This window comes from Urocitellus parryii, chromosome 4 (assembly GCF_045843805.1).
Source record: "Urocitellus parryii isolate mUroPar1 chromosome 4, mUroPar1.hap1, whole genome shotgun sequence".
NCBI lineage: Eukaryota > Metazoa > Chordata > Mammalia > Rodentia > Sciuridae > Urocitellus > Urocitellus parryii.
Window position 1 is genome coordinate 20,705,286 of NC_135534.1, and position 122,293 is coordinate 20,827,578.

The 122,293-nt window shown below is 38.2% G+C and overlaps 2 protein-coding genes and 1 non-coding gene across 8 annotated transcripts; 2 read left to right on the forward strand and 1 right to left on the reverse strand.

Annotated features, from left to right (window-relative positions):
• The first annotated feature begins 419 nt into the window (after positions 1 to 419).
• On the forward strand, positions 420 to 103,483 carry Ckap5 (cytoskeleton associated protein 5). 6 transcript variants are annotated; one of them, XM_077798117.1, is made up of 45 exons: positions 23,223 to 23,317; positions 36,474 to 36,559; positions 37,013 to 37,106; positions 38,415 to 38,608; positions 40,139 to 40,345; positions 43,472 to 43,643; positions 44,616 to 44,748; positions 44,968 to 45,068; positions 46,891 to 47,004; positions 48,362 to 48,466; positions 52,308 to 52,397; positions 52,708 to 52,872; positions 53,419 to 53,547; positions 54,269 to 54,451; positions 58,155 to 58,268; positions 58,444 to 58,554; positions 59,421 to 59,513; positions 62,912 to 63,097; positions 64,218 to 64,312; positions 67,113 to 67,170; positions 67,266 to 67,391; positions 68,475 to 68,614; positions 69,276 to 69,450; positions 70,698 to 70,811; positions 71,052 to 71,180; positions 76,458 to 76,652; positions 77,021 to 77,156; positions 78,778 to 78,866; positions 80,591 to 80,716; positions 82,027 to 82,176; positions 82,447 to 82,650; positions 82,831 to 82,966; positions 83,441 to 83,634; positions 85,170 to 85,342; positions 86,507 to 86,680; positions 86,916 to 87,036; positions 93,477 to 93,656; positions 94,299 to 94,486; positions 95,321 to 95,396; positions 96,103 to 96,291; positions 96,388 to 96,525; positions 97,027 to 97,110; positions 97,198 to 97,357; positions 99,984 to 100,135; positions 100,303 to 103,483. In XM_077798117.1, the coding sequence occupies exons 3-45, from the start codon at positions 37,050 to 37,052 to the stop codon at positions 100,546 to 100,548; spliced, it is 6,102 nt and encodes a 2,033-aa protein (XP_077654243.1). In that variant the 5' UTR covers positions 23,223 to 23,317; positions 36,474 to 36,559; positions 37,013 to 37,049; the 3' UTR covers positions 100,549 to 103,483. The 6 variants fall into 6 exon arrangements, with proteins under 6 accessions (XP_077654242.1, XP_077654246.1, XP_077654245.1 ...); XM_077798116.1 differs by lacking the exons at positions 23,223 to 23,317; positions 36,474 to 36,559 and adding an exon at positions 420 to 488; XM_077798120.1 differs by lacking the exons at positions 23,223 to 23,317; positions 36,474 to 36,559 and adding an exon at positions 609 to 625.
• On the forward strand, positions 83,210 to 83,318 carry LOC113190074 (small nucleolar RNA SNORD67). The gene has a single exon (XR_003301734.1). It is a non-coding gene; the product is annotated as a small nucleolar RNA SNORD67 (small nucleolar RNA).
• Positions 103,484 to 103,893: 410 nt separating the features above from the next.
• F2 (coagulation factor II, thrombin) lies at positions 103,894 to 120,862 on the reverse strand. Its single transcript, XM_026399151.2, has 14 exons — positions 120,765 to 120,862; positions 120,238 to 120,401; positions 119,704 to 119,728; positions 119,479 to 119,529; positions 117,794 to 117,899; positions 117,582 to 117,718; positions 115,484 to 115,798; positions 115,046 to 115,174; positions 114,840 to 114,966; positions 114,171 to 114,338; positions 113,473 to 113,646; positions 113,078 to 113,259; positions 104,249 to 104,319; positions 103,894 to 104,133 (listed from the first exon to the last, which is right to left on the reverse strand). Exons 1-14 carry the CDS (start codon positions 120,841 to 120,843, stop codon positions 103,993 to 103,995), a joined length of 1,869 nt encoding a protein of 622 aa, XP_026254936.1. The 5' UTR covers positions 120,844 to 120,862; the 3' UTR covers positions 103,894 to 103,992.
• Between the last annotated feature and the right edge of the window lie 1,431 nt (positions 120,863 to 122,293).

Below are 122,293 nucleotides of genomic sequence, written 5' to 3' on the forward strand. Positions count from 1 at the left end.
CTGGCTCCAGTGGAATCCACTGGAATCCAGTGTCACTGCTCTTTCCACTACTTCTCAGAAATCTCTCGTTTTCCCTCAGAACCTTAACTGCACAATCGACATTTGGTGAATTCAGTGGCTCCAAAAAATAAAAAGTCATTTGTTGATAGCAACTGTAATTAAGTAAAACAAACACGCTGACAGCCCTGAATGCACAGATCTACACACACCTTTAGCTCTTCTTTGGGGATGGTCAGCAGCTTTCCCTCCAGCCACAGGCTCCCCACTTGGAAAGGAAAGGCAGCATTGGCTTCTCAGGAAAACGCGGCTGCGCGCGTCCCCTTTAAGACTGCAGGCGGCGCGTGCCCACAGTACTTTCAAATGGACCAATAAAAGGGCGATGGGCGGTCCGTCGAGGACCAATAAACAACGAGGACACTGCGGGGTGTGCGGCGGCCCAAGCGGTTTCAAACGGCTTAGAGAAGGCCCCTCGGTTCTGACCCGAAGAGGTGAGTGGGCGCTGGGCCAGACCCCCAGGCATAGGCCCGTGGATCTGGGAGCCGCGCGCGCGGGCGCGCGGAGGGTCCCAGCACCCCGGGCGGGGGCTCCGCGGACGCGCGCCTTCCTTGCCTCACGAACCCGGCAGGTCTGAGGCGGCGAAGCGGGGCGGAGGCCGGGGAACCCGCGGCTGGCAGGGCGGGGGGGGCGTGGGCGCTCGTGGGGTGGAGGCCGGGGCAGTGATTCGGGTGACCGGAGCGCGCCGCAACGGGGCGCGGGCTGCAGCTCAGGGGCACGCGGGCGGCGCCGGGCCGTGCTTGGCCGCTGAGGTGTACCGGGGCTGGGGCTGGGGCGGGGGCCCTGCGAGCCGGCCCTACCGGAGCGCGCCTCGCGTAATTGTCAAATGAATGAATGAGAGTCGCCGAGGGCTGTGGTGGTGGTGGAGGGCCTGGTCGCTTTGGAGCATGACAAGGACGGTGGTACCGGGGCCTGCCCTCACACCTGTGTCCCTACCCGCTGCGATTTTAACGATTCTGATCATTCACCGCTCCGCCCTTACATCTGGCTGGCTCTTTCAAAAGATGTCAGTAGAGTTCAGGTATCTTTCCAGCTCTGAAGGTTGGGGGGACCAATACCTTAGCCAGCAGTGTGGGTTAAGCAGGCCTTGCTACTTAAGCTGGGTGTTTGGTAAACTGGATTCTTACTTTTTAGTTTTTATTCTCTAGCTATTGAGGAGCCACCTGCTGTCGTGGTAATTGTCGGGCAGGATTTAATGCTTTTCGTTTTGTTTCTTGCATAGAAAACCAGGAAAGAGATGTTGCCAGAGTGGTGGCTGTGTGTTAGCAAATATATTCGTGTTGATGAATCTTAATGAGTTTTTCATTCAGTATCAATAGAGAGTGGAGGTTTTGCAGAACTTGCCCCAAATTTATGCATGGCTCTAATTTAATTCTCATGGGAACCAAGACATCAAATCTTGGCCCAGATATGATTCCTGTCTTATATTATACATAATTATAGTAACTGAAAATTCATTTTTGGAAAGGTGAGCTCCTCTTTTTCTCCATTTTCATCACCCTGAAAAGTCCTTCTTTGACCTAAAGAGCAGATAAACTAAGTTAATGACATTTTGAAATTTTTATTGAGTGGACAAACTGTAATGTTGTTATGAAACTTAATGATATAGGTAAAGGTGAAATCAGTATATTTTGCCAACATAAATTCAACCTGGTTGGTAAACTTGCAAATAGAAAATTTTACACAAGTTTTTAAAGGCTGTTCACTTAAGGCAATGATAAGCAAAGGCATTCCATAACAATATGCCTTATGCTTTATAGTTCATTATTTTTAAAGTTTTGATCATCAACTTTGAATTATGAACAGTGATGTGTGGTAATTCCATCATAAATACAGTGTACTATGAGGGTTCACTTTTAGCAGCACTTTTAGTTGGAGAAAATATATGAGTAACAATATTAACAAACACCTGTTCTAGGTTTTGGGAAACAATTAAAAATGATTAACATCTTTAACAATACATTTGACTAGTTTAAAAATATTGATAGGGAATGAAAACTTTATATTCAAGTAAAGCTAGACTCTCTTATGCTCCTTGGACATAATGGGGACTCATTCAACAAATACTGAGATTGATGTCTGCTTGATGTTTAAACATTGTTCTAGATCCAGGAAATGCACTGGTGAGCCAAAAAAAGACAAAGCCCCTGACCTAAGGGAGTTTGACAGTTTTATCTTTCAAATAGTTAACCGTAGCACATTGTAGTTTCTATAATCCCTCAGTCGTGTCCTGGTCCTTTAACAAAATAAATTCCCAAATACTCTTACTAGCAGTAGCTAACATTTACTGAATGCTCATTGGGGGTTACATTTTATCTTTTTTTTTTTTTAATCCTTTCAATGTTTCCTACAGGAGGAAACTGAGGAAGGTTATCCAACTTGCTCAAAATAATATAACTAAGTGATAGAAACTGAATTTGAATTCAAGTTTGTTTCTTTTTCTTTTTTAATATTTATTCTTTAGTTTTTCGGCGGACACATCTTTGTATGTGGTGCTGAGGATCGAACCTGGGCCGCATGCATGCCAGGCGAGCATGCTACCGCTTGAGCCACATCCCCAGCCCCTCAAATTTGTTTCCAAGGTCTTATTTTTATTTTTTTTTCAATTGTAGATGGACCCAATACCTTTATTTTGTTTGTTTGTTTGTTTATTTATGTGGTGCTGAGGATCAAACCCAGTGCCTCACATATATTAGGTAAGTGCTCTACCACTGAGCCACAACCCCAGCCCCAGGGCCTTATTTTTTTTTTATGGTTATACTATATGAAGTAATGAGCTCTGTTAAAGATAATTCGAGCAGATTTTGGATAGAACTCCTCCCCCTTTTAACACCTTTTATCAGAGATAAATGAAATATGAATGACAGACATAGTTTTTTGAAGGGCAGGCCAAAATTCAGTGTTTACTATGTAGAAAATGAATAGCTGTGACATTGGGTAGGGTTAAGGGGGAGCATAAAAATTGAGATTTTTCTAATAATGATAGCTTCTTGGTGATAAGTATTGGGGAGATTTAAGGTTTTAAAGTGACTCTTGTATTCTTATATCTCAAGTTCAAAATATGTTTCTTAGCTCATTCCTACCTGGGCAATTACCCTACCTACTTGATATACTTCCAGCACATTAAACTTTTTATTTTTGACCGTTGCATTTGCTCTTATATGCCTGGAACTTTCCACCTCAACGAATCTCTACCTCAAGCCTGTATTATAGGCTCCACTCAATTCTTAACTCAAATGTTATTTATTTAAAGAGACATTTTTCTTTTTTTTTAATATTTATTTTTTAGGTGTAGATGGACACAACACAACGCCTTTATTTTTATGTGGTGCTGAGGTTTGAACCCAGGTTCCACCCGAGCCAGGCGAGTGCTCTACCTCTAAGCCACAATCCCAGCCCCAAAGAGACATTTTTCTAAATTACCAATTAGAGTAATATCCTTGTCAACAATCACCTCATTTTCCTCTTTATTATTATGTGATAGGTCACTTATTGTTTGCTTGTGTCAGATTCCCTGACAGAAAAAAAAGCACAACATATTTTTTTTTCCTCCTTGAGTTTACCTCAATATCTCAAGTAGTTCCTGGAACAATGTAGGTGGTCAAAAAGTATTTAGCATGTTTGAGATTGTGGGTTTGGTCCCCTTTGCACCAACACCACTACAGGGAAAAAAAAGTATTTGTTGAACAAATGACCAAAACTAGTATAGTCTTTTCTATGTGATGAAGTAATACAGTATATAATAAACAGTGGGCTGTCTCAGTATCTTATCTGTATATCCATCTATCTGTCACAGTACTGGAGACTGAACCCAGTGTGAATCACTGAGCTACATGCCCAGCCCTTTGATTTATTTTATTTTGAGACATGGTCTCACAAAATTGCCCAGGCTGGCCTTGAACTTGGTTTCCTTCTGCCTCAGCCTCATGAGTTGCTGGGATTACAGGTGTGTGCTTCCACACTCATCTTTTTTTTCCAATTAAAAAAAAATTAGTCTAGTTTTGGGGGGCACTAATTAAATATATTGTAGGATATTCTGCTGGGATTTCTCTGAATTTCTTTTTTCTTTGTGATTAGACTGAGGCTCTGGGTTTTTGGTAGGAAGATTACAGAGGTAAAGGACCATTTTTACCTCATTAAGGGTACATACTATCAATATGATTTATGACTTAATATTGACTTCATTTACGGGACTGAAGTAGTGTTTGTAAAGTTTTGCCACTGTAAAATTACTCTTTTTCATCTTTTTCTATACTGTGCTCTTGAAAAGGAAGTCACTGTGCAGCCCACACTTAAGGAATGCGAGTTATGTTCCTTGACTTTTAAGGTGGTGTATCTGTACAATTTATTTGGAATTCCAGATAGAAGATTTGTCTCTCCCTCCATTTATTTAGTCAAGTATTTGTTTATATCACTAAAGGCTCAAGGATATTTATTTTATATTTTGGGCTGCATTCCAGTACTACTATATGTTGTTGCTCAAATTGTTCTAGCTTAGTCCGTTGATGGCTGTTTTAGTTGACTTCTAGTCTATTCCCTTCTGACATATCTGTGTTGGGGGGAGAGGGGTGTACCCAGGGCCTTGTATGTACTAGGCAAGTGCTAAGCTACATCCCTAGACCTTTTTTTTTTTTTTTTTTTTAACAGAGTCTTGCTGAGTTGCCTAGACTGGCTTCAAAATTACAATCCTTCTGCCTCAGCCCCCTGTAGCTGGATTTACAGGCATGTGCAAACACTCCTGGCTCTGTATATGTGTGTTGATCGATTGATGTGCTTGATATTTGAGTACTTTCCTATACTGCAAGATGCTCTAGGTTCCTCTTGTATATTTCCTGTACCTGAGTCAGTATTTTATTGGAGAATGAAATTTATTAGAAACCAAGACCTGGGAACTAAGTGTTCTCATTGCTGCTGGGATATCATTTTTTTTTTAAGCCTTTTAAGTTGACAGAGCAAGGAAATTACTCTATTTTGGATTTTAAATGTCCCCAAAGGGCTGTATCTTACAGATTTAGTTCCCAGTTAAGTTTTTTTGTTGTTGTTGTTTTGTTTTTTTTGGTGCTGGGGATTGAATCCAGGGGGCCCTAGCCCTTTTTAAAAAGTATTATATGTCCTTATATGCACAAGGCCCTGGATTCAATCCCTAGCACCCCCCCACCAAAAAAAAAAAAAAAAAAGTGTGTGTGTATATTTTGTACCCAGGGTACTTAACTGCTGAGCCACATCTCTAGTCCTTTTTTTTTTTTTTTTTTTGAGATTGGGTCTCACTGAGTTTCTTAGGTCTTCACTAAGTTGCTGAGGCTGATCTTGAACTTCCAAACCTCCTGCCGCAACCTCCCAAATTACTGGGATTATAGGTGTGTGCTACTGTGCCCAGCTAATTCCCAGTTTGGCATTCTTGAGAGCAGGTGGAAACTTTAGAGATGGGGCCTAGTGAGAGGTCTTCCAGTCATTGGGTGTGTGCATTTGAAGGGGGCATTTGGACCCCAGCCCTTACCCTTCCCATCTTGTACTTCATGGCTGTGAGGTGATATAAGTAGGCCTACAAGCAACAGGGCTAATCAGTCATGGACTGAAACCTCCAAAACTATGAGTCAGAATAAACCTTTTCTCTTTATTAGTTGATTTATTTGTTATAAAAGAAAGTTGATTAACAGAATAATATGTATATATGTTAACCCCAGGTATATTAGAGGTATCTATAAATATTTTTTAAATGTGGCCATCTGTATGTATATTAATTTAAATATGAGTGCTTACAGATATCTCCAAATATGATTCATTACCACATGAATCATTCTATCCTCCTTCCCTTGCTAATATATGAATTTCTACTTCAACAGTGAAAAGCCTGGGACTTGTACCATTTATTTAGTTATTCAGAGTTGTTCATAAATCTGTGTATATATTAGAATTATTACTTTGGACTCCAATGGAAAACAATTTTAGAGTACAGTGCTTTTGCCTTTAGTTTTATGAATTCTACTTATTTCTGAAGTCATTTTAATCTCCTAAATATCTTATTATTTTTTTGGTACTGGGGATTAAACTCAGGGCAGTCTACCAATGAGTTACATCCCCAGTCCTTTTTATCTTTTTGTTTTGAGACCATATCTCACTAAATTTCTTAGGCTGTCCTGGCAATTTGTTGTCCTTCTGCCTCAGCTTCCTAATTTGATAGGGTTATAGGCATGTACCTCTGTTCCCATCCTTAATGTCTTTTTAAAATTTGCACACAATAGGCCAGGTACAATACCGAACACTTATAATCCCAGCAGTTTGGGAGGTGGAGACAGGAGGATGGTGAGTTCACAGCCACCCGTGCATGGCAATAGCAAGGCTCAGTGAGACCCTGTCTCTAAATAATAGGGTTGGGGATGTGGCTCAGTGGTCGAGTATCCCTGAATTCAATCCCTGGTCCCCCCTCCCAATAAATAAAAATAAATTTGCACATAATAAAATTTACTCTTGTTAAAGTCTGTAGGTTTTGACAGATGCATAATGTTATTTGTCCACCATTATAAGATCATGGAATAATAGGCTATGGTGCAGACATGGTCAGGTTCATATACAACCAGTTCCAGAAATGACATCAAAGAACCCTGATCACAAAGATGTGAGTCTATTCACAAAGGTATGCATCTCTTAAGGGATAGGCCTTGAGAGGAGCATATGTTTTGCCAATAAATACAAGAAGGACCTGAAGAAGATGCAGGCCAACAGCACCAAGGCTCTGAGTGTATCTGCTCAGGCTGTGAAAGACCTCGTAAATCCCAAGGAGGTTAAGCCCAAGATCAATGGTAGAGCGCTTGCCTTGCATGAATGAGGCCCTGGGTTCAATTCCCAGCAATGGGGGAAAAATGTTATGGGTAAGATGCTAAGATGCTTATTGTGTTACCCAAGGTCACACAGTAAGAGGCAAAGTGAACTAACTCTAGCATCTATGTAGGTAAGACAATGGAACTGCCACTGCCGCAGTCTGGCTGGGCACAAATCACCGAGAGGGCACAAAGCACTTCCTGTTCAAATGTTGTTGTTGTAGATGGACACAATACCTTTATTTTTTTTAATGTGGTGCTGAGAATCAAACCCAGTGCCTCACAGGTTTTTTTGTTAAGTAAGCTACAACCCCAGCCCTCTCTCTCTTTGTAATCCCAGCTCAAGTTTAATTGTGCTAACAGCACAGGACAACCACCCCAGTAGACAACACCCCAGGGTTGCACTAGTCCTTCTGTTATCACACTGGCAGACAGAGGCGTTTATCATGGAGATTCCATGGACACCTTTGGAAAGATGAGCTGACCTGAAGCTGAAGTTAGAGCTGAAGCTTCAGGTACAGCCTAGGCATGGGCCTTGGTCTAAACACTGGCCTTTAGCCAGCAAAGCCAGAAACCCACCTTACCAATGTCTGTCCTTTGGAATCTAAATTTCTACTTGAAAAATTTTTAATTGTCTTGATAACCCTGAGGTAGATACTATTGTAACCAGAAAATGGCTGAGTCTTATGTGAGGTAGGTATAAGTTTTTAATTCAATTGGGTAAATTTCTAGGAGCATAATTGCTGGATCATATAGTAAGAAACCCCCAGATTATCTTCCAACGTGACTATACCACTTTACATTCCTATCAGCAATGAATGAGATTTCCTGTTAGTCCACAGTCTTTTTTTTTAATATAAACACACACACACACATACACACACACGTGTGTGTGTGTGTATTTTTTTAGTTGTCAATGGACCTTTATCTTATTTATATGTGATGCTGAGAATCTAACCTAGTACCTTACACATACTAGGCTAGTGCTCTGCCACTGAGCCACAACCCCAACCCCTGACATCCCACATTCTTGACAGCACTTAGTTTTATAATTTTATTTTAATTTTAGTCATCCTAGTAGGTATAGCTCCCACTTTAAACATTTTTTTGTTTTTCTTTTTTAAAAATTTTTTTTTAATTTATTTTCTAGTTGTAGTTGGACACAATACATTTATTTTATTTATTTATTTTTATGTGATGCTGAGGATTGAACCCAGGGCCTCACATGTGCTAGGCAAGTGCTCTACCACTGAGCCACAACCCCAACCCAATTTTTTTGTTTTCATGACATTGACTTTGTTTTTGAAGACAATGGTAATTTAGTAAGAGGAAATTTTTTAAAATAAAATTTTCATTTTGGGGGCTGGTGCTATAGCTCAGTGGTAGAGTGCCTGCCTCGAATATGTGGGACACTGGGTTTAATCCTCAGCACCACGTAAAAATAAATAAATAAAGATATTGTGTCCATCTACAACTAAAAAGATATACATATTTTTTTTAAAAAATTTTCATTTTGGGATAATTTTAGAATTAAAGAAAAGTTGCAAAAGTGAAGCTGGGCTTGGTATCACATACCTGTAATCCCAGCAACTCAGGAAGCTGAAGCAAGAGGATCACAAGTTCAAGGCCAGCCTCAACAACTTAGTGAGATCCTGTCTCAAAAAAAACAAAAACAAAAAAGCTGGGGATTTTACTCAGAGGTAAAGTACCCTTGAGTTCAATCTCTACTACCAGATATATAGATTTCCTCTCACACTGTACCATGTTGTTAACATCATATATAGTACATTTTATCAAAACTCAAGCATAAACATAGGTACATTTTTTTTTTCCAATACTGGAATATTGAAATCAGGGCCTTCCTTGCACATAATAGGCGAGTGCTCTACCACTGAGCTACATCTCAGCCCCTTTTATTTTATTTATTTACTTTTTAAATACATTTATTTATTTATTTCTATGTGGGGCTGAGGATTGAACCCAGTGCCTCATACATATTAGGCAATCATTTTACCCACTGAGCTATAACTCCAGCCCCTCCAACCCTTTTTATTTTTATTTATTTATTTATATGTTGGTATCAGGGATTGAACTCAGGGGAACTCAGCCATTGAGCCACATCCATAGCCCTAGATTCTAGATTGTATTTTTATTTAGGGACAGGGTCTCACTGAGTTGCTTAATGCCTCAACTTTGTTGAGGTTGGCTTTGAACTTACTATCCTCCTGTCTCAACCACCCCAGCCGCTGGGATTATAAGCATGCACCATGGCACCCTTCCGGCCCTTCAGCCCTTTTTAAATTTTTATTTTGAGACAGGGCCCTGATAGGTTGCCCAGGATGACCTTGAAATTGTGATACCCCTGCTCAACCTTCCAAGTAACTGAGTGTGTGCCACCATGCCTGGTGGTACATTACTTTTAAAAAAACACCATATTTTGTTTGGATTTCAACAGTTCTTCTATTCATAATCCGTATTTCAGGATCCAGTCCAGTGATGTCTCCCTTAGTCTCCTCTAGTCTTTTGGTAATTTCTCAGTCTTTCCTTATCTTCCTGTCTTTGATGAATTTGAGGAGTATTAGTCAGAGCTTCTTTGTCCCTTTCACATACACCCATCTTTTTCTTTTTAAATACTTACTTTATGGTACTACATACAAGATGCTCCAGGCTCATCTTTTTTTATCCCTGCTCCACCCCTAGAATTAGACATTTCTCCAAGGAACTCTGGCTTCTTTTACTGGGTGGTAGTATTTCTGAATACTACCAAGATCCAGGTACTTGTTGCTACTGGGTGTCATAAATGGACCCTCTCAGCTGAAAATATTAGGTAATATATGTAAACTAATCCCCATAGATGTGTTATTATTTCTGTGTCTTTCTATCTGTATTTATATTAAGCTAAATATGAAATGATACAGATTCTCCCACTTTCAGAGGAAATTTAGGTCATGAACAAATGGCCTCTGTAATTTGTCTTACTGAGATCTTTTTCTCCCTGATAATACCTTTCAAGTGCCACAGAAAACATTGTTTTCTGTGACTTGGCAACATGTGTGTTCCTGGCTTATGGTCTTTGTTTAGATATGCATTCAAAGCACAAATTTTGATTCAGTTGGAATGGTCCTACATTTCTGGTATACATATAATAGCAGATAAACCATGATGACCATTTGTATCTTAAAATATGAATTTTTTTTTACTTTGAGAAGAAATAAGAAACCTATTTCTTTGATATCTTAGTAATATTTCTTAGAGGTTGTAATTAATTAACGTGACTTTTAGATCCTTTATTTATTTATTTTGGTACCAGGAATTGAACCTAGGAGCACTTAACCATTGAGCCACATCCCCAGCCTATTTTTGTATTTTATTTAGAGACAAAGTCTCACTGAATTGCTTAGGGCCTTGCTAAGTTGCTGAGGCTGGCTTTGAACTCAGGATCCTCCTGCCTCAGCTTCCTGAACTATTGGGATTACAGGCGTGGGCCAGCATGCCTGGCTTAGATCCTTTCTTTAAAGTTGAGAAAAAAGTTGAGTAGTTGCAAGTATTTTTAAATGAAATTCATTTAATTTTTTTTAATCATAAGACTTAAAATAGTATTTTACTTACCCAAAAGTCGGCTACAACAGGAAATAAACCCCCCAAAAAAGTCTTTTTGGCAGCCTAAGTAGTTTATTAAAAATTGTATTGACTTCCTTCTAGCAAACCCTTCTATTTCTTTTATGTACAATATCTGCCTGTTTGGTTCTTTAAATAAGGAGCTACATTTAGGGACACTGCTACAAGATAACTAAAAGTATTAACTTGATCATAAAGGTTGAGAAAGGAAAACTACAAAATGTAAAACAGTAAAACTCAAGAAAGTCACCTTAGTAAAAGGTTTTGTTGTTGTTTGTTTGTTTGTTTTTTGCAAGGACTTTCTCATATATTTATGGCCCTAGATCTTGAGGGTAGGATTGCATTGATTGTCCTGAAAAGTTTAAATAATTATCAGTACACTTTGTTTAATAAGACCAGGAAGTTTTTATTTTTTCTTTGATTTATATTTTTAAAGTTACATAAAATAGAAATGTTTCAGAAATAAGTATAAATCTTGAAATCTGGCAAAGTTGGCTATCTAATCAGTTTTGCTATAATTTTCCCTCTATTTTGCATTTATTTTCAGTATGAAGTATGAAGCTTCTTGTTTGCAGATTTTGGGAATTTTACCAATATTGTAATTCTGTACTTTTCTTCTGGTTCTTTGTGATAAGTTTAAAAATAGAATCTCAGTTGTAGAGTGCTTACCTAGCATGTGTGAGGCACTGGGTTTGATTCTCGTTTAAAAAAATAAAATAGGTGTGATGGTACATGTCTGTAATCCCAGCATCGTAGGAGGCTGAGGCAGGAAGATTGTGAGTTCAAAGCCAGCCTCAGTAATTTATGGAGGTGCTAAGTAACTCAGTGAGACCCTGTGTCTAAATAAAACAAAAAAGGGCTGGAGATATGGGTCAGTGGTTAAGCGCCTTGGGTTCAATCCCTGGGACCAAAATAAATAATAATAATAAAATAAAAGTATTGTATCTATCTCCAACTTTCATGAAAACTTCCTAGTCTAAAAATAGCATGGATGCTTCATTTGGGAGTAAAGACCAAATCACATATTGGAAATCTCTGTGCAATAAATTTTTTGTGTTTTTGTATTTTCATGCTGTAGAGGACTGCTTGTTAATTTTGAGCAATGTTTGATATGAGAGATTCCTTCAAACAAAATATGGACAGTACCTTTGAGGAGTACTGTTATTATTTTTACCAGTGATTGAACCCAGGGGCATTTGACCTTGAGCCACATCCCCATCCCTTTTTATTTTTTATTTTGAGACAGGGCCTCACTAAGTTGCTGAGACTGGTCTTGAACTTGTAATTCTCCTGCCTCAGCCTCCTGAGTTGCTGGGATTACAGGTGTGGGCCACCACATTCCCTTTGAGTATTATTAGTGGCATCTGGCTTTTAAAGTAATGATGAATCTGCTTTCTGTAGGTTAAAAAGGAATAGATTACTCTTACAGCCAAAGAAGTAATTTTCCTAAGAACTCTAACATGGCTTAGTCCTTTCTTGAACCAGAGACTGAAGTAAGGAATCAGTCAGTCTAAAGTCAGTCTAAAATCTCTGATTCTGGGGATGATGTGTATAATAACAGCACAGTAATGATAGCTTTTGTTTACTTCATGCTTTTGCTAGGCCATCTGTTAGTACTACTACTTGTGTAAAATCACTGGATTTATATGACCTGGTCCTTTCCATTTTGATCCTCTGAACCCATTTGACCGCATGGGTTACGTTCCTGCTCTTTACTCTTTCTTAGCTGTTTTAGACATTTTCATGCATGCCTGAAATAGTCTTTGTTATTCTCATTCATTATGTCTTTACTTGGTCAATCCCTGTTACTTTCCTCTAGTTCTTAGCCTAAAAAATCACTTTCTCGGTGAGACTTTCGTAGTCTAAACCTGGTGTGTCTGCTATACTCTCTTATTGTACTTGCCCCCGGACTCTTGTGCACAACCTGTACTCAGTGCCTATAGAAGCCTCACATGACCTGATTGGTGCAACCCTATTTGGTGCATAGGAGAATAGTACAAATATTAGGAAGGGATTCTTTTTTTTTTTCCTGGGTCGGGGGAGGGGGAAGGTTTTTAACATGTACTGGGGTAAATCTTTAGTCTTTACAACAACAATTAAATCACTTTAGACATTTCATTATCCTCTGTGTCAGTTTCCTCATCTGTCAGATGTGGATGATAATATCACCTTCAGAGTTTTAGAGGATTAAATAAGTACGTATGAATTGCTTAGAATGGTGCCGGGCACATAATGTATGCACAGCAAGTGGTGTTAAATAAGGAACCACATGAAGATGGTGATGTTATGATGGGTGATAAAACTGAGGCTCAGCTAGTCTGTAGCAGAGCAGGTTTATTTTTTGTTTTTGTGGTACTGAACATGGAATCCAGGGGTACTGCTACATTCCCAGTGCTTTTTATTTTTTGAGACAGGGTCTTGCTAGGTTGCCCAGGCTGGCCTCTAACTTGCTGGCCTCTAACTTGCAGTCTTCCTGCCTCAGCTTCCTGAATAGCTGGGATTATAGGTATGTGCTACTCCATCCAGCAAGGTTTAGACTTGACTAGAGCTCTCTAAAGTTAGATTTATTACGGGCACTATTCTGTGTTGACTTTGCCAAAGTAATAGATTCTAAAAATTAATTATACTTTTTTAGTGGATTTTATAATCAAAGAGTAAGCAAAAAATCTTACCTGGAAATTTTTTTAATAAGCAGTGTTTTAGGCGGGGGCTGGGGTTGTGGCTCAGTGGCAAAGCGCTCACCTAGCATGTGCGAGGCCCTGGATTCGATCCTCAGAACCACATATAAAAATAAATAAAATAAAGGTATTGTGTCCAACTACAACTAAAAGATAAAAATATTTAAAAAGCAGTTTTTTATTTTGAAAAAGGATTTACTTCAGAATTGTATTAAACATGTTTTCCAACACATTTGAAATATAAACGTAAAATTTTCTTTATAAATAACAAGGGACACTTTTTATGATTTGATGAAATTTTAGCATTTGGAGAATTATATACTGGAATGAAAAGCGCTATGCTAGATGCTGTTATGATAATGAATAGAATTTAGTTTCATCTTGAAAAGGATGGATTAAAAAACAAAACAAAAAACTAGTTTCTTCTTCTGAAGAAGATAGGGTGCCCAAAAATAAGAAGGAAAAATGAGTTGCAGCTTATTAGGATGAATATGGGCATATCCTGCTTCAAAGATCTAAACTAGAATTTTAAAGTTTTAAAACTCTTAAAACATTGTTTTAAAGACATTAAAGGTCATTGTATTTTTTTTAAAGCAGAACTGGATATTTTGTTTTCAGAGGTAGTTTGGTTAGCAGTTTTCTTTGAATCCTTCTAGAAAATTTTGATGTGCAGTCAAACATGTATAATATTGTATTGGTTTCCTAAGGCTGCTGTAACAAATTACCACATATTTGGTTGTTTAACACAACAGGAATTATTCTCTCACTATTTTGGAGATCAGAAATCTGAACCGAGATATATAAAGTTAAATATCAAAGTGTCTGCAGGACCAGAGACTCTAGGATCCTAGAGAATCTCTCTTTGTGTCTTCCAGTTGCTTGTGGCTGCTGGCATTTCTTGGCTTATGGCCCCTTTACTTCATTCAGCCTCTTCTAATCTTCTGTCTTCACATCACCATCTCCATTGGGTGTCACATTTCCCTTTCTCCCTCTTATGAAAGCCCACCCGGATACCTTATCTATCTCAAGATCCTTCTATCTCAAGATCCTTAATTTAATTGCCTCTGAAAAAAAAAAAAAAAAAAAAAAAACTTTTTCCAAATAATGTAACATTTTCAGGTTCCAGGAATTGCAACCTTGAATGTGAGATGTCTTTCCACTTTAATTTTTTTTATCAGTGTTTTGTAGTTTTCAGTCTTAAGTTTTTTACCTCTTTGGTAAAAAAAATACTTAGTTTATGTCTAAGTATTTTATTATTCTTGATGCTATTGTAAATGGGATTGTTTTCTTAATTTCCTTTTTGAATTGGTTATCTATTTACAACTGGCACAATTTCTTGAGAAATGCAACGAATTTTGTGTGTTGATTTTTGTACCCTGCAACTTTGCTGAGTTTATTTGTTCTAACAGTTTTTTTGTTTTCACCTATAGGATCATGTCATCTGTGAACAGAAATAATTTAAGTCTTTTCCAATTTGGATGCCTTTTATTTCTTATTAATTGCTCTAGCTAAAACTGTCAATACTATGTTGAATGGAAGTGGCAAGAACCATTTACTTGGCTTGTTCCTGATCTTAGACAAAAAGCTTTTCAGTCTTTCATCATAGAGTATGTTGTTAGCTTCAGGCTTTATGTAAATTACATTTATTATGTTGAGGGAGTTGTCTTCTATTCCTAGTTTGATCAGTGTTTTTAATAAGAAAAAATATTAAGTCCTGTTAAATGCTTTTTCTGCATCAGTTGAGATTGTCATATAGTTTTTGCCTTTCATTCTGTTAATGTGGTACATTCGCTTAATTTTTTCATATGTTGAGCCATTCTCATAACCTAAGAGATAAATCCCACTTGATCATGATGTATTATTTTTATATTATTTTATTTTATTTTGTACTGGGGATTGAACCCAGGGGCAATTTACCACAGAGCTACATTCTTAGCCCTTTTTATTTTTTGTTTTGAGACAGTGTCCCTGGTTGCTTAGGGCCTTGCTAAGTTGCTGGGACTGGCCCTAAATTTGAGATCCTCTGCATCAGCCTCCCCTGGGATTACATGCATGCAGCACTGTACCCTGCACCATTAATATACTGTTGAATTTGGTTTGCAATTATTTTATTTTTGCATCAGTATCTATTAGGGGTATTGATCTGTAGTTTTCTTACAGTATCTTTGTCTTTAGTATCAGAATAATGTTGGCCTTTGTAGAATGAATTTGGAAGTGTTCCTTCTTTGATTTTTTTTTTTTGGAAAAATTTCAGGATTATTAAATGAATTCTTCTTTAAATGTTTGGTAGAATTCTCCAGTGAAGCAGTTTGGTCCTGAACTTTTAGTGTATCATTTTAAATGATGGTTAGTAGATTATTCATCTGGGTGTGGCACCCTGTGCACAAGGCCATAGGAAGGCATTCTCTCCATCTGATACAGATGTCTTGGTACCACAAATTGTGCTAGTTGTGAATAGATGATCCAGAAACTCTTCTTTTCTCTATTATGAATAAGGAAACACAATTCAGATTTTTGACTTCCTGAATTAGTGCTTTATACTTTTTGCCACATTCATTGCTAAGCTTAATAGGCTGATGACTAAATTTTGCTTTTTGAGTAGTCTGTGTGGATTCTTGCTTTTTGACTTGGGGTCAAAATATATTTTATCAGAGATAAGTTGCCTAAAAAAGGAAAATGATGATATAATCCACATTTATGCAAACTGTTTAGATTGCCACTCTATCTGTAATAGTAGAATATGGCAAACTGTCATTCCTTGGTGGTAATTTATTTAACCAAGGACCAGAGTATATGAGATTTTTGCTACTGCTGCAGTTGTCTTAGTAGAATTGAGGGTATGCTGTTTATTATATATAAATATTTGTTGTGGAATACTGTTTCATAACATTTTTAGAGGTTGGAGAGTTGTCAACAGAAACTCATTGTTTTATGTATGAGATTACTAAAGCCCCCAAAGATTAGGCGCCCTCTGAAGTTTTATGGCTAATGGCAGAGTAGGGATTCTGGGATTTCCGCCTCCCAGCCCAAGGCAATTCTCAGACTGAAAAGAAAAATTAGAGGGAAAAAAGTTGCCTTCCTACACTTATGCTTGTACACTGTGGAGTATAAGTTTTTAAATTATAAAATTCTGGGGCTGGGGTTGTGGCTCAGTGGTAGAGAGCTCGACTTGCACGTGGGAGACCCTGGGTTCGATCCTCAGCACTACATAAAAATAAATAAGTGAAATAAAAGTATTGTGTCCAACTACAACTAAAAACCAAATATTTAAATTATAAAATTCTGTTAGCTGGAGGCAGAACTCTTTTTCCCCCACCCAGCTGAAGAACTAGATTATTTGCCAATATCCTGTGTAATTCTCCTTATTTGTGTCCCTAGTTATAGTCTCTGGCTTTTCTGTGCTTCTTTTTCAGAATATCCTCCCGTGCTTTCCTTTTTGATTTAACCACAAATACATGTATCTCTAAGTACTATATTGCTTGGGTTTGTATAATCATACTGAATGTTCATTTTGCAGCTAGCGGTTTTTTACTCACCATGGTTAGATGCCTCCAGTTTTCATGACCTTAGAATATCTTTCCTGTGAATATATCAAAGTTTTTTTATTGTCTCCTGTCAATGGTTTTTTTAAAATTGAGAGTTAATTCATATACCATAATGTTTTATCATTTTATTACTTTTAACATGCAGCTATCACTACTGTCTAATTCCAGAATATTTCCATCACCCCTAAAAGAAACTACATACCCAGTAGCAATCACTTCCCATTCCTTTCTCCTTCCCTCCCACCCAGCTACTATTAATCACTAATTTACGTTCTGTCTCTCAGCATTTACCTAAGCTAGGCATTTCATAACAGTGGAATTATATGGTCATTAGTATCTTTCATCTTTCACCTAGCATGTTTTCAAGGTCATCAGTGTTGTAGCAGCATTTCTTACTTCATATTATTTGTTGTTGTTGTTCTGGGGGTTGAACTCAGGGGCACTCGACCACTGAGCCACATCCCCAGCCCTATTTTTATATTTTACTTAGAGACAGGGTCTCAATGAGTTGCTCAGCGCCTCTTGGTTGCTGAGGCTGGCTTTGAACTCTCCTGTCTCAGCCTCCGAAGCCTCTGGAATTACAGGTGTGTGCCACCATGCCTCGAATTCCTTATTGTGATTGAATGATATTCCATTATATGGATACCACATTTTGTTTACTCATTCATTAGTTGATGGATATTTGGGTTGTTTCCACTTCGAAGGCTATTATGAATAATGCTGCTATAAACATTTATGTACAAGTTTTTGTTGTTGTTATTTTTTGTTTTTGTTTTGGTACTGGGGTTTGAACTCAGGGGAACTCAATCACTGAGCCACATCCCCAGCTTTGTTTTATATTTTATTTAGAGACAGGGTCTTACCGAGTTGCTTAGCACCTCGATTTTGCTGAAGCTAGTTTTGAACTCACGATCCTCCTGCCTCAGCCTCCCAAACTGCTGGAATTATAGGCGTGTGCCACCATGCCTGGCTAACTTGCATGTTTTTATTTGTTCTACCTCCTAGAAATACTTTTTGTTGATGCAAAAAGGTTGTCAATCCAGATAAAACGACCAGACTTGATTACTCACAGATGTGATTTTCCCTGCCCACACTAGGAATTGAACCCAATAGGAAGCCCTCTAGCAGCAGAGGTTACACTTGCAACTCTCCTGTCTCAGCCTCCCTTTTCATTGGTATTTCCCTTTGAAAGTGTTGTAAAGTAGGATCTAAGATGCATAGCAAATGATCAATGACTTATTTGTAAATAGAAGTGCATATTAAAATCCATGAGCATTAAATTGTGTAAAGAACTGGCTTTAAATCTTAGATAAAAAATATAGATGCATTCTGGAGCTTAGTACTAGTAATGCATAGTAATATGGAACTCTCATAATTGGGTAAGAATACAAAATGATATAGTTACTTTGGAAAGCAGGTAGGCATTTATCTGTAGAAGTAAATAAACAATTGCCATAGCACCCAGCATTCCCACTCCTGCACATTTATCCAAGATAAATAAAAACTACATTCATATAAAAACCCATGTGAGAAGGATGAGAGCAGTTTTTTCTTAATTGCTAAAATGTGGGAGTACCCCACATATCTTGAACTGGTAAAGGAATGTATTTATATCACATATTGTATACTATTCAGCAATAAAGAGGAAGAAACAGCTATTATGTGCCCCTGCATGGATGCTGTCAGTGCTTTGGGGGGGTTTTGATTTATTTTTAGCAGTGTTGGGGATTGAACCTAGGGCCTCCTGCATGCTAGGTAAGAACTCTACTGCTGAACCATGCTCCACCCTTGATCTCAGCTGTATTATATCAAATGGAAGAAGCCAGACTTAAAATACTACATATTGTCTGGTGTCATTTCTATAATACTGTGGAAAAAGCAAAAAATAAAAATAAATAAATAAAACTGTAAGAAAAGAATATTAATCAGTGGTCCTAGGAGTGCAGAGAGGAGTACAAAGAGCACAAGGGAATTTTGGACTGATGGAGATAAGGTAGTCTTGATTATGGTGAATATGTGACTGTGTGTTTGTCAGAGCTCAGAACTATATGCTGTAAAGAGTGGATTTTACTGTATAAGATTTATATTTTAGTAAACTCAACTTAGTATAAAAGCTCGTGGCTCAGGGAATCTTCCCTCTCTTCTTTCTTTTTTTGGCAAGTGGGGGAAGGTACCAGGGATTTAACTCAGGGGCACTTGACCACTGAGCCACATCCCTAGCACTATTTTGTATTTTGTTTTTTTAGAGACAGGGTCTCAGTTGCTTAGCACCTCGCTTTTACTGAGGCTAGCTTTGAACTCGTGATCCCCCTGCCTCAGCCTCCCGAGCTGCTAGGATTATAGGCATACACCACCATGTCGGGCTCCCCTCTCTTCTTTAATCCTTGATTTATTCTGCTCTGACAGCTGGGAACACTGGGAAGTTGGAGCAGCCAGTGTGAGGGGGCTATATATTTGCTTTTTAGCGTTAAAAGAAATATGGTAGATAAACTAGACAATATTTGTTGAACATAATATATTTTATTTAACATGTAGCACTTTATTCTAGGCATTGTTCTAATAAGCACTTTATAAATGTAAAATTAATTCGTTTAATTGTCTTGATAACCCTGAGGTAGATACTATTGTAACCAGAGTCCTAGGTCAGTGGCCCCTGACTCTGGGACCAGACTCAGCCATTTTCCCCAATTAACCAAATAGGACAGAAGTGGTGGAGAACAAAGGAAAGGAATTTTATTCTTAGTGTGGCCACATTGGGAGGATCAGCATGTTCAGCCCTATCTTTGGGTTATTGACAAAAGTTTCAGGATTATGTAGGGAAGGAACAAGGTGGTGGGGGTATTCATAGTTCAACAATCTTGATCAAATTGTGGTATGGTTGATCATTACCTCAGTATCAGCCATGTACAGCCTTGTTAGGGATAAGGAAGTTGCTGCTCCCTGGGAGTATTTTCAGATCTTGTCACAGGTATCAGACCTGTGATCCAAAATGATTGTAGAAGAGAATGACTCAAAGAAAGAACAATTCTGAAAGGCAAGATGGAGTTAGGATAATGACTGAATCCTCCTTCAGGTTTAGGGAAATGACTGGAGACTTGTAGGCTCTGCTCCAATGGTCTGGAACAGGACATTGTACAAGCTGTTTATTGACAATCTACTAATTATGATATCCCTTCTAATCTTGAAAACATTTTAGTTACTCTGAACTTGATATATTCAACCTTGAAAAGGGAGGAATATGAGTTTTACATGAATGCTCCTTAAGTGATTAACATGTCTACATGTAGAATTGAACAGGTATCTGACCCAAAATTTAAGGTAGCAAAGGAGACAGATGTAAAATGAAGACAAAAATGCTAAGCTTTTATACTGCTTTTAGTTATCCATTGGATATCTGCAAGCCCAAGTGAAGTCATTGCTTTTTAGCAAAAGCCACCTCTAAATCCTGTTACACTTATTATTTTTCCCATTTTATAAATAGACAAAAGAAGCACAGCAAGGTTGGAGTTTGCCCACAGCCACACCATTAATAAATGGTACAGCCATTAATAAATGAACTTGGGGCTGAGGTTGTGGCTCAGTAGTAGAGCGCTCACCTAGTATGCTCGAGGCCCTGGGTTCAAACCTCAACACCACATAAAAATAAATAAACAATAAACGTATTGTGTACAACTAAAATAAAAATATTTTTAAAAATAAAATAAATGAACTCGTTTTGGCTGCAGAATCCATCGCCTTAATGTCTATATTTGACTGCTTTTTTTGTTGTTGTTGAATATTATATGGTGAAGAGTTCCAGTTGATGCGTAAACTTCTTTTACCTGTGCTGGTTATGTATGTTTTATGTTTTTTTTTTTTCTTCAACTATAACTTTTTTTGGGTGTGTGCTGGGGATTGAACCCAGGGTGCTTGACCACTGAGACACATCCCCAGGCCTTTTTTATATTTTATTTAGAAACAGGGTGTTGCTGAGTTTCATAGGGCCTTGTCAAGTTGCTGACACTGACTTTGAACTCACCATCTTCCTGTCTCAGCCTCCCATGGTGCCAAGATCACAGAGGTATCCCACACCCAGCTTCTTACTAAGCAGAAAAAAATTATGGTGTAGAGATTTTTTTAAAAGCATTAGAAATGCCATCTTCTAATACATGAATTGTTTCCTCATGTTTTCCAGTGTTTATTATATACATGTGAAATATTTACCAAATCATTCCTTATGTTAAGGAGACAATTACTGCCCAGTAATTTGTTGAACTATGGAGGTTTTATATATTCAATTTAGTCTCTTTTGTTATAGTAAAGAAAAGGAAGCAATAACCAAAATAGGGCTGGGGATACAGCTCAGTGGTTGAGCCTTGCATAGCATGAATGAGCATTAGGCTTTGGGTTTAATACCCAGCGTGGCAAAAATAGAAAAAGAAAATCCAAGAGTTATTCAGGAATATCCATATAAAATGGACCAGAGATAGAAATCCCTGTAATAATAATTTTGAAGCTTTGATTTTGAGAGTGAACTATGAGAGTGAATCTATGGGGTTTTTTTTCTCCCTCTAATTTTTAACTCATTAGAAAGTGTAACGCTATATATAATCCATTTTGTGTGTGTGTGCATTTATGTTTATTGAAGTTCATCTGCACTCTTATAAAAATATTAGATAATAGCATTGGTCATATCTTTTATAGTAAATATTTGTTTTTAATGCTGTTTTCCACAATATTTTTATTTTGTTTATTTATCTTTATGTGATGCTGAGGATTGAAGCCAGTGCCTTACATGTGTGAAGCAAGTGCTCAGCCACTGAGCCACAACCCCAGCCCTCTTTTGTAATAAATATTTATTGAGTACTTATTTTGTATCACACTGGAAGGAAATGATAATTAAGATACTGTCCAGTCCTTGCCCTAGAGGTGCTCAAAATATGATGAGGAAGGCTGATCTGCTAACCATTACCCTCAGAACAGTGATAAACTTGATGAGGTTGTAGTGAGAGGTGTTAATTGCCTAATTCAGAAGTATCATTCACAGTAAATGCATTGAATGAGATTGTCTTGGCAGGTCAAAATCAGACTATTCTAATCCTAATCAGCTTCTTCTTCCCTACAACTTCATCCTAGAATTTTCTGAGACCTTCTGAATAAGGGTAACAACCTCAGTGAATCTCCTTCCTAGTTTCAATGTCTGTCCTTTGGAATCTAAATTTCTACTTGAATAGAAAAAATTAATTAAATGTAAAATTAATTCATTTAATTGTCTTGATAACCCTGAGGTAGATACTATTGTAACCAGAAAATAGCTGAGTCTGGTCACACCTGTTCAGACTGGAGATGTTAGGTTAGATGGTCTTTAGCCTCACTGAAATGATTCCCACACTAGTTTGCTAATGGCCTAAGACTTCAGTAAGATATGTTTATCTATCTGAAGACCATGGGGGGGAATATAGGCTTAAAAGTACATAAATCTCTTTCCTTTTGGTATAAAGAAGAGACAAAATGCAGAAATTGTTTTTATGAAAATAAAATTGAAAGTTGTTAATAACCTTTGGAGATCTCAAAGGTCAAGACCTAACTCCTTGAGATCCCAATGCATTTTCTCAGTAACTTTTCATGGCAAATTAGATGAATGCACATCACAATTGTATTTTGCATGCACTATTTCTTTACTTACATAGAGCCATAGTGAATTCTTGGCCATTTTTTAAAATGTCACATTTCATTCACAAGCAGGGGGAGATAGCCAGGCGTGGTGGTGCACACCAGCGACTTGAGAGGCTGAGTTAGGAAAATCACAAGTTTGAAGCCAGCTCCAGCAACTTAGTGAGACCCTGTCTCAAATTTAGCGAGGCCCTGTCTCAAAATTTTTAAAAGGGATGGGGATGTGGCTCAGTGGTTAAGTACCCTTAAACTCAATTTCTGGTACCCCATAAAGGTGGGGGAGTACTTTTCTATTTTACTTCCTATTACCTTTATGCCTGTCTGATATCATTGCCTACAGTTCCTCTTGTTGTATAGAACAGTCTGTGAAAGAGTAAGGTCAGGCATTGGGGGCTGCTGGCATTCCTTAATGGGTATTTGAATTGCCATTTGAAGACTTGCTCAATTTTAAGGAAAGTTAAAAGAGCAGTTTATAAAATGGGCTCTGTGTATTTGCCGTGGTAGTTTGGCTGTTACTTGCAGTTTTGTTTTGGTTTTTTTTTTTTTTTTTTTTACCCCTGGAGGAGGGATTAGGATTGTGATATTGGGAATTGGTCATTTCCTTTGTCTCTGGACCATTACCGGTGTTTCCACCAAAAAGGAGGTGGACTCAAGTGCAGTAGTCTTCATAGTTGATCCTGCTCTCGCCTCTTGCCTGTGGACTGGAGGCAGTACCCTTAGGGCTGCAAAACCTTTGGGCAAAGGTAGGCTGCGGCCCCTTTAAACCTCTAGTGTGCTCGCGGAGAGGCACTAAGGGTGGGGCGGGCACTGACAGCAGTGCTCCGGGCCCCGCCCCCGGAGGAGGCGTTTCCCAGCGGCCCCGCCGCACCAATGCCTCCGCCGCCCGCCTGCTGGGTATTCCTGCTGATCCTGCTCTGACCTTAGGGCCCCCGACCTCTCCCTGCTTGGGAGCGTAAGTGTCAGATTGCGGTTGAGGGGCAAATACCCCCTTATCCGTGCCGGAAGTCCTGGTGGACCGTACTGGGGACTTTCCTGGCCTATCATAGGCTAAGGCAGTGAAAGAGCGTAAACAATGCCGGCTGCAGTGAGCTAAAGCCTGGGCATCTGCTCTACTTCTGGGTGTTGACAGCGTCCCTAGGGTGCTTGTTCGGATATGCAGTGGGTGAGCGGCGCCCACGACCTGGCTTTGCCCCAGCCTGGTTTCTACTTATGGTGAGGAGAGGATTGCTTTTACCAGAGTGTAACCCAGTTGAGCTGGGTGGGTGGAGCTGACTCAAATGCTTTGGGCCTTTGGTCCTTAAACCTGGGATTGGAACACCTGGGTAACTTCGGGATGAGTAAGCATTAGGTTTTCAGTCGCCTTGGTACAGTAGAGCAGTAACTCTCAAAGTTGACCTAATTCACAGCCGGGTTTAGCTTTCCTTCTCCCCAGAGGCCTGTATTTGTATCCAGTCCCCCTTTGGAGACATTGACAGTGATCATCTATTAGAGTCTAGTTAACCTTTCCTGCTGATCGAATAGCACTGTAAAAGGCAGCTCTTTACCTGTCTCATCTCTGAGGGAATTTGCAGGAAGCCATGATCCCAAAATGAGAAAAGAAACACAGCAAAGTTTGCTTAGATGACCTGTTAGAGAAGCACTTCAGATTTCTAGTCTCTGGTTAACGCAGAATATGCCAGTAAGAGAATAACACTTGCCCTGGTTAATGGATAATACCTGGAGGCAGTAAAGTTTTTAAATTAGATGGAAAGCCTTGTCATTTTTGCTACCTGCTAGAGATGAGATTTTGTCTGGCCTTGACCAAAATAATAAAAATCTTAAGTTTTCTATGACAGTTACATAACTGTATGCTTCTTTGGTCCAGTTGTCCTTTCTAGACACTGTTTGAGTAAAGATTTCTGAGTGGGTGCATGCATTCTTCTTTATCTTTGTTCATAATTACTGTCTTATTTTTTAATGAACCTATCACCACACCTTAATGGTCATTCAAAGTTTTATTTTAATTTTATTTTATTTGGTGTATGTGTGTGTGGTTTTGAAATAGGTAATAGTATGTTGCCCAGGCTGGCCCCAAACTCCTGGGCTCAAGCAATCCTGTGTCAACCTCCAAAGTAACTAAGACTACAGTTGTACCACCCTGCCTGACTTAGGGGTTGCAGATTGCTTTTTTTAAAAAAAAATATTTTATTAGTTATTGATGGACCTTTATTTATTTAAATGCTTATATGTGCTGCTAAGAATCGAACCCAGTGCCTCACACATGCTAGGCAAGCACTCTATACTGAGCCACAACCCCAGCCCTGCAGATTGCTTTTTTTAAAAAAATAGGTGGACACAACATCTTAATTTTATTTTTTTTATATGGTGCTGAGGATCAAACTCACGCATGCTAGACAAGTATTCTACCTCTGAGCCACAACCACAGCCCCCAGATTGCTTTTTGAGTGCGCAGAAAATTTCCTTAAACTTACCTCAAACTCATGCTGTGCTTCTGCAGTAGCATCTCATTAGCCAGACATGGTGTCCAAGAAAGGTAATCAAGTCCAGATCTCTTGTATTGTAATAGTGAAGAGCTTTTGTAGGTCACAATCTTGGGAATTTGCTATAAAATAGTTATGCTGTCAGTGCTTCTCCAAGTAGAAATCAAAAACAATCTAGTTAGTAGCTCTATAATTATCCTTACAGATTCTCAAAATACAGGAATTTAAAATAAAAGGACACTACACTTGAGCCCTTGGGTGTTTAGGGAAAAGTGGTGGACTGTGAAGTAGGAGACAAGTTCTAGGCCCAGCTCTAACATTACTCATGATGTAATCGCTCTGTGCCTTACTTTATTTAGTTGTTGAAGAATGAGAAAATGGTAGGTTGCTGGGGCCTATATTTTACAATAGGACATAGTACATAATAATGTTATTTGAACACTGAGCACTTTATTGAACAGTTTGGAATTCTAAGTTCTACCTTTATGTATAACCTTGAAAATATTTCTTAAACTCTGATCTAAAAATAAACAATTGCATCTAAACATTTTTCGGTAACAGGGTAAGCTATATGGTATTTGAGCTCTTTGAGACATTAGATATTATCAGTGGGGTAAGGTGTTGATATTGCTGTAGAACATATATATTTTAGCTGGTCTTCTTTCCTTTGCCTCTTGTTTTAATCTGGGGTAAAACCTCACTGAACAATTTGAAATTTTAGATATTTCAATAAGGACTAGATTGTATGAACTATATAAGCAAGCATGATATATAGTTCAGATTAAAATCTTACTAATGTTTATGTTTCTTGGCAATATTATTTGCTCTCAAGGCATAAACCCTGCTACTTAATGAAAAAATTTGATTTTCTATGTTTATGTTTATAAAATTAAGATCCCTCTTTTCATTCCTGGTACCATATTTTTAATCACTTGAAGATCAGAGTTCCAAAGTCTAAAGCCAAACTCATCATAATTCCTTACCTGTCCTCCCAAAGACTTCAGTTTCCCCTGCCCCACCCCTTTCCATTTCTATTGTCAAGACCTCCAGTTCTGGCTCTTTTTAATCTTTTTTTTTTTTTTTTTTTTTTTAAATCAGGTATTGAACCCAGGGTGCTTAACCACTTAACCCCAGCCCTTTTTAATTTTTATTTTGAGACAGGAACTTGCCAAATTGTTTAGGGCCTTGCTAAGTTACTGAGGCTGGTTTTGAACTCATGATCCTCCTGCCTCAGCCTCCTGAGCCACTGGAATTAAGGTGTGCACCACAATTTTAGTCCTGTAGTACTGCAATAATTTCCTATCAAACCTCTATTTTGCTTCATTTCCGATTCATTCTGTTTAAGTTTATGTATCTGAATAAGTAGGATCATGTTATTGCCTTGCTTCAATTAACCAGCATTTCCTGCTGTCTAGCATAATTTAATTATCTCCATGATCTGACCATAGTCTCCCTTTCTGATCTTATAAAGTTTTTGCATTTAAAAAAAATATATATTTTTTCTAGTTGTAGATGAACACAACATATTTATTTATTTATTTATATGTGGTGCTGAGGATCAAACCCAGTGCCCCACATGTTCGAGGCAGGCGCTCTACCACTGAGCTATAGCCCCAGCCCTACATTTTTTTTTTAATATTCATTTTTCAGTTGTAGTTGGACACAACACCTTTATTCACTTATTTATTTCTATTGGTGCTGAGGATCAAACCCAGGGTGTCACACTTGTGAGGCGAGCACTCTACCGCTGAGCCACAACCCCAGCCCTTTTTATTGGGTCTTGCTAAATTGCTTAGGGCCTTGCTAAGTTGCCAGGCTGGCTTTAAACTTGTGATCGTCTTCCTTCAATGTCCCAAGTTGCTGGGATTACAGGGTTGTGCTGCCACCCCTGGCTTCTACCAGCTGCTTAAAAGAAAAAATTCCACCTAACATTCATCACTGAGTTCAAATGTGATCCTTTCTATGATGTTCTCACTGATGATCCCTCACATGCTGCTAATCCTATCTTTGAACTACCATGACCCTATTGTCCCTTCTTGTGCATTTTCCATCTACAATATATTTCATATTATAATGATTTGTTTACAGTATATTTTATATGTTGTTTATATAATTTTTAAATTTGTAAATTCCTTGAGAATATTATTATTTACTAGAAAGGAGATTAAGTGAATATATATATATATTTTTTTTTAATGTACCAGGGATTGAACCAGGGGTACTTAACCACTAAGCCACATCCCAGCCTTTTTTAATTGATATTTTGAGATAGGATCTCAATAGGTTGCTTAGTTTCTGGGGCTGGCTTTGAACCTGGGATCCTTCCTGCCTCAGCCTCCCAAGTTGCTGGGATTACCGGATGCACCACTGTACCTGGCTTATTAGTTTTTTTTTTTTTTTTTTTTAAAAAAAAAAACAGCCTTACTGAGGAATATAATTTACTACTATGCAGTTAACCCATTAAAAGTATGTAAATCATTGGCCTTTAGTATACCCATTTGTGTTAACCATCACCATATACAACTTAAGAATTTTCATTACCTCAAAAACAAATTCTCATACCTCTTAGTCATCTTAGCCATTAAACACTACCACCACTACCAATACCTTCAAACATTCAAGTCCTAGGCAACCACTAAATCTATTTTCTTTACCCTATTCTGGACATTTTGTAAAAATGGAATCATACCATGTGTAGTCCTTTTTGAATGGTTTCTTTGAGCATAATGTTTCCAAGGCTCATCCATGTTACAATCTGTGTCAGTACTTTATTTCTTTATAATAATGTTTATGCTCTGAATTTAACACATTTTATTTATCTATTTGATAGTTGATGGGCATTTGGGTTATTTCCACTTTTTGGTTATTATGAATGTTTGGTTTTAATTTGCTGTATATATTGAAAATATTGTGGAAATTGGAAAGAAAAAAGGAAAAATGAAAGGAAGAGAGAATCTTGTGAAAATGGAAGGCGTAGAGGATGAGGGGAGGGAAAGGGGAGATACAGGGGAATGAGAGTGACCAATTATACTATTATGTGCATGTACAAATACACAACAAGTCCCACTGTTATATATGTTTATAATGCACATGAAAAAATAATTTTGTTGTTCATGTCAAGAAAAGGTTTTCTGGGGCTGGGGATGTGGCTCAGGCGGTAGCGCGCTCGCCTGGCATGCGTGCCACCCGGGTTCGATCCTCAGCACCACATACAAACAAAGATGTTGTGTCTGCCGAGAACTGAAAAAAAAATATTAAAAAAAAAAAAGGTTTTATTTTCAACTCTCTGGGAATAAGGGTTTCCAGGGAAGGGGTTAAACTGCATGGTTACCCCTAAATCACAAACTATCATCATGTCTCTCTTATCCAAAGGCAGATGAATATTTTAAGATCCAGTTGGTAGTTAGTCTTGGTTATGATGCAGCTGCTGATTCTCCCTTCCCAACTATTTTAAATTTCTCTAAGTGACCTAAATCTTTTGGGAGCAAATAAACTATTTTTCACATATACTTTCATTTATTCTTTTATTTTCATTGGGTTAGGTAATCATTAAAATATGTCTTATTTATAAAGTGTGAATGGTTTTAAGTATGTATTTATCCAGAAGCTATATGTAAATAAATTGTAGTAATTTCACTGTACTAGGAATCAAGAACCTCCTATAGGCCAGTCTCCCCTACTTAAGTGACCTTGGACAACATATTTAACTGCACTCTTGTTTTCCTATATGTAAAAAGAGGATAATGATTCTTGCTTTATCCCATTTTCTTTTCTTTTTTAGATATGTTTTCTTTTAGTTGTAGATGGACAAAATACCTTTATTTTATTTATTTTTATGTGGTGCTGAGCATCAAACCCAGTGCCTCACAGGTAGTAGGCAAGCACTCTACCACTGAGATACAACCACAGCCTTTTTTTTTTTAATTTGTGAGTATACAGATAAATAAAGTTCTTGCTCAAGAGCATCTTACATGTAGTTTAATAGGGAAGAGCCACATTACTAACACCTTTAAAAGAAAAAAAAAAAAAAGACAGGAAATCAGAACGTGCTGCACCTGGTAGCCCACATCTGTAATCCCAGGGACTTGTGAGGCTGAGGCAGGAATGTTGCTAGTTCAAGGCTAGCCTCTAGCAAGACCCTATTTCAAAATAAAGAATTAAAAGGGCTGGGGATATAGCTCAGTGTACCTTAAAATATTTAAAAACATTATAAAATGCAACGGAAAGTGTGACACAATATCTCAAAATATTTTTGCTCACTATAACTTCAGAGTAACAGTATTTATTAAACCTGCTAAATAACGCCTATTATTTAGTATATTAGTGGAGAAGCCCAATCATTATTCACATTTTAAAATATGTTCGAACATAATTTTAATAGTGTTATATTTTATGCATTAAAAAGTATTCTGTGGGGTGTAGCTCAGTGGTAGAGCACTTGCCTAGCATTTATATGAGGCACTGGATTTGATCCTCAGCACTGCATAAAAATAAATAAATAAATAAAAGGTATTGTGTCCATCTACAACTGAAAGAAAGAAAAAAAAGTATTCTCCAAAAGGGCTTTTAGACCTCACAGGTTAGTGGCACAGATAAAAAAAAATTCTTTTGTAGACTAGTAAGACAAAATGAGGGGCTGGGGATGTGACTCAAGCGGTAGTGCACTCGCCTGGCATGCATGCGGCCCGGGTTCGATCCTCAGCACCACATACAAACAAAGATGTTGTGTCAACTGAAAAATAAATATTGAAATTTAAAAAAATTTAAAAATTAAAAAAAAAAGACAAAATGAGAACAGTGTTAATTTCATCTTATATTTGCACAAACAAGAGAAACTTGCCCTCATGTATTAACTAAACAAAGGGGGGGCTTTCAGTTTCAGTTCTTTAATTTGCAAATGCATAAATAAAAGTAAAGAAAGTGATTATAACAAAAGTCTATATGTTATAGTACATTTTATTTTCTTTCAAGTGTTTTGGGGTTCTTTTTAAATTTTTTTTTAGATGTTGATGAACCTTTATTTTATTCATTTATTTATATGCAGTGCTGAAAATGGAGCCCAGTGTCTCACACATGGCTAGGCAAGTGCTCTACCACTGAGCCATAATCCCAGCCCCTCAAGTGTTTTTGACTTATTAATGAGTGTATCATTTTCAAGTAACTTATGAACAAAATGTTCTAACTAAATTTATTTTGAGATATTTGTGTTTGTTCTTTTAATTCTATTAATTTGCAAAATAAAGTCAAATGTAATTTAAAATGAAATATTTTCAAATTGGGAATGCCAAATACTTATAATGACAATAAAATAATACCATTTATTGTACTCTTGCTGAATGCTAAGTACATAATCTAAGAGTTTTACAAAAACTAACACGTAATCCACAATGACCCAACTGAGCTCTGCCCTCAGCTCTTAGAGCACACTTCCAATAGGTGGGTACTATTCTCTCTCTCCTTCGCATAAAAGTGTGCTGAGGCAATATACATTTGCCCAAGGTCTCACCTCAAGTTGGTAATGGTGTTTTTGTTTTATTTATTTGTTTTGGTACTGGAGATTGAACCTAGGGATGCTCAACAACTGAATCACATCCTCAGCCCTTTAAATTTTTTATTTTATTTATTTATTTTTTATATTAATTTTTTTTATTAGTTGCACATGACGATACAATGATCTTGACATATCATACATTTGAATCAAATGGGTATAGGGTCTTCTAAATTGCTGAGGACCTCACTAAGTTGCTGAGGCTGGTCTTGAAGTTGTGATTCTCTTGCTTCAGCCTCCTAAATTGCCGGGATTACAGACATTTGCTACCATGCTCGGCAAATCATTAGTGGTTTTAAAGATAAAGAATTCTTTTTTCTTGAGATTCACAGGCAGAAACTGAAAGTAATAAACAATCTATATAATAACTCCAAATTTTAATCATTGTGTTACATCTCCTTCTTGAGCTCCAGGCTTGAATCTCTAACTGCTGCCCACATCTATACTTGTTTACTGTGCATGTCCAGCTCAGTTTGTCCAAGACCCCTTCTCCATCACTGTCTTAAACTTCTTCGACATTCACTCAACAAGGGCCTGCTATGATATTTGCAAGCTACCATCATCTTTATTTAGACCTTTCTTGCAACCTGTTTTCCCTCTATCTCTACTATATTCCAAGCTATTCTTTATATTGTTTTATATTTATATTATCTCTGAAAAAAAAAAACAAGTCTGATAATGTGTAATTTTATCACCAACAGTCCTCCAGAATCCTTTGTCCTTGGGTTAAAATCCAAATTCCTGGGCTGGGGATATAGCTCACTTGGTAGAATGCTTGCCTCACATGCACAAAGCCCTGGGTTCAATCCCCAGCGCACACACACACAAAAAAAAAATCCAAGTTACTTAATATTTGCTTACAAAAGCCTTCCAGGTTCTACACTTGACTACTTCCCAACTTTATTTTCCATCCTCTTACTCTCCTTGTTGGATTTACACTTGAACCTTGCTGAATAAACCTACCAAAATCAAAGAAGTTAGACCAGATCCTATGAAAATTTCTAAGATGTTTAGCTCTCTTTCTGTATTCATCTCTGGTTATAGTTTGTGAGCCAGCACAAGACTTTGGACCACACTTTTTTTGTTTCGTTTTGTTTCTTTGCAGTGTTCGGGATCTAACCCAGGCCTTGTGCATGCTAGACAGACATTCTACAACTGAGTTATGCCCTCAGCTCTTAGAGCACACTTCCAATAGCACTGAACTATATAGTATACTACTTGGATAGATAGTGTCAGAAACATGGGGATGCCTCAAGAAATTAGGCACGTAGACAGGCACAGTGGCGCATGCATGCCTGTAATTCCAGCGGCTTGAAGGCTGAAGCAGTAGGATTGCAACCTTCAAAACCTGGAGGCACTAAGCAACTCAGTGAGACCCTGTCTCTAAATAAAATACAAAATAGGGCCTTAGATGTGGTTTCGTATTTGAGTGTCCCCGATTTCAATCCCTGTTATCCAAAACAAACAAACAAACAACAACAAGCCCACAAAGAAATTAGGCACATACTCAGAAAGCCAAACTTTTTTTTTTAACATTTTCATTTTTTTTTTAAAGAGAGAGTGAGAGAGAGAATTTTTAATATTTATTTTTTAGTTTTTGGTGGACACAACATCTTTGTTTGTATGTGGTGCTGAGGATTGAACCCGGGTCGGGTCGCACGCATGCCAGGCGAGCGGGCTACCGCTTGAGCCACATCCCCAGCCCTGAAAGCCAAACTTTTTACTTCTGCAGAAGGGTGTGCTACTGAACAGAGTCTGACAAGCAAGCACACTTGGGCTGGTAGTCTGCCTGTTTTCATCCTTAAGGCAGCACTGCCCCTGCTCTGATAGAAGGAGCTTGGGGTTACAATATGCCTGATTGGCTAATTTTAAAATTGGGGCAGCAAAGGAAGGGCTGTAGTTAAAATGGCTACAATTGGATACAGGTTGGGAAGCTCAAAATGATTGTGATTTTATCTTACCTCTGATTTTACACTTAAGGCAAAATACTATATCCTGAAAGTGGACCATCAGATTATTTTTCACAAGCAAAATTGTGAAATAACTTGTTACAGAAGACTACATACAGTATAACCTTTTTTCTAGAGCTCACAAATGATCATTCACAGTTAATTTTATTACTTAGGGATATGTGATTAAGGCATAAACCCAAACATTTTAGAAATGTGCTTCTGTGGGAAAAAGGATGGGGTGGGAAGAAACACACAGGTACAGTAATGACAGTGTTCCAATTTTTAGATTGCCAGTTTTATTGTAATACTTCATAACTCATTGACACATATACTATGTATGTTTTTTTGTGTGGAAAATTCTGAAAATATTTTTAAATTAAAATAATTATGGGGAAAAGTTAATAAAGTTCTTTTTTTTCCCTTAGTATATCAATCCTGAACAAAGACAAAGACCAAGAGTGCTGAGTGTCACATGTATACACAAACACTGAATCCATTATTTTAGTGGCCATATAAGTTTTTAGTATACAGCAGGCCTTTCCTTTGCATAAGAAGGAAGAAAATCATGAACAACTTTTTAAAAACCAGGTTATATATTCAGAAATGACATCTGCTATTTTATAACACAATGCATCTAAATTTTATATGGGGTAGTTAGTTTGGCCATTTCCTTTGTGTTTCTAAAAGGAGAATAGGACAACAGGAACAAAAAGTATTGCAGTGAACTCAGAATATGACAACTGAATATTATTATTTACATGATCTTGGTTGTAGAGTATTTTCAAAGCTTTCATTGAGTGTTTCTCTTTGAAAAATAGTCTGATAGGTAAAGGTTACTTTTGCAGTTCAGATTTTTACTAAGTAAATTTAGAGATTTTCATCCCAGGCTGCACATTAGAATCACCTAGAGGAACTTTTAAAAAAGTAATTTGAGGTAAAATTCATATAACAAAATTTAATTATTTATTTTTAAAGTAGTCCTGGGGATTGAACCCAGGGCCTATTAGCCATTTTTTTTTTCTAAAATTTTTTGTTATAGTTTAGATGGACACAATACCTTTATTTATTTTTATGTGGTAAAGAGGATCGAACCTAGTGCCTCACATGTGCTAGGCAAGCACTTTACTACTGATCCAACTGAGCTATGCCCTCAGCTCTTAGAGCACACTTCCCCAGCCCTCAAATTAACCATTTTTAAATGAACAACTTAGTGACATTTAGTGCATTCCCCATATTGTATATCCACCACCTCTAATCTAGTTCCAAAACCTTTCCATCATTCCAAAGAACCTGTTAGTACTCCCTCATTCTCTCAGCATTTTCTATTCATTCCCCACTCTTCCAAACTCCTGGCAGCCACCAGTCTGCATGTTTTCTGTATAGATTTATCTGTTTCATATAGTGTGGGATCTTTTCTCTTTAGCTTAACATATTTTTTCACTTAACATATTGTTTTTGGGATTCATCCATGGTGTAGCTTTATCAGTATTTTGTTCCTTTTTATAGCAGAGTGATATTTCATTGCATGTACATATCACTGTTTATTCATCTTTTGATGGATATTTGGGCTGGTTTTTGGTTTAGGCTATAGTAGAATTGTGGGATCAAATGATAATTTTGTGTTTAACATTTTGAGGAAGTGCCAAATTGTTTACATAGCAACTGGACCGTTTTGCATTTACCTTGGGAATTTTAAAATCTAATAATTTTGGTGTATTTTATAAACATGCCAGTGTACAATTAATTATGGAGGGAGGACAGTCCTTCACTATAGAGTTTGAAAAGCACTTCATAATTCATTCTTTTTCACTGGTATTTAATATTTCACTTTGTGAATACATCACTATATTCATTGTACTTTTAAAAAATTTTTAAAAATATTTTTTAGTTGAAGTTGGACACAATACTTTTATTTATTTATTTTTATGTGGTGCTGAGGATCAAACCCAGAACCTTGCATGTGCTAGACGAACACTCTACCACTGAGCCATAACCCCAATCCAATTTTTTTAAACATTTTTTAATAACTTTTTTTTTTAAATGAGGTGTTGAGAACCACACCTAGTGCCTCATCCATGCTAGGCAAGCGCTCTACCTCTGAGCTATAGCCCCAGCCCCTTTGCATCAGTTTTTAGGGTATATACCTGGAAATGAAATTGCTGGATGGTGAGATGCATGCATCTTCAATTTAGATAGTCCTATACTGTTGTCCACATTACTGCACTAGTTTGTCCCACCATTGCTGAATTTATGAGTTTCTTCAGATCCTATATTATGATTTGACTCACTCTAAAACACATTGCTGCCAGGTACATTGATACATACCTGTAACACCAGAGACTTTAACCCCAGAGGCTAAAGCAGGAGGAGCCCAGGTTCAAGGCCAGCCTCAGCAACTTAGCAAGTTATGGAGGAGGGGACAGTCCTTCACTATAGAATTTGAAAAGTTTGAATTGAGATGTTAGCAGGTTAGGTAACTTAGTGAGATCCTGTCTCAAAATAAAAAAAGAGAGCTAGGGATGTGGCTTTGTTGTTAAAAGACCCTGGATTTAAACCCTATTACCAAAATAAATAAATAAGACTTGGGGATATAGCTCAGTAATTTCAATTCCCAGTACCAAAACAAACAAAACTTCCACAATTCAGGTTTCTTTTTATATAAATATAACTTTTCCTGAAATATCTCCTTCTTTTGAAAGGAAGGAATAAGATATAATTACACTGCCTACCAGTTGTGTTGTTTTGGCAAATTACTTAATCTTTATGAAGCTAGTGTGTGAAGTGGGGAAAATACCCTTTTTTCCCCATGTAGTTGATGTTAATACAGGTGTAATAACACATTTAAAAGGACTTTGCCCAGTACCCAATTCATAATAGAAATTACCGCAGTATATATTTGTTAAACAAGTATTTACTGAAAATATATTTTATGTGAAACTAGGATTGGGAATAGAGAGGTTAGCAGGATCTCTTCTATGTAGTGCTATATAGATATTAAGTCACATTCTCAAATAGGGGGAAATGTCTGTGGTAAGAGAAATGTTACAAGAGGATTATCTTTCTTATTCATTTTTTAAATTAATTTATTAATTTATTTAGTGGTACTGAGTATTGAACCCAGAGGTGCTTTACAACTGAGCTACATCCCAGACCTTTTTGTTTTTTATTTTTGAGACAGAGTTTTGTGAAGTTGCTGAAACTGGCCTCTAATTTGTAAGCCTTCTGCCTCAGCCTCCCAAATGCTGGGATTACAGGCCTGCACCATTGCACACTCAGCTCTTTCATATAATTTATACACTGCATTCATTGCAATTACTAATTGGTAACTATTAGGTGGTAAATTATGTTTCAGTACTTTACTTCCTTGTGTATTTTCAGTAGGTACTAAATTTTTTTCATTTAACATACATTACTTTTGTAATCAGAAAAAAAGGGTGTTATCTAAATTGATAGCATTTGTTAAAGGAACATGGACTATAAACCTTAATAAAAATGCAACATTTATAAAGGAATACTCAGGGATTTAATTTTTTGCTAATTTATGTAAACATGGACTATAATCATATTTACTGGAATTAGATAGAGAGTTGTGTAGCATTGAGATTTTTCCCTTTATTATTTGTATTAGGGATTGAACCCAGGGGCACTTAACCACTGAGCCACATCCCCAGCCCTTTTTATTTAGAGACAGGGTCTCACTAAGTTGCTTAGGACCTTGCTAAGTTGCTGAAGCTAGCTTTGAACTTGTGATCCTTTTACCTCAACCTCCTTGGCCAATGGGATTACAGGCATACACCACCACACCTGGCCTCTATCAGGAATTTTAGGTGAACAATTGAAAGAATGATTTCTCCAAAACTCTTTTCTTGTTCTCTTTTAGGGGAGAGAAATTTTTTTTCTTTGCCCTCCAAAAGTTTGATAATTGAGTTAATGAACATATTATGTGGGAAGTGATTGAAGTTTTTATAACATCCTGAGCTACAGAAAGGAATAGGGGCTCAGGGCTTCTGGAGGCAGGAGAGGAGAGCACAGCAAATAGAAACTTGTCTCCTTAAGCTGATAAAGTTTCTCATGTAAACTACCCTCAGAAGAATAAGTAACATCTGTGGCAATCTTTCTCTGTTCCAGGTGATACCATCATCCCCAAATCCTATTTTTAGACAGATGGAAGACCTCAGAGAAAAGACCTCTGCTTGCCTCTGCTATTTACTAGTGTAGGTTACCTGTATATTTATTAACTTCTTAAAAGGACAGCTTTTCAGAGCTATTCCCATGTCTAAACTTTTCTGAATGACCAGATGGAAATATGCCAAAAAAAATAGATTTTGGAGTGGCATATTTTGGTCTTCCACACCCATTAAAAGGCCAAGTAGTTTAGCTCTTTGATTTTATTTTAGTTTGGTCAAGTATCTAAGTTTTCCTTTGGCAAAATATATAACCATTTTTTTAAAAATGCTTAACCTTGATTTAGATTTAGATTTTTTGATTAACTTTTTTTTGTTGTTTTTAGAAAATGTTCTGTTAATGGAATTACTTGGGCATTTGATCAGAGAATGGACTTTTTACTCTTGTATTGCATACAATACAAAATAATTGCGAAAAAGAATTTTGTCTTAAGAGACAAGTTGATTGCTGGAAATAATAAGTGTCTACTTTTATCTGACTAGGAACTACTTTTAATTCCAAGGAAAAACTGGAAGCACAATGGGAGATGACAGTGAATGGTTGAAATTGCCAGTTGATCAAAAATGTGAACACAAGGTAAGACTCATCTGAAATTTAAATTTCAGTGTTATTGACTTGTTTTGGCACCAATGGGATTGCTCTCTTACTTAGAAGCATGTGAAAACATTGGCAGTTTCAAAAAACACTAGTGCCTTTTAGATGCATGTTATTTCATGTCTTTGAAAATAGGTGTCTCCAGCTCAATTTTAAAAATATTTTTGAGTTTTGGGAAAGATTTGAAGCTCTATCGATGAGCTAAATCCCCATCCCATGCAATTTTATTTTGAAACAAGATCTCCCAAAATTGTCCATTCTGGCCTCAGTTTGCAATCCTCCTGCCTCGGCCTCTCAAGTAGCTGGGTTTATAGGTACGCATCATGATGCCTGGCTTCAATAATTTTTAAAACAACAAATATCTACCAGTTAGTAGATTTTTTTTTTTTGTATTTCATTCTCTCCCTTGTAAATTTATTCTCCTCTAAGTTCTCAAGTTACCTGTTTTGTGTTCTTAACAACTAGTTTCCTTTAATCTTCATTATTTAAATTTATGGTTGTTGATTATTAAAAATACAGAATAGAATTATTAACTCACACAGTTGTATCATTAGAATTCTACCTGTGAAGAGTAGAAATTTGAAAGTTTAGTTCCTGTGTCCTCAGACAGAACCACTTCTTCATTCTCTGTAATAATCACCATCATTCAGGCCCCTCCCCACAAGGGCCTTGTGCATTCTAGGCAAGTCTAGGCAAGTACTTTACCACTGTGCTACTTTGTATTTAATCATACAAAGTAGTCTTTCTCTAATACTGGAATGTAAGCTCCTGGAGGGCCAAAACTATATTGGTTTTTATATATTAAATACCTGTTGTATAGGGGCTGGAGTTGTGGCTGAGCAGTAGAGCACTTGCTTTGCAAAAGTGTGGCCCTGGGTTTGATCCTCAGCACCATATAAAATTGAACAAAGATATTATATCTATGTATAGCTATAAAATTTTTTCTTAAATTGATAGTATAGTATAGAACTTCCTAATGTTACACAAATGATGCTTAAAAATAGCATCCTTTGGAGAATAGGAAGTTTCATCAGTGTGATTTCTTATGCTTGAGTTTCAATATCTTCAATGGCAACTAATACTTGGAAACAAAATGAAACACATTTATCTTTTTTTTTGAAAATTATCTGAATTTCTTAAGCTCCTTTCTTGTTTCCATTCATGGTGTCCTTTGTTCAAATTACTTGTATAAGATTTTCAGTTTTACTTCTTCTCTTCCAGATTAATAGTAGATAATATCATTATATTTTCAAAATGATTAATATTTCAAAAATATTACTTTTATTTTAGCTGTGGAAAGCAAGGTTAAGTGGATATGAAGAAGCCCTGAAGATCTTCCAGAAAATAAAGGATGAAAAGAGCCCAGAATGGTCCAAGTTCTTAGGATTGATCAAAAAATTTGTCACTGATTCCAATGCAGTGGTTCAACTGAAAGGACTAGAAGCTGCACTTGTTTATGTTGAAAATGCCCACGTAGCAGGAAAGTAAGCAGTTTCTAATTGTTCTGGTAACAATCCTTGTCAGGAGCTATATAGGTTACATGTATTTATAAATCCTTAGTTATTAACAGTTTTAGAATATAAGAATTTTCTTACTTTTGTAACTCCTTGATATTTGTTTTTCATAGTTTTCACTTTCAAAGTCTAAATGGTACCTGGGATCTCTTTAAAAGGATTAAAACAAAAGTCAGAGCTGGACACATTGGCACACAACAGTAATCCCAGTGGCTCAGAAGGATGGGGCAGGAGGATCACAAGTTCAAGGCCAGCCTCAGCAACTTAGCAAGGACCTAGGCAACTTATTGAGTCCCTGTCTCAAAATAAAAAGGGCCGGGGATGTACCTCAGTGGTTACGTGCCCCTGGGTTCAATCCCCTGTACCCCCTCCCCCCAAAAAATAGAAATCAGATCTTGAGCTTTTATCTTAAAGTTTAGACATTTTATCTCCTGGGAGAGGGAGCGCTGACTAAAACTCTGTGACTCGTGGCTTGTTTGACTTGAGCTACAGGTGAGAGAAGTTTGCATTTACCCACTTTCCTATACCTCGTAAACCTAATGATTTTTTTTTTTAACGTCTTTATGTCATCGATTAGAATCTTTGATACTAATCAGAGTTGGGATTCTGACTTAAGTGCACAAGAAAGATGTTGGGACCTGACTTGAGTGCACAAGAAAGATGTACTTGATTCAAAAATTGAAACATTATGGCTGGGATTGTGGCTCAGTGGTAGAGCACTTGCCTACATGTGAGGCACTGTGTTCAATTCTCAACAAACACCACCTGTAAATAAATGAATAAAATGAAGTCTCTCAACAACTAAAAAAAACTTTAAGAAAAATTGAACCAATAAAGAGAAGAAATCATATGAAAGTTTAGTTAACCAGCAAACCATTGCTTTTTTCATTTTTTTAAATATCAGAAACAACTTTTTTGACAAATCCTGTACATAATTCCAACCCACCCAATTCTTCTAGTCCCCAGGAGTATAGATTTTATTTAATTTAGTGGAGACTCAAATCGTTACTGTAAAACTTTGCTGAGGAATTGAGAGCAGTCTTTTCATATTAAAGGTACATATATCCTTTTATGCCCTTGTATGAAGAAATTCTCTTGTCCAAAGAAGTATTTAAAGTGATTTAAAATTTTTCAAAAAGCAAACACTTTGTACTCTTATTTTTATAACATATACTTGTATATCCACACATACGTGAGAGAAAGAGAGAGACATGCTTTAGAGAAAGGTCTAGAAGGATGGATATCAAACATAGGAAATAGGATAGGATTTAAAGACATTTTTGCTTTCTTCTTTGAATTTTTTTACATTTATAAACTGAAGCTATGGTGTGATATGTCTTAAACTGTCGCTTGCATAAGGTTTTATTGATGTTCTGAAATGTAAATTTACAAATTAGAAACTCATTTACTTTGAAGCATTTGTAAAAGTACTTCTATACCCCATTTCCATGACTACTAAAGCATGTCTTTTGTGTCTGGTGGTGTTTGTTTATGTTGTAGAACCACAGGAGAAGTTGTATCAGGTGTTGTTAGTAAAGTATTCAACCAGCCTAAAGCCAAAGCCAAGGAACTTGGCATAGAGATTTGTCTCATGTACATAGAGATTGAGAAAGGAGAGGCTGTGCAAGAAGAGCTTCTAAAAGGCCTGGACAATAAGAACCCCAAGATAATTGTGGCCTGTATAGAGACACTGAGGAAAGCCTTAAGGTAAGATTTTTCCTTTGCTTTAGTTCTGTTAACTAGAGGATGTCAACTGAGTTTGGGTTCCTAATTTAAACAGAAATGGAAACTGCTAAACTTGACTTGGCATACCACAACAGGAAAGTGATCTGGAAAAGATGAAGTCATTCCTCAAATGTGGCACTTTGTATTGGGTAGTTTTAGCCTTCAAGTGTGTTATATGATTACTTTCTCTAAATCCCTTTCTAATGAAGATGAACAGGGGTACTTGTCAGCCAGTCAAAATTAGCCATCTAGTAGAAATGTACTCCCAAGGTATTTCACCAGTTTCTTTTTCTGTCCTCAAGTACAGACTTATGTACTTTGAAGTGTTGGCTATGAAGACAGTTTGTTGGCAATAGCAAATCTTGATTTAGATATTTTTTTGGCAAAGTGGAAGCAAACGGCTATATGCTTTTAAGCAGAAGCACAGCATCAGCAAATAGAAAATAACTTTTACATAATAAGTCATTTTCAAACCTAGAATTTCTCATTTGGCATGAAGCTTTTCATGAATGGAATCTTCGTTCAGGAATAAGTGGCTGCAATTTGTTATGAAACTCTGACTTAGATCAGTACTTTTTTTCTGATTTGGCAGTCCTTCTAATCTGATATCCTATCTCCAATACTATCCACTTTAGACACCTTAGAAAACAGTGAAATCATCATTCTTTAATGTTGTTAAACTAACTTTGATTTATGTCTTAAACTTTTATATTGTCTTTTGCAAAAATTTGACTTCACCTAGATACTTATGTGATAAAGTCTTCCTTATTTCTAGCTTAGAGTACATATGTATTTTATGAGAATCAAATAATATATTTATTCTTTCTCATAGAAATTTAGCAAATTGACTTAAGTATCAGAATTGTGCTTGTATCAGTAGAGCTATTCCCTAATAAAATACAAAATATACTATAATCTTCTACCTTTATATTAGAAGTTTTTAGTCTAAACTCTCACATACTCTAGTTATTTCATCTTTTAACTGACTGGGAAATAAGAGTAGGGAAAGAACAAATTAGATATTTCTTCTTGTTAGATATTTCCTCGTAGTAGCAGCGATGGCAGCAGCAGCAGCAGCAGCAGCAGTAGTAGTAGTAGTTGTTGTTTTAATACTGGGGCTCTTACCCAGGGCCTCACTCATGCTATATCCCTAGCTCTGTCTTCATTATTGATTTTGTTATTTAGTCCATCCTGGTGTGGTTCTTAATTGTTCTAAAGCATTTCAGAATTTATAGTGGAACTAGGTAGATATCTGATCTTTAAGAACCTTGAACCTTGAAGCCAAACTAGGAGTTCCAAAATCTCTTCAAGTTATCTTTGTTAGTGGTAGCTTCAAAAGAGTTTCAGAAACATTCTGTTGTCCCTAACACAGACTTTAAATCTTTCAATTTTTTTTCTATAGTAATATGTTTAATATCAAAATTAGGTTTGGATTTGTTATGGTAATTGTTTTCCATGTGGATTTGCTCTCTCTATTTGTTTCTATTTTTCAGAAATAGGCTAAGCTAGAGAAACAAAAAAAAAGAATAAGATGAAACAATAGTAATATAAAGGAAGAATTCCCCCTTCTTTTGTTCAAAGGAAGATTTAAGAGACTCAATTATTAGGTTCTTCAGGCATCATGTTAAATAACCCAAAACTAAATGGTTTAAGATCACCATAATTTCTAATTTTTCCATTAGACTTAAAGATCAACTGAGCCAAGTTAAGTTTCTTTCCTAATAACATAAAAGACATTTTAAAGGAGATTTAAGAGTCATTTAGTTATTTTAATCTATAAATATATAACATAGCCAGGAATATTGTTAAAAATCACTTTCTTGGGAAAGTATTTTCACATTTTTCTTTCATCTATTGGAATATGCCTATAGCTATTGCTGAACAATTTTGTTAAATTAGTGCAAATTAAATATATTTATACATGTTAGATAATAAACAATATATTTAGGTCATACTACTCATTCAGAAATTCAGTGTTTCTTTCATAAGTAAATCCTTCCTGTTCCAGAATTTATTGTTCAGAAATGTTAGTAGTGATTTCAGAAAACTAAAATTGAAACTTATATATCCATCACATACTATATTTTCAAGTTGTTAAATTTTATGTGATAGATATATAAGGTTAAATATGCTATATTCTTTTTTGAGGGAGGTTGCTAATAGGAATTGATTTCAGGGATGTTTTACTAATGAGCTGTATCCCCAGCCTTTTTATTTTATTTTGAAAGAGGATCCCATTAAATTTCCCAGGCTGGCCTCAAACATGGTATCCTCCTGCATCATCCTGATGCAACTCCTGCATCAGTTGCTGGGATTATAGATGTGCATCCCTACTTGGCTCTAAATATGATAACTTTGGGGGAGAGAGGGTACTGGGGATTGAATTCAGGGGCACTTGACCACTGAGCCACATCCCCAGTCCTATTTTGTATTTTATTTAGAGACAGGGTCTCCCTGAGTCACTTAGCGCCTCACTTTTGCTGAGGCTGGCTTTGAACACACAATCCTCCTGCCTCAGCTTCTCTAGCTGCTGGGATTACAGGCATGCACCACACCGCACCCAGCATGATACCTTTCTAAATGAAGTCAGATTACAATTATTTTCCCCATGAAAAACTAAAGCAAAGAGATTTAATTTAAATTGTATGCAGTTATAGTATGAAACTAGCAAAATCAGTAATGAAACACTGCCAGGATTTGTAATCTTCTGGTTGAGTGAATTATCTTAATTATAAGAATATTTAAAGTTTACTTAAAGTAGATTTCACTCATCTATACATTTATTAGCTAACTTACTTTTTTTAGATTTTTTTATATAGTTAAGATACTACATGTCTTTGTCCTTTAGTTTGAATTATTCCTTGTCCGAAAGTTAATTTTAAAATGGTAATGTTATCTTGAGCCCTAGACATTAAAAAATACTCTTTTAAGGATGACACCCAAATACATACATAGTTCCTCCCTCCCCTTTTTTCTTTTTGCTGCCTTAAAAGAAAAAAGTTCAATGTATATAACTCTGTTAATAAATGGTATAAAATTATGCATGCATACCCAATCCAAGTACATTGGGTGTTGATGATTTTTTCCCCCAATTTTTTTTACTTCTAGTGAATTTGGTTCCAAAATCATCTTGCTTAAGCCTATTATCAAAGTATTGCCAAAACTCTTTGAGTCTCGAGAAAAGGCTGTTCGAGATGAAGCCAAACTAATTGCTGTGGAGATTTATAGATGGATTCGGGATGCTCTGAGACCCCCATTACAAAATATAAATTCTGTTCAGGTAAGGCACAAAGTTCTCTACTTTCCTTTGCAGAAGGTTAATATGAAAATATTCCCTTTCTATCATTGTTGATATTCTGTCCTTTTCTGTCCTTATACATAATCCCGTATACTATACAAGCACTCTACCACTGAGCTACCGCCCCCCAGCTCCATTCTTTTTTTTTTTTTTTTTAAGAATTTTTTTTAATATTCATTTTTTAATTTTCAGCGGACACAACATCTTTGTTTGTATGTGGTGCTGAGGATCGAACCCGGGCCACACGCATGCCAGGCGAGCGCGCTACCACTTGAGCCATATCCCCAGCCCCCCCAGCTCCATTCTTAATTCCTGTATGCTAGTGTTAAATCTGTAACAGTTTAAAATGTCGCTTTATATTTCTATTAGGTAGCAGGACTTGGACTTTTCTATTTTGGTGAAGCACATTATATCTGGCTTTTTCTTAAAATTAGTTTTGGAGACATTTCTGACAGAATATAATCTGAATTCATGAACTAATGAGATTGTCTTAAAATATGGATTTTATTCTTCCATTACTGCTTGAGACATAGATCTTCAGTGTAGTAAATATAAGTTGATTTGACTTAAGCAACAAAATATATACAATTTAAATTTATTTTTTCTTGTTTGCCCTATTAAAGCCACATAAATAAGAAATTGAGGGCTGGGGATGTGGCTCAAGCGGTAGCGCGCTCGTCTGGCATGTGTGCAGCCCCGGGTTCGATCCTCAGCACCACATACAAACAAAGATGTTGTGTCCGCCAAATACTAAAAAAAAATAAATATTAAAAATTCTCTCTCTCTCTCCCTCTCTCTCACTGTCTCTCACTCTCTCTTTAAAAAAAAAAATTTTTTTTCTTGAAAAAAAAAAAAAAGAAAGTGAGTGCCAATATAAAGTGAATATAAATATTAAGTTTGTTCTCTAACGGTAGAATGTAGATAAGTTTTATAAAAATATTTTTATATTTTCAGTTGAAAGAACTTGAAGAAGAATGGGTCAAACTGCCAACAGGTGCTCCTAAACCAAGTCGGTTTCTGCGTTCCCAACAAGAATTAGAAGCTAAATTGGAACAGCAGCAGTCTGCTGGTGGAGATGCTGAGGGAGGTAAGCTCATTTAAACTCCAGTTTCCATAAAAATTAGTAAGTACTGCCACTGCCACAAGATTCTGTTACTGGGCATATTTTGAAGGACTAGCTTTCATAAATTTTAAGTTTCATGTGGCACTAATTACTATTACCCCTCAGGGATGTGAAAGAACTAGTAACTAAAGTAAAACCTTTCTATTTTTAAGGTTTGTTTTGTTTTGTTTTTCCTCCTCGAAGGTGGTGATGATGGTGATGAGGTGCCTCAAATAGATGCTTATGAGCTTTTGGAAGCAGTAGAGATCCTTTCCAAACTTCCCAAAGACTTTTATGACAAAATTGTAAGTATGGCTAAACTTCTTTTATTTATTTCATTTTAAATAATTACTTGGATAGAGTTAGAAAATGTTCCGCTGAGCCCTTTTCTGGTATATTCTCCTGCAGACTATATCTTCCTTAATAGGATGAGTTAGTTGCTTTCTTACCTCCCATACTACTTTGTACATGCAAATATTTTGGTACTTTTCGTTTCATTTTTTTGCCAAAAATCAGAACATTATTCTTGAGTTCTTTTTCATCATTTGTTATCTGATTTTACCACTAAATAGCTCTCAAAATTCATCCCCCTTTTTTCATCCCTACTGCCACTACATTAACCCAGGGTTTCTTGACCTTGGTACTGTTGCCCTTTTTTTTTTTCCCAAATAACTGTTTTGGTGGAGCTTCCTGTGCATTGTAGGATATTTAGCAGCATCTGTGGCATTTACCCACCAGTAGTACCATTCCCTTAAATAATAATAATCAAAAATGTCTCCAGACATTGCTAACATGTCCATTTGAAAAAAAAAAATACTTTATGCCAATTACCACCATCTATTTTTCCCTCTTCCTGTCACATTTCTCAGTGTAATTTTAGGTACCATTTTTTAAAATGCAAACTTACCATACTAAAACCTGATAAAACTCTTCAGTGACTTCTACTGGTCTTAGAGATCATTCTATGGACATGGAGACCATCTGTGGCACATTTGAAGACCCCATTTATCTTCCAGCCATTTCTCTGATTATTCTCTCTTTCCTATTTTAGGCCATGCTGGGCATCTCCCAGTAGCAAAAGTACCACTATTTAAAAAAAAAAAAAAAAAAAACGCTGGGTATTGGGCTGGGGTTTTGGCTCAGTGGTGGAGTGCTTGCCTAGCATGTGCAAGACACTGGGTTTGAGTCTCAGCACCACATATAAATAAATAAAGATCCATCAATAACTAAAAAAACATTTTAAAAAAACCCACTAGGTATTAACATATGCAGTTTTTTCTACCAATAATATTCCTCTCTCAATAGTTCTCCAAATAATACCTCTTCAGCTTTTAAGCCTCACCTTAAGCATCACTTTTTCAGGAGGGTCCTAACCACCTCAACTAAATTCATTTCTCTGGTTCTGTAACAAAACAGCTTGTACATGTTCTTCATTCTAGTTATGATCTCATAATTATTTATTGAAGACATTTCTGGATATACTATCAATTCCTTGAGTATCTAATTAACTTCTGACTGACAAATAAACATTTGATAAATTGGATTAAATTATAATCTCCTCCAGGGTGTCAATCTTTGTATTCCCTGTTCTTTCAAATAATGGGTATTCAAATTGTTGAATGATTATTTGATCCCAAATTAAACATATTCTACTTTATAATCATAAAACAAGGATTAGAATTATACTCACAATCAGAAAACTGACTTCCAAAGTTAGATCTGTTTTGGTTGCTGGTTATATGATTATTCTTGTCTTTTTAATGCTGTCAAAATAGAATTTCCTTTATTTTAATTATGTCACTATAAGATGGACTAGAAATGCTTTTTATGATGTTTTCTGTTTGATGCCTATTTATTAACATTTGCCTAGTAAATGAGATGGAAAAGTATAACATTGTATTTATATTAAGGTTATGAAATCTTTGAAAATACATTGTTATATGTGCACAAAAAATGTATGAACAAAATATTCTGATTGGTAGCAGTTTTGCAATTTTGTTTTTTAACTTTAGACAAAGTTTCTGAAAACAAAAAGTTATGTTTTGTTTTGGCACTTTTGAATTAGTAGGGTGCAAAAAATAGGCTTTCATTCTGCTATCTTTCAAGTGACTCATTTGCATCTTACAGGAAGCAAAAAAATGGCAAGAAAGAAAAGAAGCCCTGGAGGCTGTAGAAGTACTAGTGAAGAACCCCAAATTGGAAGCGGGTGACTATGCAGATTTAGTAAAAGCATTAAAGAAGGTAAGTGGGAGGAGTTTCAGCATTGCTATCTTAACAGCCCAGGCCATTGAATTTCCCTTCATTAGTGATTCAGTAATTTTTTTTTTTTTAACGACAAGTACATTGCCATTTAAGGAACACTATTGATGATATTTGGATTATAGACATATATTTTTAAAAATTGTCCTAGGTTAATTTGGAGGATTTAGCTTCTAAAAAATTAGAAAAGAGGGTCTTCCTGATCTAAAAACAAAAATATAGTTCTATAATTCTGTGGAATATAATATTGTATAGATATTAAATATGCAGTATTTTTTATTAAATAGCAAATGATACCACAGTGTATTATAGCATCAGCATGCCAAGCAAAGTGAAGAAATATGTGATCAATTATAAAGTCAATAAATACTTAGAAAGAATCATTTTTAGAGAATAGTTCTTTGGTGTTGTGTAGGTCCACCCAAGTTGAATGTTGTTGCCAGTTTTTTTTAATGCAGTATTTTCTTTTTTAATAAAATCTTTTTTTTTTTTTTTTTTTTTTTTTTTTAGAGAGAGAGAGAGAGAGAGAGAATTTTTTAATATTTATTTTTTAGTTGTTGGCGGACACAACATCTTTGTTTGTATGTGGTGCTGAGGATCGAACCTGGGCCACACACATGCCAGGCGAGCACGCTACCACTTGAGCCACATCCCCAGCCCTTAATAAAATCTTAAAGTAGAGATCAAACACTGTGGATATAGAGAGGAATGGTTGCAAAGATTTTTGTAATTTAGAGTCCCATTACCTTCCTGAAGGTACCTGCAGCAGTTTCCATTGGTGGTTCTTGGGTATAAATATTAGAGAACTGCTGCCGTATGGTATCTTTCAGAGATAACATTCTTTTGGTTTTCCTATCTCAAAGCAAAGTCAGTAAACCTGTAGCTTCTCTATCATTATCAGGGTCTCCTCCTGCAAGTTACAGTGCTGCCAGTGATATGCCACTAGTAGAGAATTAGCAATTTGAAGTTGTGGTTTTGTGTGTGTGTTTTGGTAGAACTTGAAGATAGCAGAGTAAACATAATGAAGGGAGGCTCCTAAATTCACTATTTTTAAAATATTTTTAGTTGTTGATAGACCTTTATTTTATTTATCTAAACATGGTGCTGAGAATCGAACCCAGTGCCTCAAATTGCCAGGCAAATGCACTACTGCTGAGCCACAACCCCAACCCCTCTAAATTCACTATTGTCGAAGAGGAATAAAGACTTTATTCTTTTATAAGAAATAAAATTTGTCTTTCATGAGTGTAATAACATTCAGAGTTCTTTTGAGAGTACACTTTAACACCTTTCTATAGGGCTGTGACTATTTTGTTTTCCTTTTTATCCCCCTTTGTAGGTTGTTGGAAAGGACACCAATGTCATGTTAGTAGCTTTGGCAGCAAAATGTCTTACTGGCCTGGCTGTTGGGCTAAGAAAGAAATTTGGACAATATGCAGGACATGTAAGTAACACTTCTTTTCAGAAATAAATCCACAAAATTATCAAAAATGGCCAGCTAGACCGCTTTATGCTTTAAACCAACTTTTTGGCATAGATCTTTGTATATTGGGCAAAATAAGTTTCTCACTAAGTTTTATTATTCAACATAGCTCCTCACAAATATCAACAGATAGTAGTTACAACTATTAAATTCATAAGGCTTATGTGGAAAATCAGGCAGTTGGCCAAAAGTACTTATTTGAGTTGATTTATTTGCTTGTTATTAATATCTTGCTTTGTTCTTACAACTATATGCAATATAACTATGAATTTTTATAACAACCATGAGGAGGGGGTATAGCTCAGTAGAGGAGCCCTGAGTTCTCCAGCATACCTACTCCCACACAAAAAGAATTTTAATAACCAGGACCAGAATGAAATTAAGAGTAGGTAAGGTAATATCAAACATTAGATGAAGTTAATATATAAAATGTGTTGAGGTGTTTTAACTGTGGTAGTTGTTCATTAGCTCTAATTTTGGTCTAAATTAGTTAGAATGATTTAGCATCCTGAAAATTGAACTTTAGAGTTTAACCTCCTAGTCACTTGATCATTTAATTTCCTAGATTGACATAAGAGTCCCTTAATAGTCCCTAATCATGTGTCAGTTTTTATATTATGAAGTTATTATTTAGCTTCACTTGAGCTATGGTATTTAGAAGTTGGTTACTCATAATATTAAAAATAATTTCAGACAACTTAACAAAGAAGATACTACTAAATAAAAATAAACCAAGACTGATTTCTTACCAGGGAAATAAAAATAAAGATCAAATGCCAGGTGCCATAGCACATGCCTATATTCCCAGCTACTCAGGAGACTGAGGCTGGAGTGTTACTTGAGACCAGGAGTTTGAGACCAGCCTGGACAAAATAGACCCCTATCTCCAAAAATTAATGAATAAATAATTTTTTAAAAGAGGTCTCTAAAACCTTTTTAAATAATAATTTGGGCCAGGTGCAGTGGCACACACCTGTAATCCCAGAGGTTCAGGAGGCTTAGGCAGGGGATTGCAAGTTCAAAGCCAGCCTCAGCAAAAGCAAGGCGCTAAGCAACTCAGTGAGACCCTGTCTCTAAATAAAATACAAAATAGAGTTGAGGATGTGGCTGCCCTGAGTTTAATCCTTGGTAGCCAAATAAATAAATAAGTTGTATCAATAGTGTGTATTTTTATAGTAGCAAATATTTATATCTATAACTGTATATAGTATTTATATCTATGTGTAAGCTATCAATATATTAACTAACTTTTGGTCATTTTTGTGTTATTGATAAATAACTTTTCAAGGTAAAAACAATTTTTAAAACCCATTTTGATTTACTAAATAATGTTTGGCTAATTACCAGTCCCTTCGGTTTGAGTTCTGATTCTGGCTTTGTTTCACGTTGTTGTTCAGCTTAAAGACGTCTCCAGCACTCTATGATTGGAGTTTTGTTTTGTTTTTTTCTCAAAACTTTATGATGTAGGAACTGGGGTTATAGCTCATAAAAATAAAAAACTAAAGGTTTTTTTTTTAAACTATACAATATATACTGTATGATAACAAAACATATTAGTGTTTGACTTTTTTTTTTTCCCCCTGAGATACTAGGGATTGAATCCAGGGCTATTCTACTTCTACCCCTGGCTCTTAATATTTTTTATTTTGTCTTGAAACAGGATCTCACTGAGTTACCAAAACTGGCTTCAGACTTCCCAGCTACCTGCCTCAGCCTCCCAAGTTGCTGGGATTATAGGCATGAGCTTTGTTTGCTTTAGCTATTTATAGACTATCTTTTGTGAGATATTTATAAAAGTAAACTTCAATTTTGTAGCCATTATAATTTTTTTAAAGCTTTATAGCTTATATTAAAAAGTCAATTTTATTTCTCAAGGAAACCTTACTCCTGGTCTGTGGTCACTTTTGTGAAATCTTGAAAATAATTTTTGGGGATACCATTGACTTTGCTATCTTTTCTGAACCTTTAAAAAATCTTTGATAGTGCTGGGGTTGTAGCTCAGTGATAAGAGTTCTTGCCTCGAATGTGTGAGGCACTGAGTTCGATCCTTGGCACCACTTAAAAATAAATAAAGATATTGTGCCCAACTACAACTAAAAAAAAGTTTTTTTAAAAAAAATCTATGAAAGATGTGGGGATTTGGCTTAGTGGTAAAAAATTTGCATAGCAAATTAATACCCAGTATACCCCCCCCCCCCGCAAAAAAAAAAAAAATCTTTGGTTGCCAGGTGTAGTGTCACACGCCTGTAATTCCAGCTACTCTGGAGGCTGAGGCAGGAGGATCACAAGTTCAAAGCCATGCTTGGCAACTTGATGAGACCCTATCTCAAAATAAAAATTGCTTGGGATGTTACTCAGTGGTAGAGGACCCTTGGGTCCAATCCATAGTACTGAAAAGAAAAAATCTTTCGGGCTAAGGATGTTGCTTAGTGGTAGAATACATGCTTAGCATGCACAGGCCCTGAATTTGATCCCCAGAACCCTCTAAAAAATAAAAAAGATTTTTTATTTCCCTGCTAACCCAGTGCCTGGCACTCAGTGTATATATTAGCCATTAATGTTTAATGAATTAATAATACTTTAGACAATAAATCTAAACCTATAAAAATTTCAACTTTACTATCTACACTGAGACTTGAAGATATAATTCTGATAACAAATTATTAAAATTTTTGGTACTATTTCTTTTTTCTTTTGTGTTGTAAGGGACAGATGACACCCCAAATCAATAAGGTATATCAGCATCTTGAGTGGAGAGAAAGAATTATATACTGAACTATTCACCTGAATCCTCCTAGCTGGTATTTATACTTTTTGTAAAATGAGAGCTGTTACAGATAGAAATTATTATGATTGTATACAGGATATAGAGACAACAGGATGAAAGCTTTTAATTGTTCCAGTGGAAGATTATTATGCCCTTCAGAAAAGAAAATTAGAGGCTGCAGTTGTAGCTCGGTGGTAGAGAACTTGTCTAGCATGTGTGAGACACTAGATTCAATCCTCAGCATCACATAAAAGTAAATAAAATAAAGGTATTGTGTCCATCTACAACTAAAAAAATTTTAAAAAGGAAATTACTTTTTATTCAGTTTTAATTTTTTTTAATAAAGCCAACTTCATTGTTTTTAATAATTTTTTGAGAGGTAAATATTGTAAAAATCTGTGATTTTAAAATGTAAGGAGATTGTATAACTATCATCCCTGATTCCAGAACATTTTTAGTTCCCCCCCCCCAAAGAAACCCTGTTCCTGGTAGCAGTCATTACCCACTCTTCTCTCCCTCTAGGCCCTGGTTACTACTAATCTGCTCCCTGTCTCTATGGACTTGACATGTCATGTAAATGGAATAATATAATATGGGGGTCATTTGAGACTGTTGCTTTTACTTAACATAATTTTGAAAATTTTGGTTCAGTCATGCTATATTGTGCTTCATTCCTTTTTTTTAATTTTTTATTTATTTTTTTTTTTTGTAGTTGTAGATGGACAGAATGCCTTTATTTTACTTGTTTATTTTTATGTGGTGCTGAGGATTGAACCCGGTGCCTCACACATGCTAAGCAAGCACTCTGCTACTAAGCTACAAGCCCCGGCCCTCATTTCTTATTTTTTTTTTTTCTTTTAATTTATTTTTAGTTGTAGTTGGACACAATGCCTTTATTTTACTTATTTTATGTGGTGCTGAGGATCGAACTCAGTGCCTTGCTCACACTAGGTGAGTGCTCTACCGCTGAGCACAACCCCAGCCCCCTCATTCCTTTTTGTTGCCAGATATAATTACTGCTCTTCACTTTTGCAGGTTGTGCCAACCATTTTGGAGAAATTCAAAGAGAAGAAACCTCAAGTTGTACAAGCCTTACAGGAGGCAATTGATGCAATCTTCCTTACTGTAAGTTGATGGAGTGAATTTGTGGCTTTATCTAAATTTTATATTTTATATCAATTTTATATTAACTATTCTTCACAACTGAGAAAATCTCATTGATCAATCTTCTTTCTAAAGACCACACTACAGGGCTGGGGATGTGGCTCAAGTGGTAGCGTGCTCGCCTGGCATGCGTGCGGCCCGGGTTCAATCCTCAGCACCACATACAAACAAAGATGTTGTATACGCCAAAAACTGAAAAATAAATATTGAAATTCTCTCTCTCTCTCTCTCTCTCTCTCTCTCCCCTTCTCTCTCTCAAAAAATAAAAAAGACCACACTACAGAACATCAGTGAGGATGTTTTAGCAGTAATGGATAATAAAAATCCAACCATTAAGCAACAGACATCTCTTTTTATTGCAAGAAGTTTCCGTCACTGCACTGCCTCTACCCTGCCAAAGAGCTTGTTAAAGCCTTTTTGTGCTGCTCTACTTAAGGTATGGACTATCTTTATAATTTGGGATATTTTATACTTAGGCAAGTTTTTTTCTTCTTACTAATTATATACAGTAACTACTTGACTTTCATACTGTAGATTAATGATCTTTTGAGGAGTAGATCCTATGCATTTTTTGAGACTGAATCCAAATTCTAGTAACTGCTGTGTTCCTATTCTTGAAGGAAAGCACAAGTTAGTTTTCTTATTCTACTACTTGTTACACACTTTGTTTCTTACTTGGTCACATACTGATGTACACTGGATCTTTCCAAGCTTAGGCATCAAATCTGAAGTATTTGAGGATCATTTGGGAGTGAGGAATTTTAGACAGATGGTAAGGGGAAAAAAGGAAGCACTGGCTTGCTGAGTAGATAACCAGAGTTTGTGTTAACCCAAAAAGAATTTGTGAAAAAGTGACTCTTAATTGGCAAAGGAAAGATGTAATTTTTATCCAAGAACTACCAACCTGAATTAAAATATCTGAAGTAATATTTCCTAAAGTACTTTGTATTCATGAATATTTTTGCTTAATTTCCGAGTGTAGCACATCAATGATTCTGCTCCTGAAGTCAGAGATGCTGCATTTGAAGCATTGGGTACAGCTTTGAAGGTGGTTGGTGAGAAAGCAGTAAACCCATTCTTAGCCGATGTAGACAAACTCAAACTTGATAAGGTAGGTTAGTAATGAATTATAATGAAATTAAACAATAGTCTTGTCTCTTGGTGTTGTGATTTTGTCTCTTGGAAATTAGAAAGTATTAGTATAGTTTTGATCCAGATTTCTCCATTTTTTAAAAATTACAATTCCCATTAAGATGTATTACATTGCATACTCCCATGCACAATTGAAACAATTTGGGGGAATGTTTTTTGGTGTTTTTTGTTTGCAATTTAATCTTTTCTGTTCATTAAGAAAAAATTGCCAATAATCAATTTGTGAAATTTATTTCATTCTCTACTCGTAGTTCAGATGTAGAGTTTGAAAGCATAACTACTGAGGATTTAAATTTTATCCTAGGCTACAATGGTGATATTTGAACTATCTTTCAAATTATAACCAAACAAAAGCTGAGTGCCCAATCTGTAGAAAAGATGAAAACAACATTGTGAGATAAATTCGTTTCTAATATTCTAGAAAATTACCTTTCTAAATGTGAATGTCTTCCATCAAAATTATGGCCATCATAAGTTTATTATAATTCTGATTTGTAAAGAAGTAAAACATATAATACATCTACTATTAAGAAAATCTTGATGATTTATCTTTAAAAAGGAAACTTTTCTCTGAATTCTTATATATATGGTCGTGGTTTGGAAATGACTTATAAGTAATAATGTGGTCATTGTGTTTCAAAGTTGGGCTAAATGATGTTTATCTCACTTTCTTTCTCTAGATCAAAGAATGTTCAGAAAAAGTAGAATTGGTTCATGGTAAGAAAGCTGGACTAGTAGCTGATAAGAAGGAATTTAAACCTGTGCCTGGAAGGACTACTACTTCAGGGGCTGCAGGAGATAAAGACACAAAGGACATTTCAGCACCCAAACCAGGACTCTTAAAAAAGGCACCTACTGCTAAGGTTAATAGATGGTTTAAAAATGAGGATTTAGTAAGGTAGAGTTTGAGTCTGAGGTTCATGATTATTCTTCCAGTCTGACTTCATTTGAGAAATGAGTTCGTTGGCCACATTGAAAATAAAGCAGAGCATGTTTAATGAAGACATATATTCCAGAAATATATTTGGCTTACAGAGATAAAAATTACAGGAGTGCATTTTTTTTTTCCAAAAAAAAAAAATTATGGTAAAATATACATAACAATATTTACTATCCTAACTTTTTTGGGGGGACAGTGCTAGGGATTGAACCCAGGGTTTCTTACGTGCTAGGCAAGTACTCTACCACTAAACTACATCCTTAGCTTTTTTATTTCATTTTGAGATAGGATCTCCCTTAGTTGCTGAGGCTGGCCTCAAACTTGCAATCCTGCCTCAGCTTCCCAAGTCTCTGGGATTACAGGCATGTATCACTAGGCCAATCATTTTTAAGTATACTTAGTCATTTTTAAGTATACTGTTCAGTAGTATTAAATATTCATAATTAGTGCAACCATCATTACCATCCATCTCCATAACTCCATTTATATAACTGAATTCTATACCTATTAAACAATAATCTTTCAAACCCCCTTTCATCACCCACTGGTAATCACCATTCTTCTTTCCCTTGTTTGTTTGTTTTTGTGATGCTAGGGATTGAACCCAGGTCCTTGAACATGCTAGGCAAGTGCTCTACCACCAAGCCACATCCCCAGCCCTTTTTTTCTGTTTCTGTTATTTTGGCTATTTTAGATACCCTTTATTATGTAGACTCATCAATATTTGTTTTTCTTTCTTTCCTTGTGGTGCTAAGGATCAGACCCATGGCCTCACCCATGCTAGACATGCCAATCTACCACTGAGCTGCACTCCCAGCCTCAGTATTGATCTTTTTGTGACTTATTTAATTTTGCTTAATTAATGTCCTTAAGGTTTATCCATAACGTATCATATGTCAGTATTTTGTTCCTTTTTAAAGCTGAATATCATTCTGTTGTATGGATATGCTACATTTTACTTGTCCATTTATCCTGAAATTTTGATCAGCATTTCCCTAATGATTTGTGATGTTGAACATCTTTTCATGTGATTATTAGCCATCTTTCTCTCTCTCTCTCTCTCTCTCTCTCTCTCTCTCTCTCTCTCTCTCTCTCTCTCTCTCTCGTTGCTTTATCAGTGAGCCCCAGTCATTTTTGTTTTGTTTTGTTTTAGTTTTTTTGAAAAAATTTGGGCTGGGGTTGTGATTCAGGGGTAGAGCGCTCGCCTAGCATGTGTGAGGCCCTGGGTTCGGTCCTCAGCACCACATAAAAATAAATAAATAGGGGTATTGTATCCAACTACAATTAAAAAATGAATATTTTAAAAAAAAATTGAGACAGGGCTAGGGCTATAGCTCAGTTGGTAGGGTGCCTGCCTAACATGAGTGAGGCAATGGGTTTGATCCTCAGCATCACTTTATAAAAATAAAATAAAGTTACTGTGTCCATCTACTCTAAATAATATATTAAAAAATTGAGGCAGTCAGCCTCTCAAGGGTCTGGGATTACAGGTATGTGCCATGGCTGAGGATTTCAATTTTTTGATGAAAACTGGACAACTGTATGTAGTGGAACTTTGGGGGCCAGGGAGGTGGGGGGAGAATATTCAAATATTTTTAGATTTTTGTTATAATATAGAGTGTTAACCTTTCGTCTTTACTCCCTAAGAAGCATTCAATAAATTCCTACATTTTCTTTCATGAAAAAAAAAATTGAGGCAGGATCTCACTAAGTTGCTGAGGCTAGCCTCAAATTTATACTTCTCCTATCTCAGCCTCCCACATTGCTGGGATTACGTCACATGCTCCACCATGCCCAGCTTGGAGAAATATATATTCAGGACCTTTGCCCATTTTGATTTGAGTTGTTATTTTATATATGTTTTTAGATGCTGATGGGCCTTTATTTTGGTGATTTATTTATATGTGGTGCTGAGATTTGAACCCGTGCCTCACATGTGTTAGGCAAGTGCTCTACCACTGAGCCACAACCGCAGCTCTTTATGTTGTTTTTGATTGTTTAGTTTTAGGAATTCTCCCATATATGATTTCCAAGTATTTTCTCCCATTATTGGGTTGTCTTATTTGGTGGTTGGTTATTCTGTTGATTTTTCTTGGGTACTAGGGATTTAACACGGGGGCAGTTTACTACTGAGCTATGTTCCCAACCCTTTTTCTTTTTCAAAAAAAAAATTTTTCTTAATTGTTAATACACTTTTATCTTATTTATTTATTTATATGTGGTTCTGAGAATCATAAACTCAACACCACGTATTAATAGTTAAGCACGATACCACAGAGCTGCAACTCCTGCCCGTTCCCAACCCTTTTTATATTTTTTTTGAGTTACAGTCTTACTAAGTTGCTTTGCAAGTCACTGAGTTGCTAAGGCTGGCTTTGAATTTGAAATCCTCCTGCCTCAGTCTCCCAATTTGCTGGGATTGTAGGCACGTGCCACTGTGCCTGCCTTTCATAAAACAATTTAACCACATAGAAATGGATGGGTATGGGACTGCGGATATAGCTCAGTTGAAAGAGTGCTTGCCTTGCTTGCACAAAGACCTGGGTTCAATGCCTAGCACAACAAAAAGAAAAGAAAAAGAAAAAAGAAATGAATGGATACTTTGACATGATTGAATGTATATTTTTAAAATTTTTTTAGTTGTAATTGGACACAATATCTTTATTTTATTTATTTATTTTTATGTGATGCCGAGGATTGAACCCAGCACCTCACATGTGTTAGGCATGCGCTCTACTGCTGAGCCACAACCCAGTCCCTGAATATGTTTTTTTAAAAATGTGTGTATATATACATGTATATACACATACACACACACAGAGAGAGATGTACAAATAGCAGTAGACATACCAAAGCAAAGACAGCATTGTGCTTAATAATGATGAAATTTTGGAGATAATCCTATTGAAGTGAGAAGAAATGCTTGTTAGTACCTTTATTATTTTATAGTGGCTTCATATTAACTAAGAGGTATTAAGAGGAAGTGAGAGGCAAAACTGTCATTTTTATAGCACATATAATCATATTCTTAAAACTCGAAGCAAGTCACCTAGAAAGAATTCTAAAACAAGAAGATTCTATAAGCAATTTATCTTCAACATAAGTGGAACAGTAAGATTTCTCATGAAAACCCATCTGTTCTTTTGCAGATTATATAGATCTATTATGAGAAATAAGTATGTTCTCCTAATATTAAAGTACCTTGGGATTAAGTATTGAGTAAATATTATAACTTAGAGACTGTCCTGTACTGGTATAAAAAGGAATGTAAAGGCATTTAAAGACATCAGGATGTCATTCTCAAATTAATCTGTAAATCTAATACAATTCCACTTCATTATTTTTGTCTCATTTATTTCACTACTCATTTTGAATTAGAGGTTCTTAACATGCAGTGTGCAGATTATCTTTCTATCCCCATGAGTGGTCTTCAGAAGGGAGTCTTTATGCCCATGAAACTGAGCATGATAATTTTCATTTTAATCAAATTTTCTGTGAGCATGAAAAAAGTTTATTTTGGGTAATTTTCATTTTAATCAAATTTTCAGAGGGTTTTATGATCCAAAAAGTTCAGCAGCTACTTTCTAAACCTTAAATGATTTAATTTTTTAAAAAATTGCATTTAGGCTGGGGGACCACCTAAGAAGGGGAAACCAGCTGCACCAGGAGGTGCAGGGAACACTGGAACCAAGAACAAGAAAGGACTGGAGACCAAAGAAATTGTGGAGCCAGAACTCTCGGTCAGTATGATGCACTGTGCCTCCAAGCTGGGAATGTTGAGACATATTGAAGATTCTCAGATAGTATAGCATATCCATTGGAGTGTTCTTTAAGTTTTATCTGGGGTATTTTTGCATTTTTGCCATCTGTTTCCTTAAGCAGTTTCTAATTTTGACATATTTTTGTGTCTTACAGATGGAAGTTTGTGAAGAAAAAGCTTCAGTTGTCCTTCCCCCTACCTGTATACAGCTACTAGACAGCAGTAACTGGAAGGAAAGGCTAGCCTGTATGGAAGAGTTCCAAAAGGTAGATACATAGGGATAAGTATACTGTGAAAGAAAATTAAGATAATGGGGAAATAATGAAATCCATAATGAAGAATGTATCTTAATTACTGTATTTTACAAGCAACAAACATGTTTCATAGTATTAAGTAATGAGATGGGGTTTTTTATTTTGTTATTTGTAGCTGTTTATCTTTCAATGTCTTCATTCAATGACTTCTATAAGCAAACAGATCTCGCCACTTAAGCCATTCCTCATCCATTTCTGTATTTACCCACTGTGTCATCATTTCTTAGTGGTATAGACATCATCTGTTGGTAGAAAAAAACTATCAAAAACTTGTGTTGAAAAACTTCATCATGGCTTATTTTGGCATGTACTGTGATTCTCATGAGAGCAAGCTGTGGAAAAACTGAAAGCACAGTGGGACTTGAGGCAAGAACCTTACAGTTTGGTATCTGCCACTTGTGTGATTTAGACCTAAATTTGTATGTCTTTGAAATTTAATGCTTAACTACTTCTATCCTACTACTTCATTATATTTTTAGGAAAATTAAGTAAGATAAAATACATATGAGCAATTTCTGCCACAAACTAAGCAAATATGAAAACTATTACTGTTACTTTCCTTGGAGCAAATAATTTGAGAATTCCTAAAATGTAAAATCGAATAGTTTCAATGATATAAATATAAAGGACATGTACCATGTATCCATTATTTCTCATTAAAAAACATTAGAATAGAAGTTAAGTAAGCTCCCTCTTTTACCCTCCTCGATTCTATTCCCCTTCTTCCTTCAAAGGTAACCAAGTACTAGACTTTGGTATTTGACCTTCTTAGTAACTAGTATTTAACCCTTAACTCTCACTGTCTTATTTATTTCAAGGCTGTTGAACTAATGGATCGTACTGAAATGCCATGCCAGGCATTAGTGAGGATGCTGGCCAAGAAACCTGGATGGAAAGAAACTAATTTTCAGGTATTTTTAAGTTGTAAATTTAATGTTTTTTATTGAAGTAATTTCTATTACATCATCCTGTGGAGTTTATCTATAAAACTATTCCCCTTAGCCTCCCTATGTTTCTTCACCTCAGCCAGGACAGTCATCAGCACAAAGGCTAAATATATTCTGATAGATTTTCATCCTGCCATCTTTCCCTCATACTGCCACATTTTTTTTTTTTAGAGAGAGAGAATTTTTTTTAATATTTATTTTTCAGTTTTCAATGGACACAACTTCTTTTTTTTTATTTTATGTGGTGCTGAGGATCGAACCCAGAGCCCCTATGCATGCCAGGCGAGTGCGCTACTGCTTGAGCCACATCCCCAGCCCCCATACTGCCACTTTTAAAACTCTTCTTCATGCAGCCATCAAGATAAGTGAAAGGAGGACACCTGATTTGAGCCAAACCCTCCTGGTTAAATCCATAAGGGATAATTTTATTTATTTATTTTTTAATATTTTAAATATATTTTTAAAATATTTTAAATATACGTATACTTTAAGTATTTTTTTAGTATACATGGGCACAATATCTTTATTTTGTTGTTTATTTTTATGTAGTGCTGGGGATCGAACCCAGTGCCTCACATGTGCGAGGCAAGCGTTCTGTCACTGAGCCACAATCCCAGCCCTTTATGTGTATGTGTATATATATATATTTTTTTCAGTATATATTTTTTAGTTGTAGTTGGACACAAAGGTATTGTATCTTTATTTGTTTGTTTATTTTTTTGTGGGGCTGAGGATCAAACCCAGGGCCTCACATATGCCAAGCGAGCGCTATATGGCTGAGCCACATCCACAGCCCCTATGTATATATTTTTAATAACAACTTTATTGAAACTATAAAATTCACTGTTTTGATTGATTGATTTTGGTACTGGGGATTGAACCCATAGGTGCTACTACTGAGCTGCATCCCTCCAAGCCATCCTAATTTTTTATTTTTAAGATAGGGTCTCATTGGGCTGGGGATGTGGCTCAAGCGGTAGCACGCTCGCCTGGCATGCGTGCGGCCCAGGTTCGATTCTCAGCACCACATACCAACAAAGATGTTGTGTCCGCCGATAACTAAAAAAAATAAATAAATATTAAAAATTCTCTTTCTCTCTCTCCCTCTCTCACTCTCTCTTTTTTTTAAAAAAAAAAAAAAAAGATAGGGTCTCATTAAATTGCTCAGGACCTCACCTAAATTGCTGTGGCTGGTCTCAAACTTGTAATCCTCCTGCCTCAGCCTCCCAAATTGCTGAGATTTTAGGTGTGAGCCACCACACCTGGATAAAACTCATTGTTTTAAGGTATACAGTAGGGTTGTTTTTGGTTTTATGGGGCTTTTTTTTTTTTTTTTTTTTTTTTTTTAAGAACTAGGGATTGAACCCAGCAGTGCTTTTCCACTGAGCTACATCCCCAGCACTTTTTTTTTTATGCTTTTTTTTTAATTTATTTTTTTAATGTTGGTTGTTCAAAACATTACATAGTTCTTGATATATCATATTTCACATTTTGATTCCCCAGCACTTTTTAAAATTTTTTAATTTTTTAAAAATTTTATTTTGAGACAGGGTCCCACCAAGTTGCTTAGGGCCTCACTAAGATGCTAAGGCTAGCTTCAAACTTGTGCTCTCTGCTTTGCCTCCTGAGTCACTGGAATTATAGGCATGCAGCACCATACCCAGATCAATGCAGTTGTTTTTAGTATATTCACAAACTTCTGCAGCTCTACTTTTAGAATGTTTTCATCGCTCCAAAAGAAACCTCATACTCAGTGGCAGTCATTGTCTAATCCTCCTCAGTCTCAGTCTCTATAATTAATCCGTTTTTGATCTTTATGGATTTACCTCTCCCGGACATTTTATATAAAGTAATAATACAATATATGACCTTTTGTCTGGTTTATATTTAGCATAATGTTTTCAAATTTCATCCATATTATAACATGTGTTAGTTCCTGTTTTTTTTAATTGTCACATAACATTCCATTGTATAGATATACCATAATTTACTTTTCCAATCATTTGCACATTCATATTCAAGTTTTTATGTTTTTAATTCTTTTGAGTATACACCTAGGAGTAGAATTTCAGGGATCATATGATAACTCTATTCAACATTTTTTTTGCAGGGGGCAGGTACCAGGGATTGAACTCAGGGGCACTCGACCACTGAGCCACATCCCTAGCCTTTTTTGATTTTATTTAGAGACTGGGTCTCACTGAGTTGTTAGCACCTTGCTTTTGCTGAGGCTGGCTTTGAACTTGTGATCCTCCTGGCTCTATTAATTTTCTGAGGAATTGAAAAAACAGTTTTCCAAAGTGATTGTATCATTTTTACATTTGCTCCAGCAATGTGTGAGAGTTCTGTTTTCTCTACATTCCCACCAATAATGGTTTTCTTCCTTCCTTCCTTCTTTTCTTCCTTTCTTCCTCCCTTCCTTTCTTTTTCTTTCTTTTTCTTTCTTTTCATCCTAGAGAGTATGAAGTATGATCTTGCTGTAATTTTGATTTGCAGCCTCCAAAGTCTCTGCTCGGTTGGCTTAGTGGTCATCTAGTGATTAGACAGATTTCCTTAAAGGCCTTGAACCAATTATGTCTTCTACCTTTTGCCAGGGGGGTGTGTGTGTATGTATGTTGGGATATGCCTTGAGTGCTCCAGAACTTCTTCTCAGCCTTCTCTTCTTGCTTAGCAGGGCCTGAAAATCATCCAGAAGTAAGATATTAGGGCCCTTTCATTTTTTTTCTGTGCCCACACACAGCCTTGAATATGTGTAGCATCATCTAGATTCTTGAGAATGTATAGAAGCTTTCAAAGTCCTCTGTAGACATCTTATTCCCTAAATCTTATTTTTAAGATGTTGACCAAGGTCCCTTGCCTCAACTGGTATTGCAGCTGCAGGCAGCCCGAACAGTAAATATTGAACAGTTGTTACTAATTGTTTTCAACAAACTCCCTGGGAATAGCCCTTTTTCCCACTGAATTAGATGTCGGGTCAAATAACAGGTCCTTAAAATGGGGCTTTTCTAGGATACTGCCAAATTAGTCAAATAATGATAGTCATTATTACTTTTTGAGGAGCTTCAAACCTGGTCTTGCCTCCTGTAGTAGCTACACAGTTACCATATTTATAAGACTATGGTTTTGAATACTATGGACTGGGAGAGGAGGATGTGATGAAAGCTCACTTTTCTTCCTGAGATCTTGGTACCTTTTCTTTAAATGTTCTTTTTAGTGTTTCAAACCTTTAGCTAATTTTCAAATTTCTGAAAGAAATTTTTGCGACTTATTTTTTTTTTTACTGTAAGACATAATATTACCTCTTTTCAGCGATTCTTATTCTACCTGTCCAGAATTCACACCTTGATATTTATCCTTTTCAGGTGATGCAGATGAAGCTTCACATAGTTGCTTTGATTGCCCAAAAGGGAAATTTTTCCAAAACGTCAGCTCAGATTGTTTTAGATGGACTTGTAGACAAAATTGGAGATGTAAAATGTGGAAACAATGCAAAGGAAGCTATGACAGCAATAGCTGAGGCTTGTATGTTACCATGGACTGCTGAACAGGTTAGTAGTAACACAAAGCTCTTTCCCAAAGTCAATTTTTTTTTTTTTTTTTTTTTGCACCAGAGAGATTAAACCCAGGGGTGCACAACCACACTTCACCCACATCCTCAGCAATTTTTTTAAAAATATTTTTTAGTTTTAGGCGGGACAATATCTTTATTTTTACATTTATGTGGTGGTGAGGATTGAACCCAGTGCCTCATGCGTGCTAGGCAAGCACTCTACCATTGAGCCACAACCCCAACCCCTCCCTAGCCCTTTTAAATTTTTATTTTGAAACATGGTCTCTCTAAGTTGCTTAGGGCCTCACTGAATTGCTAAGGCTGGCTTTGAACTTGTGATCCTCCTGCCTCAGCCTCTGAAGCCACTGGGATTATAGGCATTCACCATGATGCCTGGCCTCCCCAAGTTAATTTTAAAGTAAGACCATTTTTTTTTTAAGTTGTTGATAGACCTTTATTTTATTTATTTACATGTGGTGCTGAGAATCAAATCCAGTGCCTTACACATGCCAGGCAAGTGCACTATTGCTGAGCCACAGCCACAGCCCCTAGTAAAACCATTTTTAATATTACATTATTTTTACCTTTAATATATTGCTGCTTGATAACGAAAGCTTACCTAAGTCAAGGATAGTCTATAAAGAATGACTGTACTTTTTTTGGGGGGGATACTGGGTTTTTGAACCCAGAGGTGCTTTACTAAAAGTCACATCCCTAGCCCTTTAGTTTTTATTTTCAAACAAGGTCTCATTAAGTTCCTTAGGGCCCCCTGGTTCAGTTGCTGTGCTTCTGACTTAGAATCCTACTACCTTAGCCTCCCAAGTCATTAGGATTATAGGCATATACCACAGTGCCGAGCAAGGACATTAAAATCCTTTTAAGACATTAAAATCCATAATGATCACTAATAAAAAGTTTTAAGCAGTCCGCATGCTTTAAATACTACTGTAACTTACCTCATTTTCTTGTGGGGGTTAAATCTTTTGTTCCTACGTTTTTCTTGTAGTTGTTTAGCATCAAAAAAGCTATATTTAACCCACAGCCATCTTTAAGTTATGTTGTATGCTTATATGAAATATGAGAGAACATAGATCTGATGTTGTTTTCCCCTGCTCCAGGTTATGTCAATGGCTTTCTCACAGAAGAATCCCAAGAATCAGTCAGAAACTCTGAATTGGCTATCTAATGCAATAAAAGAGTTTGGTTTTTCTGGGTAAGTCAGAAAGAAGTAAAGTAGGTAAAAATTAAATGTTTTGCCATCTCTAATTGGTGATTACAGTAAGAGCTATATTGTCTATATAAAAGAATATTGCCTTTTTTTGGGGGGGTGAGGGGGACCAGGGATTAAACCCATTCTTTTTATTTTTTTTTTTTAATTTTGAAACAGGGGTAGTGGCTGGCTAAGTTGCTTAGGGCCTTGCTAAGTTACTGCAGCTGGCCTTGAACTCCTGCCTCAGCCTCCCGAGTTCCTGGTATTACAGAAGTGTACTATCACTCCCAGCAAGAAAACCACTTCTATCCTTAAAAGTCTGAATTGGCTTGTGTTCTGTATTTTTATATCCATTAACACAGTCCTCTGAGTTATTTTTCCTCAAGTGTTAATAACTATTCCACAGAAAAGCCATTTCCAAAGATTTCTACTCAAATGACTTTGGAAGTTGCTACATATAATCACATTTGTTTAGAGACCTACGTTTGGTATATTAAATACTCTCAAAAATCCCACAATGGAAAAGATTTTTAAACTTGGGGGGGGGGTTTTGTTTTGTTTTTGTTGTTGTTGTTGTTGTTGTTTTGAGAGAGAGAGAATTTTTTTTTTTAATATTTTTTAGTTTTCGGCGGACACAACATCTTTGTTTGTATGTGGTGCTGAGGATCGAACCTGGGCCACATGCATGCCAGGCGAGCGCGCTACCACTTGAGCCACATCCCAGCCCCTTAAACTTTGTTTAATCTACTATTTCCCAAACTTACTTGTACATAGAATTCAGTTGTTTATTTTATTTAACAAAATCTTATGTAGCTTCCTTTATCCAAGGTTCTTTTTAAAACACCTTTTAAATAATAATTAATTTGATTTCAACCTTATAAAAATCACCTACAGTATTGTGTTATGCTCAGTTATAAATGAGGATACTGAAGACCAAATGCTTAAGTTATCTGCCCTCATCATAGCTAGGAAAGTGGCAAAGCCAAAGTTTGAATCTAGGCATTCTGGTTTCAAGAGAATGCTATACTTGATATACTGTGTTGCCTTTCTTTGTGCCTTGTTAGTTTTTATAACAGACCTCTTAGTATCTTACAAAACAGTGTTTTGATTCTACTTATGGAAGAAACTCTACTACTCGAGAATTTACCATTCAGTTCAATTATCATTTAAGCAAAGAACTGTTCAATGTCAGTATCTCTGGAGTTCTCACAAAATCCAGGTTATTGTTATAATTCCTTTTTAAAAACCTTTCTCTTGGGCTGGGGATGTGGCTCAAGCAGTAGCGCGCTTGCCTGGCATGCGTGGGCCCAGGTTCTATCCTCAGCACCACATACAAACAAAGATGTTGTGTCCGCCAAAAACTAAAATAAATATTAAAAATTCTCTCTAAAAAAAAAGAAACTTTCTTTTTTTTTTTTTTTTTGGTTTCAGCAGTGGAGATAGAACCCAGGGTTGCTTTACCATGGAGCTACATCCCTAGCCCTTTCAATTTATATTTTGAGATATGGTCTAAGTTGCTGAGGTCCTCACTAAATTGCTGAGGCTGGCCTTGAACATGCGATCCTCTTGCGTCTGCCTTCTGAGTCCCTGGGATTATAGGTGTAGGATAAGAGGTTAGATGTTTTCAACTTGGTATAATCTGAAAGAAGAACTGGCATTACAGCCTTCTGTAGTTCTGTTCTGATTGGAAAGTTTTTTTTTTCCCTCTGGCAGTGTAAAAGTCCTGTTTGCTGGACACAGTGGTGCACACCTGTGTTCCCAGTCCTTGTGGAGTCTGAGGCAAAAGGATTGTAAGTTCCAGGCCAAACAGGGCAATTTAGCAAGACCCTGTTTCAAAATTAAAAGGGCTGGGTTATGGCTTAGTAATAGAGTATCCTGGGTTGAACGGCAGTACTACAATTCAAAGGTTGGCAGAGCTGGGAGAGAGAATTAATTCATAGAGTATTGAATAATCCTGTCAAGAAATTATGGTTTAGACATAGATTGTAGAGGTGTAAATGTAATAACTCAGCATATATTTGGAAAATAGAACTGAACAGGATATTAGACATAGTGAGACACATCAGGAATGGACTCAAGAGTAACCTGAGTAATTAGAAGAATAATGTGGCTCTTTACTGAGTTAGAGAACTCTGAGATTGGGGGGTAGACAATCAGGAGTTTAATTTTCATGTACTGGATGTCAGATGTCTGAGACATAGAAATGGTAATGTCATAAAGTAGATGGGTAACTGAATCTGGAGTACATGAATGAATTCAAAATTGTATTTAAGAGTCTTAATTAAGCATAATGTGCTTAATCAACGTATAGATGGTATTTAAAACTTACTTTAAAGTGAGAGTAGATGTAGATGAAAACTTCACCCAAGGGATCCAATCCCAGAGTCTGTCTATAAAACTCTATTGCTCTATTGAGTCTTCTGAAGGTTTCATTTATTTGTTTTCAATTTCTTTTTTTTTTTAATATTTATTTTTTAGTTTTCGGTGGACACAACATCTTTATTTATTTTTTTTATTTTTTTTTTTTAAGAGAGAGTGAGAGAGAAATTTTTTAATATTTATTTTTTAGTTCTCGGCGGACACAACAGCTTTGTATGTGGTGCTGAGTATCAAACCCTGGCTGCACGCATGCCAGGCGAGCACGCTACCGCTTGAGCCACATCCCCAGCCCGCCCTTTATTTTACTTTTATGTGGTGCTGAGGATCAAACCCAGCATCCCGCGCACGCCAGGCAAGCACACTACCACTTGAGCTACATCCCCAGCCCTTGTTTTCAATTTCTAAATGTTATTTCTTCTTATAGGTTGAATGTCAAGGCATTCATTAGCAATGTGAAGACTGCTCTAGCTGCAACAAACCCAGTGAGTATATTCTGACACACGTAAGGGCATTACAGCCTTCTGTGGTTCTGTTCTGTTCTGATTGGAAAGTTGGTTTTTTTTATTTTCTCTGGCAGGCTGTGAGGACTTCTGCCATTACCCTGCTTGGCGTGATGTACCTGTATGTTGGTCCCTCTTTGCGAATGTTCTTTGAGGATGAGAAACCTGCACTGTTATCCCAGATAGATGCAGAATTTGAGAAGGTAAAGATTCCACAAATGTTACAGTCCATTGGTGAACTTGAGAATCTCATTCATTAAGGCTAAACTTTTAAACCTTTGGAATGAAGAATATATATGTATTTGCTTTTATGTGCACAAAGTATCCTTGAAAATGTGCATAAGTAATTGATTTTGTGAAGAGAACCGGGTAACTCTGGTATAAGATGAGATATTTTTCTCTTTATATTCTTCTGTACTTTTGAAATTTCAAACTTAGTGAGCATACTACCTATTCAAAAAGTACACAAAATAATAACTTTTTTAAAAAAATGTAAACTAAAGCAAGGCACCATGGTATAGATCTATAATCACAGCTACTTGGGAACTGAGGCATGAAGGTTGCAAGTCCCTGCTCAGCCTGGGCATCTTAACAAGACCCTGGCTCAATATTTTAAAAAGGGCTGAGGGCTGGGGATGTGGCTCTAGCGGTAGCGCACTGGCCTGGCATGCGTGGGGCGCTGGGTTCAATCCTCAGCACCATATAAAAAAAATAAAATAAAGACGTTGGGGCTGGGGATGTGGCTCAAGTGGTAGCGCGCTTGCCTGGTATGCGTGCGGCCCGGGTTCGATCCTCAGCACCACATACCAACAAAGATGTTGTGTCAGCCGAGAACTAAAAAATAAATATTAAAAATTCTCTCTCTCTCTCTCTCTCTCTCTCTCTCTCTCTCTCCTCTCTCCTCTCTCACTCTTTCTTTAAAAAAAAAAAAAAAAAGACGTTGTGTCCACCGAAAATTAAAAAATTAATTGAAAAAAAAAAAAGGCTGAGCTGCTTAGCATGCATGAACCCCTGGATTCAGTTCCCAGTAATGCCAGGGGGCGGGGGGCAATTTTTTATTATATTCTAAGAAGTTTGTATGTGAGGATCTATGGGTTTGCCCTAGCACCACACACACACACACACCATATATATGTATGGGGTGTGTGGGGGGGGGGGGGGTGTGTGTATCTACTATGTAAGTAAGTATTTTGACAGAATGAGATAGTTTGACATAGGCACCTTCCCTAATCTGTTTGTTTTCATATTCTTCATCAAGTTCATTTGCCTTATTCATTTTTGTGTAGATGCAGGGACAAAGCCCACCTGCTCCAACCAGAGGGATTTCCAAGCATAGCACAAGTGGTACAGATGAAGGAGAAGATGGAGATGAACCAGAAGATGGAGGCAATGATGTTGTTGATCTTTTGCCAAGGACAGAGATCAGGTTGGTTTCTCCCTGTGAATGATTTACTTGATTCATTGTACTAAATTCTTCAGGGATGTGTGTGTTTGTGGCAATGGAAATTGAATCCAGGACCTCATGCATGCTTAGTAAGTACTATATCACTGTGCTACATTCCTAGCCCTTTTTATTTTGAGACAAGGTCTTGCCCAGTTGCCTAGGCTGGCCTTGAGCTTTGTGATGTTCCTTCGGAGAGTTCATAAGAAATTGATGATTTTGTGAGGAAGAAAATTGAATAACTCTGTAGAACTGGGTAACTTTGGAGACTTCAGCTCAGCTGGGACTACAAACTGTTATCACCATGCCCAGTTTCAGTTCATTGTAAATTCTTTTTTTTTTTTTGGTACCAGGGATTGAACCCAGGAATGCTCAACCCTTGAGACACATCCCCAGCCTTTTTCATTTTTATAAGTTTTATTTTGAGACAGGGCCTCATTGTGGTGCTTAGGTTCTCACTAAGTTGCTAAGGCTGGCTTTGAACTTGCAATCCTCCTGCCTCAGCCTTCATACCTACTGGGATTATAGGTGTCTGCCACTGCACCCAGTTCATTGTGCTTTCTCTTTGAATTCAGAGATGGGAACTTCTGTGATATCAGATTCTTTTAGGAGCCTAAAATAAAAGGTTATATCTTCTATTTTCCAGTGATAAAATTACTTCAGAGTTGGTGTCCAAGATTGGTGATAAAAATTGGAAGATAAGGAAAGAAGGCCTAGATGAAGTGGCAGGAATTATCAACGAAGCAAAATTTATCCAGCCAAATATAGGTGAACTTCCAACTGCCTTGAAGGGTCGACTCAATGATTCAAATAAAATCTTGGTATGTAGACCTTGTGCCTTTTCTTTTTCTCTTCTTTCCCAGTACAGAAGGTTCCTTATCAGTACATCCTTCACTAGCAGAAAATAAACTATTGCTTTATTTACTTTGACCTAGAAATACCTTCCTTTAATTTCTTCTGTGTTTCTCAAGATATTGCAGGTTTATTCATCAATTCTTTTTTAATTAAACCCAAGGGTGCTCACCACTGAGCCACATCCCCAGCCCTTTTTATATTTTATTTAGAGACAGAGTCTCCTGAGTTGCTTAGCACCTTGCTCTTGCTGTGGCTGGCTTTTAACTCAAAATCCTCCTGCCTCAGCCTTTTGAACCACTGGGATTAGAGACATGTGCCACCACACCCAGCTTATTAATCAAATTTTTGTTAATTTCAAACTTTGCTTTTTACAAGGATCCAGTATTAAGTATCTTTGTATGAAACTACATGCAGGGCTGGGGATGTGGCTCAAGCGGTAGCACGCTTGCCTGGCATGCGTGTGGCCCGGGTTCAGTCCTCAGCACCACATACAAAGATGTTGTATCTGCCAAAAACTAAAAAATAAATATTAAAATTATCTCTCTCTCTCTCTCTCTCTCTCTCTCTCTCTCTCTCTCTCCCTCTCCCTCTCCCTCTCCCTCTCCCTCTCCCTCTCTCCCCCCTTCTTTCTCTCTCTCTCTCTTTAAAAAAAAAAAGAAAGAAAAGAAACTACTTGCATTATGTACACACACATGTGTGTGCTCACTTAATTTCTAATTTTTTTTTGGTGGGGGGGAATACCAGGGCTTGAACTCAGTGTTGCTTTACCTTGGGCCACATCCCCAGCCCTTTTTTACGTTATTTTATATAGAGACAGGGTCTCACTGGTTGCTAAGTGCCTCACTAATCTGCTGAGACTGGCTTTGAATTTTCGATCCTCCTTCCTCAGCCTCCCAAGCTGCTGGGATTACAGGTGTGCACCACTGTGCCCGGCTTCTAATTTTTAAATTTGGATTTTTATGTCAGGGTTTTCTTAAACTAAGCTTTTACCTTTAAAATATTATTATTATTATAAGTATTATAACTTATGATCTTAAATTCTAACAATACACTTTTATGAGCTAAAACTTATTCATAGCTTTAATAGATTTTTTTATCTCTTGAGCAGACCAGAAATCTGCTGTGTTTACTGTATGGCAACAAACAATCTTGCAAAACTTTGAGCACATCTTGCTTATAGTTTGAACATAAAGTGTTGACTCTTTACATTCAGGTGCAGCAGACATTGAATATACTCCAGCAGTTGGCAGTAGCCATGGGCCCAAACATCAAGCAACATGTAAAGAACTTGGGCATCCCTATCATCACAGTCCTTGGAGACAGTAAGGTAAACCTAACCCTTTCCACTATGCTGTGTTCTGGAATAGACCAGCCACATTTTTGGGCTAAGGATAATTCTCTTTTCTAGAGTACATGTAAACGCTTAAAAGTTTATAAAGATGAGACAATTAGAAGAAAAACACCTTAGAGAAGTCTCTGTTGTTCACATTCATAAAATAATAAACTTTTCTCCCCTACCTTCAAACTATAGTTGATATTATTTTTTCCAATTCTCTTCTCTGGTCAGAACAATGTTCGAGCTGCTGCGCTAGCAACTGTGAATGCTTGGGCAGAACAGACAGGCATGAAGGAATGGCTGGAGGGAGAAGATCTTTCTGAAGAGCTCAAAAAGGAAAATCCTTTCTTAAGGCAAGAGGTTAGTACCATAAATTTATCAATTGACCATGTGCTTTACCTCTTTAAGAGCCAAGGCCTGCCTAACTTTTGTACACACACACACACACACACATGCAGTATGATTAAAATGGGGGCTGGGGATGTGGCTCAAGTGGTAGCGCGCTCGCCTGGCATGCGTGCAGGCCGGGTTCAATCCTCAGCACCACATACAAACAAAGATGTTGTGTCCACCGAAAACTAAAAATAAATAAATAAATATTAAAAATTCTTTCTCTCCTCTATCTTTTTTTTTAATTTTTTTTATTTTTTATTGGTTGCTCAAAACATTACAATGATCTTGACATATTATATATCATACATTTGATTCAAATGGGGTGTGAATTCTTATTTTTCTTTAAAAAAAAAAAAAAGGAATTTCCAGGACTAGATGGTTTCATGGATAAACTCTATAAAACATTTAAAAAAAAAAAAAGAAGTATGATTAAAATGAACTTTATTATAAAGGTTAATAAAATTGAAACCAAATTCCCAAAGTCTTTGTATTTTCGTGCCCCCCTTTTCTTTCCCGTTCCATTCACAAAACTTTTTAAAGGATTAATCTTTGTGGGATTTTTTTTCTTTCTTTGAATTGTTAAATGGTAAAATCAAGAGATTTTTTTTTTGGTTTTTGTTTTTGATACCGGGGATTCGACTCTTAGACCACTGAGCCACATCCCCAGCCCTATTTTGTATTTTATTTAGAGACAGGGTCTCACTGAGTTGCTTAGCACCTTGCTTTTGTTGAGGCTGGCTTTGAACTGGTGATCCTCCTGCCTCAGCCTCCTGAGCCATTGGGATTACAATTGTGCACCACCACACCCACCCCAAATCAGAGGTGTTAATCAGAGTATAAAAATAGAGTTTAGGACTGGGGTAAAATAGAGTTTAGGTAGCTCAGTGGTAGAGCGCTCGCCTAGCCATTCGAGGCCCTGGGTTCGATCATCAGCACCAAATAAAAATAAATAAATAGAATAAATATATTGTGTCCAACTACAACTAAAAAATAAATATTTTTTAAAAATAGAGTTTAGCATTCAAAAATCCAAAAGTATAATCCATCATGCTAACAGAATAAAGAAAAGTCATATAATCTTATCAGTTGATGCTTATTGGTAAATCCAATACTTATTATTAAAAAAATTCAAGTTAGTAATAGAATTATTTCAACTTCATTAAGAGTACCTACAAAAACCTTTACAGATAACATCATAGTCACTGGCAGAAGACTTAATACTTTGCCCTAAAGATTAGGAACAAGATAAAGATGTCAACTCTTATAATGACTCAACACAGTTTGATATATCACTTCTCATTAAATTGATCAACAAATTTAATGTATGTCCTGTAAAAATTCAAGGAAGTTTTTTTTTTTAATAGAGAGAGGCAAGCTTATTCTAAAATTTATATAGAAAAGCAGAGGCTCTTAAATATCCAAAACAGTTTTCATAAGAAAACAGTAGGAAAAAATCACTCTACATATGTTAAGGTTTACTTTATTGCTTACCTTGTCAATTCACTGTGGTATCAGTGACAGGAAGACAGGGTAGAGATAAAAATAAAAACCAGTGGAGTGGGAGAGAAAGCCCAGAATTGAACCACATTTTTGTTTCCTGGCACTGTGGATCAAACCCAGGATCTCATCACTGAGCTTCATCCTCAGCCCTTTTTTTAAATTTTGAGACAGGGTCTCCCCAAGTTGACAAGGCTAGCCTTGAACTTGTTATCCTCGTGCCTTTCAGCCTCCCATCGATGGAATTGCAGGCATGAACAAACACACCCACTATTCAACTAATTTTTCACAAAATTATAAAAGTGAATCAGTGGAGGAAAAGGTAGCCTATTCAACAAATTGTTCTGCAACAATAAGATATTCATAGACAAAAGAAATTAAACCTTGACCTAAACCTCATATCTTACACAAAAATTAAAACAGATCATGGATTTAAATGTAAAACATTGGACTGAAACTTTTTTTTTGTACTTGAGATTGAAGGGCTTTATCCACTCAGATATATTTCCTTCTCCTTTTCTTATTTTGAGACAGGGTCTTGCTAAGTTGCTGAGGTTCTCGAAAAGTTGCTGAGGCTGACCTTGAACTTGTAATTCTCTTGCATCAGCCTTTCAAGTCACTGGGATTACAGATGTGCAACACTGCACCTGTCAAGACTACAGAAAGATGACATACAATAAAAATAACAAGATTATTAAAAGATAACATAGAAAATCATAATGTAAGGTTGGCAAGAAATTCTTAGTTGGTCCAGTGCTTGCCTCGCATGGACAAGGCCCTAGGTTCAATCCCCAGGACCACCAAAAAAAAAAAAAGAAATTCTTAGATTTGTAATTAAAACCATAATCCATAATAAGAAAAATTAATATATTGCACTACATCAAAATTTAAAACTTTTTGGACTAGGGATATAGGTCAGTAGTACAGTTCTTGCCTAGCAAAAAGCAAAGACACTAAGCAACTCAGTAAGACCCTGTCTCTAAATAAAATACAAAGTAGGGGGAGGGATGTTGCTCAGTGGAAGGTGCCACTGAGTTCAATCTCTGGTACCAAAACAAATGAACTAATATCTAAACTATGTAAAGAATTCTAAAAAGTCAGCAGTTTAAAAAGGAGAAGTGAGGATACTGGCAATGTAGCTCACTTGCCTGTCATACATGGGTTCCATTCCCAGCACCACCACCAGAATACATAAATAAATTCATTAGAAAATGGGCAAAAGACATGAACATACATTTCACTGAAGAGGATTTGTAAATGCCAAATTATCCCCTGAAAGATGTTCGACATTATTAGTTATTAGAGAATTGAAGATTAAAACTACAATGGGGATGTGGCTCATCAATAGAGCATGTGCGAGACCCCGGGTTCAATCCTCAGTACCACATAAAACTAAATAAATAAAATAAAGGTATTATGCCCAACCACAACTAAAAAATAAATTTTTTTATTTTTGAAAAGAAAAAAACTAAGGGGCTGGAATTGTGGCTCAGAGGTAGAGCACTCACCTAGCATGTTCAAGGCCCTGGGTTTAATCCTCAGAACCACATAAAAAACTTAAAAATAAATAAAATAAAGATTAAAAAAAAAAAAAAGAAACTAAAATGAGGTGATAGGCGCCATGGCGCACACCTGTAATCTCAGCAGCTCTGGGTTGGGGGGATACTGAGGCAGGAGGATTGAAATTTCAAAGCCAGCCTTGGCAAAAGTGAGGCACTACGCAACTCAGTGAGACCCTATCTTTAACATAATACAAAATAGGACTGGGGATGTGGCTCAGTGGTTGAGTGCTCCTGAGTTCACTACCTGGTACCCCAAAACAAAACAAAAAACTATAGTGAAGTATCACTACACAATTATCAAAATTGTTAAGTTAAAAAATAGTGGTAACACCAAATACTGGCAACCATGTGGGAGAATTGTGATCACTCTTATTTTGCTTGTGGAAATATAAATATTCATAGTAGCTTCCTTAATAAGAGTTTAAAACTGCGGGTTTAGCTAAGGGATATAACATTTGACTGCAAAATGGCCAAAACTTAGAACAACTCAGATATCCTATAGCAGGTGATTTCAACTATTGAACATTCATACATGGAACACTATTTTGCCAGAAGGAATTTTGCTATACAACAAAACCAAACCCAAATAGTTAAAACTATTTGATTCTATTTTCATAACTCATTTAGGTTTTATTTTATTTTGCTTTTGATTATTTGCCATATTGGGATTAAACTTCCAACCCTGTGAATGCTAGGCAAGTTCTCTATCACTGAGCTATATAACCCCAGTCCTATATAGCACATTTAAAATGACAGAATTTTGGAAATGCAGAATAGTGGTTACCAGGAAAGGGGATGTGGTTAGAAAAGTTCAGCTCAAGAAATCCTTTTGATTGTAACTATTCAAAATCCTCACTGTGATGGCAGATATATTAACATATACATAGTAATATGGAAGAAAAATAAATATTCATATACAAAAGAGTACAAGTAAAATAAGATCAGTGAATTGTATCAGTATCAATAGCCTGGTTGTGATATTGTAGTATACATTTGTAATGTGTTATAAATGAAGGAAATTGGGATCTTTATGTGTTCTTATAATTGCAAGTGAATCTGTAATTAATAAAAATTTCAGTGAAAAAATAGAGATGTGAGTTATTTTAGGAGTATAGAAAAATTATATAAAATATATATATTTATATATATATACAAAAATTTCATAAAATAGAAGTCTTAATAGAATTTGTCATCTGATCAAATAAATGTTTGGGGTCTTTAAATATTTTTTAGAACTTAAAGGAGGTAAGTGAAAGTTTTTCATCTTTAAAATATATTAAGGAGGCTGGGGACGTGACTTAATGGTAGAGCAATTGCTTATCATATACAAAGTTCTGGTTCAATCCCAAAGTCACCTAAAATATATTTAGAACCGGGTACCGTGACACATGCCTATAATCCCAGTGATTTGGGAGGCTAAGGTAGGAGGATCACAAGTTTGAAGCCAGCCTTGGCAACTTAATAAGACCCAATTTCAAAATAAAAACAAGTGGTAGAATACTCTGGGTTACTGCTGTACCATTTAAAAAAAAAAAAAAAAACTATTAAAACTTTATAATGTAATGCCCAAAGATGATCCTATGTCCTTATCTTAAAGATGATTGTCATCATTGCACGTATTATTTTAATGTAACACAAGTGTTTTTGGTTTTGATTTTTGTATGGGTATTGTACCCACGGATACTTTACCAATGGTCTACATCCTTATTTTTTGTTTTGAGACAGAACTTTGCTAAACAGAGGATGGTGGTAAACGCTGATAATCCCAGCAACTCAGGAGGCTATGGCAGGAGGATCACAAGTTCAAGTTCAGCCTCAAAAATTTAGGCCTTATAGGGATGTGGCTCAGTGGTAAAGCACCTCTGGATTTAATTCCCACTACCAGAGAAAAGAAAAGAAAAAGGATTTTGCTAACTCGGTTAGGCTTCACTAAGTTGCTAAAGCTGCCCTCAAATTTTCAACCCTCCTGCCTCAGCCTGCTGAGTTGCCAAAATTACAAGCATGCATTGTGGCACCCAGCAACATAACAATGTTCTTGAGCAATAAAAAATACTAATTTCATATTGGAAAGTTGTAGCATAAGAATTAATTCAGTGTTGTTAACTAATGAAATCATTAAGCCTGAGATCACAAATAATAACAATTTTCCATTTGAAGTGTGATTAATCTTTCTTTCTTTTGGCAGCTTCTGGGCTGGCTGGCTGAGAAACTACCTACTCTTCGTTCCACCCCCACAGACCTTATCCTTTGTGTTCCTCATCTTTACTCCTGCCTGGAAGATCGAAATGGAGATGTTCGAAAGAAGGCCCAAGATGCTTTGCCATTCTTTATGATGCACTTAGGATATGAAAAAATGGCTAAGGCTACTGGGAAACTAAAGGTACCACTTGCTGCTGCTGTAAAAGCCATTAGTAAACTATTGAACATGAATTTATATAAGCAAAGTATCATATTTACCTACTATGAGACTCAGTTTGAAATCCTAATGAGAGCAAAAATAAAATAATTAGCATTGTAGAATTTCTGAGAGTCTACCAGCCCTACAGGGTGAAAACTATGACCTTCCAGAATGATAGCAACTTGAGTGTGACTTCATAATGTGTATTGTTTCTCTTGCACTGAGTGCTGCCTCCCTTCATTGGTATTTCAAAGCTAGCAGCTCAGTCATTTGACAGCATATCTGTTAGTAAGCTTAGTATGAGTATACCATTTATGTTACCTCTCACTTATGTTACATTGTCTCTGTAGCCAACTTCTAAAGATCAAGTATTGGCCATGCTAGAGAAAGCCAAAGCTAACATGCCAGCCAAGCCTGCTGCTCCTGCTAAAGCAACATCCAAACCAATGGGAGGGTCAGCTCCAGCCAAATTCCAGCCTACATCAGGTAACTCTGTTTTGAGAAGGTTGAAGGGAAAGGAAATAACCTAAGGAAACTCTAAAAGATATCCAGTTTTCATCCTTTTATTGAGCCAGGAATTGTGCTAAGGTTATGACAGTGATTAATTTGGTTTCCAAGGGTAATTCTCAAAGTATTCCATGCTGTTTTTAAGATTTCTACAACTGTTTTCTAACATTGTTTATTCCAGTTAGAGTAGAAATTGGGAACATCTAGTTAAACCACTTTATTAGCAGATGAGGAAACTCAAAGAGGTTAGTGACTTGCATAAGGATAAATAGCCAGTGCCTAAGCCAACTTAAAATTCTACTTAAGTCACAAATGAGTTCTCCTTTTACCACACTTGGCTACCTGCTTTTTTTACTAATCCATTCAAATATTTACTATTTTGTGTGTGCGCGCATGTGCTGGGGTTTGAACCTAGGGCTTTGTACATACAAAGTACACACAACCACTGAACTTTGTTCCAGTCCCTACTAATGTTTAAAGGAATATTCTCAATTTCTTCATTCCTATGTTAAAATTCTGTAATGTATAATCACTTCATTTTAAGACTTCTTGTTGGGCTGGGGTTGTGGCTCAGTGAGAGAACTCTTGCCTTGTGTATGTGAGGTTCGAGCCTCAGAACCACATAAAAATAAATAAACAAAATAAAGATTTTGTGCCCATGTATAACTAAAAAAATATTTTTTTAAAAAGACTTCTTGATTAAACATAAAAATATTCTATTTAGCAGGTTAAAACTTATTGGTGCTATAAAGTTAGAAATTTTGCATCTGTAAAACTCTTCATATTAACATACATATTCAGTTTTAACATTTATTGGAATTACTACGTATAAGATAATGAATCTCAATTTCATTGTCCCAGGTAATCAGTTTCAGAGATGACAGACACTACAATTAAGGCAGTACTAATCTGACAAAAAGTGATTTTTTAATCCTTATTTGAAGATAATTTTAAAACTACAGGAGTTTTTTGTTTTTGATATTGAAGATTGAAGCCTGAGGTGCTTTACCACTGAGATACATCCCCAATCCTTTTAATTTTTATTTTGATGTAGGCTCTTACAGTTGCTGAGGCTGGCCTCCACCTTGCACTGGTCCTGCCTCAGACTCCCTAGATACTAGAATAACAGTCATGCACCACTGCACCTGGCTAAAACTGCCATTTAAATGTTGTTAAAGGAGATGTAGACTTTCTGAATTTTCTTTTTCTTCCTATACCCCCAATACTGAGGATTGAACACTTTGTCCCACTGCACTACATCCCATCACTTTTTTTTGTTTTTTATTTTGAGAGAGGGTCTTGTTAAGTTGCCCAGGCTGTCCTCAAACTTTCGATTCTGCTGTCTCAACCTCTTAAGACTCTGGAATTACAAGCATGTGCCACTGTGCCCTGCCTGAATTACTTTTTTAAGGTTATGCTAAAATAGGAATTTGGGGAGAAAAAAGACTAGTTAAAAAAAAAAATCTAACTGAAAATACCTTATAAATTGATTTGTTTAAGACTGCTGGTTGGTTTTCTTATTATCATAGTATAACCTTCCCAAAATAAAAAGGGTTATTATTAGAATTTACCCTTATCTTACATGCTTTCTTTCTCAAAGCACCTGTTGAAGATTCTGTTTCCAGCACCATAGAAGCTAAACCTGATCCAAGAAAGGCCAAAGCTCCAGGGGTTTCCTCTAAAGTAAAGGTGTGTAAACTCAGCGTACTTAGATGTAGATTTGCTCTTGCATTTGTTTTACACATTGCATTGTCATTCTATTAGGAAAGATTATATTGTATATAGAACATCACTACTTTTTTTTTAAGTATTTGAGATTGAACCCAGGAACACTATATCATTGAGCTATGTTTCCAGTCCATTTTAGTAAGACCCCCCCCACACACAACAGATACCCTGCTCTCATGGTTCCTGTTATACAGATCTCTAGGGAAGATTTGCAGTAGTGAAAAGAGAAGGAAGCATATGCAGAATGGTCACTTTAGACTGATACGGATTTGCGAGAAGAATAGTAATCAGCTCTCTTCCAATTTGGCTCAGTTAAGTCATAATACTAGAAGGTGTTCTGATAGTCTAGAAGAAATACCTTTTGTCCTTATGCCAGTGGGACTTGAATCACTAATTTTTTCAATAACCATGCAGAGTTGGATGATTTAAAGAAATACATTCTTGGGTTTCATTTTTTAACTAAGCCCCAGGTAATTTTTTCATTTAATTTTTGAATCATAGCAAATTATCAGTTACTTTTATCAAAGTTCTGAGCTGTTCATTGCATTCAGACTGTTGATTATTTAATACTTACAAAAGGAAAATTATAGAAGTGTATAATAGTTGTAAATCTAAATGAAGAAAACAGTTTCATTAACTATATGCAATGGATGAAAAATTATAAGATATTACTCAGTACTCTTATTATTATAATCCCATCATAGAGTAGATAGATACTTTCTAGTCTTTCTTTAAATATATTACAGTTGTCCATTTTTCTTCCCTCTGCTTGGGTCCTTTAGCTTTGAGTTATTTAAATGGGTAATTATCTTCTAAACTATGCACTGAAGTTGTTCTGTTCCTGTCCTTCCTTCCTTATCCTAAAATGAGCAAGTGCTTATTTTAGTATTTTGATCACAAGTGCATTGAAGTATTTTTGACTCTGTTCTAAGTGCCATAATTTTTTTTCCTGTCTTTGCAGTTTACAAACAATTTTACATAAGCAATCTCTTATTTGTTTTGATTAATGACTTCAATGTTTGGACTAGAAAGAAATTCTGGCCAACTAGAAATAGTAAATTCTTGCTACATTTATACTAATAATAATTCCAGTAATGAAATTTGAATTTTGCCTTAATTATATGTACTGTAACCCACTATTTTCTTTTCACCTGATACAAAGATTCTAAATCTTGAATTCTAAATCTTAAAAACTACATTAGTGAATAAGCATTAAAGTGTTTCTACCAACTTTAGGAGAAGGTTCAAAGGGGGTCCAGTTATGCTGTTTTGATAGATACATTAAATAAATATAGGGAGAAATAAAAGAGCTTTCTCAACTAAGTGATATGAAATGTATAAATGTCATTCAAAATATCATTAATATGAAAGATAAAAGAATATCAGAGATTTCAAGAAAGCAAAGAATTATCCAATAAACAAAAATTGACTGTGACTCAGACTAAGAGAGGTAATAGCTTTTCCAACTATATTTCTTGCCAGCTCAAGAGCTAACTGATAGTTCTAAAGAAAACAGTACAAAAACTTATTACGTGCAAGATTTTGTATCAACTGTTTCTTTCATGTTGGAATATAATGTAGAGAGATGTCTCTGGTTTTTGTAAAAATGCCCTTTTCATGGGCAGCAACATCATATTCTGTAGAAGTGGCCTAACTAATCAATATTCCCTGAACTTTGGTTGTAGGGTATACAAGGAAAGAAAGTGCCAAGCAAAACCAGCTTAAAGGAAGATGAAGACAAATCTGGGCCTATTTTTATTATTGTTTCAAATGGAAAGGAGCAAAGAATGAAAGATGAAAAAGGATTGAAGGTAAGGAAGAGTTTTTTGCTTATCTTTGTTTTATTTTGTTACTTATAAATAGCTTTGCAATCTGAATGAAATTCATATTTTGAAATATCTGATAATTAACTGAATCTTTTACTTATATAGTACTTTATTCTCAAAGATTACTATACGCGAACAGTAATTGGTACAAAAAGTACTATAGGACCTAGTGCCTGTTTTTCCTCTAAGTAGAAGTAACTTTGTAGTCTTTTGCTTTTTTTTAATCAAACATTATAAGTATTCATTTGTTTTTATTAATTGAACACATGCAATGGACTGCTTCTTTATCTTTCTTGTATGTAATGTCTTTTTTTTTAATAACTTTATTTTATTTATTTATTTTTTTAATGGGGTGCCAAGGATTAAACCCAGTGCTTCATACATGCTAGGCAAGCACTCTACCACTGAGCAACAATCCTGTCCCTGTATGTAGTATTTTGAAATGAATTTTTGGTAAATATATATTTGATTAGATCAATCACTTCACTTGGGCTCAGTAGTAGATCTCTTACAGGGCATACATAAGGCCCTGGGTTTGATCCTCAGCTCCACAAAGCAAAAAAAAAAAAAAAAAAAAAAAAAAATCATTATTTTGGTTTTATTAAGTGTTTAAGATTTGTTTTTCCAAAATATGTAAATTTTTTGTTTATTACAGTATTGGGAATTAAGCTCTGGTGCTCTACCACTGAACTAATCCCCAGCCCTTTTTCACTAAGTTGCTTAGAGCTTCATCATTAATTTGCTAAGGCTGGCCTTGAACTTATGATCCTCCTGCTTAGCCTTTAAGTCACTGGGATTAGTGGTGTGCACCTCTGCATCGGCTCAGTTTATATATTGTTTTTAAAAACAGAAATTCAAATGATATAACAAGTACAAAGTATAGTCTTTAAAGTATCTATGAAAAGCATGTCTTTCTCTCCTGTCTCCCACCTCAGAGAGTGTACTGCTTGTTCTATGTCTTTTGCTTTTAATGATGTTTAAAATATCATAAATATTCTGTGTGTGACTTCTTTTTATTGGCACATTATATATGCATATCTTCTTTATCGCCAATCCATTATGTTGAACATTTTAGGTTGTTTCTGGTTTTTGACAACTACAAGCTGTGCTGCCATAAACATCTTTGAATGTAGGTCTTTATGTATATATGTATTAGATACCAAAAAATGGTACGTGCTTTTTCAATTTTAATATTCAAAATTTATTGAGTCCTGCAGCTGCTTTAAATAAGGCTCTCTACTTCATTTCAGTTGAATACTTTATATCCAGACTCTCTTTAATTTTTTTTTTTTCAGGTGCTGAAGTGGAATTTTACTACCCCACGGGATGAATATATTGAACAACTCAAGACTCAAATGTCTAGCTGTGTAGCTAAATGGTTACAAGATGAGATGTTTCACTCAGACTTTCAGCATCACAATAAGGCCCTTGCTGTCATGGTTGATGTAAGTCTGCAATAGATAAATGTGCATGTATCTCAGTCATGTGAGAATACTAAGCCCTATAAAATAATCAGAGTGCCTGGAAAGAAGAAGTAGAATATACCATGTTTTCAGTTCTTATGTAATAAATAAATTTATTTCTTAGGTCTTAATTGAAGGCTTAAAAATCTAGCTTTTTTTTTCTTAAGGATGCAATAAAATTTTAAAAGTATTTGCCTGATAGAATTTAAAATTTTATACGGTCTCATTTGTGGGGTTTTGTTTTATTTTAAGCACTTGGAGAGTGAAAAAGAAGGTGTCATTGGTTGCCTGGATCTTATCTTAAAATGGCTTACCCTACGTTTTTTTGACACCAATACAAGCGTCCTAATGAAAGCACTGGAATATTTAAAATTGCTCTTCACCCTGCTGAGTGAGGAGGAATATCATCTTACTGAGAATGAAGCATCTTCCTTCATTCCCTATCTCATCCTCAAGGTAATATGTTGTTCTCACCCTGGGAGATTGCTTAAGCTCCCAATTGACTTCAGTTTTTGTACATTTATTCCCTCTTTCTTTTTCTTTTATATCCTCATGCCTTTCCTCTTTCAAGATACAGTAATGCATGATGTGGCCAAGGAATGATCTTGCTTAGCCTTTATTTTCCTTGTTGACTAGGTTGGAGAACCAAAGGATGTCATTCGTAAAGATGTTCGTGCCATCCTGAATCGGATGTGCCTTGTCTACCCAGCCAGCAAGATGTTCCCCTTCATCATGGAAGGAACCAAATCCAAAAACTCTAAGCAGAGAGCAGGTGAAGCAGACTGGTTTTTTTTTGTTTTGTTTTGTTTTGTTTTGTTTTGTTTTGTTATGCTGAGGAACAGACCCAGAGCCTTGCTAGTTAAGTGCTCTGCCACTGAGGTATACCACCAATCTGTACAACTAAAATTGAGATGTGAGTGTCTACAACAGTGACCCCCTTGTAGAAATAGTTTGTGGACACACAAGGACATTTCTTCAGTGTCTTTGTAGTTGATGCCAACCTTTTGATTTAGACTGTGAGAGTGATGAGTTGCACACTGATGGAGTCGGTATCAGATGATATAGACACCATTCAGTACTACCCTGGTGACAAAATCAGGTGCACAGGGGCCATCTGACTCACAGACATCCGTTTCTTTCAGGAGTACTTTCTATAATACCATTGTTTCACTGAGAAGAGGCAGAGAAGTCTGTATGCCACATGTGCATTGATTCTCAGTAATCTAGTTCTTTTTCTCCCCAACAGAGTGCCTGGAAGAGCTGGGATGTCTAGTCGAGTCTTATGGCATGAATGTTTGCCAGCCAACCCCAGGAAAAGCCTTAAAAGAGATTGCTATTCACATAGGTGACCGAGACAATGCTGTACGAAATGCTGCACTCAACACCATTGTAACAGTATACAATGTACATGGAGATCAAGTGTTCAAACTGATTGGAAATGTGAGTGACTTTTCTCTGGGTGGTGTCAGCATTTTATAAAAAGTATTCCAAGGTGTCTTAGGTGCCAAGTGTCCTACAGTATCAACTATACCTAAGTTTTTCCACTTGTTAGTAAACTCGACTCATCAATGTATCCTAGAATCCAGATAGACAATTGAGGATTCTCTAATAATTGAAGGCCAATTATTCTTTGTTTTACTGGAAATCAGATTTTCTTTTCTTAGTGTTTTATTTGTACCAGTTTGCTTTAGACATAAGAGCTATTTATACATGAAGAAATCTGAGCTGGTCTAGGATTTAAATTCTATGCAGCAATCTGCTCTGTAATTTTTAATGCATTTGGTTTTTAGTTACATAGTTCCCAAGGGAGTACTTTTTATCTACTGTTACCTGTCATATCAAAAGCATGCCAGTATTCCTAGCTATTCATGAGGCTCAGGCAGGAGGATTGTGAGTTTGATGCCAGCCTGAACAAGATAACAAGACCCCATATTTTTTCTTTTCTTTTCTTTTTTTTTTGTTTGTTTGTTTGTTTTTGTTTTTGATGGGTTTTTAAAAATATTTACTTTTTAATTGAAGTTGGACATAATACCTTTATTTTATTTATTTTTATATGGTGCTGAGGATAGAACCCAGGACCTCGCACCTGCTAGGTGAGCGCTCTTCCACTGAACCACAATCCCAACTCACAAGACCCCATCTTAAAAGGAAAAGAAAACATGTTGAGCCTACAGCACCAAGCCACTTTTTCAGACACGTTAGATTCTGCTTCTAACTCCTTGTTTCCTTTGAGCCAGTCAGTACTATGGCTAATACTCAATTTTTCACTCCAGTTACCTCATCCTAGCACCATTTATATACCCTACACTTAAATTAATTTACTTATATCTAATCAAATCTTTACTGCCACCCAGTTGAAAGAGAGAAAACAGGTGGGAATTTTATAAATGACCAGAAATGAAGATTCTTGTTCATAATCAACCCAGCAAGTTAGTAGTAACAAAACAAAAACAAGGAAACTTCATCTAAGTTTTGAACTCTTAATAAAATTGTAATTAGGGGCTGGGGATGTGGCTCAAGTGCAGTAGCGCGCTCTCCTGGCATGCGTGCAGCCCAGGTTCGATCCTCAGCACCACATACAAAGAAAGATGTTGTGTCCGTCAAAAACTAAAAAATAAATATTAAAAAAATTCTCTCTCTCACACTCTCTTTAAAAAAAAAAAATAATTGCCCATATTGAAATTAAAAATTACACTGTAAAATAAATTTGAGTAAAAATGCATTCATGTGTGTCTCTTCTCTAAAAAAAAAAAATTGTAATTATCAGTTTATTTTTGTATCCTTTCCTTTTTTTATAATTTCTCTTGTTATAGGTAGGCAAATATTAATAGCAGTTATTTAATGATATAGTGTTTTTGAAAGTAAAATCCTAGCATAGTAGCTTCAACATAATTCTTGAATCTTCTAATTAGGTTTTTAATTATCCACATATTTTTATAGATGGATATGCTAATAAGTTAAATTTGGTCTCACAGCTTTCTGAAAAGGATATGAGTATGCTTGAGGAGAGGATTAAGCGATCTGCAAAGAGGCCCTCTACTGCACCAATGAAACAGGTGGAAGAGAAACCTCAGCGCATGCAGAACATAAGCTCCAATGCTAACATGCTACGCAAGGGACCAGCTGAAGACATGTCCTCCAAACTCAAGTATGTGGATGGAGATAGTTGTCTGGGAGCATCTCTATGGACTTAGCTTTGTGTGCTCAGAGCTTGTCCTGTAACATAATCTTGAGTTCTTGTCATTATCATGCATGACAGAGTGTCTGGATAAATGTCTTGTAACCAAATGTTTAATCTTTCAGTCTTCATTGTCTTTGTCTTTGTCTCAAAACCACTTCTAAATGGTCTTGTGCCTTCTTTCACTGCTTTTCCGTGGACAGAATTATGTATCGCACTTATAGGATGTAAGTACTGCCTGCTAATTTTCATTAGCAGGGCTCTTATATCTTTCTAACTTCTAACATGGATTCATCCCCTCTGGAGGCTGACTGGCTTAGAGTTTATAACCAGGAGAAAAGGGTATTCATAAATATCATGCCTGCCATAAAAGTCCAGTAGATAGCAGAAATGGCACCTCACTATAATGTGGCTAAAAAACTGATTTGCCTTTTTCCTTGGGTTATATTTAGTTGTGCTTGGGTTCTTGTTCTTGAAATAAGGCTAAATAAAAAGTATGCAACCCAGAATTGGCTTGGGACTCAAAATACTGCCTTCTAAAGCAAGACAGCTCTATTTTGGGTTGTGTCATGAGTATAATTTTAACCAAATTGAATTTGGAAACATCACATACCTATTTCTAAGGTATAATGCTGCCAATGACCTGTTGAGTGACGATGCTTAAAAAGGGGTGACTGTCCTTCAAAGTATGCATGGACTGATGCAATGTTTATGATTAGAAAAACTTAAACACTGATTAATTTGGTGGAAAAACACCAGCTAGTCTATATTTTTCTTTTGTTTTTGCCCATACATAGTGAGTCTGAATCATATAAATACACGTTATTTTCTGTTCCATATGGAATAGAACTAAGTACAAGTTTTGTTAACTTTAGCAAATTAATGATAATACTTCTAACTTGGCTGGTAATGTAAGTACTATTAAACTTATCTATTCTCTTAGGACATTCATGAACCAGTGCAGTGTTATTGCCTAAGGTACCTTTCTTAGACTCAAGGACTTCAATCATTCAGGGGGGCTGAAACCAGAAGTTGAACATCTGTCTTGAAGCTTTGAGTCAGCTGTCAGTTGTACTCTTGCCCTGTGGTTAAGAAGTCTGTCTTAGTTCAGGAGCCTCTTTTTGCTTCCTTTAGCCAAGCCCGAAGCATGAGTGGGCATCCTGAGGCAGCCCAAATGGTTCGCCGAGAATTCCAGCTGGATCTAGATGAGATTGAGAATGACAATGGTACAGTTCGATGTGAAATGCCAGAACTTGTTCAGCACAAACTGGATGACATTTTTGAACCAGTCCTTATTCCTGAACCCAAGTAAGTTCAACTTATTTAAGTATAAGCAGTTAATGATCATCAGAGGATATATCCGAAAAGAGCCCTCAGTGGAAATGTGCAGTTAAAACTTCTTAGAACTGATTACTCTTTGGCTGATAGCAGTTTTTTGTTTTTTTTTTATTAAAACCTGGTTCTAGAGGGGAATTGCATAATTCCCACTCTTTGGAATGTTTTGTAATGGAGATTGAATTTTCCCCTTTGTTCTACTCTCTAGGATCCGAGCTGTTTCTCCACACTTTGATGATATGCACAGTAATACAGCATCCACAATCAATTTCATTATCTCCCAAGTAGCCAGTGGTGACATCAACACAAGTATCCAAGCTCTGACACAGGTAATGGGAATGCTCACAGGTAATGAGAATGATAAATTGCTCCCCAGCCAAGTCACTTTTGTGAGGAAAAAAGTACACTCAGTCATCACTTGCCTCAAAGGACATAGCTGTAATAAAACCTTGCATTTTTGTAATTGCATTTATGCACAGTGAGACCAGCTGTCATGGAACTTACTTAGAATTTAGTATTCAGAGATAAGTCAACAAGAAGATGTCAGGTAGTAGTAACTGTTGTGTAAAGGTAGGGTGATGGGGGAGGGACTGAATAATTTCTTAGATTGAGTGATCAGGGAAAGTCTTAATAACAGGATATGCAGGTAAGATGTAAGAACATTCCAAATGAAGGGAACAGCTAGTACACAAGGCTATAGGGTAGGAATGAGCTTTCTGTGTTCAAGAAAACTGTGGAAGATCCATGTAGATATGGGCATAGGGTGCAGGGAGTAGAATAATGGTATAGAATGAGGTTTGAGAGGCAGAGGGTGACCACTTCATATAGGGCTTTCTTGACAAGTCCAAGGGTAAGTTGTTTGGATTTTACGAATGATGGGAAACCATTAGAAAATGTTAAAGAAACTACTGTGTGTGTGTGTGTGTGTATGTATGTGTGTGTGCGCGCACCTTATACGTGTTAATCAAACACCTTTATGCTTGTGCTGCATCCCTAACAGAAGCAACATGTTTTAAAAAAATTGTTCTCTTCTTCATCTGTTTCCCTTCCCTAATAGTCCAATCTTGAAGCTATTAGGGCAGAGCTAGATGTACACCCACAGTTGTGGTGAGTGGGTGAGAATAGGAAGCTATAGTGGCCCAGTGTGAGGATCTCAAACCCCAAGTACCATGAGGGTGTCTTTAAAAGAAGGGGGGCAGAGAATTGGGAGTCAGAGGCTAAGCAGGTTGAAGAGGATGTCCATGCAGGGAGCCAACCCATGAAAGGTGAGGAAGATGTCCACATGTGTTGGGTATGGGGTATAATGTGTGGGGTGGCACAGAATGGGAAGTGTGTGTTACACTTTTTAAAACATGAATCAAGCCTGGGTGTATCCATTTGGGAGGCTGAGACAGGAGGATCACAAGTTCAAGGCCAGTCTCTGCAATTTAGCAAGAACCTGTCTCAAAATAAAAAAATGAAAAGTGACATGTATATAGCTCTGTGGTAAAGCAACCCTAAGTTCAATCCTGAAACCAAAAGAAATTTAATTCTCCCCATATTAAAAAGATGAGATCAGTAGACGGAGAAGAGCCAGGGGGTGGGGGAAGGGAGAGTACGGAGATTGAATTAGAATAAGATCTATTCCATGCTTTTATAATTATGTCAAAATGGATTCTACTGCCAAGCACAGTGGCCACAGTGGCTCACACCTATAATTCCAATGGCTAGGGAAGCTGAATCAGGAGGATTGTGAGTTCAAAACCAGCCTCAGCAATTTAGCAAGGACTTAAGCAACTCACTAAGATCCTGTCTCTAAATAAAATACAAAAAAGGGCTAAGGTTCAGTGGTTGAGTACCCCTGAGTTCAATCCCTGGTAGCCCCCAACCAAAAAAAAAAAAAAATGCATTCTACTGTTATGTATTGCTAGAAAGAAACATTTAAAAAAAAAACACATTATTATGCTAAAGAAAATAAAAATTTAAAAAGATTGGACTGTCAACAATAATGATGCTAAGTTCTTGGGAGTAAATTAAGCAGTATTTATATAAGACCTTCACAGAGAACTGTAAAGCTTTATTGAATGACATTAGAGAATTTCCAGATGGAAATATACTGTTTACAAGATTCAGGATTAGAAAGATACCAGTTGTCTACTCCATAAATTCAGTGCATTTCCTATCAAAATCTCAAAAAGTTTGTTTGCAATTTGAGAAGATTATTCTAAAATGTATCTGGGAGATGGAAGGGCCTAAGAAGTATAAAGACAATTTTAAAACATAACACACTGGAGAAGACTTGTATCAGCAGAGGTTATAGAGTCACTGTTATTAAGATACTGTCCTGATCAAGGGATGAGGACATTAAAAATCTCTTCATAAATGCTGATTAATCAGTAGATATTGCTGGGACTAGTTATTTTCCATGAGAACAACAGTATAATTAGTTTGCTATTTCCTACACCAAAATATATTTCAGATGGATTAAAGACCTAGATGTGAGAAGCAAAACTTAATAGGAGAACATCTTTGTTTTCAAGGTAGGAGGAAAGAATCTCTTTAAAGCTACACAAAAAAAAAAAAAATAGAAAATTTTAACTACATTAAAATTTTTTTCAAACTTCTGTGCATCAAAAGAAAGTGAAATGCAAGTTATATATTGAGAGATTTAGATACAGTAGACAAAAATAAGTAAAGATACAGGGAAATCTGAATAATTTTATCAGTTTAGAAGTCAGCATAGTAGTAAGAAAAGTAATAAGATATAGTAGTAACCCTGGTGGAGGGAACAGTACCAAGTTGGAGGGTCAGGAAGAGGTCTTCTGGTGTAATAGATGTCCTAGAGCTTATTCTCAGTGGCAGGTACACAGATGTATACACTTGAAGAATGTTATTAAGCTGTACTCTTAAGATCTGTACCTTGTGCTATATGATATTTAAACTACAGTTTTTAAAAAAAAAAAAAGAATATTGGGCTGGAGTTGTGGCTCAGTAGTATAGCACTTGCCTAGCATGTGTGAGGCACTGGGTTCGATTCTCAGCACCACTTATAAGAAAATGAATAAAGTTTTAAGAAAATGTTGGTGGATCAATTTTTAAAAAAGAATGTTAGAAAAATAATAAACTAGATTTAATTTAATATGTACTCATACATGGAACTTTACAATCTCAGAAAAGATAATTTGTTTTCCATATCTCCACTGAACATTTTCAAAAATAAAAAATAATTATGATTTGGAGAGTGTAGAGTGCTTGCCTAGCATGAATGAAGCCCTAGGTTCAAGTCCCAGAACCACAAAAATAGATACATACATAAATAGATAAAAATTCTGATGGTGAATAGGAAAATAATGCACTGCAAAACTACTGGAAAAGTAAAATTCTGTCAGATGCATGGCATATGCCTGTAATCCTAGAGTCTCAGGAGGCTTAGGCAGGAAGATCAGAAGTTTGAGGCCAGCTTGGACAATTGAGCAAGACCCTATCTCAAAATTAAAACATAAAAAGGACTGGAGATACAGCCTAGATTCAATCCCTAGTACCAAAATGGGGGGAAAAAAGTAAAACTCAAGAAAGGTATGCTGCCTGAAATGCATTTATTATTCATGAAAGACTAAAATAAAGATTTTAGTAACCATAGAAATTAGGGGAAAAAAATCTGAAGGAATTTTAAAGTAGGAAATAATAAGGTTAGAATTCACTCATGAAGCGCTATATAATTTAAAAATAAGTGCTGCTGCTTATAAAAATAAAAAACGGGCTGGGTTTGTGGCTCAGCGGTAGAGTGCTCGCCTGGCACATGCAAGACCCTGGGTTCGATCCTCAGCACCATGAATGAAAGAAAGAGAGAGAGAAAGAATCTATTAAAAAAATAAGATAATCACTATTAAACCATAAAACTGGCAAAAAGTAGTAATACATATAGCTGTAAAGATGCTGGAAAAGCAGTTCTCTTGTGTTAAATGTAGAAATATGAATTGTTAGTGCCTACTATAGGGGCTGAGGGGGTAACTCAATGATAGCTACTTAGCATGCACAAGGACCAGCACCCAAAAAAAGCATTATATTCCCCAGATAAATTATACTCTGAACTTTCTTAGAAATAAAACCACAAGCGCATAAGCGCATATACACACACACACACACACACACACACACATACATACAAAAATACTTATTAGACAACAGCCAAAGTAAAAACACTGGAAGTTCATTAGTAAGAGAAAGAATGAGTAAATTTTGGTTCATGCATACGTGGGTTATTATGCAACATTTAAAAATAGATTATTCCTACTAACTTTAGGGTTGTTTCATAATTTTCTTTTGAATTAGAAAACTAGATGCAGAGAAGTATATCTACTGTAAGCATTCTACAACTGAGCTACACCTGTAGCCCTTTTTATTTTGAAACAGTCTCACTAACTTGCCAAGGCTAACCTTGAACTTGTATTCCTCCTGCCTCAGCCTCCCAAATCACTGGGATTACAGGCTTGGTGTGTACCATCATAGCTGGTTTCTAATATTTATTCTTTTTATTTTTAATATTTATTTTTTAGTTATAGTTGGACAAAAGATCTTTTTTATTCATTTTTTTTCAGTTTTATGTGAATACAATATTTTTATGTGGTGCTGAGGATTGAACCCAGTGCCTCATGCATGCTAGGCGAGCACTCTACCACTGAGCCACAACTCCAGCCCCATTATTCATTTATTTTATGTGGTGCTGAGGATCAAACCCAGGGCCTTGCACGTGCTAGGTAAGCACTGTACAGCTAAACCCCAATCCCAACCAATAATCTTCTTTATTTTTTCTCTTTGGTACCAGGGAATGAACCCAGAGGTGCTTAACCACTGAACCACATCCCCTGTCCTTTTTTTGTTTATAAATTTTTTTTAAGATGGGCACAATATCTTTATTTTATTCATTTATTTTTTATATTACTTTTTATATTTTATTTTTTTTATTATTCATTTATTTTTATGTGGTGCTGAGGATCAAACCCAGGGCCTTGCACATGCTAGGCGAGCACTCTACTGCTGAGCCACAACCCCAGCACACATACACACACACACAACCTTCCTTTTTTAATTTAATTCAATTTTTTTAGACATTGATAACATTGATAGACCTTTATTCATTTATTTATATGCAGTGCTGAGAATTGAACCCAGTGCCTCACACATGCTAGGCAAGTGCTCTACCACTGAGCCACAATCCCAGCTCCCCCAGCCCTTTTTATTTTTATTCTGAAACAAGGTTCTCACTAGGTTGCTTGATGGCCTCGCTAAATTTCCAAGGCTGGCCTTGAATTTTCAGTCCTCCTGTCTCAGCCTGCCAAGCTGCTGGGATTACAGACGTGTGTCACCATGCCTGGCTACGATCTTATTATGAAATAAACAATACCTAAAAACTTGATCCTATCTGTATATGTGTATACGTGCACTTTTATATGATATTGTGAACGTGAAATAATATATGCCAGGTTCTTAATATTAGTCACCATGGGAAGGAGTAAGTCTCCCAAAAGAATATAATATTTTTTATGGTGTTCATGTTGAAACATCATTGTTAACATTTCCAGTTACATAAAATTGTGCTTATGAGGTCTGCATACTTAAAGAGATAATGAAAGTAAGACCATAGCTTCTACAACACCAGGAGGCCCCACTGTAGCACACATACACAAACTGGAGTTGTACTCAAAAGGAGGGTTACTGAAGATTTACCATGGTTGCCTTGGGGTATTATTTAAATTTATTTTTATGTGCTTAGTTTGCCTGAGGCCCTGAGTTCAATCCCCAGCACTCAAAAAAAAAAAAAAAAAAAGACAGAAAAAGATGGGGCTGGGGACATGGCTCAAGTGGTAGCGCGCTCGCCTGGCATGCATGCGCCCCGGGTTCGATCCTCAGCACCACATACCAACAAAGATGTTGTGTCCGCCGAGAACTAAAAAATAAATATTAAAAATTCTCTCTCTCTCTCGCTTTAAAAAAAAAAAAAGAAAAAGAAAAAAAGCTCAATATATATATAACTATAAAGTTCTAATAAAAAGCAAAAAAGGTGGGGGTTAAGGTTCTAGCTCAGTGGTAGAGCACTTGCCTAGCATGTGTGAGGCACTGGGTTCAATCCTCAGCACCACATAAAAATAAATAAAGTATAAAAATATAATAACTTTTTTAAAAAAATCTATCCTTCTACTAGTGTATAGGAGATACATATTTTACCAGTACACTAAACCCCACTGGATCAAGGTGTGGAAAATCTCAAATTTGAGGTTGGACTAATTTGAGCTTTCTGAGCCTCATTTTTTTCATAAATGGGTCTCTTCCTTTTTTTTTTTTTTTTTAATCTTTTACTTTTTTCCTCCCTAGCACTGGGATCTAACCCAGGTCCCTTCCAACATACTGGATTAGCACTCTACCACTAGGCTACATGCCCAGCCTTTATTTCTTTATACAGTCTTTTTATTTTTGACTGGAGATACTAATATCAGTCCTATAAGGAGTCTAAAAAGAACTCTTTTAATAAGTTGAACATTTAAACATAGGAATTATTATTTCCTGAACTAGACAATGAGCCTTTTAGAATAGGATCCACAACTAATTTACTTAATAGTATCTTGCTCAGTAAATATATGTTGAATGTTTGAATCTATTAGGACTAGATATTTATGCACAAAGCTTTATGAAAGGTAAGATATTGGAAGTGTTTTGTTAATATACTCTATAGAAGTCCTATGTGGTTTCAGTATAAAATATGAAAAATAAATCTTGGAATTTTTATTATCAGATAGATGAGGTCCTGAGACAGGAAGACAAAGCTGAAGCTATGTCTGGCCACATTGATCAGTTCCTGATAGCCACGTTCATGCAGTTAAGACTCATCTACAACACACATATGGCAGACGAGAAGTTGGAGAAGGACGAGATCATCAAGTTGTATAGCTGTATCATTGGCAACATGATTTCGGTAAGCCACCTCTGCAGAATTGGAGCTTCCCTTTGATCTTTTCTTCCCACCCAGTTTCTCAAACCAGGTTCTCAGTGCGGGTACTGCAGTGAGTCATTTGACATAATTTTCCATACATGGTATATGGCAAACTGATGCTTACTTGCATTGTGTATTGGAATACATTCCAGTTTACTTTATTATTAGGGTATAAAGTAGAATGTTTACCTGCTATCCAAAATTCTGCTTCCTGCTAGTTTCTCCATCATACAGTATAATCCCTATTTGGCTTTTCACAGATAAATGTGCTGTCTTTTAAAATGCTATTATAAGCCAGATGTGGGAGACTGAGGCAGGAAGACACAAGTTTAAGACTAGCCTTAGGAATTTAATGAGGTCCTAAGCAACTTAGCAAGACCCTATCTCAAAATATAGAAAAAGGGCTGGGATGAAGCTCATGTTTGAGCACCCCTAGGTTAACTCTCTAGTACACACACACACAAAAAAAAAAAAATTTTGGCTATTATCAAAGACTTCCATATAATGGTTCAAGGCTGAGCTTTGAAACTATAATTGAATGTTTATTAGGATATGCCACCACACTTATCTTCTTTGCTCCAAATATTGAGTTTTAACCTCCCTAACACAGTTAGGACTGGATAGCTATTTCAGATAGAGAGCCTGGCCCGGGAAGCTTCCACTGGAGTACTGAAAGACCTGATGCATGGCCTGATCACCTTAATGCTGGATTCTCGTATTGAAGATCTAGAAGAAGGACAACAGGTGATCCGCTCTGTGAACCTCTTGGTGGTAAAGGTTCTGGAGAAGTCAGACCAGACCAACATCCTGAGGTATATTTATACTTTTAGCAGTAGATTCTAGAACAGCCTCTCTTTAGTCTACACATAGAAATCAGAAAGTCAACTTGGCAATATCTTGAGCAATTTAGCAGTACCCTATCTCAAAATAAAAAATGGCTGGAGATATATAGCTCAGTGAAAGAAAGAAATAAAAAAGTCACTAGATCAGTTGTAATTTGAGGTTTGCTTAATAAGTTGTTTGTTTTTTTATTACTCTTCTTCCACGTGGACCAAAGGTATTCTAGCCAGGGATAACCCCTAAAACTAATATCAAATCAGTAAGCCAAGTAACAACCATGAGTTTTCTCGAAGAAAACTTCTAGAAGAGGACTATAAAATATGTCAGTTATATCTGCTAATGTGTACATTTCAAGTAGATATCTCTCAGCTACCAATGACATGAAAAATAGAATGATAAGCATTATCTCTTTACTGAGTGCTGAAAGCTTAAATAATGACTTTTTTTTTTTTTTTTTTTAATAATTGGATGTCAAGCCAGGCGCAGTCGTGCATGCTTGTAATCCCAGCAGCTCAGGAGGCTGAGGCGGAAGGATCACAAGTTCAAAGCCAGCCTCAGTAATGGCGAGGTGCTAAGCAGCTCAGTGAGACCCTGACACTTAAAAAAATACAATATAGGGCTGGGGATGTGACTCAGTGGTTGAGTGTCCCTGAGTTCAATCCCTGGTACCAAAAAAAAAAATTTTTTTTAATGTCAAGTAATAAAAGACAGTTCGAGTATATTCACATATTGCCTTTTGATTAATGACTTTAATTAGAATGAATTTTGAAACTTAACTAATGCTATTGTGTTGGTGGTTTTTCTAGTGCGCTACTTGTTTTGCTCCAAGACAGCCTACTAGCAACAGCCAGTTCTCCCAAATTCTCAGAGCTTGTTATGAAGGTAAAGTTGAAATGATTTGATTTCTTTCAAAAGACACAATCACTTTGTTAACATATGGGGAAAGGAAGTTTGAGCTAAGACATTGGCTGAGTCAACCAAAACCAATAAAAAAAATATAGTTGATCTTCCAATTTATACACTAAGCTCAGGCCAAAAATTTCTTGGCCTAAGTTAAAAGGAAGAGCTACTTTATAGCTATTTTACCAGTTTTTCTAGAATCAAAAGGCAAGAAGTTTAATGAGACAAATTTTCATTTCTTTGAGGGGGAATAATATGTGTATAGCCCTATAATATGTTGGTCTCTTTCACAAAAGACTCCAAATGATCATATCTATAAAATTATAATACTATTATTACACTGCAGTAGTATAAAATATTTTGTCTCCTTGGGTTAGATTTAGTTAAGGAGTTTAAATTATTTTCAGGTACTAAGGTCCACATTTTCATAGTATTAAATGATGTCCCCTGTCTCTGGGGAGTGGGAGGGAGAAGTGGAGGTAGATGAGTAGATGGATGACTTGTCACACTTGATTCCATGACTTGATGAAATGATTAAAATTTTTCACGTTGTAGCAACTGAACTGGAAGGATATGATCACATTTATATCCCTGACCATCTTTTAAATATGACCCCTGAGCTTGAGAAAGATGAATAATGAAAAATTGTCCTCATTCTTTAGTCACTCCTAACTTCTTTTTTCAATAGTGTCTCTGGAGAATGGTTAGACTATTGCCTGACACTATCAATAGCATTAACCTGGACAGAATTCTTCTGGACATTCACATTTTCATGAAGGTCTTCCCCAAAGAGAAACTGAAGCAATGCAAAAGTGAATTTCCCATAAGGACCCTAAAAACCTTGCTACACACCTTATGCAAATTAAAAGGACCCAAGGTGAGTGAGAGAATAACAACTAATCTCTAAGGGTGCTTGAAAGAACATCATGGAAAGGACATGACTTCTATTTGAATATGTTTGTTTCTCCCTAAGATCTTAGACCACCTCACGATGATTGACAACAAGAATGAGTCTGAACTGGAGGCCCACCTCTGCCGGATGATGAAGCATAGTATGGACCAGTCTGGGAGCAAGTCTGATAAGGAGACAGAAAAGGGAGCATCTCGAATAGTGAGTGGCCTGATAGGAAAGATTGAGGGAATGAGGTTTTACTGGAAAAGATCTGGTCTAAATTTTAGGTCATCCAGAGACTGAAGGCTCAAGGTGAGGGATTGATCTAATTAGTCTCCTGTTGTGATGCTGTAACCATTTCCACCTTGAAATTTTAAAATATAAACTAATAATCATGTGGTGTTTTGGTCCTCAAGGAAGGTTTTTTTTTTTTTTTTTTTTTTTTTTGCCTCTGCCCAAAGCAGTGGTACTGATAAATACACTGTGAGCTCTATTTAATTGGTATCCACTTTCATCGAGTTGAGGTGGAAACCAGGGAATGGAGCCATCTGTAACCCAGAGTGGTGTTCTGCTGCAGACTCTGCAGTGCTGGTGTCTCCATTAACTGCAGGAACATACCATTAAGGTCCAGACTTTGAGATATTTTCTGTTCATATCCAACCATTGGCTTCTAATTAATAAGTCTAACCCGACCTTTCTTATATCTTTCCAATTTTTCAGGATGAAAAAGCATCAAAGGCCAAAGTGAATGATTTCTTAGCTGAGATTTTTAAGAAGATTGGATCTAAAGAAAACACTAAAGAGGTGAGAATGGAAATATTAAACCAAATGAGGATCTGCTTTGTGGAAAAGGGGCACTAATTGATATCCATCCCCACCTCTTGTTTTCAGGGTCTAGCAGAGTTATATGAATATAAGAAGAAATATTCAGATGCTGACATTGAACCATTTCTGAAAAATTCCTCACAGTTCTTCCAGAGCTATGTTGAAAGAGGCCTTCGGGTGATTGAGATGGAGAGGGAGGGCAAAGGCCGAATTCCCACTTCAACAGGTATGGTTTCCTTTCATAACTTTAAGAATAAGCTCCCACAATCCTCCTGCTCTTGAGGCCGATTGGCTGGGTCGCGTGGGCGGAGCCAAAGAAGTCCCCCAATGAGCAGTTGGGTAGTCTGAAGGGCAGGGAAACAGCCCAATGAACATCACCGCAGAGGAGCCAATCAGCTAGATGTTGCTGGGGCCACTGTGAGCCAATCATCAGCCGGCAGCTGGAAGTTTGCTGGCAGCTGGAAGTTTGCTGGGGCCCCTTTGGCTGTGGCTCTCAACACCTTTCTCCAAAACCTTCAGAGTCTTTTTCATTTTTTTTCTTAATATTTATTTTTTAGTTGTAGTTGGACACATATCTTTATTCTATTTATTTATTTTTATTTGGTGCTGAGGATCAAACCCAGCCAGGGCCTTGCACATGCTGGGCGAGCACTCTACCACTGAGCCACAACCCCAACCTCCAGAGTCTTTTTCTTGAAGGGTAGTGAGCAGAGTGTCAAACAGTGTACACATACAGACATACCATGGTTTGGTTGATCAGTTGATCAGGTTAGGGCCTCCTTTTCCAAAGTTTTTAATATTGATTAATAATTAATTGGGCTGGGATGTGGCTCAAGCGGTGGCACGCTTGCCTGGCATGTGTGCAGCCCGGGTTGGATCCTCAGCACCACATACAAATAAAGATGTTGTGTCCACCAAAAACTAAAAAATAAATATTAAAAAAAAAAATTCTCTCTCTCTCTCTCTCTCTCTCAAAAAAAATTTTTAAAATTATTATTAATTGACCTAAACACTACATTTGCAACACCAGCCTGTGATCCCATTGATTGTTGAATTGGTTTCATTTATTCAGACATCTCTTATCACTGGCTTTTACATTATTCCTCATTCATTTCTCGCACTCTCAACATAATCTCTTTTATCTTTTTTTTTTTTTTTTTTTTTTAGAAATAGGTATAACCCTAGGTGCACATGTGCACACATGATTACACCAGAGTAATTCTTTTTTTTTTTTTTTTTTTAGAGAGAGAGAGAATTTTTTAATATTTATTTTTTAGTTTTTGGCGGACACAACATCTTTGCTTGTATGCGGTGCTGAGGATCGAACCCAGGCCGCACGCACGCCAGGCGAGCGCGCTACCGCTTGAGCCACATCCCCAGCCCCAGCCACATCCCCAGCCCCAGCCACATCCCCAGCCCCATTATCTTTTTTTTTTTTTTTTTCATTTTTTTGTAGTTGTAGAAGGACAGCATGCCTTTATTTTATTTGTTTATCTTTATGTGGTGCTGAGGATCGAACCCAGTGCCTCAATCCTTTTTATTTTTTTCTTTTTGAGACAGAATCTCACTAAGTTGCTGAAAGTCTTGCTAAATTGCTAAGGCTGGCCTCAAACTTATAATCCTTCTGTCTCAGCCTCCCAGGTTGATAGAATTAACAGGCGTGCATACCCCTGCACATACGTACCCATTTTACTTTTCTATTTATCATAAAGCAGTTTTTCCTCCCAGTATCTTATCTTAGGAAACATAATGCATTTTCATTGAAATCAAATTAGGAGTCTTTGTTTTATTTTGTTGATTTTCTGTGCTGGGCATGGAAACCAGGGCCTTGCACATGCTGGGCAAGTGCTCTACAACTGAGCTACAAGCCCAGCCACAATTAGATGCTTTGTTTTGTTTTTTTACCATTAACTAGGGATTAAACCCGAGGTTACTTTAACACTGAGCTATATCCCCAGCACTTTTCATTTTATATTGTGACAGGGTCTCCCTAATTGCTGAGACTGGCCTCAAATTGGCAGTCTTTCTGCCTCAGTCTCCTGGAACCAAGATAGATCTTTTTGGTTATATTTTTTGTTTAATTTTTGGTTTTCCCCTGTATTGTTAGAATATTGATCTTAATGATGAGGTTACAGATATTCTGGTGCCTGTCCTGCTTTAAAAGATGTTTGTTGGACACTTCAGCTTCTCCCTCTCTTCTTCCTTAATACCTCATAGCCTTGAGCTCCTTGCTGGCCTTTACAGGTTTGAAGAAGAGTTTTCTCTTGTTTTCTCACCTGGCCAAAACCTAATCTGATTCTTCCACACATTTGAAGGTCCTCAGGTTTTTCAGTTGGGTAATTACAGTATACTCAGGAATAGTTTGTTTTATTTGGATTGTCCAAGTTAGCCCTGGGAGTACTAGAATAGCAACTGCTTGCATAACCAGGTTGTATACAGACAATCTAACTTACGTACATTCTTCCTTTCTGTATCTGAGAACCTTGAAGTTCGCCTGAAAATATATATATATATATAAATTATTTTTTTAGTTGTAGATGGACACTTTATTTATGTATCTATTTTTATGTGGTGCTGAGGATTGAACCCAGTTCATCCAGATGAATCCTTGTGGATTTTTTAGTTTTCAAGTACAGTGGCAAAATTGAAACCCATGGAAATTTTTGGTATTTGCTTTTAGGTACTAGGGACCAAACCCAGAACCTTGTACATGCTGACACAAGTTCCACCAATGAGCTACACCCCCAACCCTAGAAACTCTTAATTGTTCTCTTTGGTGACAGATTGACCAAAGTAGTCTCCAAGCGGTGTATGTATATATTTGAATGTTCCTTCTACATTTTCCTCTTTAGGCATCTCCCCTCAGATGGAGGTCACATGTGTGCCCACTCCCACAAGCACAGTGTCCTCCATAGGTAACACAAATGGAGAAGAAGTGGGTCCATCTGTCTACCTGGAAAGGCTAAAAATCCTCCGACAGCGATGTGGTCTGGACAACACAAAGGTACTGCTCCTTTCCTACTGTGGGTCAGGGAGAGCAGTTACATGGTTTGGGGATAGGCTACCCCACAGAGAAGTGGCTCCATCCTGGTGTACGTGGTTCCAGAACTGCATCTTTTCCTTTGTCATGCTTTCCCCAGTTTTAAACAGTGTCTCTTCTTCTCTCAACAGCAAGATGACAGACCTCCACTGACCTCTTTGCTCTCCAAACCAGCAATTCCTCCAGTCGCCTCTTCCACAGACATGCTCCACAGCAAGCTCTCTCAGCTGCGGGAATCACGGGAGCAGCACCAGCATTCAGACCTGGATTCTAACCAGACCCACTCTGCAGGAACTTTGACCTCCTCCTCGTCCTCCACAACTAACATTGACGACTTGAAAAAAAGACTGGAGAGAATAAAGAGCAGTCGCAAATAAAGCTGCCCATCCCCCTGCACCCTGCAGCTTTAGTTTACTAAACTAGAAGTCCTCATAGTGTGAAGTGGCCTTGGCAGGCCTAGTGTACACAAACTGGTTGTATGTATCAGACCGCAGCGGGGGGAGGAATAGCTGTTGCACAAGTCTGTACGTGCCCCGCTTCTCTCCATCGACACCCGCCTCTAGAAGACTGTCTGTGGATTAGGTTAGTGTACAGACTTGTAAACAGCTGCTCCACTCAGCTCAGACTAGATTCCATATCCTTTTTCTTTTGTTTTATTTTTAATTGCTCATTTGTAAAATTGTCCTAATCTTTCCTAGCTTTTAACTATTAGAACTTCTTTAATAGTTTTGAGTTTGTGAGCTCTTTTCCCTGTAGCCCTGAAGGGTCACTGTATTCTGTATGAATGCATGGCATGAGACAACAACTAATTTAAGAGTCTTTTATAAATAAAGTTTGCATTAACTATACCTGTCTCCCAAGATGCTCCATATCTGGGAGTGCAGGGCAGCTCTGTCACCTTTTGGGGATCAGCTGGGTAAATAGCCAGTTGGAAAAAGGTTCATTGCTGCCTGTTGAGCTCATACTGGGGCTGTCTGTTACTCCTGTGGGCAGGAGGACTTGCCTTTCCTTCTTTCCACATAGGGGAGCAGGGAAGTCTCCATCCTTCCCTATCTTGAGGTCTTGGTGATGACTTTCCTTCAGTCATCTCCAGTAGTTCCAAGGAGCTTTTCCATCCTACCACTTTCTTTGCTGCCCAAATACAGATGAGACTGTGCTCAGGTATTGGCTGGACTATAGTGATTCCAACTCCACAACTGGATTTAGGTTCATTGGACTAATGGAGTTGGGGAGAGCTTGGTCATTTCCTGTTATCTGAGCTCTTGGTTCAGACTAACAGTTGCTTTGCAATGAGTATGAGTGAGGAACAAGAAGTAAACTCAGGAGTCAAGTCTGGAATAAATTCCACAGAACCTCCCTCCATGGTGACAAAGACTCTTCAGGACTAAGATTCTTGATCAGGGGGAGACTTAAAGCAATTGGGAAGCTCTCCTAGCCCACCTTCTACACATCTGGTATTCAAAAACTGAAAGACTAGCCAGTTGTGGCCACACAAGTCTATAATCCCAGCAATTTGGGAGGCTGAGATACAAGGATTGCAAGTTCAAAGCCAGCCTCAGCAACTTTGTAAGAACCTGTCTCAAAAAATTAAAAGGGTTGGAGATGTAACTGATGTAACTCAGGGGTAAAGCACCCCTGGGTTTAATTTCCAGTACAAAAAAAAAAATGGCTGATGGAAACTGAATCCACTCTTGATTATTCTATTAAATGAATTCCCTGTTACTTCCAATCATCATCTACAAGTGGTCCCTAGTCTGCCTGAAATTAACCTTGTTTTTCTCCCTTATAGGACAAGCATTGAAGTGGGTAAGTGTTCGCAGCAGGGAAAATGGAGTTAATTGCTATTGTAAAAGAGCATAATTGGAAAGTGCCTGCACTTTGGTCTGGAATTAGCACAACTAATTTGAAACCCCAGGTGCCCAGAGCTTACAACAGACAGTGATGTTGGTGAGATGTGTCTTTGTTTAAAAAAGCAGGTTTTGGGTTGCCCATGTTGGCCTCAAACTCTCAATCCCCCAACCTTAGCCTCCTGAGTAGCTAGTGCACAAGTGTGCACCACTGTGCCCAGTTTACCCTGCTTTCTGGTCAACAAGAACCAAAGAATGAGAGAAAGGAACTCTGTCCTAATTCTCTGTTCCCTTATGTATGGAAAAATGAAAAAGGATGAGGGGTTGTGGTTAAAGATACTACTTCAGAGTCTTTCTTGCTTTAAAGCCATGCATGTTAGTGAAGATTCCAAGCCAAAAATGAGAACCACATGGCATCCATACTCTACTCCCCTATCCTATACCTGAAGCAGATAGATAATAAGTTTTACTCCCTATAGCTCAGGGATGTGACCTCTCAACACAGCCCTTCAGCCAATATCAATGGATGAACAATAACCTTGAAGAATGTGCTATGAAAGGGCATCTTTAAAGTCCTTTCATAGCTGGGCGCAGTGGCGCACACCTGTAATCCCAGTGGCTCTGGAGGCTGAGGCAGGAGGACTGCAAATTCAAAGCCAGCCTCAGCAATTTAGTGAGGCTCTGAGTAATTTAGTGAAGCCCTAACTCTAAATAAAAAGTACAAAGGGCTGGAGATGTGACTTAGTGGTTAATACCCCTAGTTTTAATCCCGGCTACCAAAAATAAATAAATAAAAACAATAAAGTCTATCATTCGTGATTTTTAAATTTATCCAAACCTTTTACAAATCCACTTAAACAACCCCTAGGCCCTATTTCCTGGGAAAACAAATTGCTCTAATCTGTTTTAACTGCTGTGTGTGAATTTCAGGAAGCCACAGTCCCCCTGATAGGCTATTTGTGGGGATCAAAGAAGGGAGGAGGTAAGCAGCAAAGAAACTTCAAACATGCCAGGCTGGATGTCTACCCAGTCTAGTTGCCAGGCAATAGTGGGAACAGAAGTACATCCTTTAAAATTTGAGAAATTTTCTCAGATCAAGGGACTAAACCATGGTTGTACTATCCAAGGCTGGAGCCAAAATCTGACCCAGAGGTCATGCTAGGAGCACTGCTATCAAATGAAGGCATTTTAAATACCAAGTCTCTTGGCAAAAATCTGCCATTTTAATGACATGAGGAAGAATGTAGGGTCTTACTAGGATAAGTCTGAGGTAAAGACAGATGCATCTACGTATGTCCCTGTCCCCCAGCCTCTCCTCTGGGGTTAGGACAAGCTGTTTAGAGCAGAGCAACCAAAAGCACAGGCCTCGGGGCTGGGGATGTGGCTCAAGCGGTAGCGCGCTTGCCTGGCATGCGTGCGGCCCGGGTTCGATCCTCAGCACCACATACAAAACAAAGATATTGTATCCGCCGATAACTAAAAAATAAATATTAAAATTCTCTCTCTCTCCTCTCTCACTCTTTTAAAAAAAAAAAAAAAAAAAGCACAGGCCTCACCAACCTTTGTTTCAATTCCTACTTTGATTTTTCTTAGATGTGGAACTCTGGACAAGCTACTTCTCCAAATCTGTTCACTTGCCTACCTCTTGTTTGGATAGTACCCACATTTTATGAGTATTATCAAGACAATCTGTTAAAGCTCTGGGTGTGGAATGTTGTAAAATCTTATATATTCACCCTACCACCTCCCCTCTCAGCTGGCTCTGTCCTGGAGATGGTGGATTCTTTGAAGTCTTCCTGTGTAACCAGTAGTATTACTGGTTGTTCTGAGCCAAGTCCAGGAAGCTGCCCATGAACAGCACTGGGAGCACTGAGACTCATTGACAGAGTCACTTTTATTGGGAAAAAAAATAATTCTTTCACTGGATTGGTTTCTGTCACTTTGCAGTGAGGAGCCCAGAATGTGAGTGGCCCCTTATCCAAACCTATCAATGACCTTCTGTATCCACTTTTTCAGACGGAACACGTGTGTGTAGAAGCCATATTTCCCATTCCGGTCACAGCCTTCACCCCATGAGACGATGCCCATTTGATACCAGCGATTGTTAAAGGGGCTCTGAGAAAGAAAGACGAAGTTTCCAATAGTCAAATCCAAGGTAGTGTCCCTCCTCACCCAACCCTCCCACTTCCTTTGAAACCTACCCACCAGCCCTGGCCTCAGAGAAGCTTACCTTCATGACAAAGGGTCCCCCACTGTCACCTTCACAAGCATCTCCTCGCTTCCCTTCATCTGGTTTATAACCTAGAGAGAGAACAGCAGGGCTCAGGAGCCACTCCCATTCAAGGGCTACATTCAAGGGCTACAGCCTGTGAGGATCCCTTGTCCCCTTCCAGCGCTCATCCTTGACCTCTTCAATTCCTTACCGCACACATCCAGTCCTTTAGCAAATCTCACTGGCTCTACCTTCAGCATATATCCCAAATCCAACTATGTCTCGCCACTTCCACTCCTGGACCTCTCCCCTGAACCATACTAGTTTCCCTAGTTCTACTCTGTCCACCTATAATCCATTCTTCCTCTACACACACCAAACTGAGAATGATAAGGAAGTTAGACTTATAGGTAGCCGAGGATTATAGCTGTTCCCTTTATCCAAAACTCCCCACTATCTTCAACAAACAACACAGAATGAGATGAACAACCATGACACAGCCTACACACACAAACCACACCTTCAACATAAATAGAACACTCATCCAAATTTCAAATTAATTCAGTATATTGAGTTGTATATCTAAATACTGAAATTTATGTAGGAATGAGATGGAAAATAGCTGCTTGATAGAAGATGCAGATGGAGTCAAATGGGGAATTTTATAAATAACCCTTAATCTACAAATAACTGGATGTAAACTAAATAGAACCATAGAAAGAGGCTATGTGAAAACAATACAAAGACCTGACAGGCACGGTGGCGCATGCCTGTAATCCCAGCAGCTCAGGAGGCCAAGGCAGGAGGATCACAAGTTCAAAGCCAGCCTCAGCAATTTAGTAAGGCTTGCTAAGCAACTCAGTAAGACCCTGTCTCTAATAAAAATACAAAATAGGGCTGGGGATGTAGCTCAGTGGTTGAGTGCCCCTGAGTTCCATCCCTGGTACCTAAAAAAAAAAAAAAAAAAAAAAGAATAAAAAGACCTGAGCCAACAAAATTCTCCCCAGAATACAACTCCAAAACTGTAGCTGAATAAAATATCCTCAAACTTGTGCATGTAAAAAAAAATCTTGAATCAGAAATCCAAAAAATCTAAATGGACAAAACAATGAGAAGAAATAAAAAGCAGAAAGTAACTGAAATGGAACTCAAGCCAAAAGAAGGCATTTGAATTCCTAAGGGAGAACAATAAAACAATGGAACAGAAACAGTATTTCATTAATAATCCAAGAAAATTTCACAGAAATGAAGAATAAATTGAATGTGGCTCAGTGGTTAAGTACCCCTGGGTTCAATTCCCAGTACCAAAAAATTCAAAGAAGAATATTAACTTTGGGTTTTAGTTACAATAAAGTTGTCCTTTAATGCCAGGACTATGAAAAAAAATTATTATAAGCATAGACTCAGGAAACTCGACACCCACAACCCTTCTTGAAGAATTTTCTGATGGCTAAGCTTCCTCCAACCAAGAGCTGAGTGGGATGGGTTGGGGCTGTAGCTCAGTGGTAGAGTGCTTGCCTTGCATGCGAGAAGACTGGGTTCGATACTCAGCACCACATAAAAAATGAATAAATAAAACAAAGATACTGTGTCCATATAAAATTAAAAAGAAAAAAAAGATCTGAGTGGGATTCTTCAATAGGATAATTAATTAACTATTCTAACAAGTAGAAATAGTACAACTAAAATTATGAGAGGAAAGGAAAATAAGCTCATTGATTTCCGTACAGCCAGCAGATGGAATTTAAAGGCATAATTGAAAATTTAAGAAAACAAAGACAAACATGGTATTCTACAGCTGTACTCCCAGCCTCTCAGGAGCTTCACGAGGAGGAAGCAAGAAAGGATGGCTTGAGCCCAGCCTGGATAACAGAGCAACATCCCATCCAAAAATAAATAAATAAATAAGTCAGACATGGTGGCATACTCCTGTAATCCCAGTGACTGGGGAAGTTGAGGCAGAAGGACCCCAAACTCAAGGCCAGCTTCAGCAACTTAGCAAAACCCTGTCTCAAAATGAAAAATAAAAAGGGCTGGGATGTAGCTCAGTAGAAGAGCACCTTCTGAGTTCAATAACCACAACCAAAAGAAAAGAAAAGGAATTAGGGCAGTTTGAAACGGTGGGATCCCAAAGACTATCACCAGAGCAAAATGTAAATTTTTTTTTTTTTTTGTACCAGGGATTGAACTTGGAGGCACTCAACCACTGAGCCACATCCCCTGACCTATTTTGTATTGTATTTAGAGACAGGGTGTCACTGAGTTGCTTAACACCATTTGCTGAGGCTGGCTTTGAACTTGAGATGCTCCTGCCTCAGCCTCCAGAAACTGCTGGGATTACAGGCATGTGCCACACTGAACCCAGTTTAAACTTTTCCTAAATATATAAAACTTTCAAATGCAAAGCTCACACATCATGGCCTGGGGTTGTGGCTCAGCGGTAGAGCGCTTGCCTAGCAAATGCGAGGCCTTGGGTTCAATCCTCAGTACCACATAAAAATAAATAAAGGTATTGTGTCCAACTACAACTAAAATATAAATATTTTTTTAAAAAACACATCACATGAAATATACATAATAATTCTAAAATAATGAATTAATACTGACCCTATCAATCACATCAACAAAAATGAATGGACTTAACTCACCTATTAAAGTTTTAATTTGGCTTATAAAGTAAGAATCCGCTATTTATGAGACACATCTAAAACAACAATTCATAGAGGTTAAAAGTAAAGGGTTAGGCAAAGAGTTATCAAAAAAAAAGCAAGTGGGCTGGGGTTGTAGCTCAGTGGTAAAGAGCTTGCCTAGCATGGGTGAGGCCTTGGGTTTGATTCTCAGCACCACATAAAAACAAATAAAGGTTAAATTCTTTAAAAAGAAAAGCAGGAACAGTGATCTTGAAACTGAAAATAATTTAAAGAATAATGTTAAAAGCTACAATCAAAATGAATAAGTAACAGTTATATATATCTGCACCAAATGATAAAGAAACCACATTTATAAAATAAAAACTATAGCATATGTAAAAGTGGCAGACAGAAATACATTAATAATAAATTTTGGGGGCTGGGGTTATGGCTCTGGTACAGCACTCGCCTCGCATGTGAGAGACCTTGGGTTTAATCCTCAGCACCACATAAAAATAAACAAAATAAGATATTGTGTCCATGTATAACTAAAAAATTTTTCAAAAAATTAAATAAATTTGGGGGGCTGGGGTTGTGGCTCAGTGGTAGAGATCACTTGCTGAGCATGTGTGAGGCACTGGGTTCAATTCTCAGCACCACATATAAATAAAAAAAACTAAAGATCCATTGACAACTAAAAAATATATATAAAATAATAATAATAGCAAATAAATTTTCTATAGTGCTAGGGATCAAACCCAGAGTCTTGGTCATGTTAAACTCACATTCAACCACTGATCTACAAGCCCAGCTACAATAAGGGATGTTAATACAGCAAATGGTACAAAAGAGATTGAGTGAATTTAAGTAAGGCCATAAATTACCTAAAAAGAAGTAATAAGGGCTGGGGTTGTGGCTCAATGGTAAAGAGCTTGCTAGCATGGGTGAGGCCCTAGGTTGGATTCTCAGTACCTCATAAAAATAAATAAATAAAATGAAGGTATTGTGTCCATTTACAACTAAAAAAAAAGACAGTAGCTTGGGAGGCTGAGATAGGAGGATCGTGAGTTCAAGGTTAACCTCAGCAATTTAGTGAGGCCCTAACCATTCAGTGAGACCCTGTCTCTAAATAAAATATAAAAAGGGCTGTGGTTAAGTGCCCCTGGGTTTAATCCCCAATTCAAAAAAAATTTTTTTTAAAGAAGTAAGATACATTAGTGGATATTATATCAAACCTACACATGGATAATAGAGGACACACTTCTCAAGCACATATGTATCATATACAGAAATGGATCAAACATCATTCTCTCAAAAATTAAGTTTCAAAAAGTAGAATTATTACAAACAATACTCTCTTGCCACAATGAAGTAAAACTAAAAATTATTAGCAAAATCAAAATACAGAAGGATCGTCTCATCTTGAAATTTATGTTTATTTTATTTTACTGTTCTGAGGATTGAACCCAGGTGTGTCCACCATTGAGCTATCTCCCAGTTCCTTTTTACTTTTTGAGAGATGGTCTCAGGAAATTCTGCCTCAGCCTCCCAAGCCACTAGGATTATAGTCCTATGCTACCACATCTGGCTCCCATCCTGAAATTTAAAAACCACCACCTTTAAACAACTCTTGGGTGAAAAGGGAATACAAACAATTTACTGAATTTTTTTAAACAGTGGCCCTAATCAATAGATATGGAAGATAAAAAATAAATAAACCAGCCAGGCATGGTGGCATATGCCAGGAATCAGCTACTCAGGTGGCTGAGGCAGGAGGATCAGAAATTTCAGCCAACCTCAACAATTTAGCAAAACCCTTTCTCAAAATTTAAAAAAGAGGGGTGGGGTGACCAAATAAGAAACAAAAATTTATAAACCACATTGTCAGTTCAAAAAGTCAGAAAGAAAACAACAAAGTAAACCAGAAGAAAGCACAGGAGATAAAAAAATTTAAAATATTGCCAAATAGGGGCTAGAATTGTAGCTTGGCCGTAGAGTGCTTGCCTTGTGCGTGTGAGGCATTGCGTTCAATTCCCAGCACCACATATAAATAAGAAAATAAAGGTTTTTCAATAACTAAAAAAAAAAAAAAAAATTTAAATACTCTTTATAGGGGCTGAGGCTGTGGTTCAGTGGTAGAGGGCTTGCTTAGCATGTGTGAAGCACTGGGTTCAATTCTCAACACTACTTACAAATAAATGAGTAAAACAAAGGTCCATTCATCTAAAAAAATTTTTTAAATATTTTTTAAAATAATCTTTAAAAAATATTACTGAATAGACAAATGATAGACTCATGGAAAAGAAAAGAAAAACAATAGGCCTAATTATGGAACAAGTCAAATTCCTAGGTGTTATTTATTTGTTTTTGCAAAACTAGCAAACCACTAGCTAATTTACTCAAGAAAAATAAGGGAGAAAACACAAATATGTAAAAGTTACTAAGGAGGGAAAAAAAAAAACAAGGGAATGCACTGCAGCACTCAAGAAAGACAACAGCAGACTTGAACAAATGGAAAGACATTTCTTACCCTTGGATAGGTATGACTGAAGATCAAAAGGATGTCAGTTCGCCCTAAATTAGTTTATAAATGTAACATATGTCAATATGCTTTTTTAATGGAACTAGAGAAGTTGATACTAAATTCATGTGGAAAACCAAACCTGAAAGAATTGCCAGGAAAACACTGGAAAAGAATAAGCAAGAGAGATGAGCCCTACTAGACACCCAACACATTCTAAAGCCTCTCCAGTTATAATAACCTGGAGGCTAAAGCAAAGCTCAGTAGTAGAGCATTTATTTGCCTCACATGGGTGAGGCCCTGGGTTCTATCCTCAGCAACGTCCCCCAAATGTGTTACTGGCTCACAAAATAACTGAACAATGTGTCCATAAACATACTCAAGTACACATAAAAACCTAGAATGTGATGAAAGGGGCGAAAATGGAATTTTGAATGAATGGTGTAGGGATAGCTAGTTGGTATCTTAGCAAGATATTGTCTCAACATTAAAACTTTAAAAAAAAAAAAAGACTGGAAACATAATTTATATACAACCAGAGATATGAAAAACTGTGCTGCATATGTGTAATAAGTATTGTAATGCATTTCACTGTCACTTATTCTTTAAAAAATCAGTTTAAAATTTTAAAAAAGAAAAGGACTGGAGATGTAACTCAGTGGTAAAATGCACCTGGGTTCAATCCCTAGCACCAAAATCCAGATTCAATTTCTTTTCTTTTGGTACTGGGATTGAACCCAGAGGCACTTTGCCATTGAGCTACATCCCCAGGCCTTTTTAGTTTTTATTTTGAGGCAGAGGCTCCCTACATTGCCCAGTTTGACCTTTATTGCAATCCACTTGCCTCAGTCTCCCAAATTGCTGGGATTACAGGCATGTGCCCCCATGTTTAGCTACATAAGATTTATTTTTTTTAATTGCATGGCAAATGATTATAAGTAATTTTTTAAAAACTGAAAAGCTGCAGAAAATATTTGTGATATATATCACAAATAAAGGCCTACTATCACAAGTTCATGAAGAAGTCTTTTTTGTGTGTGGGGAGAGGGGAGGGTACCAGAGATTGAACTCAGGGGAACTCAACCACTGAGCCCCATCCCCAGCCCTATTTTGTATTTTATTTAGAGACAGAGTCTCACTGTGTTGCTTAGCACCTTGGTTTTGCTGCTGCCTTTGAACTTGCAATCCTCCTACCTCAGCCTTCCGAGCTGCTGGAATTACAGGCATGCACCACTGTGTCCACAGAAGTCTTAAAAATTGATGGGAAAAATACCAAAAAATGGGCTAAAAATCAAGAAAAAACAATTCACAAAAAATATCTGAAAATTATCATTAAGCATATGAAAAGGTGTTTGACTTCATTTTCAATGATAAAAGGCAAATTAAAACTATGAGGAGATGTTCTCTCACCTCTCAGGTTTGTGAAAATAAGAAAGTATGGCATTCTGTTGGCAACGCTGTGGGGAATGGGCATTTTCATACACAGTAGATGGCAATACAAGTTGGTACAGCCCATGTGGAAAGAAATTTGGAAATACCTAACAAAATTACACGAGTTCACCTCTTGACCTAACAACACCACTTCTAGAAATACTGGAAGACATACCTCCAAGGATCCAAAAATAGATGTGCACAACATTATTTACCATAGCATTGTTTGTAACTGCAAACTACTGGAAATACTCTAAATGTCCATTCCTGGGAAACTGTTGAATAATCTATGGCATACCCATATAATGGAGTACTATGTAACTCTTTAACCAATATGGAATGCTTTTCCAGGATACACTCATTATATGGAAAAAGTGAAATACAAAGATTTTCTATACTGTGTTATGCTGTGTGTAATATAAGAGGAAATAAGAAAATGTGTCTATTCATTGGTGCAAAAAGAAACACAGAAACAACAAGCCACAAACAAATGAGATTGGTTAATTACAGGAAGAGGATGGAAATGTGGTTGGAAGGCAGGGGGATGGGGGAGAGAATAGAAGGAAGCAGAAGTGTCACCTCTAAAGTGTCCAGTACCTGTCTCTTTTATGATCACTTGAACATTTCACGTACTTTAAAAGTAAATACAACAAAGATGGAGGAGGTAATATTGAACACAACCAGAAATGAATAAGTCTAATGGTATTTAAAATAAATAATACAGAGAAATGTGGGGAAGAATCAACCCAACTCAGTTACTTTTGGACTGAGTATTTTCACTGTGTACTCTTAGGGAAGCAATGGTTAAGAAATATTGAATTCTTGTTAACAGGATTTCCACAGGGTCACGCATGAGGGATTCTCAGTGTGGTCTGGTATTGATCAAATAAATAAAGACATCATGAATAATGGGAGTCAGGTATTTCACTGTCAAGAATTACAAATATGGAAAGGGAGAAGCTAAAATGCATCTTGTGGTATTGCTTTGGAATTGGAGGTCACAGTATGAATTCTTGATTTCTGATTAGACAGCTATAAAAATGGATATGGGTGTCATTACAGGTGTTGTACACATATGATTATTCAGCTCTCTCCATGCAGAAAGGTGCCTAGAAGCATGACACCCCAGTAGCAATGTGCACAATAGCCCCTGAATCTTGGCTTCTAAATACCACTCCCTATTGGAAGGGTTACTTGGAGAAATGACTGATTCAAGAATGCAGTCATTTTTCTGTGCATCTTGTTGTACCAGAAAGTAAGGAAGTACTCAAAAAATGACAGGAAGCAGGGCAAAGTGATCCATTCCTATAATCCCAGCAATTTGGAAGGCTGAGGCAAGAGGATAGCAAGTTCAAGGCCACCCTCAACAACTTGTCTCAAATTTACAAAGAAGCAAAAGAGCTGGAGGTGTAGTTCCTTGGGTTCAATCTCTAATACTGGGGGAGGAGGGAGAAGAACTAAGGCACTAAGGAAAGTGCCCACCCTCTTCCTGCACTCCTCTCCCACCTCATCTCCTGATGCTTTGCTGGGTTTACTATACTCCAGCCCACAGACCTCCTTGGAAGTCCTCAGACTTGCCATGCATTCTCCCAACTCATTCTCCCAACTTTGCACCTGCTGCCCCCTCAGCCTGACATGTGCTTTCCCCTCAACATGCCTCGCTCGGTTACTCCTCTGCTTCTTCCTGTTTCTGCAAACATCATCTTCTAAAGCTTTCTCCAACCCTCTCTTCCCACGCTATTTACAAGCACAATTACCCTTGTTATCCTCTCTTGTTCCCTTAATCTGCCTTATTTTTCTTCATAGCACTTACAGGGACTGATGTTCTAGATCTGTTCATCGACATTCTCTCCTAGGAATGAAGCTGTCTCAGGAAACAGGTATCCTCTGTGTGGGTCCCTATTGTGTACCCTTGAGCACCCCCTGGAGCAGAGCAGGCGCTCGATAAATATTTGCTGAATGATTGAATGAATGGCTTTTCCCCACTCATGACCTCTCATTGCTGAGCTCGTGTGTACTGAACACTGAACTGGTGGCTGTCCCCATGTCAGATGCTTTATATACACTCTTTCATTTGGCCCTCTCACAACCTTATGGCATGAACATTTTATCTCCATTTTACAGAGAAAGAAACTGAGCCTCCAAGAGGTTCGGCTCTTGGCTTATAAGTGACTGGAGCCAGAACCCCAAGTATGTGTCCATAACTCGTGTCAAGCTACCAGTGTGAGTCCCTGCTGTCCCCAGGCCTGTGAAGCACAAACTTGCCAGCACAGAACATGTTGTCCGTAATGCGGATCCGCGTGGAGGCCTTGCAGACGGGCCGCTCCACGATGGGCAGATTGACCACCTGCAGGACACTGGGCTGCACCTCACTGACGGTGGTCGTCCATGTCTCCTTCAGATTGCCCCAGCCTGTGACCCGCCCTTTATATCCAGCCTGGAGCAAGCTTGGGGAAAGAGAAAAGGACCTGGTAAGACCAACCCTCCAGCAGCCTCTGGAACCCAACCCCACTCCTAGAGACCAGAATCTAAACCTCCAGCACAGGAAAGAACTTGCATTTCCTCCCTGAGACAGGCCTGGCAAGGATGAAGGAACAGCAGCCAGGCCATACCTCATCAGCCCACCAGAAATCCTGCCCCCGCAGATCTGGCTGCCCCACCTGGCTGCCGTCTGCTTGTCGGGCAAGCACACGGGGTGAATGTGCTCGCTGAAGGTGATGGGCTTCTTGAGCTTCAGCAGGGCGATGTCCCGGTCCAGGTTCTCCCGCCAGTTGTACCTGGGGTGGATGTAGATCTTCTCCAGCATGGATATCTTTTCAACGTTCCGCTCGTACCTGCACATGCGCCAACAGAGACCCGGAGAGACCATGGACTCACCCAAGTGAGAGGCAGAGGTTCCCCCAAAAAGTAAACTGCCTGTCCTCAGGGTCTGGGAGGCAGGGTGATCACAGGGCCACCAGGGAGGGGACAGAGCTATTTCCTGTCTTGATAGCCTCCTGGAAGCTTCCTCCCAGCCCTAAACCCACACAGGGCTTTGGGGTCAGGCAGGCCAGGAGCCAAGGACAGTAGCACAGGCCATGCACCCTGTTCACACAGTCACTATTTGAAGAGACTCCAACCAGGGCCATGTCCTGGTGTCTGGAATAGAGTGGGGGACAGACCAGGGTTTCACTCCTTGACCCCAGCTCCAAGCCTCCATCAGGACATGGCCAATTGGGCCTTTCTGGTGGGGACAGCTAGGATGTCATATTGTGGGAAGGAACATATTTCCCACATACCCCGGAGCTACCAGGGTCCTCACAGGCATCCTGGAGGACACAGACCACTGCCAGACACACATAGGTCACTGGCTCTGTACCTGGTGCGGGAGTGCTTGCCAATGCGCACCAGAAGGTCATTCTCAGTGAAATTCTTGTCCCAGGGTGGGTACAGAAGGCAGTGAGCAGCTGTGAGGACCCAGCGGTCACTGATGAGGCTGGCCCCACACAACAGCTCCTGGGGACTCTTCCGGAAGAGCATCACCTGCCTGGTAAGGGGAGCAGGAGGCATTAGGACCCGGGGCACTGCCCTTCACCAGCCCTAAAAGTAGAAAGAAGTCCCAACTGAAGACCTAGCTGGACAGAGCTGCCTCCTGGGCTCAGCTCCCAACTTGACCTGGGGGGCTGGAGGGACTAGAGTCCCCACGTGATGCTAGGGCTGCTTCCTGCTTTTTGCAACCCTTCCCAGCTTCCTCCAGGGCAGAGTCTGCACCGCTTAGCACAGCTCTGGAGCCAGGAGAACTGGAGTCGAGTGCGCAGCGAGCCTGGGGTGGGGCATTTGGGCTCTCTGGGCCTCAGCTCCGCCATCTGCTTTGGATAATTAATAGAACCAATCTCATACGTTGCTGTGTGCATAAGAGATCACGGATGCTAATGTCATCTGGGAAGCCCAAGCCTCTGGGCAGAGGGATCCTGCAAAAACTGAGGGGTGGGGACCAGCAGCAGCCCACCCGCTGGAGTGACTGATAGTGCATGGCTCCAGGACTCACCAAGGTGCGATGCCAACTTCAGCGTCCCAGCCCTCTACAATGCGCCCATCGATGTAAGAATCCAAAAGCTCATCTTCAGTTTTGTCCTTCACTGTCTTCTTCTCGAACAGAGGCCGCAGCCCGCAGTCTGCAGAGCAAACCAGGTGGTGAGGGGCTAATTGTAGGTACCAGCCCCAGCGTGACACAGACACCCATGGATGCCTCACCTGCCTCCCCGCTGCCAAAGGTCTTCTCATCAAAGAAGGTCTGGAACTCCTCCTTGGTGGTGCGTCCTCCTATGGTCCCGTCCCCATCCTCGCTCAGTGCATCCCCTGGCCCCTCTTCCACGGCCTCCTCTGTAGGGACCCCAGCACTGGCTAGGGCTGGGGTAGGGCACTCCTCACCCATGCCCTAGATCCCCACATACCCCAGCCAGCCTTAGAAGACATTGATGCTGAGGTTAAGAGCACACACACACACCTGGGTCACTAGGCAACTGCCTCAGTGCCTCAATGTGCTGGTCTGTGAAATGGGAATAGGACCTACACCCTGGGTTTCTGTGAGGCTATGATGAAGACTCTGGTGTGGCTAAGGGGTAGCACCTGTTCTTGTTATTCCCCCCAGCTTTGTCCTCTGCATCTCAAGACCCCTCCCTGCCTGCTCACCGCAGTAGTTGAGGTCGCAGTACTCAAAGTCACCAGCCTGCCCAGCCACGTAGCACCAGGCACCTTCCTCATCCCCATCTGGGTTTCGGCAGAAGTTTTCCACCAGCTTCACCTCTGGGCTAAAATCCTGGTCCTTGCTCAGGGCCTTGGCCTGCGGGCTGGACCAGGACAGGCAGGGAGACCCGTGCGTTGTCACCGCCAGTTTCCCTTCGTACTGCCGGCCTCGCTCAGGGACACACTGCTCTGATGAGGGTGACAGGTTCCCCCTGGAGCCTCCAGAGCGGGGAGTCATCTCCACAGTGAAGCGCTCCTCACCTGGTGGGAAGGAGACAGGTGCAGAGTGGGTGGACCATACATGGAGCCCGGCAGACTAGGGTTAGCTGACATCTGTCTGTCTGACCTCAGCGGCCTTTTCAGCTTCAGTTCCCTGCTTTCCCCCAGTACTAGTGCTTTTGCAGGGTTGTTGAGAGGATTAAACAAAATGTCCAGCATAAGCATCAGGCAAGCCGGAGATCCATAACCAGCTTCATCGTCCAGGGCGAGTTGTGATTTTCTAATTTTTTTATTTTGCAGCACTGGGGACTGAACCGGAGGGTGTTCCACCATGGAGTCACATCCCCAGTTCTTTTTATTTATTACTTTGAGACAGAGTCTTGCTAAATTGCTCAGGCTGCTTTGAACAGACTGGCTTTTCCTGTCTTGGTCTCTCCAGAGTCACTAGGATTATAGGCTACGTGACACACTGTACCTGGCTTGAATATCTGTAATTTATTGGTAGTGACTTCATGGAGATCCCCCCGCCTTTTTTTTTTTTTTTTTTTTCTGATGGCACTGGGGATTGAACCCAGGGGCACTCTGCCCTTTTTCTATTTTTTTTTTAAGAGAGAGAGAGAGAGAGGGAGAGAGAGAGAGAGAGAGAATCTTTAATATTTATTTTTTAGTTCTCGGCGGACACAACATCTTTGTTGGTATGTGGTGCTGAGGATCGAACCCAGGCCTCTCGCATGCCAGGCGAGCGCGCTACCGCTTGAGCCACATCCCCAGCCCCCTTTTTCTATTTTTGATTTTTAGATAGGGCCTCACTAATTTTCCCAGGCTAGGATGGAACTTGCAACCCTCCCACGTCCAGCTTCCGAGTTGCTGGGATTACAGGGGTGCGCCACTGCTTGGTACCAGGGATTAAACCCAGGGATGCTTAACCATTTAGCCACATCCCCAGCCCTTTTTAGTTTTTATTTTGATACTGGGTCTTGCTAAGTTGCTTAGGGCTTCGCTAAATTGCTGAAGCTGGCTTTGAACTAACTATCCTCTTGCCTCAACCTCCCAAACCACTAGGATTACAGGCCTGGGCCACCACACCCAGCTTGGGTTCTGTATTCTTATAGGGCATGGCAGGAAAAATTGATGGGGTCTACTAGGAATGCCTGTGTGGTTTCGACGTGCCTGCAACCCATTTCTCATCAGTGTGTTTGGGGGAAGGTGGATAAGAGTAGTTGTTTTGGTTAAGGTGATTGGTATCTTGCTTTAAGACCAGACCCAGAAGGAAGCTATGAGTCCAAGAGGGATTCAGAAAGAAAAAAACCCAGAAACCCACGTTCCCTGGATGGAATCGCTGTTCTGAATTCTTTATCCCTGCCTGCGGCCACATCATTCCCTATGATTTTAGAGGCAGCCAGTATTTTACTCCTTGAGTTGCCCTTGATCATGTGACTTGCTCCAGCCAGTGGAACTTGGGTGGGACTGACTGCCCATTCTGGCCTAGGCCTTAAGACATTAAAAACATTGTGCCGTCACTGGGGGGAGGAGCTTCCCCAGGGAATTGCTGGCACCCAGCCTCAGCCCCAGCATGAGCATGAGGGAGCAGCTCTGGGGCCAGAGCAGCTGGGAGCCAGGCTCAGCTGGACCCATCATTTGGAGCAGAGCCAAGCCCAGCCTATAACCATTGACATCAGACACACTGGCGAGTGCAGCTGAGACCAGCAGAGCCACCCCAGCCCAGCCTCGTCACGTAAGAAGGACATGCTAGTTGTGCATGCCCCTGAGACTCCTGGACAATCCCTGGGCCTCGGTCACCGACCGCCTGATTGCCCCAGCTCACCACAGACGGGGACGCTGCACTCTTCCCTCCGCACCGTGGGGTCTGTGGTGTAGCACCAGGGTCCTGTGGTGCTGCCGTCTGGGTTGCGGCAGAAATTCTCCTGCAGTTCAGCCCCAGGATGGGTGGTGGAGTTGATGCTGGAATAGGAGACTGCTCAGCAGGAGCCATGCCTGCCCCTCGTCCTCACTCCCCGTTCTCAGCCCACCACTCACTCAGGTTTATGTGGGTAGCGACTCCTCCACAGCTGACACTCAATGCCTGACCGGGTGACGTTCACATGTCCTCGGTAGTTCATGCCCAGATCCTTGGCACAGTTACCTGCAAAGAGACCCCAGCCTGCGTCAGCTGAATCCAGAGGATGTGTCCCCTTCTCTCCTGGCAAAGCTCTGTCTGTCCACCCTCCCCAAGCTCCCTCTGGCCCACTCTTCTTAGCCCACAACATCCCTGCTCAGCAACTCCTGTGCACACAACAGTTCTCTAACCCGTTTAACAGCTGTCACCAGATAGTCACTGAGTGCTCACTGCATGAGAACCATGTGACAGGTACCATGCCAGGTACTGAGGACCTAGCAATAAGTAAGACAGTCACAGTCAAGGTAGGTGCCTGCCTCCATGGAGCTTCTGTTCATTGGCTCCTTGTGGCCAGCAAAACGAAAAAGTGAACAAGGTCCTTCTAATTGGGCTCTGGTCTCCCCCCTGTCATCTTAGTTGCTCATGCTTCAGGGCCTTTGCACATGATATTTCCTCTGAGGGCATGTTTCCTGGTTTCACCAGTGCATCCCTCTAGGTCAGATAAACCCTACTTCTCGGAAGCAGTCCCTGATTCTGCTATCAAACCAGATGTGCTTCTCGTGTGTGTGTGTGGGTGTGTGTCTGTGTGTGTGTTGTACCAGGGATTGACCCTGGGAGCACTCAACCACTGAGCCACATGCCCAGTACTCTTTATTTTTTGAGACAGGGCCTCGGCTAAGTTGCTTAGGGCCTTGCTAAATTGCTGAGGCTGGCTTTGAACTCACGATCCTCCTACCTCAGCCTCCTGAGCTGCTGGGATAACAGGCGTCTACCACTGCTGCCAGTTTCTCATGTGTTTTATTGGTACCTGGAGTAGAACTTTTCTAGAGATCATGTTCATGTTTTGTATTTTGTTTTTCTATAAGATCGGGAGGTCCTTGAAGTCAGGGACTATATTCAATTTTCTTAAAATTCCCAGCACCTGACACACTGCCTGGAGCCTACCAAAATGTTTTTTAAGTTATTTAACAATTGAAACTATGGCTAGTGATAGGAGTTCCATGTCATGCGGCCTATTGTCACAATGAAGATGTGTTTGGAACACTTGAGGAGCAGGGAGGGTCCCTGAAGGCTCAGAGAAGGTGGAGGCCTTTGAACTAGTATTGAAATAGGGGCTTTCAGTGGGCAGTGAACGGTGACCCTATAATTAAGGACCAAGAAGTAGGAACATCCTGACATGCTTCCAGAAGTTCTTGTAGTCAGAGTAACAGGGGTTTGGGTTCACATTTGGTACAGCAGGAAGTCTAGAAAGGGAAGTTAAGGGCAGAACCTGCAAAGTTTGCCAGGCTAAGACACCTGTGTTTTTTTCTGTGAGGGTAATGGGGAGTCACTGAAGGTTGTAGAGAGTAAATGTGACATCATCAGAGCTGTGACTCAGGTAGACAGAAGGTCCAGTCAGGCAAGCAAGAATGAGGGTCTAAAAATTAATTATCCATTCACTCCTTTGTTCCTCCAACATGAATCACCTGCTGACTCTCAGAGATCCACATGCAAATACACATCCTTGACGACAGGGACTTCAATGTCAGGGCCACACTCCCCACCTGCTCTCCTCCTCTTCCAGGTGGCCCTGGCAGATCCTGCCCCCACCCGTGTCGTTCCTCACCTTCCATACACTCCATGAAATTGGCTCTAGGTTTCCTCACTGGCTCACAAGCTGGAAGAGATCAGGAACACCTTTGGGATGGGGCAGGGACGGGCTGGAGTAAAAGCGGTGGGATGACAGGGACAGCAGCAGACTAAGAGAGGGATGGGGGGGTGGCATGCTCCAGGAGGTTCCAGGGGCAGGGCGTTCTCTGGCCGGAGCCCCCACCTCCCTTCCTGCACTCACCTGTGTACTTGGCCCAGAACACATCCTGAAAAACAAGGGCTGGGATGAGACTCTGGCAGGATGGAGTTTGTCTCCCTCAGCCTGTCACACAGGGGCGGGAGGGGCGGGGCCAAGTCTCCTACTTTTGCTTCCAAAAGGAGAAGAGTGTGTGAGGAGAGAGGAGTCCCCGGCACACACCCCACCGTGGGCTGGGGGAGAGGGACACGCAGGGCCCCCGGCTGGGAAGGGCTGCCCAGAGCTCCAGGTGCATGAGACCCCAGCCCGGGCACCTGGCCTCACCAGTTCCCGGGCAAGGGTGGCGCAGAGGGCAGAAAAGCTTCCACCAGGATCAGGCACCCCCAAGAGCCCAGTGGAGGCACATAGGAGGCCCTGGATGTCAGGGAGCCTCAGCAGGACTTGACACATCCCCGGTGGAGGGGCCTCCCAAGAGCCACTGAGGCTACCCATCTTGCAGCTCTCAACCAGGAGGGCTGACCTGCTCCCCTGCTGCGGCCCAGAGCCGGCGGCCACCCTCCTGGAGCAGCCCAGGCTCACCGTGGCGCTGGTGGACTCCAGGGCCTCGAAGGCCTCCTCGTAGCTGCACCGCTCCTCCACGCACTCCCGCTCCAGGTTGCCCTTGCGCAGCTCCTCCAGGAAGCCACTGTTGGCCCGCCGGACCCGCTGGAGCAGCGACAGTGCTTGCTGAGGGGCCAGGAACACTGCAGTAGGAGGGTCGTGGGACGGTGGCCTCAAAGAGCTCGGCTGTCGTAGCCATTTTTGTGTGGGCAGGAAGCAAGCCTGGCCTGCCCTGCTGGCTTCCAAGAGGGGGTTTCTGGGATGCCGAGTCCCTGCAGGCTGCTGACCCCGCTTCCCAGCTCCCCTCCTCTAACTGGTGCCCCTTGCCCACTCCCCCACCACGGCTGGGAGAAGCAGTGGCCGGCCTGCCAGCCCCCAGCACCTTTCCGCTTCCCTAAGCGGGACACTCTACCTGAGACCCACCCCAGGCTGCCTGGGCTCTCTGCTGAGCCCGCGGACCCACACCATAGCCCCTACCCTGCCCCAGCTTCCCAGTGCCCCCTTACCATCCTGGCTGTGCACAAGGACAACCAGGGCAGCCAGGGCCAGGCAGCCAGATAGCCCCAGGCCTCGGACGTGCGCCATAGTGCGTCAGCTCCTGGGACTCTGAGGGATTGTCCTGACCCCTCTCGGTTAATGTTGAACCAACATGAAGAAATGTGTGGAAAGGGAGAGGTCAGCGGGTCAGGGCCATGGGGACAAGTAGACAGATAGTCCTCTGGTCCACCCCCACCACTGGGGAGGACAGGTCTTCCTGGGACCAGGGACAGGTTTCTGAGAGGTAAGCTTAGAGCCCATGCCCTCCCTCCCTCCCTGAGACGTGGGTGAAAGTGTCAGTGGGGCCACCAGACCTTCCTGAGGTTTCCTTCCTATCCTAACAAATAGTGACGGTGCTTCAGCCTCTGTGGCCTGAGTTTCCCTATCTGTGCAATGGGAATCATACTTTTGTTGTCAGAACTAAGGGAGATTATGAATGTAGAACCCATGAAATACAGAAAGTGTTTAATAACCTGTAGGTCTACACATGTAAATCAAGAGGAGGTTTATGCAATCATAGTGTGCAGGTATAAGGAATGGAGACAAGGGTGTGGCAGGATGGAAGCTGGCCCCTTGCCCTAGGATGACCTGGGGTAGGGACAGCTAACGTTGGCCCCAGCCCATTTCTCCTTTTTCCTGGCTAGGGTGCTGTGGAGGACTGTTTGTGTGGGGCAGTTGCCTGTCTGGGAGGAGGAGCTGCGCCCAGGGCCTCTTGGGCCTTCCATGTATCATCTTCTCCCACCTCCTGCCTTAGGACCAGCCAGTCCAAATCCCTGGGTCTCCAGGGCAGGACCCTTCTCTTCCACCTGTCTGCCCTGTGCCAGGCTAGGGAGGCTTCTGGTCCTACATGGCTTCTGGGCCCAGCCTGTGCCTGCCCTCCCCCATTTCCTATTTGCAAAGTAAATATTAGTCCTGGGTCTAAGTAGAACAGAGGGACAAAGAGCAGGAACACAGAGAAGCCCAGGTGCTTGACTTGCCTTGCCTGTCTCCAGGCCTGGCTGTTCAGGGTCATATACAGCCTGGGAAGAAAGAGACCTGGGGACCAGGACTCCCACAAACCAGCTTAATTCCTGAGTAGACTTCTTCCTATATATTTTCATATATATTTGTAAATTTGTAAATTCATATGTATTTGAAATTTACATATATAAATTTATATATACATTTACATAAATTTATGTAAATTTCTAATACATATGAATTTACAAATTTCAAAATAGAGTTGCATGCCTATAGTATCAGCTACTTGGGAGGCTGAGGTGAAAGGATAACTTGAGTTTACAAGCTTGAGACCAGCCTAGGCAACATAGCAAGATATCATCTCAAACAAAACAAAACAAAACAAAACAAAAAAAAAACTGGGCAAGAGGCTGAGGCAGGAGGATCACAAGTTTGAGGCCAGTCTCAGCAACTTATCAAGGTACTAAACAACTTAGTGAGATCCTGTCTCAAAATAAAAACATAAAAAGAGCTGGGGATGTAACTCAGAGGTAAAGTG

Coding starts and splice junctions, on each gene's coding strand:
- F2 (XM_026399151.2), bottom strand. CDS start 120,843: ATGGCGCACGTCCGAGGCCTGGGGCTATCTGGCTGCCTGGCCCTGGCT. Junction 114,967..115,045: donor CTTTGGCAGCGGGGAGGCAG/GTGAGGCATCCA, acceptor TTTGCTCTGCAG/ACTGCGGGCTGCGGCCTCTG. Junction 113,647..114,170: donor GGCAAGCACTCCCGCACCAG/GTACAGAGCCAG, acceptor GCGCATGTGCAG/GTACGAGCGGAACGTTGAAA.
- Ckap5 (XM_077798116.1), top strand. CDS start 37,050: ATGGGAGATGACAGTGAATGGTTGAAATTGCCAGTTGATCAAAAATGT. Junction 47,005..48,361: donor TAGTAAAAGCATTAAAGAAG/GTAAGTGGGAGG, acceptor CCCCCTTTGTAG/GTTGTTGGAAAGGACACCAA. Junction 52,398..52,707: donor TTGATGCAATCTTCCTTACT/GTAAGTTGATGG, acceptor AAAATAAAAAAG/ACCACACTACAGAACATCAG.